The sequence below is a fragment of the Zingiber officinale genome, chromosome 8B (genome assembly GCF_018446385.1).
Source record: "Zingiber officinale cultivar Zhangliang chromosome 8B, Zo_v1.1, whole genome shotgun sequence".
In the NCBI taxonomy this organism is placed as follows: domain Eukaryota; kingdom Viridiplantae; phylum Streptophyta; class Magnoliopsida; order Zingiberales; family Zingiberaceae; genus Zingiber; species Zingiber officinale.
Window position 1 is genome coordinate 96,729,199 of NC_056001.1, and position 144,179 is coordinate 96,873,377.

Here is a 144,179-nt window from a genome sequence, read left to right on the forward strand (position 1 = left end):
AAAAGTCCAATCAGTCCAAATCCGACGCCGAGATACTCGTCTCGCGTCTAGGTCCTGTGATAAATCCTACAATTTAGCTAAGTATAAACAAATAGCTAAATAAATTCCTAATCTCAAGACCATCATCCTGTATACAAGAATTAATCTACACATGATCATCTATCTAAAAATAATCGAATCAAAACAATGATCTATAGCATGTATCAAATGCTCCACACCTTACCTTACTTCTCAGCCGTTCTTGCTGCCAGTAAACCTGACCGAAGCGAGGTAAATGGTGTTGCCCTCTAAATCAAATACCCTACATCAATAATCCACACTTAACTAACTTAAAATTTATCACCGCACGGATGCTCACCTTAAAGTATAGCAGTCAATCTGCAACTCACCATCGCAACTCGGAGATCAAGATCTCACTTCTCACCCTCCTCAACCGATACACATCCATACTGCGACTGCTGAACCAAGAAACAACCCACAAGAACCACTTCTCTTCAGGATTCCAGTATACTGTTCTGATCAAAGTAAATGGCAAAAGTGGAGACCCCGGATCAGATTTGGGATTCAACCATATTATTCCAATAACAACTTAAATTCAAGAAAATAAATTTACTCATCTTACCTCAATTCGCAACAAGGACGTTGCTGTCGGAGGAAAGTAGCCGCTGGAAGGTGGCTGTCGGACCCAAGAACAACCCATAGCCAACCCTAATTCCTAAACCCACTGAACAGCACAACGTGGAAGCAACCTCCACTCGGAAAAGGAAAAGAAGAGTCGGCGCTAATGCTGAGGAGTCTAGAGCACGGCCAAGTGGAGGAGGTCGGCGCTGGGGTCGAAGACGGCGGTGTCGGCAGGCACAATGGTGGTGGCAGTCGGCGCTAGAGCAAAAAGGAAGGCCGGCGACAACTCGTCGGACCAGAGGAAGGGAGGAGAAGTCGCTGGTCGGCCGGGCTGGCTAGGGCACAGAGGAAAGGTGGCGCCGTGAGGAGATCGGAGAGGCTAGGGCTCGGATAGCGGCTCTCGTCTGCCGGCGTCGGCTGTAGCGATCGGGAGACGCGAGAGGAAGGAGGCGTCGGCAGAGGAGAAGAAGAACTGCCGCAGGCAGTTAGAGCTTCGGCGTGAGAGGAGAAGAAAGGCGCGGGTGAGGTCACGGGGAGAAGAAAGAAATAAGAAATAAGAAAAAGAAAATATAAAAAGAAAAGGAAATATAAATATTTCCTCACTTAAATGGAGTAACCCAAACAGGCTTTCCTGGGACCCAGTTTTATCCCCATAAACTCGTACATACAAGTTCCGAAAAATTTCCAAAAATTCCGGAAAATTCCCTTATTAATATTCGCCTATTTTCCGGTATTTTACAAAATGTCCACTAATTAAGTAAGTTACTGACAACTCACTTAATTAATATCTAGCTCCAAGAGTAGTACCACTCAGCTTCATCGTCATGTCAGACTAAGTCCACCTGCAGGGTTTAACATGACAATCCTTATGAGCTCCTCTTGGGGACATTCTCAACCTAGATCACTAGGACACAGTTTCCTTCTATAATCAACAACACACACTATAAGTGATATCATTTCCCAACTTATTGGGCTTATTGATTCATCGAACTAAATCTCACCCATTGATAAATTAAAGAAATAAATATCAATTATATGTGCTTGTTATTATATTAGGATTAAGAGCACACACTTCCATAATAACTGAGGTCTTTGTTCCTTTATAAAGTCAGTATAAAAGAAACGACCTCTAATGGTCCTACTCAATACACTCTTAGTGTACCAGTGTAATTATATAGTTACGATAAACTAACACCTAATTACACTACGACCTTCCAATGGTTTGTTCCTTTCCATCATGGTTGTGAGCTACTGTTTATAATTTATAAGGTATTGATAACATGATCCTCTGTGTGTGACACCACACACCATGTTATCTACAATATAAATTAATTGAACAGCTTCATTTATCATAAATGTAGATATTTGACCAATGTGATTCTTATTTCTAGATAAATGTTTATACCAAAAGTTAGGCTTTTAGTATACACTCTAACAGAAACTCCATGATAGCTGTTCTCCAATCGCTCGGGAATGTGAGGCCCTCCATCCGATCCACGTGCGCCACCAAGGATACTTGCTCGATTGGTTGCTGGATGACGATCGGCGATATCGAGCTTGCTAGCTTGGCTAATTTATCTGTCGCCTGGTTCTCCGTTCGGGGTATCTTCTAGACCACCACCTCAGTGAAGCTAGTCTTGAGTTTTTCAAAGGCCTCCGCGTACAGCTTGAGTCTTGCATTGTTTATCTCGAAGGCACTCACGAGTTGTTGAGCGGCTAGTTGGGAATCTGAGTGGATCACCACCCGGCTGGCTCCAACATACCGTGCAGCCTGCAGTCCGGCTATGAGGGTTTCGTACTCCGCCTCATTATTTGTTGCCCGATAGTCCAACCGGACAGACAAATGCATCCGCTCTCCCTGAGGCGAAAGTAGCAGGATCCCAATTACGCTTCCGAGCCGAGTGGACGATCCGTCCACATATATTTTCCATGTAGCTTCGGGCTCGGGCTTTTGTACCTCGGTCATGAAATCTGCCAAAGACTGTGCTTTGATTGCCGAGCGGGGTTGGTATTGGATGTCAAATTCGCTCAGCTCCATCGTCCACTTGATGAGTCGTCCGGATGCTTCAGGGTTCAGGAGTACCCTTCCCAACGGGCTATTCGTCATCACAATAATGGTGTGCGCCAAAAAGTAAGGGTGCAACCTCCGAGCGACAAGGACCAAGTCGAAGGCCAACTTCTCGAGACCGGTGTAGCGAGACTCAACATCCTTTAAGATATGACTTAAAAAGTACACAGGATGTTCGTCTCCGCCCGGCCTTACTAATGCTGAGCCCACAGCATGCTCAGTTGAAGATAAATAAATGCGGAGTGGCTCACCTACGGCCGGTTTTGCCAACACGGGTAAGGAATTCAGGTAAGTCTTCAGTTCCTCGAATGCCCAATCGCACTCCTCGTTCCACTGAAACTTGGTAGCTTTACGCAGAATCTTGAAGAACGGCAGGCTCCGGTCGGCGGTCTTAGAGATAAACCTTGACAGCGCCGTTATCCGACCGGTGAGACGCTGTACCTCTCGAAGATTTCTTGGAGGCGGCATGTCTTGCAATGCCTTTATCTTGCTGGGGTTCGCCTCTATGCCCCGCTCGGTCACGATGTAACCCAGGAAGCGCCCGCCTTTTGCTCCAAACAGGCACTTCTGAAGGTTAAGCTTGACGCCATATCTTCTTAATGTTTGGAAGGTCTCCTCCATATCCGCATAGAGATCGGCCGCCCGGAAGGACTTGATAAGTATGTCGTCCACGTACACTTCCAGGTTGCGTCCAATCTGCTCCCTAAAGACCTTGTTCATCAGACGCTGGTAGGTGGCTCCTGCGTTCTTCAGCCCGAACGACATTACATTGTAGTAGTAGGTGTCGTCTGCCGTGACGAAGCTGACCTTCTCCTGGTCTTCTCGGGCGAGCGGCACTTGATGGTAGCCTTGGTATGCATCCAGCATGCATATCAGCTCGCACCCGGCCGTGGAGTCCACCAGTTGATCAATCCAGGGTAGGGGGTAGAAGTCCTTCGGGCATGCCTGGTTCAAGTCCCGGATATTGATGCAGCCTCTCCACTTGTTACCCGGCTTGGAAACCAAAACCACATTTGCAAGCCAACTCGGGAATTGCACTTCCCTTATGTGGCCGGCCTCCAGAAGCTTTTCTACCTCCGCCCGGATGATTGCATTCTGCTCCGCGCTGAAGTCCCTCTTCCTTTGCTTTATTGGCCGAGCGTCCAGCCGGACGTGAAGCTCGTGCTGCGCTACGCCGCGAGACCTCTGGCAGCTCATGGGTCGACCAAGCGAAGACGTCACAATTTCGCCGTAGGCATTTGATCAGCTTTTCCTTCTGCCTCTCCTCCAGGTCGGATGCTATGAAGGTGGTGGCCTCCGGTCGGGAAGAGTCAATCTGCACCTCCTCTTTTTCTTCATAAACCAAAGAAGGTGGTTTCTCGGTTATAGTATTTACCTTGACTCGCGGCACTTTCCGAGCGGACTTGGCTTCGGCTCGGACCATCTCCACATAGCATCTTCGAGCTGCCAGTTGATCTCCCCGCACCTCCCCTACTTGATCTTCCACCGGGAACTTGATCTTCTGGCAGAAGGTAGAGACGACCGCCCGGAATTCGTTGAGCGCCGATCGTCCCAAGATAACGTTATACGCAGAAGGAGCATCAACCACGATGAAGGTGGTGGTCCTTGTCCTTCTGAGCGGCTCCTCGCCCAACGAGATAGCTAGTCGGACCTGGCCGACCGGCAAGATTTCGTTCCCAGTGAACCCGTAGAGGGGGGTTGTCATCGGCAGTAGTTCAGCTCGGTCGATTTGTAGTTGGTCGAAGGCCTTCTTGAATATTATATTGACCGAGCTGCCTGTGTCAATAAAAATGCGGTGAATAGTATAGTTGGATATTACCGCTCGAATGATCAGGGCGTCATCGTACGGGACTTCGACTCCCTCGAGGTCCCTAGTCCCGAAGCTGATCTCGGGCCCGCTCGCCCTCTCCTGGCTACAGCCGACCACGTGGATCCTTAGCTGCCTTGCGTGTGCCTTTCTGGCTCTATTGGAGTCTCCGCCGGTCGGGCCTCCGGCGATGATGTTGATCTCGCCCCGAGATGCGTTGCCCCTATTTTCCTCCTCCCGAGCGGAAGGTCGAGGTCATTCATGCGACGCCCGATGGTGGGCTCCGGGCTGCTGGCGATGCTACCGCTCGGGGGATCTCCTTTCTGTCCTTTGAACGGGGCTCCGTTGTCGATGTTGTCGGTCTGGTGAAGGTGATCGGCGGCGGTAGCTCCTTGGCGTGGGATGAGCGATGGAGGGGAGGCTCCGACAGTCGCGGGTGTTGTGAGTAGCTGACTGATGGAGTGAACAAAACATCGGGGTTCATACCTTCCCTCTAGGCTTGGGCCGATCAGCCGCGACTTGCTGGACGGCATGCGGTCGAGTGTGCTGATGAGGACGGGCGGCTTCGGCTCTCGGTCCTTTGGGCGGCTGGTGACTGACGGGCTGCTTCCGCTCGATGGAAGTTGGTTCGTCACTCAGGACTTCCTTTCTTCTTGCCGCCTGGGCTTCCTCCACATTGATGTATTCGTTGGCTTTATGCAGCATGTGGTCGTAGTCCCGAGGTGGCTTCTGGATGAGCGAGCGGAAGAAATCACCGTCCATGAGCCCTTGCGTGAACGCGTTCATCATTGTTTCCGAGGTGACCGTTGGAATGCCCATGGCCACCTGGTTGAAGCGCTGGATGTACGCTCAGAGCGGCTCCCTTGTGCCTTGTTTGATGGCGAACAGATTGATGCTGGTTTTCTGGTGGCGCCTGCTGCTCGCAAAATGATGGAGGAACACCATTCGGAATTCTTTGAAACTTGTGATAGATCCGTCTGGTAGCCTCCGGAACCACCGATGCGCCGATCCCAAGAGAGTGGTGAGGAACACTCGGCACTTGACACCATTTGTGTACTGATGCAGAGTGGCAGTGTTGTCGAACTTACCCAGATGGTCGTCTGGGTCGATTGTTCCATTGTATTCCCCGATCGCAGGGGGCGCATAATGCTTCGGTAGTGGATCACGCAGGATGGCATCTGAAAACTGCCGGTTGATCCGCTCGGGTGACGCGCCCGTTCGGGGCGCTTTTCCTTTTCTGACGTCCCGGACGGGTGCTTCGTCCGATAAAGATCCCTTGTCTTGATTAGCTTGCGCTACCTCCGAGGGCGTCTGGAACAGAGCCCGATGAAAAGGTATCGGGGCGGGCGACACCCCCATCTGGGTGTCGGCCGGTCCCTTATTTTGCCCCCATATTGAGAGCTGCTCCTGCTTGTCTTCGGGTGGCGCTCGACCCCCCAAGGCTGATGTCGCCTGCTGTGCTGCCCGCTCGGCCTGAGCTTTCTGCTGCTGCTCCACGATTTTTGCTGCTCGCGCTTGGACGAGTGCTTCAAGCTCCTCGGGAGAGAGCGTTACCAGAAGTTGACGTCTAGCTTCTTCCATCTTCTAGGCTCGGATTCAGGTGCGTTCCCACAGACGGCGTCAATTTGATCCTGTCCGAGCGCTGAGTCGACGGACGCTGGGGACGTGGCACGCCCCGCTGTCTCTGACGGTTGGTGTAGATCTCCGGCGAACCTACAAAGAAGTCGAGCCGGGAGGGGTTTCCCAGGGACGACCCTCCGACACTCAAGTCAGGCAACGAGAGAGGCAGCGTAACTGTGGCTACAGTAAAGATTTGCCCATACCTTCGTCGACGTCTGGGGGTCCTTATATAGGACCCCGAGGAGAAGCAGGCACGCTTCTCTATGCGTGCACGTTTCCCCAAACATACCTTAACGAGCCCCAGTCAGAAAAGTACCTCTGGCGTCATTCCGCAATCGTCCGAGCATATCCCGGATGTGACGGTGGAAGCTTCCACCGTATGATCCTGTGTACGGCTCGGCCGCCAACCTTGCTGCCTGTCGGCGGCAGGCGTCTCGAGGATGATGTTATCCCCCGTCTCCTTTGTCCTCTTGCGCTTCCTGTCTGTTCCAGGGCCGAGCGGTTAGGCCGCTCGGCGGGCCTATCGCCCCGGCCGAACAGACAGCCCGATCAGCCCTGAAACCATTTTACCTGAGCATCGGAAACCCGACCCCTAGTCGGGTTGTCTTTTATTTCACGGGGGATTCCCGGTCGGTCGGCCATCTCGTTCTAGTCGGGCGGGCGGCCGGTCGACCCTCTTATTCCGGTCGGTCGGGTCTCAGGGTTGAATCTCTTAACCTTTGACCTCCGCGTGTCATTGACCTTCCGCCGACGAGGGTCCCCCATCCTTATCACCGGATCACCCATTAATTTTATTATCTTGTCATCCTAACTTTATGATAAATAAAATTAATAGTTGGTTTTACTTTGGTCACGCAAAAACAATAGCAGTGACTCCATTGGGGAGGATACTATTGAATGCGTCTAAGTGTATACTATTACTTGATACTTAGTCCATTAAATAGGATTGTGCCCCTTCAGTTGGAGAAGATTACACGCTCCTAGATAATTTCCTATAACCATCCATAAAGGAAATTTGATCTAGTGATCCGCAACAAACTCATCCGTTGTGGAGGGAGGCACTCAGAGCCAACACGCAAGCTTGTTGCATCACTTACAAACCAGTAATGGAGACCGTGGAATTTATTTAAAAAATCCCTCTCCCATTTAGTTATTTAAAGTGAGGAATTTTAACCTATGCTAGCATATATCACATGCACACTCACACATCACAGTAAATAAAAGTAATAAATATGGAAATTAATTTTACAACTATTATGGCCTTTTCCATCACTGTCCTCTGTGTGTTCTAACCCTAGCTGCTGCCATCTTTAGCCACCGTCATCGGGTCCAGTCGTCGCATCTATCTTGCTTCTTATTCCGCTGCGCCTCTAGTCCTCCAATAGCACCACGCCTCGCAAGGATACGATCCGCGACAAATATAGAATTTTACATGTATCGATCCTATATTCCACAAAGGAATGTACATGTAATCTAGATCGAAAAATAAAATTCTAAAAACCTAGGGCTAATATAGCTCCTGCTATATTAATTAAATAAAATCATGCACACACAAAATAATGCCCTTGACATGTCCAAGGGTCCAATCACACACAATATCTATATGTCATAATAGTTGGAGCCTGCAACCACAAAGTTAGCACATCCTACTATTATCCTGCCTAAATTATGTATGACATGTGCATAATTAATTTGAAAACCAAAACACACAGAGACAAACCCTAGCTCTAATACCAATTGTTGGTTGGTCCTAGGAAGATCGTACCGGTTCCACTGTACAAAAATTTTGTATAAATGTCGAACTTTTCCTAAACAACCTATTGTATTATTTAGAAGTTAAATTAGGAATCACAAACGAAACTTAACATTAATGATTCCAAATTTAACTTATCTGTTCTTAATGGTTTAGACTTGGATCGCAAGCGGAACTTAACACTATTGATCCAAACCCACCTACGTTATAAATTTAATTAAATATTAATTCCCAAAATTGGCTTCCAGGTTAAACATGGCGAGACACTAGGCTTTCTTGGATATTAGAGCAACCACCACTTCCTAGACAAAGCCTTTTAAGGAAAACTAATATTTAATTTCCTTATATAACTCTAGGTTTAACCAAAAAGAACAATCGAATCACAAATTCGAAAAACAAAAAGAAAACACAAACTCGAATTACAATTCGAAAAACTAGAATCTAATGTCTCTTGTATTTGGAATTCTTACAAAGAAAAATAACTAGCATGATGCGGAAGAAAATTACTAGTTATACCTTTTCTTTTTTTGCTAACAACCTCGAGATCTTCTGCCGTATTCCACGCCTCCTCTTGGACGTCGTGTGGGCGACGATCCTCTAAGATAAGCACCACCCAAAGCCTTCTTCTCCTTCTCTAATATTCATCCACCACCAACACAAAGAACAAAAGAGAGCAAGGGGAAAGGCAAGAGGAGAGGGGTCGGCCACAAGAGGAGTCTCCACCAAGAGAATAAGAATTGTTATCTCATGAGGCCTCCCCTCCCCTTTTTTTATATTACTTTCCCAAGACAAATAAGGAAAGACTTTTTACAAAAAATAAAATCTTCCTCTTGTTTTTCCTTTTCCCTTTTAATTTTTCCTTTCCTTTCCTCTTGATTGATTCAATCATCAATCATGATTGGATGATGATTTAATTTTGGCCGGCCGCTTACTTGGGCACCAAGCAAGGGTGGTCGACCACATCATCAAGGAGAGAAAATATTTTTATAAAAATTTTACAAAAGAAAAAATCCTCTTATAAAATTTTACAAGCTCTCTTTCCTATTGTAAATGTTAAACAAGAAAAGTTTTAAAAATTAAAACCAAGTTTTAAAATTTAAAACTTCTCTACTAAAATTTCCTTTTTTAACCATGGTTACAAAATTAAAAGATTTAAAATTTAAAACGTCTCTTCCTTTTTTTCTAAAACCATGAGGATGGTTAAAAAAGGAATGTTTTAAAACTTTTAAACCATGTGGCCTAATTCAAATAAGGAAAGTTTTATATTTTAAAACATCTCTTTTAAAACTTGTAGTTTTCTACAAATAGAAGATTTTAAAAATTCAAAAACACCCCTTAACTTTGAATTATGTGGTCGGCCCCCTTGCACAAAGCAAAGGCCGGCCACCTTGAAGGAATTTATGGCCGACCCTTGGCTTGGTCTGTTGGTTGCTACTCGGAAAGCCTAGAGGTTCCACTGTACAAAAATTTTGTATAAAGGTCTGAACCTTTTCCTAGCTACCATGTGTTCTTTTAAATTAAATATTTGAATCGCCTGCGGAACTTAACACATTTGATCCAAAACTTAATCTATTCGTTCTTTTAGGTTTTGACTTGGGTCTCCTGCGGAACTTAACACGTTCGACCCAAATCACCTTAAGTTATTAATTCCATTAAATATTATTTTCCATAATTGGTTCCCAGTACTGACGTGGCGAGGCACACGGCCTTCTTGGATATGGGAGCAACCACCACCGACTAGACAAAACCATTTATGGAAAGCTAATATTTAATTCCCTAAAATAACTTTAGGTTAACCGAAAAGAACAATCAAATCACAAGGAAAAATAAAACAAAAGAACACAACATCGAAAAACATATTCGAAACACTAAAATCATATGCCTCTTGTATTTGGTATTATTTCCAAAAATAACTAGTATGATGCGGAAAGGAAAAATACTAGTTATACCTTTTAGAAAGACCTCTTGATCTTTTACCGTATTCCTCTTCTAACCTCGGACGTTGTGTGGGCAACGATCTTCCGAGATGAAAACCACCTTTCCACCTTCCTTCTTTCTTCTAGATTTCAGCCACAATAAACTCCTCCAAGGATGAAGAATTTCGGCCACCACCAATGCTCCAAGGGATGCTAGAGACGAGGCTTGCTTTCTCTCCTTCTTCTCCTTCCTTGATCCGGCCACAAACAAAAGCTCCACCAAGAGATAAGTTTCGGCCAACAAGAGGAGAGGAGAGAAATAGGGCCGGCCACCAAAACCAAAGAGGAGAGGAAAGAAAAAAAATAGAAGTTCATCTATTGAAGGCTCCTCTACCTCCTCTTTTATAATCCTTGGTTTTGGCAAATAAGGAAACTTTAATAAAAACTTCCTTAATTCCTTTGCCATGAAAAAGAAAATTTAATTAATTAAAATCAAATTCCTCTTCTTAATCAACATGGCCGGCCACACAACAAACCTCCAATCAAAGGAAATTTAATTCAATCAAGAATTAAAACCTTCCTAATTTGTTTCTGAAAATTTATAAAAATTTCTCCAACAATTTAATCCCTTCATGATTGGTTTATAAAAATAAAATTTAATAAATTAAAATCTTTCTTTTAAACATGTGGATAAAAATAAAATTATCTCTAAAAATTAAAATCTCTTTTAATCTACAAATAAGGAAAGATATCAAATCTTTTCTTAATCTTTTGTAGAAACTAATAAAAGAGAATTATTAATTTTTTAAACTTTCTTTTAAATCATGAACATGGTTAAAAAGGAAAGTTTTTACTAAAATTAAAATCAACCTTTTAATCTACAAATAAACAAAGAGATTTAGCTCTTCTCTTAATCTTTTGTAGAATCTTATAAAAGGAAAGATTTAAATTTTTAAACTCTCTTTTAAAACATGTTATCCACATAAGAAAAATTTTAAAAAATAAAAATCCTTTTTATTTAAATTTGGGCCGGCCACACCAAGCTTGAACCCAAGCTAGGGTCGGCCACCTTAAAGCACCCATGAGCCAAACTTTGGCCGGCCCTAGCTTGGTCTCCAAGCTAGCTTGGCCGGCCCCTTATGGGATGGGTAAGAAGGTGGGTATAGGTGGGTATAGTACTCTATAATTAAGAGGCTACGATAGGGACCGAGAGGAGGAATTGGTTTTGGTCTCCCGATAAAATTAAGCATCCCGTGTTCGCCCCGAACACACAACTTAATTTTATTAATAATAATTCATTCCACTAAAGAACTATTATTGAACTACCGCACCAATCCCAAATTACATTTTGGGCTCCTTTTTATTATGAGTGTGTTAGTCTCCCTGTGTTTAAGATAACAAATTTTTACTAATTTAGTAAGTTACTGATAACTCACTTAATTAATATCTAGCTCCAAGAGTAGTACCACTCAACTTCATCGTCATGTCGGACTAAGTCCACCTGCAGGGTTTAACATGACAATCCTTATGAGCTCCTCTTGGGGGACATTCTCAACCTAGATTACTAGGACACAGTTTCCTTCTATAATCAACAACACACACTATAAGTGATATCATTTCCCAACTTATCGGGCTTATTGATTCATCGAACTAAATCTCACCCATTGATAAATTAAAGAAATAAATATCAAATATATGTGCTTGTTATTATATTAGGATTAAGAGCACACACTTCCATAATAACTGAGGTCTTTGTTCCTTTATAAAGTCAGTATAAAAGAAACGACCTCTAATGGTCCTACTCAATACACTCTTAGTGTACCAGTGTAATTATATAGTTACGATAAACTAACACCTAATTACACTACGACCTTCCAATGGTTTGTTCCTTTCCATCATGGTCGTGAGCTACTGTTTATAATTTATAAGGTATTGATAACATGATCCTCTGTGTGTGACACCACACACCATATTATCTACAATATAAATTAATTGAACAACTACATTTATTATAAATGTAGTCATTTGACCAATGTGATTCTTATTTCTAGATAAATGTTTATACCAAAAGCTAGGCTTTTAGTATACATCCTAACACGGTCACCAAGCCTTGGGCCGGTCCTACTTGGACACCAAGATGGGCTTTCATTAGATGGACTTGAGGCTTTAATGAGGCTACGACAGAGACCTAGAGGAGAAATTGGTTTTGGCCTTCCGATGAGCTTGAGTATCCCGTGTTCTCCCCGAACGCACAACTCAAGTTCATCAATAATAACTCATTCCACTAGAGAGTTATTATTGCACTACCGCATCAATCCCAAATTACATTATGAGCTCCTTCTTATCATGAGTGTGTTAATCTCCCTGTGCTTAAGATAACGAATGTCCACTAATTAAGTAAGTTACTGACAACTCACTTAATTAATATCTAGCTCCAAGAGTAGTACCACTCAACCTTATTGTCATGTCGGACTAAGTCTACCTACAGGGTTTAACATGACAATCCTTACGAGTTCCTCTTAGGAACATTCTCAACCTAAATTACTATGACACAGTTTCCTTCTATAATCAACAACACACACTATAAGTAATATCATTTACCAACTTATCGGGCCTATTGATTTATCAAGCTAAATCTCATCCTTTGATAAGTTAAAGAAATAAATACTAAATATATGTGATTATTATTATATTAGGATTAAGAGCACACACTTCCATAATGATTAAGGTCTAGTTCTTTTATTAAGGCAGTATAAAAAGAACTTACCTACAATGGTCCTACTTAATACACTTAGAGTGTACTAGTGTAATTTATTAGTCAAGATAAGCTAATACCGAATTATACTACGACTATTCCAATGGTTTGTTCCTTTCCATCTTAGTCGTGAGTAACTGTTTATAATTTATAAAGAACTGATAACATGATCTTTTGTGTGTGATACCACACACCATGTTATCTACAATATAAATTAATTGAACAACTATACTTAACAAATAAAATGTAGACATTTGACCAATGTGATTCTTTTATTTCATAAATAAAAGTTTACAAAAGCTAGACTTTTAGTGTACACTCCAACATAAAAAGCCTGTCTAATCTAACAAGTATAAGACATTAAAGGCAACGTGGGACGAAATGTCGTTCGAATCAGAAATTGAAGCTGTTGCCGGACTTGTGTTAATGGCAAGTCATCAAGATGACGAAAATGAAGCAAGCTCGTCTGAAATGAGCATCGAAAGCATCGATGAAGGGGGAGTGACAACGGAATAAAGTAGCACTTCAAGGGGAGCTACAGATGATGGGATCGACAAGGTAAGTCAGGTAAAATCTCTACCTCCCGATAAATTATTCAAGTTTGTTAAATTATTATCAAAGGATTGTTGTAAGCTAGAAAAAGAAAATCAAGAGTTAAAATTAATTCTAGCCAAATCTTGACCATTAGAAGAATTTGACAAAATAAAATTAGAAAATGATAATTTGAAAACATAAATAGCATACTTGAAAAATCGTGCATGTTCGTTTAATCAAAATAATAAGAGATATAATAATTTAAACTGGTATTTTAAATACCATAAGGGATAAATTAAGAAAATTTCAAAGAAATACTGATCCTGTCCGAATCGCCGAACCAAAGGACGCTGGGCACGTGGCGCGCTCCTAGTCGATGGAGTAGGCCTCCTAAGCTCCGGCGGACCTGCACAGAAGTCGGGCCGGGAAGGAGTTCCCGGCGGCGACCCTCCGACGCTCAAGTCAGGCAAGCAAACAGTGGAAAAGAGTGGCTCCAGAGATGTTTTTACGCGTACCTCCGGCGAAGTAAGAGGCTCTTTATATAGAGCGGCGAAAGAACCAATGCACGTCCACCGAGGCGCATACGTGTCCGCAGCCCACACCTCGGTATGCACCTGTCAGAAAGCTTACCTGACACCATACTACTACAGTCCAAGCATGTCTTCGATGGGACAAGAGAACACCTGGCCGTCAGACTAGGAGTATGGCCTAGCTCTAGGACTTGACGGCTGTCAGCAGATGTTCCTGTCCCTATTGACACCTAGCCGGCCAGGACGTCCGTCCGGCCGGCTGGACGAAGAGCGCCGTCCGGACGGCCCTTATTCCCTGCGCCGGCCGGGCGGCGCACCCTTCCGCTCGGTCATTATTTACTGTTCCATTGAGCGTCGGAACCCCAATCTCTGTCAGGGTGTCTCAGATGTTTACTGGCAAACCGATCGGTCTGCCCTTTTCTCATGAGTCCGGTCGGCTCACCCTTCTTCGACGGACCACTTGGCCTTTTGACCTCCACGTGGCATTGACCCCTCATTATGGGGCCCCGGGCTATTACCACCGGATCACTTGCCTTCCCCTCGAGTCTAGTCGAAGGAGGCGAAGTCCGACTGACTGGACTGCCGCTCTGACTAAGCAATGATCACTGCGTTGGGCCGCTCGGCCGGGCATAGGGGTACATATCCGTTCGGCGGTACCTTGTCCGTGCCTTGTGTTCTCTTGGAATCCATGTTCGATGCTATCCCCTACTACCCATCACGTGCGCAACGCACGGTAAGGGGAGCCTCTTAAATGCGACCAGTATCCTGCTAACACGTGGCGATCGTGCGTTTGTCAGCGTATGACGGTGGCGTCACTTCTGATGGGACAGCCGCCGTTTGAAATAGACCGATGGATGATGACCTCGTTATCGGCGACCTGGATCGGACGGTGGAGATTGCTCCCGAGCGGCGATATAAAGCCCGCGACTCCGCTTCCGCCGCATTGTTGCTTCATCCTCCTCCGGCGCCCCTCTGCTCGTTTTCTTCTCCGGCGACCTTGCCCCTCAACTCTTCGGCAACCCCCAGGCCCCCGGCGATCCTCTCTCTTGCTCGTAAGATCCTCTTTCCCACTCCCAACGTTTTCTTCTTTCTGTTAATCGCTTCCTTCAATCGGTCTTCCTCCATTCTTTGCTTGAACCTTCCCTTTTGGTCCCGTATTCTTGTCTTTCGACCATGACTAGCACCTCGCAGTCGACCGGCGGCGCTCCGGGTCTGTGGTACATGACCATGGAGAGCCGTTTTGACGAGGAGGACGCGTTGCGTCTCGCTCGGGCTTACGACATTCCTTCCGACCACCAACTAGTATTAGCCACACCGGCCGATCGGCCTCATGAACCGCCGCCCGGCACCGTTCTTTTCTTCCGAGACCAATTTTTGGCCGGGCTGCGTTTCCCCCCTCACAAGTTCTTCTTACAAATATGCAATTACTTTCGCATTCCGCTCGGCCAGGTAGTCCCCAACTCCATTAGGCTGCTGAGCGGAGTAATAGTCCTTTTCAAACTGAACAACATCCCCCTCGACCCTAAGATTTTTCATTACTTTTTTTATCCCAAGCAAGCCGAGTGGGGCACTTTTATTTTCCAGTCTAGGATAGGCTTCGTCCTCTTTGACAATATGCCGAGTTCCAACAAACATTGGAAGGAGCACTTTTTCTATGTGCGTTTTCCCGAGCGGCCAACTTTTCGTACCAAGTGGCAGACGGCGATGCCGACGCAACCGGAACTCGGCAAATTTAGAGGTGATGCGGCCTACCTTCATGCGGCCGAGCGGTTGGTGGGTCAGCGCTATCACATTGACAAGCTACTCCTCCCAGGAGTAATGTATATATTCGGCCTGTCTTCCACCGCAGCCGATCTGCCCTGCAGCATGAGTAAGCGATTCTCGTCCCTCCTTTTTCTTTTGTTCTAATTGATTTAATCTTTGTTTCTGCAGCTGAAGTTATGTGGCGTGCTAAGGCGACCAAGAAGCTCAAATTGAAAGCCGCTCAGATTGAGGCGGTGAAAAACAAGGAGGTCGCCGAGCGGGGCCTTGATCCAGCCGATCCGACCGGCGAATCAGGTGAGGGGACCCAGGATGCCCCTGAAGCCTTAGCCGCTGCTACCTCTCACGATGAGGCAGCGGGCGGCACTGAACCTTCCAACCAAGCTGAGGTAGAGGGTTGTTCGGCCGATGATGTTCCGCTAGTCACTCGGAAGCGCCGACGACCGGAATTTGCCTCTGCCTCAACTCCACTTGATGAGCCACAGCCCGAGCGGGGCGCGGATGCTCCGGTGCTGTCCGGGACGGTCTCCCTAGAGAGTACCCCGACCCCACATGGCTCTCCGAGGGCAAGCTCTGAGGTGCCGCCGTCCAGCCCTTCAAGAACTCTGCGCCGTATTAGGCGTTTGGGCGAGCTTCCTTCCTCGTCCACCGGTGGGCCATCCGGTAAGGCCGCTGCTTCTCAGAGCGAGCCGAGCGGCCAGAATTTAAGTAAAACCGTTCTGCGCCTTCCTTCGGAGGCGTACATGGCTGCTGCCGATCGGCCAATGGTCCCTGAGCAGCAGATCACCTTGACGGGCCCTCTTGCCCAAGCTTGGGTGGATGCCCGGCGTCGAATAGCCATGCTGACTCCCGGGCAGCTCGGCGACAGCAACCTACAACAGGCCACCGGGGTATGCTCTTTTTCTTTGTTTGCGTATTTGAATTATGTTTTTAACCTGTTCACACTTGCTAGCAGAACTGGGTGGAGCAGATCGCCATTAGCGATCGGTTGGCCGAGCTGGAGGATGAATTGAAAAAAGTCAAGGTCGCGGGGGACAGCCAACAGTCGACTGCCGCTCTGGAGAAGGCCAACGGGCTTCCGATCTGGCGAGCAAGGTTGTTCGTCTTGAAGCGATGATCAAGCAACGAGATAAGGAGATCAAGACGGCGACCACCCGGAAGCGCCAGGCCATCGATGATATGGACAGAATGAAGGTGGAGATCAGGGGGCTGGAGCAACGCATCAAGGACCTGGATGCTCTGCTGGCCACCGAGAAGGAGAGCCGCTCGGCCGATCTCCAAAGGTTTAATGGAGACTTGAAGGATCTCCAAGCCGCCAGCGACGCTGCCCACGCCGCTCTCAAAGAATATCAAGAGGGGGAGTCGGCTCGTTCTAACGAAGTGAGGAAGGCGTATCTCCGCTCGGAAGATTTCGGAGAGAAGTTTACCGACAAGATATCCCTCACTTTCGAAGAAGCGATCAAGGTGGCGATGGATTACCTGAAGACCAAGGGCCATCTGCCCGCCGAGATGGCCATCCCCCCTGAGGACCTCGCGACCGTGATGGGCGCCAGCCCTGACAATCTTTTTGACTTTGACGTGTGATAAGCGTTTCTTTTTTTCTTTTTATGAACTTTTTTGTATTCCGACCGTTCGGCCCAACCTATTTTGTAGTAACCTTTCCGGTTCACCCAGTGCATAATAGATAGTCTTTTCTGTGCCTTCAACTTTTGTTTTGGCCAGAAATTTTTCCCTTGTCAAATCTAGTGTTCTTTATATCCACTCCGCTCGGCACCATGCTTCTGTCAGACTCAATTTGATCGTCTTTAATGTCTTTTATAATGCGACTGAGCAGCCGACTTTAATGTCTTTTCTCTAACTTCTACTGACCAATTTTTGTTCTGTGCCTTACCCCAAAGGGGTTTTAACGTCGGAGCTCGATGATCTTCCGCTCGGACGTTTATAGACGCCGGCTCGTCTCTCGATATTTAACGTCGGAGATCGACGGTCTTCCGCTCGGACGTTTATAGACGCCGGCTCGTCTCTCGATATTTAACGTCGGAGCTCGACGGTCTTCCGCTCGGACGCTGGCTCGCCTCTCGATATTTAACGTGAGCTCGACGGCCTTCCGCTCGGACGCTTATAGACGCCGGCTCGTCTCGATATTTAACGCCGGAGCTCGGCGGCCTTCCGCTCGGACGTAGACGCCGGCTCGTTCTCGATATTTAACGCCGGAGCTCGACGGCCTTCCGCCGGGACGTTTATAGACGCCTCGCTCTCGATATTTAACGCCGAGCTCGGCGGTCTTCCGCTCGGACTTTTATAGACGCGTCGGCTCGCTCTCGATATTTAACGCCGAGCTCGGCGGTCTTCCGCCGGGACGTTTATAGGCGTCGGCTCGTCTCGATATTTAACGTCGGAGCTCAACGGTCTTCCGCTCGGACATTTATAGACGCGGCTGCCTCGATATTTAACGCCTGAGCTCAGGCTAATTTTGACGCTGCCGCTCGGCGGACCCATTGGCCATTCTTTGAATTAATTTTGCTTCCTGCATTACAAGGACATGGGCGACTAACATATACAAAAATTATTTACATTCGTGCACCTTTCACCCCACTCGATAAGGCTGGAGATGATTCGCACTCCACGGTCGATCCAGCTACCGTCCATCTTCATCCTCCAAATAATAGGCTCCCGAGCGGAGCTTTTCAATAACCTTAAAGGGGCCCGCCCACGGTGCCTCCAATTTGCCGACGTCGCCGACCGGCTTGCCTTTCTTCCAGACAAGATCGTCGACCTGGAATGATCTGGGGATTACACGGCGGTTGTAATTTTGCTTCATCCGTTGCCGATACGCCATCAGCCGGACGGACGCCTTGGCTCTTTCTTCTTCGATCAGATCCAGCGCCATGTTCCTCCGCTCGGCGTTGCCCTCATCATAGCTTTGGATCCGAGCGGATTCGACTCCAATTTCAACAGGAATGACCGCTTCGCCGCCATACACCAGGTGGAAAGGCGTGACGCTCGTCCCTTCCTTTGGAGTCGTTCGGATGGCCCATAAGACGCCCGGCACTTCATCTGGCCAACTTCCTCCCAAATGGTCGAGCCGAGCGCGCAGAATACGAAGACTGCTTGACCGTTGCTTTGGGGATAAGCCACGGACGTGAAGTGTTGCTCGATGCCGTAGCTTTTGCACCAATCCTCTAGCATCTTCCCTGTGAATTGCCGCCCGTTGTCGGAAACCAATCGGCGAGGGATGCCGAACCGACAGATGATGTGTTGCCAGATAAATTTTTTGACCATCTGTTCGGCGATCTTGGCTAGCGGCTCGGCCTCCGCCCACTTGGAGAAATAATCGACCGCCACTAGCAAAAATTTCTGCTGCCCGGTCGCCATCGGAAATGGACCAACAATATTCATTCCCCATTGATCGAACGGACATGAAACTGTTGATGCCTTCATTTCCTCTGCCGGTCGGTGGTTGATGTTATGGTACTTCTGGCATGAAAGGCATGTCGACACGGTCCGAGCGACGTCTGCTTGTAAGGTCGGCCAAAAGTATCCAACTAGCAGGATCTTCTTAGCTAGTGCTCGTCCGCCCGGATGTCCTCCGCACGATCCTTGATGTACTTCTTGGAGGATGTAAGCCGAGTCCTCCGAGCTCACGCATTTCAATAACGGACGTGAGAAAGCCTTTTTGTAAAGCTGATCGCCGATGAGTGTGAATCGACCGGCTCTCCTCCTTAGCAGTTGGGCTTCATCATTGGATGGCGTGGCACCCGAGCAGAGGAATTCCATGATGGGTGTCCGCCAGTCGCTTGGAAATGTGAGGCCTTCCATCCGGTCGACGTGCGCCACCAACAGTACTTTTTCAATTGGCTGCTGAATGGTGACCGGCGTTATTGAGCTCGCAAGTTTGGCTAACTCATCAGCTACTTGATTTTCTGCTCTGGGTATCTTCTGGACAATAACTTCTCTAAAATCGGCCTTGAGCTTCTCGAAGGCCTCAGCGTAGAGCTTGAGCCGAGCACTATTGATTTCGAAGGTACCAGAGAGCTGCTGAGCGGCCAACTGCGAATCCGAGTGAAGCGTTACCCGACCGGCTCCCACATGTCGGGCAGCCTGCAAGCCAGCTATGAGGGCTTCATACTCTGCTTCATTGTTGGTAGCCTTGTAATCCAGCCGGACGGATAAGTGCATCTTTTCTTCTTGAGGGGAGAGTAACAATATTCCAATCCCGCTTCCGAGCCGAGTGGACGACCCATCCACATATATTCTCCACATTGCTTCTGGCTCCGGCCTCTGCACCTCAGTCACAAAATCGGCCAAGGATTGCGCTTTGATCGCCGAGCGGGGCTGGTATTGGATATCGAATTCACTTAACTCCGTCGTCCACTTGATGAGCCGCCCGGACGCTTCGGGATTCAGCAATACACGCCCGAGCGGGCTATTGGTTTTGACAATGATGGTATGCGTAAGGAAATATGGACGAAGGCGTCGAGCGGCGAGGACCAGAGCGAAGGCTAGCTTTTCGAGCCCAGTGTAGCGAGATTCAGCATCTTTTAAAATGTGACTAAGGAAATACACAGGCTCCTCTCCGCTCGCCCTCACCAATGCTGAGCCGATTGCCTGCTCGGTCGAGGATAGATAAATACAAAGTGGCTCACCAATAGTCGGCTTGGCTAATACCGGGAGCGAATTCAGATATGCCTTTAAATCTTCGAACGCCCGGTCGCATTCTTCGTCCCAGTGAAATTTTGTAGCCTTACGTAAGATCTTGAAAAAAGGAAGGCTCCGGTCGGCGGTTTTGGAGATGAATCTGGACAGAGCGGTTATCCGACCGGTCAAACGCTGCACTTCTCTTTTATTTCTTGGAGGCGGCATATCTTGCAGAGCTTTCACCTTGCTGGGATTTGCTTCGATGCCCCGCTCGGTCACTATGTACCCCAAGAAACGCCCTCCTTTTGCTCCGAACAGGCATTTCTGGGGATTTAGCTTGACTCCATATTTGCGTAGCGTTCGGAAGGTTTCTTCCATGTCCTTGTAGAGATCGGGCGCTCGGACGGACTTAATGAGATTGTCGTCCACATAAACTTCTATATTCCGCCCGATCTGCTCTCTGAATACTTTATTCATCAAGCGTTGATATGTGGCCCCCGCATTCTTCAATCCGAATGGCATTACATTATAGCAATAAGTGCCGTCGGCTGTCACAAAGCTGACTTTTTCTTGATCTTCATGGGCGAGCGGCACTTGGTGATAGCCCTGGTAGGCGTCGAGCATACAGATTAATTCGCAGCCGGCCGTAGAGTCCACCAGCTGATCTATCCAGGGCAGAGGATAAAAATCTTTCGGGCAAGCTTTGTTGAGATCCCTGAAATCTATGCATACTCTCCACTTGTTGCCCGGCTTGGAGACTAATACCACGTTCGCCAGCCAGCTCGGGAATTGCACTTCGCGTATATGGCCGGCTTCCAGAAGCTTCTCCACCTCCGCCCGGATGATGGCATTCTGCTCGGCGCTGAAATCTCTTTTTCTCTGCTTCACCGGCCGAGCGTCCGGTCGGACATGCAACTCGTTCTGCGCTATGCTCGGCGAAATTCCGGGCAGCTCATGTGTCGACCAGACAAAGACATCATGATTTCTCTGGAGGCATTGGATCAGCTCCTCTTTCTGCTTCTCCTCCAGATCGGATGCAATAAAAGTCGTGGCCTCCGGTAGGGTTGGGTGAATCTGCACTTCCTCTTTTTCTTCATAAATTAAAGAGGGTGGCTTTTCAGTGATGGCGTTTACCTCGATGCGGGGTGCCTTCCGAGCGGAATTGGCTTCCGCTCGGACCATCTCGATGTAGCATCGCCGAGCTGCTAGCTTATCTCCCCGTACTTCTCCCACTTCGTCCTCCACGGGGAACTTGATCTTCTGATGGAAGGTTGAGACGACCGCTCGGAATTCGCTGAGCGCCGGTCGTCCCAAGATGACGTTGTAGGACGAGGGAGAGTCGACCACCACAAAGTTTGTTGTCCTTGTCCTCCTGAGCGGCTCTTCTCCCAGCGAGGTAGCCAGCCGGATTTGTCCGACCGGCTAGACTTCGTTACCCGTAAACCCGTAGAGCGGAGTTGTCATGGGTAGGGCTGCAAACGAATCGAGCCGGCTCGCGAGCTTTTCGAGCCGGCTCGAAAAATATTCGATTCATATTCGAATTTATCGAATTCGAGCCGAACTCGAACATGTTCGAACTTTTTTTCGAGCCGAACTCGAACCCAAATTATATTGTTCGAGCCGCTCACGAGCCTTAATATTTATTAATATAAGTTAAATATATATTAAATAAATAAATTTCAAGCCTTTCGAACTTATTTTCGAGTAATAATTCGAATAGTTTGCGAACATGTTCGAATATTTCGAGCCGAATTCGAACCCGAACCCTAATTCGAACCGAACTCGAACCAAACATTTTAAAATTTTCGAGCTTCGAATCGAGCTCGAACTCGAATATACCTATTTCGAGCCGAATTCGAGCCTTAAATTTTTCAGCATATTCGGCTCGATTCGATTCGTTTACACCCCTAGTCATGGGTAACAGCTCGGCTCGATCAATTTACAGCTGATCGAACGCCTTGTTGAATAAGATGTTGACTGAGCTCCCCGTGTCAACAAATACGCGGTGAACAGTGTAATTGGCTATTACCGCTTTGATGAGCAGAGCATCGTCGTGGGGTACTTCAACTCCTTCCAAGTCCCCGGGTCCGAAACTAATTTCGGGTCCTTCTGCTCGTTCTCGGCTACAACCGACTGCATGAATTTGGAGTTGCCGAACGCTTGCCTTTCTAGCTCGATTGGAGTCTCCTCCGGTCGGCCCGCCAGCAATAACGTTGATCTCACCTTGGGAAGTATTGCTTCTATTTTCCTCTTCCCGAGCGGAAGGTCGGGACCGTTCTCTGGACGCTCGGCGATTCTCCTGCCTTGGAGAACGATGCCGATCGGGAGTCTGTTGCTGCGGCCTATCAGCTCGCGTCCGATCGGCTTCATGAGTTCTCTGTCTCCTGCTGACTGAGGGAGACCGTCATCCAGCATTCCGGGGCACAGGATGTGCCACGAAGGGAAGACTTCGACAATCCCTTGTGTTGTGTGTATCTGTCCGGTGGATGGAGCAGAACATCGGGGTCCATTTCTTCTTTGGCTTGGGCCGAGCGGCAGCTACCTCTTGCACGTGGGATCGGACATGGGGGGATCGGATTGCTTCGGCCCTTAGTCCTCTAGGCAGCTGATGAGTGGCGTGCTGTTTCCGCTCGGCTGGAGGAGCCCGCTCGGTTGGAGTTTCTTTTTTCCTGGCCGCTTGCGCTTCCTCCACGTTGATGTATTCGTTCGCCGGGTGTAGCATGTGATCATAGTCTCGAGGCGGCTTTCGGATGAGTGATCGGAAGAAATCTCCATCCACTAGGCCTTGTGTGAAGGCATTCATCATGGTTTCCGAGGTGGCCGTTAGAATGTCCATCACCACTTTGTTGAACCGCTGGATGTAAGCTCTGAGCGATTCACGGGCTTCTTGCTTGATGGCGAACAGGCTCACGCTTGTTTTCTGGTAGCGTCGACTGCTCGCAAAATGGTGGAGGAAGGCCGTTCGGAACTCCTTGAAGCTAGTGATGGATCCGTCCGGCAACCTCCGAAACCACCGTTGAGCCGATCCCGAGATAGTGGTAAGAAAAACTCAGCACTTTACTCCATCTGTGTACTGATGGAGAGTAGCTGTGTTATCGAACTTACCCAGATGATCATCCGGGTCGGTTGTTCCATTATACTCGTCGATCGTCGGAGGCACGTAGTGCTTTGGCAGAGGGTCTCGTAGAATAGCCTCTGAAAATTGGCGATTGATCCGCTCGGGCGATGCGTCCGCTCGGGGGGCTTTCCCTTTTCTGTCTTCTTGTCTAGGCATTTCATCCGAAGAAGATCCCCGGTCTCTTTGAGCTGCTGCGGCTTCAGGGGTGCGGAATAAGGCTCGATGAAATGCAATGGTGGCCGGTGGTGCTTCCGCTCGACCACCAGACGCTGATGTTGCTTGCTGCTCCGGCTGCTCGGCTGCGGCTTTCTGTTTTTGCTCCACGAGCTTGGCGGCCCTTATCTCGATCAGCGCGTCGAGTTCCTCGTTCGAAAGCGTCACCATGTGTTGTCTTCCAGCCTCGTCCATTGTTTCCGATCGGATGCAGGAGCGTTCCCACAGACGGCGCCAAATTGATCCTGTCCGAATCGCCGAACCAAAGGACGTTGGGCACGTGGCGCGCTCCTAGTCGATGGAGTAGGCCTCCTAAGCTCCGGCGGACCTGCACAGAAGTCGGGCCAGGAAGGGGTTCCCGGCGGCGACCCTCCGACGCTCAAGTCAGGCAAGCAAACAGTGGAAAAGAGTGGCTCCAGAGATGTTTTTACGCGTACCTCCGGCGAAGTAAGAGGCTCTTTATATAGAGCGGCAAAAGAACCAATGCACGTCCACCGAGGCGCATACGTGTCCGCAGCCCACACCTCGATATGCACCTGTCAGAAAGCTTACCTGACACCATACTGCTACAGTCCAAGTATGTCTTCGATGGGACAAGAGAACACCTGGCCGTCAGACTAGGAGTATGGCCTAGCTCTAGGACTTGACGGCTGTCAACAGATGTTCCTGTCCCTATTTACCCCTAGCCGGCCAGGACGTCCGTCCGGCCGGCTGGACGAAGAGCGCCGTCCGGACGGCCCTTATTCCCTGCGCCGGCCGGGCGGCGCACCCTTCCGCTCGGTCATTATTTACTGTTCCATTGAGCGTCGGAACCCCGATCTCTGTCAGGGTGTCTCAGATGTTTACTGGCAAACCGATCGGTCTGCCCTTTTCTCATGAGTCCGGTCGGCTCACCCTTCTTCGACGGACCACCTGGCCCTTTGACCTCCACGTGGCGTTGACCCCTCATTATGGGGCCCCGGGCTATTACCACCGGATCAAATGCATACCCAAAAGATTTTTAATTAATCTAGTAGGTTGGAACCTGTATTGGGTTCCAAAATCTTGTCTAAATTAAAATTTAATTGGACTTAGGGCTTTCAGAGAGTAGATTAAATGTTTAATTTCCTTAAGAGACTTTGTCTAAAATGTAGTTGTTGCTCCAATAACCAAGAAGGCATAGTGCCTCGCCACAGCCTGGAAGTCAATTAATGAAATAAAATATTTAATTGACTAACTGATAAAACATTTAACTGTAATTAATGCTTTAAATAGTTACTCAAACATTTTTTTTTACTTAGAAATTTTTTGCAAAACTTAAAGTTTCTAAAATTATTGCAAATTTTTTGTTAAGTGATATCAAAATTATTTTCAAAGTTTTCAAAATCTTGATAAGTTCTTCAAAATATTGGAAAATCAAAGTTTATTTTTTAAAAAAAAAACTAAACACTTTCTTATTTTTGAAAAAGTTACCCTTAGATTTTTTTGGTATCCCATTTTTTATGTGATCAAAGGAGGAGAAGAGAAGATTAAGTCTAGGGGGAGGTAGCGTAATTTTTTCACTTTTTGCACTTTATTGCAAGATTTATTGCTTTTACTTTATGTTGGTTTACCCTAACTTAACTTAGGTTGCTCACATAAAAGGGGAGAGATTGTTAGTACCCCAAGATAGTTTTGATGTGATCAAACAAGTTAAGTTAGGTTTTGTTGTGTTTAACCTTGTGTCTAAATGTATAGGAACTTAGGAGTACAAGGCGTCGAGCAAAAGACGTAGCTAGCGAGAAGGATGGCACGAAAGAGACCCGACGGGCTCGGTGCGTCTGAGGGATGAGGTGTTGCGGAAGAGTACACCGGCAGACGAGAAGCAAGCACGCGGCGATTCCGAGGGACGAGAAGCCGGAGCGGAAGATTGCTCGAGGAGCAAAAGACGCAGCTATCCGAGGAACAAAAAGTTGTGGAAGAGTACGTTGGCGGAAGAGAAGGAAGCACGCGGCAATTCCGAGGGACAAGAAACCGAAGTAGAAGCTTGCTCGAGGAGAAGGCTGGAAGTTGGGTTCGGGTGAGCCCTATTTCGGATGACCGAAATCACCCAAGCGAGCGGAACCGGAGCAGGAGTCCGGGACCAAAAATGAGCAAAAGCTGATTTCTGGTGCTCGGGGCGCTCGGACCAGGTCGGGGTGCTCGAAGCAGTCTGGGGTGCACGGAGCAGGTCGGGGTGCCCGGACCAGTCGGGGGCGCTCAGAACCCAAGTTTTAGCCAAATTCGACGTGGCACGTACCGTTACGTCGGGGATAAAATATTATCCCATTCTGGATGCCTGGAACCCTTCTAGGCGCCCCGAGCAGGACTATATAAACAACCCTGCTCCCAGAAGCTAAACACTAACAAGAAAGAACTAAGCAACACTTGTACACACTTCCTTTTCTATTTAGCTTTGTCATTTTGAACTTTCATTACTGTAAAGAGGTTTCTCCGTCTGAAGGAGAAATTAGTACGACTTCATTTGCCTTAGATTAACAATCTCCCCGGTTGTAACAAAGTAAACCTGTTGTGCCTCTGTCTTTTAGTTTCTTATTCATTTTATGTTTATGCAAGTGTTATTTTAATTAAGTTATAAGTTCGAGAAAGGTTGTTTTTGCTTGATTTGTGCAAGGGCTATTCACCCCCCTCTAGCCAGCCGCCAATGGTCCTAACATTAATAACTTCAAACTGATATCTCTAAGCACATATAGAGACACTTCAAATATTTGTAGCACTTCAAATAAGTCTGATCAAAACTCTCTAAATTTATCAATAAATTTTGACTGAAATATGCTATAGATAAATGATAGTTAACAGCTATATATTAGATAATAAAAGATGACAGTGGCATGCCTATTAGGAGGTAAAAGAGTCATCTGACTTAAATCTATTTTCTTAGAGGCCCATAATTAAAAAAAAAAACCCTATTATTTAATAGTGTAAATTGACCCAATATAATCTTTCACACTCTATTCCTTCTTGTAAAGTGATCCAACAACTCTGTTTCTTTTCTTTCCCCTTTTTAGTTCTTAAAAAGTGACAAAAGATCTACTAGTATAATTGATTTTCAATAGCTAAAATGTTTGATTTCTTCTCCCTCTTATTTTTTCCGATTATAATGTAAAGTATTTTTCTTTCAAAAGTAGAAATAGATTCCTTGACTGCTTAATAGATAAAACAAAATTTGTATATGTTCTTTGAAAATTTTGAATTGAAGGGAAAAAAATATTTATGACTCCATTAATTTTGTAGACCATAATCCAATCCAAAAAGATAGAGTAAGCTTTTAGTTTGAGTCTTTGTTATTTTCACATAATACTAGGAATTACATTAATATATTGTACGAAATTTTCATTAAGGTGAGGTGTGAATTCATATACTTACTGAATATTTGAATAAATGTTCATAAAATTACAACATAAGCAAAAGTGTATAAAATGTATATGATATTCCTTTAAATTGTTTGTTGAAGTATCAGGTTAACCATGCCTCGTAAGTATATGTCTGAGTCTAAAAAAACTAGTAATTAAAGAAATAATTCAAAGTCAAGCTGGCTATATTAATAAGTACTCTGTTTTAAGTACAAAAATAGTTGTAGAGGTGTGATTGATAATTTAATTAGTGAAGATGAGTATTGAAGTTATATTTTGAGAGAAACATTTTATTTGAAGAAAAAAATGATTTGGTGAAAGTAATAATGAAAAAATGACACAGTCAGCTGACAATTTTTTGAATCAAATATTTATTCTTTATAATCAATTAAATTTGTTTTTCTATAAAAATTCGATTTGAACCGCTTCAAAAATATGAAGTAATATTTGGATTTTTTTTGTTATATATGAAGAGGTTTACAACGTGCAGAATCTTGAAAATTCTGATTCATAGGGGTTTCGAATCACATAAAATTTATTTATCATGCTTACGTTATTTTATTTATATTTCTGCTCTGTTTGAACTCTACGTAGACGAACATGACGAACGAAATCCAACAAACAAAGTGAATTATTATTCATCCCCCTTGGTAATCACTAGTCCCAATATATTTATCTATTTCTTTGGGATGAAAAAAACGGAAGAGAGAACGAAAAGTGATACTAAAATACCACCATGTAAAGGCAAGAAGCAGTCTTTCTTTTATGACATAAAATACATGTTGAAAAGGCTATGCTACCTTTAATTTGCATTTAACTTTGCAATGCGATGTTGAGAGTCATTGATGCCTTTATCTAGACCCATTCCGTTACCAAAGAGCGTTTAGGTTTTCTGATGGCAAATTTTTTTCAATGGTAAAAAATGAAATCGTCATCTTCAACTTTTTTTTAAGATGATCCCACATATTCTCAAAGATAGTAAATCATGAAGACTTATTCAGTCTTAGCCAAATTACTTTCTTAATAGACGACACGAGATAATTCTATTAGAAAATTAGTTTTGATTACCAATAAATCAATAGGAATAAAATGACTATTTTGTGAATGGACTATCGTAAATCAATTTCTCGAGTGAATGAGAAATTAATTTCTAATGAAAGGTTGGTCCGATATGATCGGACGAAAGTTTGACTCACACACAAGTTGAATTCATGGATAAATAATAACTCGAGTATGTGGAGCCATTGAATGGTATGAAATTAATTGATTAAATCATTATGATATTAATTAATATTTGTCATAAATTAATTAAATAGTTAATCAGATTAATCAATTAAATTACTTAATCATAATGATAAGGTTTAAATGAAAAAGTTTAAGGGAAAAGACACATTCCATATCCTTTCACCTCGAAGAAACCTTTCACCTTTTAGGATTAACCCTTTATTTCTATAAAATAAATCTCATTCCTTTCATTCAAATCACTCAATTCTCAAGTTGTGAATTCTTCTATTGAGTTATTTTCTCTCTCTCCTCTCTTAAGAGTTTCAAGGCTTCAAAAGTTTGATAATGCTCGAAATTTAGAGACCTATTTTGAAACGCAAGTTGTTGTATCTTGGGAGACAATAGCCGATAAACGATAAACACCTGGACGGGGCAATATCATTTTAAGGAAAGAAGACCTAACCTTCACCTCAACTTTAGTACTCTTATCTTTAGGGATAAGTTTACTCAAAGAGTTGTGCCAATATTCAAAAGGATAATTCGACGACTGACAAGATTAGGTCGGTAACGATGATACCAAGAAGAGTATATCTATTACCCGAAGGGGTACTTCAATAATCGAAAGAGGATGTTGAGAGTATAAATAAGACAAGGTCCACATCGTCATACGGAGCTCTACCGGTTAGAGTCATCGACTTATCGTCGAGATGACTAACCGGACCTAACTAATGGATCAAAACCAAGTAAATCCTTCAATTACATGTAAAATTTATAACAAATCTGAAATAGAATTTGCATTTGTCGAAAATCAAATCATGCATCTCTAATGGTAAACCCTGCCCGAGTACCAACTCGACTAAACTTGGAGAGGCCAAGTTGGTTAGAATGTCGACATAGGGCTATAAGTGAACTGAACGTTCGTAAACAAACTTTAACACTACTCCATTCATATGTTGGGTTTTAAACTCATCCCTCTAGACAAGCATTTTACTTATCTTTGAGTAAGCCTTCTAAGAGAATTCTCAAGATTTTCCTTTGACTTAACATAGTCAATGGAGATCACACCATTAGAGATCAACTACCTAATTACATATGTCTCCAACGAATGTGTCAAGATCGATCATTATACATGTTACTCTATGCCTTCCCTATAGCTTCTTGGCTATCACAGTATATTATAATTGTTGACACAAGTTTTGTCCAATTTGGAATGGACACCAAGAAGTTGCAGAGCCATTTCACTTCTTCTCCAGGTTTCTCTAAAGCTATGAACTTGAACTTTATAGAGATTGAGCTATGCATGTTTGTCTTGAGAACTTTCAAGACACTACTACTCCAATGGCAAACACATAATCATCGAAAGCCTTTTGTTGGCCTTCTTTGTTGTTGGAAACTGTCGATCTTAATAAGTCGACAGCTAAAACCTATGGGCGTTGATATGACGACGTAGATTGACTTCCCTTTAAAATTATCGAAACACCTTTTCGGTTATCGAGACACCCATTCGGACGATAGATGTATCCTTCTTGGTATTGTCGCCATTCACTTAATTTTGTTGGTCATCGATTCAATATCATCAATCGTCAAATCACCTCTTTGGATGACAACACACCCCTATGGGTAAACTTATCATTTCAGAGTTTTTAAGGTCGAGGCAAAGGCAAGTCTTCTCTCTTTAAGGTGATATTGCTAGTTTTGGTGCTTATTATTGTGCACTATCGCCCTTCATGATAACCTATGACTCGAAATAAGAATACTTTAAATTTTAAGTTTTGTTGAACTTTCGAAACATTTGATGCAAAAAAGGTGATTACGCTCTTTACGTCGTATCCAGCAGCAATTTGTCAGAGTCACCATGTGGCTTGAAAATCAAGGATTCAATAGAGGAATGTGTCCTATCCTTGAAAGCATGTGATTGTGACAAAATTGCATGTGACAAATTGCTGCTGGATACGACGTAGAGACTGAGGCTAGCATTTTTGGCATTGATTTGGTGTACATGCCCTCTGTTTGTGTTTTTTCCTTAAAACCAAACACTATTGATCTTTAATTAATTAATTAATTAAGATTATTCAGGAATGTATTATAATTTCTCAGCTGATTCATCTCCTTAATGGTCCCATGAGAATTTACATTTACTCATACTGGGGTTAGTCTTCATGGATTTGCGTCTTATGGCTCACGCTGATGTTCGAGCCAATGTCTTCGTCTGATTTAATCATACCAATAGAATAGTCTTGGATACTAATTTCTCATTCATCTACGAAATTGGTTTATGACAATCTACTCGTGAAATAACCATCCATATTCCTATTCGATTAATTTGGCTACGAAACTGATTTCCAACAAGAACTAGATATCTTTCTTTCCCATCTCTGTTATTTTTTTCCCTTTAATCAGTATATCCGAATATATCAACTTTCCTTCCTCTGAGTTAGTTAGAAGTTTCATTTTCTGTTTGTTAAACTGACTACTGGGTGCTCCATCTCAGTTGGGAATTTATTTTCTGAAAGATCTTTGTTATCCTCTACTTGAATGCCAATTGATAGCCAATAAACACTAATCATTAGCGTTTTCATTTAGTTTTTTTATGTCCATCTTGGTTGAATTAGTTTATTCTTTCTTCAGCAGCAAGCTAGCACTTTAGGTACAAAAACTTCACATTTAAGTTTTGTACAATGATGAAGGGAACCACTGGCAAAGAATAAGGAGATGGTAAAAAGAACTACGTTAAAGATGGTTTTATATTAGGTCTGCACTTTGCAATAGTGGTATCGGAGGGAATTCAAACACTAAAGTAGTTTCCTTCAAAATGATCCTTTTGTCTCACATTCTCATCCACAGATGCGTGGTTTATATTTGCTTGTTTAGTTTCTTTCATAGGTTGACACTATGGTGGACATGAAATCTTGCTTCTATTGTGAGAAGCTCTTGACATCTGTGTTTATTTGAAACTTTCCAAGTTTGCTCTATCATACGGAGTAGCAGTTATTCTGAAAACTTCCCAATTTTTGTTTATTAGGATAGTGAAAATGTGCCTCGTGGTCAAGATATGTTAGTTTGCCAGCTATCTCACAAAAGGAACATATGTATCAGACTCCTCCAAAGGAGAGCATGACTTAGGAAAGTATTCACTGTTTAGAATAATAATTCTATCTCACCCTAGATACCTAAATTATCTTTATGGTTATTTCATCTCTCTTCTTTCCAAATATGCTAAGCTTGTACTATCAAGCTGTGCAGATTCGGTTACAGGGAATACTGCTTCTGGGAAAGAATCTTTGCATCAGAGTAACAGAGTAAGCATGCTATTGTTTTACTGCCTAAGGAACTCACAGAAAAGGAATCGCGTGATTATGAATGCATTGAAAGAGATTCCAGAAGGTTAAGTAAAATTTAGGAAATCAAAGTTGCAGAGCTCTCTAGTTGTTGGTTATATAATTAATCATATCCTATTTCTTGTCTATTGGATTTTGTTTCTGGCTAATATTTATCACCAAAGTTTCATTGCTTTGTTTGTATCCTTCTTTTTCTAGTAGGCTACTGGGGGAGCAGGAAAGAATAATCATCCTGTTGGTTCAAATTCTTATCAGACTGATAGGTCTTGTGAACTTGAATTTGGAAGCCATTGCCTCTGGTCTAGGGAACGTAGAGAAGTAACAAGATTCTATTGTGAAGAAACTCAAGGATCAGCTGTTTGAGGCAAGAGCTTACTATCCAAGCATCGCAAAACTAAAGGAACAGGAAAGCCTTACACTGGAAGTGAAGCTGCACATTCAAGATCATGAACGCATGCTTTGTGATGCAGTCTCTGATTATGATCTTCAACCATTGTAAGTAACATGTTCTCTGAAGCTTCATCTTCACTATTATCGTCTCTGGTATTGAAGTTGTTCAACTTATTTATGGAACCAACCCATGCTAATTAAAACTTCTGGAAACTTTGAATATTTTGGTATAAATGTACTCACTCACTTAACAACCTGAATTAGTTGAGATCATTACTTACCCATGGTAGCCCCCTCTATGTCCATTTATTATCCATCACAAAAATTACAATTTGAACCTTGAAATATATGGCATTAATATTTTAAATTAGGTCCCTACTATTATCCCTCAAGCTAGCTCAATGATATTGTGAAAGCTTGTTGTATATATACTCAATCCTAGAATCTCTTAACAATAAGGCTTGATTAGCAAATCTGCTAATTAATCATCTGGGCTGACATGCAATGTGATAGTTTCATTGCATTGCACATTCTATCTAGCAAATTGAGAACCAATCTATGTGTATTTTTCTCGTGGGGCATTGGATTAGAGGCTATGCACGGCAGTTTGATTGTCACAGAGCTTTATCAACCCTTTAGGAGAGCATGTCCGTAGGTATCAGTTGTTTAACCAAGATAAACATACAGTTATAGTTAGGGTATATACTGATTGAATGTTGTTGGTCTCAGATGTGTGTATATGTATACATAGTTACTGCAAACACACAAACCATGTTTCTATTATGGTCCATAGACTCCATGCTGACTTGAATGATCTGCAAATAATAAAGAAGCAATCCTGACCAGGAAGTAGGAACTACTGCTATGCCTAGGGAACAGCAGAACCATTGAATTTTTTATCAGAGTTGTTGCATGGTTTTTCATTCTTTGTAAATATTAAGATTTTAACTTCTTCCTTTAATTTTTTTTTCAGCATGCAGGTGAAGATACTCGAAATGGATGAGGCTATTGCCAAAGCCAAGGCACATAGTGTAGATTGCTATAATGTCGATAGAAAACTAAGACAAATACTTGATTTAACAGAAGATGAAGCTCATTTTCATATGAAGCAAAGTGCATTCCTGTATCAGATTGGTGTCCAGACCATGTCCAAAACATTTCATTGCCTTTCAATGAGATTGACAGTGGAGTATTTTAAATCACCCTCAGCAGATACAGAACACTCAATTTCCAACAAAATTGATGATCCACGTTTTCAACACTGTGTGATATTTTCAAGAAGCATATTGGCCCTGTCAGTAACTATCAACTCAACTGTAGTGAACTCGGAGGTACAGCCTTCTGATCTTGGCCTTCTATATTTTGATATGAAAGATTCTGTTCCCCATATTAACCAACTTTATTGTATCACAGGATTCTGGCAACATGGTTTTCCTTGTGCTAACCAATAAACAAAACTTCTACTCTATGAAGCAGTGGTTTGCTAGAAACTCATATGGAAAGGCAACCACCATTCACGTTTTAAAGACTTTAGTAACCTAGATTTGGAAGAGATGTCAATGTCTGAGGAGTTCCGAGTCTCCACTCATGCGTATGCTCAACCCTCCCCATTGCAGACGAAAATAAACTACATATCAGTATTTGGTCGTTGCCATTTTATTCTTTCTGATTTATTCACAAATCTAAGGAAGATAATAATTCTTGATGATGATGTTGTTGTCCAGAAAGACACATCATTCTTGTGGAATCTTGGCTAGGAGGGAAAGTGAATGGTGCTGTAGAATATTGTGGGATCAAACTCAGTGAGTTAGAATCTTATCTAGACACTGATAGATATGATGGTAACTCTTGTGCCTGGATGTCTGGAATAAATGTACTTAATTTGGAGAAATGGAGAGAACATGATATCACAGGAAAGTACCAAAGGTTTCTCCGTCAGGTAATTGCTGCGTTTACTATAGTTTACTCGATATTGCAGCTAAATTCGTCAGTTACTATAGTTTGTAATGTATTTATGTTCATCTGCGAATAACAGCTGCAGCTGCATCATGAAAATGAAGCATCATGGAGAGCTGAAGCAATACAAGCCAGCTTACTTGTTTTCCATGATCAGATATATGCGCTTGATGATATTTTGTTTGAGCAAGGACTCGGTCATGATTTTCAAGTCTGTAAGAGCAATGTAAAGAATGCAGCAGTGCTGCACTTTGATGGCAACATGAAGCCTTGGCTTGATCTGGGCATTCCCAAGTATAAGAAGAGGGGTTTATGGAAGAATGCAATGTTAATATATAAATCGAAGTGTAGGATTAAATTGAAGCAAAGCCCATCGACTTTGCTGGTTTCAAATTTCAAGAAACTTCCGATACTAAATTTCAAGGCTCTTAGAACAGCATTTGAAGAGTCACCAGCAGACTTGGAGTGGGAGGTTTCTGATGGTAGTTGGCTCATGAGATTGATCATATAATTGATTTAGGCTTATGATTAGGTATATAGATTATAGATACTACATTGCATCATTTATTTGGATTGATACAGTTGGTATCTATATGAGTGTTTACTCCAATAGAAATTTTTTACGGATGTAAAATGTCTTGTTGGGTGTCCGATTTCTCCTATATAAAGGAGATTAGATCTCTTAGTCGAAAAAAAGTGGACCAGGAGATGAACCACTCGTAATTGTTGGATACAAATAATCTGTTGCCGAAAATATACAGGGTATTAGCTGAATTTAAACTGCTCTGAATTAAATTCAACTTACAATCGAGATGATCTGAGTGGATAATCTCAGGCTGCCAGTAGAGGATGGTTTCTGCTACGAGCCGAAAAATTGTCGAGCAAGAAGATTGCCTCTGCCGCTAGTCTGTGCGACCGAGCGGCCGAATCGGCCAAGAGGGCAGGTCGGCCAAGCACAGGGCGGATCGGTCAAGAGGGCAAGTCAGCCAAGCAGAGGGCAGATCGGCCGAGCAAAGGGCGGATCGACCGAGCAGAGGGCGGATCGGTTGAGCGGAGGGCAGATTAGTCGAGCGGAGGGCGGATCGGCCGAGCGGACCAAGGCCTGGGAGAGTTGCAGTTTCCTTGAAACAGATTCTCCCCCACCTCCGGTTGTGCTTCAAGACTTACTCGGGTCGTCTGTTTCCTATGATACAACGGTTTGACTGTGAACCCCACCAAACACTGGTGGTCACGACGAACTGAGTGACACCCGATCGCTATCACGGACGCTCTGCCGAGCAGGAGTTGCACGACATACGAGAGGAATGAAGTGGAGAGCTTCTGCTTGCTTCGCTGCGTGTGTGTTCTCTGCATGTGATTGCAGCCTCCTTATATAAGAGCTCAGATTAACGGTAGCGTTAATGGTCGATTAATGACCATTACTAGCCGAGCAGTGAAACGTCTACTGTTTCACTCATTATTACTCAAACGTTTAGATTCTGCATTAATCTCAAACTTAATGCATCCATTACGCAACAACAAAAGGTTTATGTGGTAAAATGTTAGTTGTTCCACTTGAGCGAATTTTGCCCCGACCGGTCCGGCATTCGGCACGCAGGTTGTGTCCGCACACGAGTCAACATGGCTCAGTGTAATCCTGGCCCTAGATTTACACCCCCTACGCACCCACACGTGAGAGAGAGCCTCACTCATCCATGCATTTGTTCACATCCTCAATACATGTGAATCAATATAAACCAACCAACAAGTTTTGAAGCTCCCAATATGGGACTAAAGTCTCATTCACAATGGAGCTTCTCTTTTCTTCCACCTCTTCTCCATTCACATATTTAACAATCCCCCACATGAATGGAGATAGGGTATGTGATAGCACTCAACAGTTGAGTCAAGTATAGGATAGGTAGGTTTTACATTTTGAACCTTGCCTTGTGAAAATTTGGTTGCTTCCTAACTGATAGTAGACACAATGTCCTTGAACTATACTGTCGTCTATGTAAGCAGTGACAAATCTCACCCAAGACTCTCCCTGATACAACTCAGTTCTTATGAGTGTGTTTGTTCTTGGCCATGAACACGCTTGGTTCTGTGAGAAACTCTAAGAATTGTGCCTCCAATTCTTTTCGAAGCGGCCCCACTTCTTTCTCACATAGGTGATCCCTCAAGAGTTGTCATCTACTCTTCTTGATCATTAAAAGTCCATCGGCTTACCCTGGTCTATTCATTGTTTCATTGGGTTATTCCCCACAGTGTGTCTAGTTAGTACAGATTAGTTGTCCCTTTGAACCTAGTTCTTGGGATTTCCAATCAGCATAGGTTGGGTGTCCTCTGCACTGATCGCTGACAATGGCATCAAACTCATTCCTTGTGAGGAGCTTACAACTAACTCTCGATTTAACCCTTTGGTTAGCGAATTCACTATGTTATCCTTTGACTTCATATAGTCAACAGTGATAACTCCCGTTGAGAGTAGTTGTCTAATGGTATTATGTCTATGACGTATACGTCTAGACTTACCATTATACAGATGGCTCTGTGCCTGACCGATTGTTGATTGACTATCGCAATGTATGCAAATCGCCGGCACAAGTTTCGATCATCGTAGAATATCTTCTAAGAATTACCGTAACCATTCAACCTCTTCACCACATTTGTCAAGAGTTACAAACTCAGATTCCATCGTGGATCTGGTTATTACGATTTGCTTAGAAGATTTCCAGAAAATAACTGTACCTGCTAGAGTGAAAACATATCCACTCGTAGACTTAGAGTCGTTTATATCATATATGCAACTTGCATTACTATATCCTTCGATCACAGCAGGATATCTTGTATAGTGCAGTCCATATTCACGAGTATACCTCAAGTACCTCAGTACTCTTGTTATCCCTTTCCAGTGCTCAACACCATGATTACTCATGTATCTACTCAGTTTGCTTACTGCGTAGGCCAAGTCTGGTCGTGTACAACTCATCAAGTACATTAGACTTCCAATCATTCAAGAGTAATCTATCTGAGAGATACTTTCACCTCTATTTTTTGATAGATGTTGACTCGTATCTATCGGCGTTCGTGCCAACGCAGTATCACCCTTGGTGAATTTCTCAAGAATTTTGTCCACGTAATGAGACTGACTAAGAACAAGTCATTCTGTTGTTCTAAGAATTTTGATTTCTAGAATTACATCAGCTAGGCTTATGTCTTTCATATTAAATCTTGAGCTCAACATACTTTTTGTGGATTTTATTATCTTATCATTACTTCCAATGATAAGTATATCGTCTACATAGAGATACAAGATGACATAATCACTTTCTGTGGCTTTCATGTAGATACATTTATCACATTCATTGATCTTGAATCCACATTCCTTCGTGGCATTATCAAATTTTTCATGTCACTACTTGGGTGATTGTTTCAAACCATATAATGATTTCACCAATCTACAAACCTTGTTTTTCTGTCTTGGCACAGAAAACCCTTCAGGTTGCTTCATGTAGATCTCCTCTTCTAAATCCCCGTTTAGAAAAGTAATCTTTACATCCATTTGATGTATTTCGAGATTCCATAGAGCGGCGATAGCTAACAGTACTCTAATGGAAGTTATTCTCGACTCCGGAGAATACGTATCAAAGTAATCGAGACCTTCTCGTTGTCGGTATCCTTTGATTACCAGTCTAACCTTATACTTATCAATCGTGTCATCTGACTTCATTTTCTTCTTGAAAATCCGCTTGCAACCTAGTGGTTTACTTCCCGGAGGAAGATTCACAAGTTCTCAAGTGTGATTTTACAAGATATATTATATCTCAGATGAAATTGCCTCTCTCTAGTGAGGTTAATCAGAAGAGTCTATAGCTTCTGAGTAACTTCGGGGCTCACTTGTCGGTTGCTACTCGGAAAACCTAACGGTTCCACTGTACAAAAATTTTGTACAAAGGTCTGAACCTTTTCCTAACTACCATGTGTTCTTTTAAATTAAACTTGGATCACCTGCGGAACTTAACATTTTTGATCCAAAGTTTAATCTATTTGTTCTTTTAGGTTTAGACTCGGATCTCCTGCGGAACTTAACACGTTCGATCCAAATCACCTAAGTTATTAATTTCATTAAATATTAGTTTCCAAAATTGGCTTCCAGTACTGACGTGGCGAGGCACATGACCTTCTTGGATATGGGAATAACCACCAACGACTAGACAAAGCCTTTTAAGAAAAGTTAATATTTAATTTCCTTAAATAACTTTAGGTCAACCGAAAAGAACAATCAAATCACAAGGAAAAGAAAAAATAAAAGAACACAACATTGAAAACAAATTCGAAATACTAGAATCGCATGTCTCTTGTATTTGGTATTATTTCCAAAAATAACTAGTATGATGCGGAAACGAAAAATACTAGTTATACCTTTTAGAAAGACCTCTTGATCTTCTACCGTATTCCTCTTCTAACCTCGGACGTTGTGTGGGCAACGATCTTCCGAGATGAGAACCACCAAGCACCTTCTTCTTCCTTACAAGTTTCGGCCATCAAAACTTCTCCTAGGATGAAGAGGTTCGGCCACCACCACCATGCTCCAAGGGATGCTTGAAACAAAACTTTCTTTCTCTCCTTCTTCTTCTTCTTCTCTAAACTTGATCAGGCCACCATATGAGTCTCCACAAGAAGGATGAGGTTCGGCCATCAAATAGAAGAGAGGAGGAGAGGATGGCCGGCCACACCAAGGAAGAAAAAGAGGGAGAAAATAGAATAGAGTTATATGCCATGAAGCCTTCTCTACCCCCTCTTTTATAATCCTTGGTCTTGGCAAATAAGAAAAATTTAATAAAAACTTCCTTAATTCTTTTGCCATTGAAAAGGAAAATTTATTTAATTAAAAATAATTTTTCTTTTCAATTTACAATAGCCGGTCACACCATAAAATTTTAAACACAAATTAAAACTTCCTTATTTGCTTCCGGAAATTTATAAAAATTTCTCCAATAATTTTTATCCCTTCATGATTGGTTAAAAGGAAATTTTATAAATTAAATCTTTCTTTAAACATGTGGATAATTTCCGGAAAGTTGTCTCTAAAAATTAAAATCTCCTTTTAATCTACAAATAAGGAAAGATATCAAATCTTTTCTTAATCTTTTGTAGAAACTAATAAAAGAGAATTATTAATTTTTTTTTAAACTTTCTTTTAAATCATGAACATGGTTAAAAGGAAAGTTTTTACCAAAATTAAAATCAACCTTTTAATCTACAAATAAGGAAAGAGATTTAGCTCTTCTCTTAATCTTTTGTAGAATCTTATAAAAGGAAAGATTTAAATTTTTAAACTCTCTTTTAAATCATGTTATCCACATAAGAAAAATTTTAAAAAATAAAAATCCTTTTATTTTAATTTGGGCCGGCCACACCAAGCTTGAACCCAAGCTAGGGCTGGCCACCTTGAAGCACCCATGAACCAAACTTTGGTCGGCCCTAGCTTGGTCTCCAAGCTAGCTTGGTCGGCCCCTATGGGATGGGTAAGAAGGTGGGTATAGGTGGGTATAGTACTCTATAATTAAGAGGCTACGATAGGGACCAAGAGGAGGAATTGGTTTTGGTCTCCCGATAAAATTAAGCATCCCGTGTTCGTCCCGAACACACAATTTAATTTTATCAATAATAATTCATTCCACTAGAGAACTATTATTGAACTACCCCACCAATCCCAAATTATATTTTGGGCTCCTTCTTATTATGAGTGTGTTAGTCTCCCTGTGTTTAAGATAACAAATGTCCACTAATTAAGTAAGTTACTGACAACTCACTTAATTAATATCTAGCTTCAAGAGTAGTACCACTCAACTTCATAGTCATGTCGGACTAAGTCCACCTGTAGGGTTTAACATGACAATCCTTATGAGCTCCTCTTGGGGACATTCTCAACCTAGATCACTAGGACACAGTTTCCTTCTATAATCAACAACACACACTATAAGTGATATCATTTCCCAACTTATCGGGCTTATTGATTCATCGAACTAAATCTCACCCATTGATAAATTAAAGAAATAAATATCAAATATATGTGCTTGTTATTATATTAGGATTAAGAGCACACATTTCCATAATAACTGAGGTCTTTGTTCCTTCATAAAGTCAGTATAAAAAGAACGACCTCAAATGGTCCTACTCAATACACTCTAAGTGTACTAGTGTAATTATATAATTAAGATAAACTAACACCTAATTACACTACGACCTTCCAATGGTTTGTTCCTTTCCATCTTGGTCGCGAGCTACTGTTTATAATTTATAAGGAACCGATAACATGATCTTCTGTGTGTGACACCACACATCATGTTATCTACAATATAAATTAATTGAGCAACTACATTTATCGTATATGTAGACATTTGACCAATGTGATTCTTATTTCTAGATAAATGTTTATACCAAAAGCTAGACTTTTAGTATACATCCTAACACCACTCTCCAACACGAAAGTGATAAAATTCGATCCATAGGATTTTTTTACCCGAACTCTTTTGCTCCGTCTAGGCTCAACCTCCATAGGTTCCTCGTCATCATCATCTTCTTCTTCACCTTGTGTTTCATTTGCCTGTTTTGAGGAGCTAACATCCTCTTGGGTCTTATACGGAAACACATGCTCGAAGAACGAGACATTTCTCGATTCGATTATCGAATTCTTGTGTATCTCTGGTATGTGTAACTCATGCACACAAAATCTATACGCAGTGCTATTTTGTGCATATTCAATAAATATGCAATCAACAGTCTTTGGTCCTATCTTAAACCTTTTCAGATCAGGCATCAATACTTTGGCAAGACACCCCTGTTAGTATTAGCCCTAGTACCAATTATGAGATGGTTGTAAAGGGCTCATTTTGTATTACATATCATTATTAATAAAAGGTAAAGTTGGTTATTATATTTATTTCAGTTCAGTGTCGATTGAATAAGTATAATAATGTCCTTAGATAGTAGGTTCTTATTTACAACATATCAATTAGTTGAATTGATAGTGAGATATGTAGATATATATAGAACACTACTCTAAATTATTCCTAGTCAAGTATTAATATACAAGGACAATATTAATGCATTGAGACTAGCATGTAGGTCAATGGATGATTTAATCTCACAAGTCATGGATATTAGATATCAGGTTGACACATAAGTATATATTAGAGAATATATACTGAATGACTCGCTATGAGAATGTTTCATGGATCGTTATATGAGTGTCATAAACATTCTCATGCGACTATTAGTATGAATAGTCCTTAGACCTGAAGTCACTACGGTTCCCTACATAAGGAGTTGTGTACTTTGGTATCGGCAAACGTCACCTGTAACAAGGTGGACAATAAAATCAATTACTGGTATGCAATGAATTATGCGGAGGGATGTGAGTGATGTAGATGAGATTTATCTCTTCCATATGACGGAAGCGATATCTATGGGCCCCTTGATTAGTAAAACACAAAGAAAGCATGACCATGCTTAAATGAGTCAATATGAGATATTGAGCTTATTTGATTGAGTGTGTCTACTTAGAGATCAAGAAACACAAAGGTTGATAAGAGGATGACACGATCTATATCTCATTGATCAATCTAGACATCAAGGATAGAGAGACCAAGTCATACAAGATAATAGTCACGGACAAGTTAGGTCGAATCTTGACCTTCTCGTTACTTGGGCAGCAATGATGCCTTGCTAGATGTCACTCATTGCTTATGTATCTAAATATTGATTTGGGCACATTGCCAACATTACGAGAACATATTGGGTCACACACAACGAACAAGTAGATTGGGAGATGTATTCATATGATGAATAATTGGATTAAGTCTAATTCGAATTAGACTTATTGAGTTAGACTCAATTTGATCTAATTATTGGATTAAGTTCAATTCAAACTAGACTAGAGAAAGTCAATTTAAATTAATGAAATAGTAATTCATTGAATTTGAATTGTATGAGAATTAATTGAGTAAGACTCGATTGACTTAGACTTGAGTTAGACTTGAGTAAGTTAGACTTGAGTTAGACTCAAGTGAGGCTTAATGATGATATTCATTGAATTTTGAATTCAATGATAAATGGTGACATTCATTAAATTTTGAATTCAATGAATCATTGGATTCAATTTTTCGAAATTGAATATGAAAATGAGGAGTTTCAATATGATCCTTAATGAGGAGTGAATACTCATTAAGGCTCATTAATAGAGTTAATAAGCATTGAATATTTTCATTAGATGAAAATACTTAAGCCAATTTTACTCTCATTTTTCTCACTTCTTCATTATCTCCTCCCTCCCTTCTCCTCTTGGCCGAATCCTCCTTCATAGGTTGCTAGCACAACCTTAGGTGGTAGGCATCTTCACTTAGTGAGTTTGTGAGACAAACGAACCCTTGTTCGTGTGGATATCATAGAGGCACGAGCGCGTGTTCGTGCTGAGATCCGAGCTGTCGGGAGTTCGTGAGCATGCAACAAAGGTATACTCTATCATGTTCTTAGATATAAACTTAGTATATAATTTTGTTTCCCTTCGCATGGATCTGTTGGAGGAAATATGTTTTTCCGCTGCGCGTTTGCGTGTTTAGCAACATATTTCTTTACAACCCCCACATTCGTAAATATTTGTAGGACGATTGTCTTTCATTTCATAACTCATAAGGGCTCTATATTTTCTTCCGGAGCACCTTATTTAAAAGGTAATTAGCTGCTAACACAGCTTCCCCCCATATGGACTCTGGCAATGCAGAGCTCAATAGAAGAGCATTCATCATTTCCTTTAGAGTTCGATTCTTTCGCTCAATAACTTCATTTTGCTGAGTAGTATAAGGAGTTGTTGTTTCGTGTTTGATCCCATGTTCAGCACATAACTTAGCAAATGGTGATATATATTCACCGCCTTGGTCACTTCGAACAACCTTACTTTTCCTATTAAGTTGGTTTTCAACCTCATTCTTATAGAGAGCAAATTTCTCGATAGCTTCATCCTTACTTTTGAGAAGATACATATAACAATATTTTGTGTTATCATTTACAAAAGTGATGAAGTATTTATTACCACCACGTGTTGGCATACCTTTTAGGTCTCACACATCAGTACATCAGTGTGGATTAGATTAAGTGGTTCGTTACTTCCTTCAATATGTTGAAAGGATGACCTAGTCATTTTCGCTTCAACATAAATCTCACACTTATGTTTTGGGTCAAGGTGGAATGTAGGTATGCTTTGTATATTAATTAATCTACGCAATACATCATAGTTAACATGTCCTAGTCTACCATGTCACAAACACGAAGACTTAAGCATATAAGTGGAAGAGCTTTCAATTTTATTTATCTTAGGCCTAATCGTCATTACATTGAGCTTAAACAACCCATCAAATACATAGCTCCTTCCTACAAACACTCCATTCTTGGACAATACAACTTTGTCCGACTCAAAGACAATGCGAAAGCCATGCTTGCCTAATAGTGATTCGGATACTAGATTCTTCCGAATCTCCGGAACATACAACACATTGTTCAGAGTAAGGTCCTTGCCCCGAGGTCATCTTCAACACCACTTTTCCTTGGCCGATGATGTCCGAGGTTGCTGAGTTCCCCATGAACAGTTTGTCTCCAGTGACTTCTTCAAAGTTGTGGAGCAGATCCTTATTACAGCAGACATGTTTAGTGACTCCAGTATCGATCCACCATTGCCTCAGGTTTGAACCGATCAGATTCAACTCAGAGACCACAGTGCAGAGGTCATCCATTTTTGGTCCCTCGTTCAGGTTGGCCTCTTGCTTCTTCTTCGGCTTTCTGCACTCGGAAGATTTGTGGCCCACTTTGTCACAGTTGAAGCACTTCCCAGAGAACTTCTTCTTGCTGATGCCTCCTTTGGGTCACATCTTGGAAGACTTAGGGTTCTTCCATTTCGAGCTTTGACCGTGCTCGACCACGTTGGCCTTCAAAGTAGCCTGAGAGAGCAGTTTTCTCTCTGAACTCTTGTTGTCTTCTTCGATGCGAAGTCGAACAATGAGTTCCTCCACATTCATCTCCTTCCGCTTGTGCTTCAGGTAGTTCTTGAAATCCTTCCAGCCGGGAGGCAACTTCTCAATGATAGCAGCCACCTGGAAGGTTTCACTGAGAATCATCCCTTCTGAGTGGATCTCATGCAAGATCACCTGAAGCTTCTGGATTTGGCCGATCATCGTCTTGGAGTCAACTATCTTGTAGTCCAGGAATTGACCCACGATGAACTTCTTGACCCCTGCAACCTCCGTCTTGTATTTCTTGTTCAGGGACTCCCACAGCTTCTTAGTCGTTCTCTTCATGCTATACACAGCGTACAACGAGTTGGCAAGGCAGTTGAGAATGTAGTTTCGGTAAAGGGACTCAGAATGAGTCCATGCCTCCACTGCACTGATGGTCTGCACATCAGCATCCTCAGCACGCTTGGGAGGGTTCTCGGTCAAGAATCGAGCTAGATTGAGCGTGGTCAGGTAGAAGAGCATCTTCTGCTGCCACCTCTTGAAATTCAGTCCACTGAACTTTTTTGGCTTTTCCCCGTGTTTGATTGGCACAGTTCCAATCAGGGCGGAGGGGGCCTGTACGTGTTGAGTCTGTTGCACCTCAACATTCCGTTCTATGACCATCTCAACAGAATCGAATCTGTTTCAAAATTATTGGATACAAACAATCTGTTGCCAGAGATATACAGGGTATTAGCTAAATTTAAACTACTCTAAATTAAATTCAACTTACAGTCGAGATGACTTGAGCGGATAATCTCAGGCTGCCAGTAGGGGCTGGTTTCTGCTACGAGCCGAAGAATTGCCGAGCAAGAAGATCGGCTGAGCTGCTAGTCTGTGCGGCCGAGCGGGCGGATCGACCAAGAGGGCAGGTCGGGCAAGCACAGGGCGGATTGATCGAGAGGGTAGGTTGGCCAAGCAGAGGGTAGATCATCCAAGAGGAGGACGGATCGACCGAACATAGGGCGGATCGGCCGAGCGGAGGGCGGATCGGACGAGCGGAGGGCAGAACAGACGAGCGGAGGGCGGATCGGCCGAGAGGGCGGATCGGTTGAGCAGACCGAGGCCTGTGAGAGTCGCAGTTTCCTTGAAATAGATTCACCCCCACCTCCGACTATGCTTCAAGGCTTACTCGGGTCGTCTATTTCCCAGGATACAACGGTTTGACCGTAAACCCCACCAAGCACTGATGGTTACGGTGAATTGAGTGACACCCGATCGCTATCATGGCACTCTGCCGAGCAGGAGTTGCACAACAGAGGAGGGGAATGAGGTTGAGAGCTTCTGCTTACTTCGCTGCGTGTGTGTTCTCTGCATGTGATCGCAGCCTCCTTATATAGGAGCTCAGATCAACGACAACGTTAATGACCGATTAATGACCATTACTAGCCGAGCAGTGAAACGTCTACTGTTTCACTCATTATTACTCGAACGTTTAGATTTTGCATTAATCTCAAACTTAATGCATCCGTTATACAGCAGCAAAAGATTTACGTGGCAAAATGTTGGTTGTTCCACTTGGGCAAATTTTGCCCTGACCGGTCCAGCATTCGGTGCGCACAGGTCGTGCCCGCACATGAGTCAACATGGTTCAATGTAATCCGAGTCCTGGATTTGCAGCCCCCTACGCACCCATGCGTGAGAGAGAGCCTCTCCCCATGTATTTGTTCACATCCTCAATACATGTGAATCAATATAAACCAACCAACAAACTTTGAAGCTCCCAATGTGGGACTAAAGTATCGTTCACAATGGAGTTTCTCTTTTCTTCCACCTCTTCTCCATTCACATATTTAACAGTAATTGCGGTCGGATTATGATTGTGATCCGGTCGCAATTAGTTGCGATTCCTCCTTGGGTTTACTGCCCCCACCAGATTATAATTTGGGTCGGAGCGAGCGACCGGAGGTTGCTGGAAGTGGGTAAGTGTCCAAGTTACTCGGCGTTGAGCGAGGGACGACTTTCGACCGCCGACTCCGTCCTAAATTATAATATTGTGGGGATGGTAAACCTAGGGAGGGATCATAACCTATTACGGCTAGATCATGGTCATGATCTGGTAGTAATTGTGAATGATTCATCCCTGATTCATTTTTTAATGGACGAAGAAATCTGCTCTCCATTCATCCCTGATTCATTTTTTTATGGACCATGATTACGGCTAGATCATGGTCACGCTTTCTGAACTTTTTTATAGATGTAAAATGTCATGTTGGGTGTCCGATCTCCCCTATATAAAGGAGATTAGATCTCCTAGTCCAAAAAAAATGGATTAGGGGATGAACCACTCTCAATTGCGGTCGAATCGTGACTGTGATCCGACCGCAATTAGTTGCAATTCCTCTTTGGGTTCACCGCCCCCATCAGGTTATAATTTGGGTCGGAGCGGGCGACCGGAGGGTGCTGGAAGTAGGCAAGTGTCCAAGTTATTGGGCGTTGAGCAGGGGGCAACTTTCGGCTGTCCACTTCAATCTAAACTATAATATGGTGGGGACGGTAAACCTAGGGAGACATCACAACCCATTACGGTTAGATCGTGGTCATGATTTGACCGTAATTATGAATGGTTCATCTCTGATTTATTTTTTTATGGACAAAAAAATCTGTTCTCCGTATAAAGGACTAGACAAAATACCTTTTATGATTAACCTATTTATATTTGATCACGGAACCTACGATATTAGATCGCATATCATTTACATTGCATCATTCATTTGGTATATAGTCTGAGCCTGAGGCATACTGCATTCGAATCTCCAAATTGGAAAGTGTCCAGTGTAAATTGTTTTTGCCCCTTGTACTTTTTAATTTCAACCTCAACCTCATTGTTCCTCTTTTTGTTTTTTCTAAGCTATGTTGTCAGCTCGTATTAAAATGTTTCCAGTTTAACAAACAAAGAGGAATCGAATCTTAATTTTAATTTTAATGAATTAATGGATAATTTTTTTTTACAGTTAATGAGTGAACGCTTTCTGAGTTATTTTAATAGCTAATAATTTTCTTTTATAGGACTGAATTTATCCTCCTCAAAATTAATCGGTGCTAAAAAAGAATAATCACATTTTTCATCTGTTTTGCTTAATCACTAACGTCTCTAAATTCAAAAGAGACACGATGAGGCCCCACCCACTCACGCGTGCAGATCACGTGCTACTCACTCCTTTTCCTTTTACATAAATTCTTGACTTACCTCCCCGTCTGCTGGTCTAAATGCCTCGAACCCCCGTCAACCTCCAACCCAGCATTCACCCTGATTTACCTCCTCCTGCACACCTGTGGGGCCGGGCGCAGGGGGCCGCTGGGGTGGGCGGTTCCCACCTTTTTCTCCAATAAATTATTTATTGACTTACCTGTCTGACCTACCGTGAAAGCATCAAGCTGGCCCTACCATGGGGCCCGCTTCGTCATCCCACGAGCACCGCTTGGTAAAGTTCCTGGTCATATCGAGAAGGGCCGGGTAAGCAAGAATAGAACGTCTTTAGACGAGGAGACGCTCCGCCCCAGTTTAGTTCGAATCGAGCGCGGCGTGGCCCATCACGCACGTGCGAGGTCCAGTGGCACGGGTCGAGTCGTATACTCGTATGTGCGAGGGCTCGCTCTTGATCCAATTCCGAACCAAAACCTACCGGCTCCCACGTGCCGACGCCCAAACAAATCTCCGGTCTCGCCTCTCTCCCTCTCGTCTTCAACCCATTTCTCTCGCTTATTCTTTTGTTTTCTTGCCTTGTCTTCGCTATCGCTCGTCGGCGAAGAGATCAAAGAGGGGGAGGAGAGGCAAAACCCTCGTCTGCGCGTTCCGATCCGACGCTTTTCTTACTGGCCTCGCCAGCATTTGCTGGAAGGTGAGGTAGGGTAGAAAGAAGAAGGGGGGAGGGGGTAGATAGCGGCGGCGGTGGCGGAGAGATGTCGACGGAGGAAGAGAAGTTGCTAAAGGAGGCGAAAAAACTTCCATGGGAGGATCGGCTCCTTCATAAGAACTGGAAGGTGCGAAACGAAGCCAACATCGATCTGGCCGCCGTTTGTGACTCCATTACCGATCCGAAGGACCCGCGCCTCAGAGAGTTCGGTAAACCCTGATCCTTCCTCGATCCGAGTCGTTCCCTTTTCCTTTTTCCCGTGTGCGCTTCCACCTGATCCATGGTTTTTTTTTTCCTGGTTCGAGTGGTGACTTTGTTAGTTGAATATTTTTTTAATCGTCAGTACTTAATCTGAGCGAAGCTATTAGGTTTTAATTTGTTTTGAAATTCTGGTGTTTAGGTCCTTTCTTCAGAAAGACAGTGGCCGACTCCAATGCGCCAGTGCAGGAGAAGGCGCTTGATGCCCTGGTTGCATTTTTACGTGCAGCCGACGCCGATGTGGGAAGGTGAATGCTTTTTTCTCTCGGTGTTGACACTTAACCTACTACTAATTGGTTAACGAATTTGTTGTTTTAATTTAGGTATGCGAAGGAAGTTTGTGATTCCATTGTTTCAAAATGTCTCACTGGTAGGCCAAAGACAGTAGAGAAAGCCCAGGCAGCCTTTCTCTTGTGGGTCGAGTTGGAGGCAGCCGAAGTGTTCTTGGTATGAAGATAATAACTTTCCTAGATTCTCTTCCAATGTTCTAAATATATTAAATTGGTTGTCAGGCATGAATTGAAACCATGTCTCTTATCATTGTGTTTAATTTCCTGCATATGTAATACTTTTCCTCTTTTCTTGCATGGTTTCTGTTAGCGTACATCTTCAAGTTCATCACATTCTTCTAATTTGTCATACATCTCTAAGCCTAATAATAAGAATCTTGTATTACAGAATGAGAGAATTCCCCAAATTTCATGATTAGGGGTTGTCAATCTGATTATGGGTTCAGGATTCACAAATATAATACCAAATATCATGATACCTGAATTATTATATTAGATTTTTGTTGGCAATGCGACGTCCACTACATTGTTTGTATAGCATATAGAATTAGAGAAAGGGATTCCAAGTAGTCATTTCTACAATTTATTCATTATGCACTTGCTAAATCCATATTAAGAAAACTACTTTTGGAAATGTCATATCCACCGGCATTTGTTCTAACTGGATCTCAGTTGGTTAGCCCATAAAATGGGAGAGTTCATTTCCAGACATTTGGAGCAGAATATTTGGATTGGATTCCTTCTGTTCTGCATGGAAAGAGTATAACACTGGGGATGAGCATGGTAGACTAATACTCTGATGCAAACAAAAAAAAAAAAATCAGATTTTGAGTTGGGAGTAGATCAGTTCTGAATTGTGTGAAGTCAGCATACCTTCCTACCCTAATTTGATTCAACATATTTGTATCGTGGCAAGCTTGAACATTGACGATAGATCATGAGAACATGAATCATTGTGGCTTTTCAAGGAATGTGGTGCATCTGAACTTGTTGAGTGTGATCCTTTTTTTCTCTAATCATTTTTTTTTAGGCAAACAAGGGACATGACATTTTACTTCAAGAAAGTGGTAGGAACATCTGTCAAGAGGATATCATTTTTGAAAGATTTGTGCAACTTCTGTGGGTTTGCTTGTGTAGGTTAAGGCATGAAGCCTCCCTTAGGATCTTGATTACATTGATCATATTTAGCTTGCTAAGTTCTGTTCTCAAGTAGATTTTAATGCTAACCGACAAAGAATATTTGTTAAACTGCCTTTAAGTTGTTTATATCTACAACACTATTGGAGTCCAACAAAAATTATGAATGAATCCACCATGCAATAGCAGCCCTAGTGTCGCATAAATGCTTTCACTTGTTTGAGTTCCATCACATGTAGGGCTTTGGAGTTTGGATTAAAGCACTTCTCTTTGATAATGCTCAAATGATTCCTTTCCATTTTGGTACGATATCAAAATAGTATCGGAATGTTGGTACGATATCAAAATAATATCGTTCTAAACAAAGATCAAAGCATTGGAATGGTTGAGATTTTGAACCTTGTGTAACAATGCTTGGAATTTTGTTCAAAGTAACACAAGAGTGAAAGGGAAACACACTAGTTCCATTTCTCTTTCTCTACATTTTTGAGGTTGTTTTGGCATGTAATAAATGTCAAAAACTTTGGCTTATGGATTGCCAACGTGAAAAATTGGTTTAAGTTATTAGGTCTAAAAAAATACCAATTAACTCAGCTTGATTTGAGTTTCAAATTTTAAACTATATTTAATGTAAGCATAAAAACTTAATGAACAACCTAATTAAGCATAGTAAATTATCTCCAATAGGCCATCTCCTCAAAATCTATAGCATATATTAAAATTTGTGTGCACAACTTGACTTCCTATTTCGTAGTGATGTATTTAAGCTTTAAAATTAATGGACAATCAAAACCTCTATTGATTTTAATTCAATAAATTAATCATGTTTCTTTACCATCCAATTAATGTAGTACCATATCTCAACACAATTGCCAACTACTGGATGTATAAAGCTTTTGAGTACTCATAGCGAAGTAAGAATACAATTCTCATTTACTAATGTTACTCTAATGATTGAATTTTTCTTCATGCCCATATTTTTGAAATTGCTTCAAATTAGTTAATTATTTTATATTATTAATTTTTTTTTACTATTTATCAATAAAATATAATTTTCTTACTTAATAATATATTCTCATTGGCAGTGTTGTAAAAGGCCATAGGCGGTGGTGGTGTGGTTAGTGATCGCCTATCGTCTCGGTCGACTAGGCGGTTTAATTTTTTTTTTACTATTTTTATACACAATTAGATAATATATTAACTAAAGGGTAAAAAGTTAAATAAAGGATAAAATTTTTAAAAAATACTATAATATATATTAACTAAAAATAAAAAAGTTATAATCTAAATATTTCTTTCAAAAATAAATAATAATAATTTTTTAAATATATATATTGAATTAATAGGATAATTTCATTGGTCTTTAATTAAGATTATTTAAATTATTCCAACAATGATTAAAATTATTAATCTAAAGTTTCAATTATATCCTAAGTTAAAAAAAACCTATTCTATTATGTGATCAACTTCGGTGTTTCGACGTCTTGACTCGTCGCCTAAGCTCGGTGATGAGTTCAAACCTGTCGTTTAGCCCGATGACGCTTCCACCCAAGCCCAGTGATGCCTCTTGATCGGAAACACTTTACCATCACCTAAACACAAGGCGGTGTGGTTCAAGGCGATGCGGTTAGGATCCGCCTCCCGCCTAAGCAACGCCTAGGCGGCCGTCTCAACTACTATTTAGAACACTACCTATTGGCATAATATACACAAAATCCTTATTTTAAATCTCGTATTGTGTTGAGCGAAACGATTGAAACATATTGTTTCGATAAATTATCATAACTCAATACTCCACTTGGCGCAGATAATGTCTCATTCCTATGCTTTATCTCCTTCCTCCTTCAATCTCTAATTTATCTCCGACATTATGCATCAAAAGAATCATTCTAGGTAAAGATGGAAACAATGACAACTCAAGATTTTGAACCTTGCTCAAAATACTCTCCATGTTTATATTCTGCTCATTCTATGACTAAAATTTTAATATTATACAAGTATCCTATAAGATTGTTGGTAAATCCTACTAATTTACCTTATAATAGCTTTAAGAATTTTAGAATGGAGAGAATAGTTTTTGATATTAAACTTTTGCGGCTAACTTACACAACAACAACCAATCTTTATCCCACTAGATGGGGTCGATTATATGGATTCTTTTACGTTATTGAACTCTATCTTCTACTATATCATCATCTATACTTAAATAAATTTTTATCTTGTTTTATTATTGCTAAGTCTTTTTTGGTCTTCCTCGTTTGATATATATGTTTGTCATAGTTTCATATCGTCTAAATGGAGCATTGATTGATCGTCTAAGTACATGCTCGTACTATCTTAAATGCGTCTCTCGGAGTTTTTTCTTAATCAATGCAACTCCGACTTTCTCTTGAATGCCCGCATATCCACCTTAACATCCTCATCTCTGCAACTCTCATCTTCTGCTCATGTGCTCTAGTTATAGCCCAACATTCAGTTTCATATAATATAGTAGGTCTAAAAATGATTTTATATAATTTTTATTTAACTTTTAGAGGCACTTTATGGTCACATAAAACATCCAACGCTCTTCTGCATTTCAATCATCTTACTTGTATTCTCTATGTAAGACATCTCTCTTAATCCCTCCATAGTTTTGCAAAAATGAACCTAAATATTTAAATTCTTGGTTTCGGGCAACTCGTCATCTTTTCTCTTAACAATTGTCTCATTATATCTAATATTGCTAAACTTAAATTCTATATACTTTGTCTTTATTCTACTAAGCCTAAAACCTTTTTCTTCTAGTGCTTCCGTCAAGATTCTAGTTTATCATTTACTTTTTCACGTATTTTATCTACCAAAATAATATCATCGGTAAATAATATGCACCTGCAAACAATATGCACCACGGTACTTGTCTTGAATATGTATAGTGAATTCGTCCATAATTAGTGTAAAAAGATAGAGATTTAGAGTTGATCATTGATGTAACTCTATCTTTATTAGAAATGCTTAAGTTACTTCGCCTGAAGTCTTTACTCCAGTTGTTACATTCTCGTATATATCCTTAATTTGTTCAATATATGTTACACTAACACCTAACTTTTCTAGAATTTTCCATATAATTTCTCTGAGACTTTATACTAAGCTTTTTCTAAGTCAATGAATTGTAGATCTTGTTTTTGCTTCCGATATTTTTCAATTAATTATTCAAGAAGATGTATAGCTTCTATTGTTGACTTTACAAACATGAACCCAAATTAATATTCGGTCACCGTGGTCTCCTTCTTTAATCTATTTTCTATTACTCCTTTTCAAAGTTTCATGGTATGACTTATTAGTTTAATACTCCTATAGTTTACACAATTTTGTACGTCTCTCACTTATCCTTATATACGGGAACTAGAGTACTTACACTCCATTGATCAACCATTTTTTTCGTTTTCAATATCATGTTAAGTAATTTTGTAAGCCATTCAATTCCCTAAGCACTTTTATACCTCTATCGGAATATCATTTGGTCCAATGACTTTTCCATTGTGCATCCCATTTAAAGCTTGTTTTACTTCTTAAGTTTGAATTCTATGATAAAAATTTAAATTTCTATATTTATTTTACCTACTTAAATTATCTAAATTAAGTTAGTTACCTAAATCTTCATTAAAAAGTTGATGAAAAATATCTTTTCCACCGCTCTTTTATTTTACTAGTACCTTATTACATTTATCTTTAATATATTTTATTTGAATAAAATCTCTTTTCTTCCTTTCTTTCACTTTAGCTAATTTATAAATATCTCTTTCCTCTTCTTTTGTATCTAATTTTTGATATAATCGTTCAAAAGTTTTATTCTTTGCTTCATTCATTGCTTTCTTAGCCTTTTTTTTGGGTTATTGTATATTTTTTAAAATTTTTCTAGTTCTTACAAATATATAATTCCTTATAAGTTGTTCGTTTTTTCTTCACTTTCTCTTGTGCTTTCTTATTCTACCACTAAGATTCCTTATTTAATGGCGCATTTCCCTTTGACTCACCAAGTACATTCTTAGCTATTATTTTCAACTTTGATATCATCTTATCTCATGTTGTATTAAAATCACCATATATTGCACCTAATAGAAGTCGTATATATTTTCTTTCATTGATACTATGCTTACGGCGTATATCCAACACTACTAACCTATGTTGGGTAGTTAAATTTTTTCTAAGGATGACCTTGCAATCTTTATAAATCTTTCTGTCCTTATTCCTAATTATAAGAAAGTCAATTTGTGATTTATTATTCTCACTTTTGAACGTGACAAGTGTTCTTCTCTTTTCTTAAAAAATATTTTAGCTAATATAAGAGTTTTCCTTTTATTTCTCGTTCCAAATCCATAACCCCCATGTACCTTCTCATATTTTTCATTGTTCACTCTGATATGCCCATTTAGATCACCTTATATTAAAATCATTTTATTTTATCGAATGTTTTGTAATACTTTATCTAAGCTTTCCCAAAACCTTGATTTAGTAGCTTCATCTAATCCTATTTCCGGTGCATATACGTTAATTACGTTCATAGTCTATTATCTTAAGGCTATAATTCTATCCTCGTTTCTAACTACTCCAACTTTCATCCTTTAACGAACTATCTCTGACAATACCTATTTCATTTCTTGTTTTACTCTTTTATAACTTAAAATTCGAGTGCTCTATCATCATTGCCTTCTCGTCTACCCATTTTGTCTCTTATACCCACGAAATACTAATTCTTCTCCTAATCATTGTATCTACTATCTTCATTGATTGAGGGTTCCTATGTTCCATATTCTAAATCTTAGACTATTAGTTTTTCTATCATATTTGTTCTTATCTAACTTATGGTGTGAGAACTCTTGCCTATTTAACATTACACCTAAGTTCTTATGGAAATGTTGCGGTCCTTGTCGATACGTTGCAATCGGATCCTACAACGTTATCTCTTGCATATTTAACACTACACCCGAATTTTGGAGATGTAGCGGTCCTTGTCAAGAAGTTACAGTCGGATCCTATAACGTGTTCCTTTCAGGGAACAACCTAACATTAACACAATATTTTAATGGATCCATTAATGATAAATAATATTATTATGTAACATATTTTAAATTAAGTAAGCAAATAATGCTAAGATAATTCTCTCATTTATATTTTATGTATAACATGCAATGTAAGGGTCATCAATTCATTTAGATAATGATCATAAATTATTTACAATGACATTCCAAGTTGCAGCACTTTCATTTTCCCTTCCCAAATCCTTATTTTCTCGCAAACTCAGATAACTAATTCAGATACTTATTGTTTTTGACATGGACTAAAAACTTGTAATCGATCCAAGCCAAATCAAGTGGGCAAGCCCATACTTCAATTCTCTTTTGTTCATTGTTGTCAAAGTTGTATTAGGATTGGGATTGGATAGTCAAAAAAAAAAAACAAAGATTAGTTATATCGGATTAAGGATATGTGAAATCATACAACAACAACAACCAAGTCTTATCTCACTAGATGAGATTGGTTGATATGTGTGAAATCATAACGGACAAAAAAAAAAAGAGAAAGATATAATAAAATCAGTTTGTATTTATGATTACAACAAATATAAAATCTTGAGAAGCATGGCTATTATATTTCATTACATATCCGATCATTAGTAATACAATCATATTTGTAAATATAAAATTAATATAAAAATAGATTGTAAACAATAATAAAATCAATTTTTAGTTTAGGTTACTTGATAACACTAGTTTGTTAGTGGATTTTTTAAATAAAAGTTTTATTATTTAATATTCATTTAATATAGGATTTAGTTGGGTCTTTAACTACATTTAGATCTTTTTAAGTTAAAGGAAGAATAGTTTTAGAATTATTGTTGATTGAGAGATATTATTTCATTCTATCTTGATCCATAATAACTCTATCGATGCATGATAACCTCACTTGTCAATAGTGAGCTCGAGAAATATGATGAGGTATCATCTTCAATGAGCAAAATTCTCTTCCCTTCCTATGTGATTTCTTTAAGAATCAACCTGGATTAAAGGAAGGCTTTGCCCAAGGTTTTAAAATCATCTCAATTTGACTAAATTTTCACTTGATTTCATTCATTTCTTTCTTAACCTGATCAAATTTTCATGGTTTCTGTCAATTTATAATTGAATCTAATTAGTTTGTGTTATTTTTCAAAACTTCTCTAACTTTCTGAGATGCTGATCTTTCTGAAAAAATTGGATCTGTCATTGCGGATACTGATCCAACATGAGCGATCCATATTAGCATTTGCCAATTTTGCCAACTGCGGATGACTTGTTTTTGTCGACCTGAAGAACATGATCTTGTCAAAAGTTGGTAAAATAAATTGACCTGAAACTGAGTTGAACTTGGTTGTCATTTGTTTTTTAGTTGGTGACGGGCTTTATGGAGTAAAGTGAGTTATAAGGATGACTTTGCCAACACATTGTTTGAATTCTGAATAAACCGTTCTCAATAATGGCCGGAATGCAAAATTGTGAGACAACTCCTTGATTATAAATTAAGTGTAAATACATTTGTGTTACAATATTCCTAACATGTAAAAACTAATGAGCTTCTGAGGCGGCACTATGTTCAGTCTTGCTTTTTGCTCACTGTCTGGATATAGTCCATGATCAGAGCTTGGCCTAGAGGTTGAATTGTTGAATTCCAGGCAAGCTCGAGTCAATTTATTTAGGAGATATATTATGAATATAGGTTTTTTGAAGTGTATGTAGAGGAGAAAATAGAGAACATGCCTTTGAAATTTACAGCTAAATCACCTTCATTGTTTTAATTTCAAACATATGTTATTTAATAATAGATCCTTAACTGATATCTGATGAAATTTTGTTTCTCAGTTCATACTGCTGTATATCATTATAATTAAGGTTAATCACATGTAGCGATTGAAATGTTATTCTGTGCTGGGTGGCATGGACGATTTTTACCATTCTGTTGATTGGCACCCTACGCGCGGCCGTTTCGAGCACGCGTCACAAGTAGCAGGGTGTCTTGAATGTATCCTTCTGGTTCTGCTGGAGGCGTGCGGGGCGTCGGAGGCATGCCCTGTGCAAAATTAATATTGTAATTTAAATAATTCAAATGCGATATTTTAAAGAGATTTTTTATAAATCCTAATTAAATTATTTCAATAAAATATAAAAATATATTTAAAAATAATAAATAATAAATTTTATTAAATGATATTCTGAAATTATTTTCACTGTTTTAAATTTTATTTAAAAATTCTAAAATATTTTATAAAAATTCTAATAAATTAAATTTATATTCTGATATATTTTTAATTATTTTGTATTTTTTTACTGTTTTAATATTTAATTGATATTTTAATATTTTTTTATTATTTTAAATATATATTAATTAAATGAATAATTAATTAAATGAATAAATAGTTAATTTATATAATTATTATATATAAAATAGTATCTTTGTATTAATTTACATAATTATAATTATTTAATCTAGACATTGGAGAATTATAGAGGTTACCTAAGCAAAATATTACAAGAATCAATATTTCCAGCTGATTCATGTCATTCCTTTTAGTTTTAGTAAGGTAACATATTATGATATATTAATTTTAATTCAAATTATTGATAGATCAATTTTCTTTATATAAAATTATATTTAATTATTTTTTATAATAATATTAAGTTGTTTAATAATGAAAAACTTATATAAAATCAATATACAACTTATTTTAAAATTATACACAATAAATATATTTATCTAATAATTATTTTATATAAATAAAAAAATATAGAAATCGTATCAGCACGATACAGAAACCGCATCGTTCCGGTTTGAGACAGAAATCTTGTTACGGGTCAAAATTTTAAACCTTGATCACATGTACCTCTTCATTAAGGGTAATCTAGGTGTCCATTTTTTAAATCTAAAATCTTCTTGTACCCTCATCAGTTCCATGTGACAAATTTAACATGTAAATGGAATCAAGTCATAAGAAAAGTTTAGAAAAATATTTTCTGAATTTTTAAAATGTTTTGAATATCTTCTTTTGTTAATTATTATTCAATTTGTAGTGACTTTTAAATTAGGGACTAGAGCATAAATATTAGACACGAATACTCTGAAACTCCTAGGGGCATATATAATTTTCCTATATTTAATTTAGCTGAAGTTGGATTTATTAACAATTACTTGATTGTCTTTGGGCAATCATATTCCAGATTAATCTGGATCAGCACATTGGCCAATCCTGTTAATTGTGATTTTGTCACTGCTCTTTTCTTGGTTTGGTGGAGTTGCACTATTAATATGATAATTGATGTTACTGTTAAGAGTAACATATGGTTATGGTTGGAGTCTTTCTTTGGATGTGGGAAGACTTTGGATGTGGGGATGGACCTGTCTATATGTTGATATATCTTCTCGATTAAACTCAAATCTTAGTATTGTTCCTAGTCTTATTATTACAAAGTTGCTTGGGATTTATGTAGGATAGCTATTTTTTTCTTTAAGGTTTTAGTTGGAGTCTTTCTTTGGATGAGGGATGGAGCTGTCTATATGTCGATATATCTTCTTGATTAAACTCAAATCTTAGCATTGTTCCTAGACTTGTTATTGCAAAGTTGATATGGATTTTATAGAGGATATCTTTTTTTTTTCTTAATTATGATTATTCATATATTTAACTGGATCATTACACTTAACTATGCAACTAAATAAGAAAGTAGTTGATTGACACATCATATACTTGCAAATCTTGAGACTGTGACAATGCTTTTTCTATGTAGTTTTTTTTTTAAAAGAAAAATTCTTTTTGGCATTAGTTAGGCATATTTTGCTCTTCTTTTTCCTAATGATTTTTTTTCGTTGCTCAAATATTTCTATGAATGGTAGATAACCTTCTTACCTTCTACTTGGAATGTCAGGAAGCAATGGAGAAAGCAATAAAAAATAAAGTTGCAAAAGCAGTTGTACCTGCTATTGATGTGATGTTTCAGGCTCTTAGGTGTATATCTTACCCATTCTTAAATTCTGCTTCATTTACTGTAGTTTTATGCAACATCTAAGAATTAATATTCTTTCACTTTCTTACTTCAGTGAATTTGGGGCAAAGGTGGTTCCTCCCAAGAAGATCCTAAAAATGCTTCCTGAACTTTTTGATCACCAAGATCAGAATGTTCGTGCTTCTTCGAAAGGACTTACCCTTGAACTATGTCGGTGGATTGGAAAGGAACCTGTAAAGTCTATTCTCTTTGAAAAAATGCGGGATACTATGGTAAGATTTTGGTCATTTTTAGTTCATGTCATATGCTTTTGCTCATTTCTAATGTTCTTCTGATTATATAAAGAAAAAAGAGCTAGAGGCAGAGCTTGCTAATGTATCAGGAGTTGCTAGGCCTACTCGGAAAATAAGGTAATTTATCTATTAGTTAATGATGTTTCTAATCTTTTCTTGCTTTTATTCTTATTATACACAGTATGTTTGCTGTAGTGTTGAATTTCTGTAATAAAATTTGAAATTTCTATATGGAAAGATGGCAAGTTGCCCCTTGTGAAATGTAATAATTATTTGGTCATTTTTATTTTATTTGTTTGTGATTTGGTTTACTTGAAATCGTGGGTGCCTATGATATCTGACTTATTTATGGATACCTGTGGGTCTGAGTACTCATTTCTCATCCATAGTGGTAGCAGGTAGTTAATTGAGTTTGGGTTTAGATAAACACAGATATGTGATCTGCTGCCATTTTAATATAAAACATTCAATATGTGTGTATGTGTGGCACTGAACCCCACAACACATAACTAATAACTCTAATAACCCAATAACTAATGCTTACTCCAATACCAACACTCCCCCACAAATTAGGACTCAAATAATATCAGTGTCTACTTTGTTACATAGATTAGAAAAAGCCTAAAAAAGCAACAAAATTGATAAAGACGCGATTCTTGTGTAGTGGCATGAAGACACAAGAATTTGTATTCATCTTTCAAAGAGTTCCATCACTAGATTGTTATGAAGCCTGGAGAGAGATATTTGAAGTTAGTTATGATCTTCAAAAGTTCTCAATATAACTCTCTCCAAAGGTTATGCTATAACTTTCTTAACTCCTCCCTTAAATTGAAGACTCTACATTGTAAATATGGATGACAATATGTATGAGGTTTCAGTTTAAAATAGATATATTAAGGTTCCAACATCTACCCTAATAATGGGGAGCTAATAATGGTTGAGTTGACTGTGTGAAGGTTGATGATTACTCTGAGAGACGAGGATGCCAGAGATATATTGATTGAAATTCTGATACTACTTGAGAGAAAGAGGATACTCAAAAAGGGAAAGATTACTACTCTATCTTGTCATTTTTTTCATCACCTACAAAATCAATGTTGCTGAATTATGAAATAGTGGTTCCAATCATCCAAACATAACAGGGAGAAATTTTAGTAGTAGACTGGGTTATCAGTCATTTTACTGCAAGAGAAGAAGTAGATGTTAGAAACTATAAACTCAAACAAATGTTATCTTAATTCATGCGTATATGAAATGTATGATAAAATTGAAACTAAAGATCTTAAGGCAAAAAGGAGTAGAAAAAGGAAAATTGAAGGTTGTGCAAAACTAAGTGCTTTCAGAGTCTCATCATTTTTCCTAATGCTTCTCTATTTTGATTCACCATGACTATCGGAGGATGGATGGGAAGAAAAGTAGTGCTTATGACAAGACAGATAGGGAGAAAATTATGGTTTATAACAATCGAGAAAGTAGATTAAGTAAATTATAATTTATGATGATTAACATGCAAGGAGGAGAGAGAGAGAGAATGAGGAAATTGTTAGGACCAAAAGAATTTAGATATCTCCATAATGGTATGATATTGTCCACTTTGGGTCTAAGCCCTCATGATTTTATTTTTGGGCTCTATCCAAAAAGCTTCATACCAATGGAAATATCTTTCCCTTATAAATTCATGATCCTTTTCATGTGTCTTCAATGTGGGACTTTATTTGCAACCATTGCAACCCAACATAAATTAGGAATCTCAGGAGAGGGCGAAGAAAATTAGGATTCATGATGGTTTTAGAGATTTTGATAGTGGAGGAAGTGTGGAAGAAAATTAAGGTTTATGATGGAGGTGAATGAGGAAAAGAAAACTAGGTTCACGACAATTAAGGTTTATGATGGTGGAGGCGAGTTCATGTCATCAAAAATGATTTGCAGACGCCACCTTATGGTATAAAGAAAATCCTAACCCTAAAAGAGGGACCTGCTCTACTACTAAGTTGAGAGGATGAAATATTGTATTAGGATTGATAGTTAGATGCAACTCTTGCATGATATAATTTTTTATGATTCAACATAATACCTTATAGGCCACATAACTAATAATTCAGTCATATTAATGACTTATTAATTGTCATGCAATATATTTAATACTATGAGCTTTAACAAAAAAATGTTTATCATGACTAAAGTATTATGCATAGGGCATTTATTTGCTTGCCAGTTAGAAACTTCTCAATTTTTTTACCAGGAAAGTATATTTACTCTAGTTACAACTGGTTTATGAACAAATAGTCCTTGCAGATTGTAAGGCATGGCTTAAACCAAGAATCTGGGATATTCAATTCATAATAAATTTTTAGGCCATCACTCGTCTAACCAAATATGGCTTAGCAATATGCTCATCAATTATGGCGGTACTACCCTTTAAATCTAGTACTAACAAAGTTAGTTTATCTTGATTCTTTAATAAAAAGTTTATATTCATGAAATTTCTTTTAAGGTAATCTTTAGCTGTTCCAAGCCTGAATATTTAAATTTGTAGTTCAAGATTTACATAAGGGAAACTTCTATTCCCCTAATGTTTTCCCTGATGCACAGTTCCCCCCCTAAACTCAAAACTTACATCTTGATATTAAAAATTGAATCCATTTTGACTTTGGTCCTTGATTGCAAGTTGGAAATGCCACTAGCTGTGCGTATGCATTTGCTTATTGGTTGAAATATCGTTCTCATTTAAAAATCTAATGGGCAATGTGAGAATCATACAAAAGGAGGGGGGCGGGGGGCTTCAGTTCTGAGACTACTTACAGTTTCAGATGCACTTCATGTATGTGTGTGTGTATAAAATGATCATTTTGTAATATGTACATACTATAATGTTAGCTTGTGTATTTTATTAGAATAATACTTTTCAAAGTGTTTTTTAGATCTGAACAAGACAAGGAACCTGAACAAGAAGTTGCTTCTGAAACAGTGACTGCTGGTGCTCCTGAAGAATCTATAGCAGATGGTTAGGAAGAGTTTGATTATTAATAACTACCTAACAAATTCTGCTAGTAATTTAAATAAAATTTTCCTTATGATATGTTTTTGTTTGAATTTGACTGTTACATTCTGCTGTTACATTGTGCTAATGTGACTTATGTTCCAGTTCCTCAGGAAATCGATGAATATGAGCTCGTTGATCCTGTTGATATTTTGACCCCTTTGGATAAGTCTGGATTTTGGGATGGAGTGGTTAGTGTTTTTGCTTGCATTGCTTCTGCCTTTAGAAAATCCTACTGTTGGTTTTTTCTTGCATTAGTGATAATGGATATGCCACTATCTGTTTCTAGAAAGCTGCTAAATGGTCTGAAAGAAGGGATGCCGTTGGTGAACTTACTAAGCTTGCTTCAACTAAAAGAATTGCTCCTGGTGACTTTTCTGAAGTCTGTCGAACACTTAAAAAGGTATATTTTATATCATCTTAAACTTCATGTTATATTCAGGTAGATTGATGTAATTTACAAACACATTTGAAATATATTTTTCTTGATTTTTTTATTGTCATTCTGGGTTAGTATTTATTTGCTTGTCATTGGTGTTGTAGCCTAGAACACAAGCATCAGCATACTTTCTTCGGTCATTTTTATGCTGCTCAAGTAATATTGAATGTGCTAGTCTCTAGTTGGTGTCATCCTTGTGCTTTTTTATTACCCTTCTAGACTTGTGGCTTTAATTATGGCTTAGTTTGCTAAGGTAACAGTTGTTCTTCATTAATCTAATTGTACCCTTTTCTGTGGGTTCAGCTGGTTACAGACGTGAATCTCACTGTTTCAGTAGAGGCAATTCAAGCTATAGGAAATTTGGCCAAAGGTCTGAGAAATCATTTTGCTGCAAGCTCAAGATATCTGTTGCCTATTCTACTTGTAAGTTTTTGTAGTTCTTTTGTCTTGTCTGTTTTTTTTAAACTGGTTCCACTATGCTTTTATTGTTGGATGCAAGGTTATCAAATAAGGCTTGTATTTTGTGAATCAATTTGGTGAATTACGAATCGTGACTCTTTATCAAACAGTGAATCAGAAAGTTTGGATAAAAAAGATGAAATATGTTGAAAATAATTTTACTTTAGCCAAGAAAGTTGATATCTAAAAGTATGTAAAATAATATAATGTTTTAATAGCATTATAGAATAGAAAGAGTAAGTTAATCTTGATCCATAACAAATGTATACCAGTTATTTCCTCCATTAATAACAATACACAAATTCTTATTATTTTCTTTTATTAAGAATTAAAATAAAATATGAGCAATAGAAAGCTTCCTCTTCAAATAGGAAATCATTGTCATCAGACAATTTAGAATTTAGATATGATATAGCCTTCTTAAGTCAATATTGACTTTGCTTTAATTATTATTCTATGTGTTAATGTGAAAATTTATTTTTCTCAACCATTGTTAGGGGTTGAGTTCACATCACCTATGGTGGAACTCTATCTCTCTTTGATTTTTTTTTTTATCTATTCCATGTTAACTTTGACATTTTACTCTTTGGCCATTTTACTAATACCGCACCATATAAAATTCATCAATTTTCTTATACTATAATAAGTTTGGTTTAATTTCTAGCAAATTGTGTATTTTTAATTTAATTTTTTAATGGGTTAATTTTACTTTTATTCAGTCAAATTGCTTTTAGATTATTTTCTTTCTTAGATATAGAGTTTGACAAAATAAAATTTGCAGTGAATCATATTAAATTGAACTAAATTTTCACAGTTGTTTTTACTTCTCATTCATATGTAAGAATAGTATTGATTTATATGTGAACTGAATCGCAAATTGTGAATTGTATGGATATAATACCTTATGGTTGGATGTGTTGTGTTATTGTAGCGCAAGTTATTTGTTGTTAAATTCTTGGAAAGTTGATGTTGTATAAACGTATAGTGAGTAATTGATGAGTTGTAATAAGTTACATATGACTATTAGTTTGATGAAATATTTTTTAATAGATTGAAAGATTTATAAAAGGGAGGATTTATTATGCATAATATAACTAAAATCGAGGCAAAGATAAAAAAAGGGGTGCACGAAGTTCTCGCTATACGGGGTCCCGGGGAAGGATCCATTGTACGCAGCCTTACCTTGTTTTTTTTTGCAAGAGGCTGTTTCCAGGATTCGAACACGTGACAGCAACAATTTTACCGTTGCGCCAAGGCTCCCCTTCTAAAATCGAGGCAAAGATGCAAAGTTTAAATCATACAAAAATTTAGAAACTTCAAAAAGCCAATGATATTTATGGAATTACTAAAGCTAGGATATAGAATGTAGAGGTTTGAGTAAAATTAGAATATAAAAGATTAAAATTAAAAGGTTCATGTTGACAATAAAGTAATCCAGGAGAAATTAATTTTCTAGTTATATAGATAAATTTCCCTAGTCAAATTAGTAGATGAAATTTTGCTAATTAGTACTTGTATAGGTAGAACATACCCAATGGTTTAATTGAGGAGAGAAACTTTAGAAACAAAGGATTTGAAGTAGAAGAGTAATGTGTTAATTGTTGTTTGAACAATAGAAAAGAAGCAGAGGAACAATTATGTAATGTTTCTAAGAAACTTGGATTTTAATTTGACAAATGAAAATGCTCCTTTTGGCTAATACTGAAGGAGACAAGGGAATTGGTTGCTTTCTTTCCTCCCTTCTATCATCTGGGCTCCCTTCCTCTCAAGTAGACTCAAAATAAATGTTGGCTTGTATATTTGGAATGCAAATTTATGTTAGTTATCATCTTTATTGGTTTAAGATTTTTTTTTACACAGGCTTTCTAATTCCTACTTAATTATGTTTCAAATTGCCATTCTAATCATCATACAAATTTACATTTTTTTCAGGAAAAGTTGAAGGAGAAAAAACCAACTCTGACTGATGCTTTGACTCAAACTCTTCAGGCGATGCACAAGTCTGGATGCTTAATGTTGGCTGATGTTATTGAAGGTAATTCTTGTCTTACAACCAACATATTGCACAATTCTGTGTGTCACATCTGATGCACGAATTGTTTATATTTTTAAATTTGTGTATTTTTTTTTTCAATAAGTAAATACCAACTATGGCTATATTTATAGTGATTCCAAACACTCGATTATGCTAAGTCTATGCACTTGTTTTGAATAACCAATGTTTCCATGTTTATATTGTGATGATGGATGTTCAGTAACTTTTCTGTTTTTAACCTTTATGTTTTGATCAGATATGGAATCTGTACTTGAATCCTTTGTCTTTCTCTTGAAAATGAATAAGTTTTCTTTGTATAGGTTTAACTATTGCATCTAAGAGAGACCATACAACTGCTTTTTTTTTTTAATTATGCAGCAGAAGGATGGCATTCTATATGCTAACCCCTATTACCTTTAGGTTTTTTGTGATGAAACTAATAATTCATATGGTTTGTGATGAAATTAGTAACTCATTGTCATCATCAACAGCTTTCTAAATAACCAACTGCTTGATTTTAGTCACATGCAGAATAGAAATTAACCCATATTACCTAAATCTTTCGTGTTGAAATTAACTTGTTTCATCACCATCATTATGTGTTTTTTCCAGCAACTTGGGGTTGGCTGCATTAGTCATTTCCCTCCATCATGATCATCAACTTTCTGAATGACCAACTTTTATTATGAAGCAGATGGTGGATTTGAATTCTAAATTTAACCTTTATTATCTATATGTTTTCATTATGAAATTAGTAACTCAAAATTGTTTGTTCTCTTGATATCTGTTATGAATGTCCGTATGGAGCTTCAACTTGTTACCCGACAAGTTATATTAGTTGTTTTGCATTCTAAATTTAACCTTTATTATCTATATGTTTTCATTATGAAATTAGTAACTCAAAATTGTTTGTTCTCTTGATATCTGTTATGAATGTCCGTATGGAGCTTCAACTTGTTACCCGACAAGTTATATTAGTTGTTTTAATGTGGAACTATCTTTTGTTTGAATGTAGCTTGTTTTCATTACAGATGTAAAAGTGGCTGTGAAGAATAAGGTTCCACTTGTACGCTCGTTGACACTGAATTGGGTCACTTTTTGCATTGAGACAAATAATAAAGCTACTATTCTTAAATTGCACAAGGATTTTGTTCCCATATTTTTGGAGGTTAGCAAGAGAATGTTTTGTTTATTCTTAAAACAAAACATGACTTATTTAACTAATTGTGGAATTTGTGGATATTTATTCGTGATTCTTTTGTAAAATTTGAAGAGCCTAAATGACGGGACCCCTGAAGTGAGAGATGCAGCTTTTGCTTCATTAGCGGCTATTGCTAAGGTGCAAGAGAAAAGCTTCTTTTCCCCCTGCTAGTGGATACTATTATTAGATTAGATTCTAAAATTTTCTAACCTTGTATTTTAATTCTTTAAGATGGTTGGCATGAGACCCTTAGAAAGGTCATTAGAGAAACTTGATGAGGTTAGGAAAAAGAAGTTATCTGATATGATTGGAAGCCCTGGTGGTGGTGAGGCCCTAACCTCAGGATCAGGTTTGAACATTTTCTTATTTTCTTGGCAAATCCAATAGTTTTTTATGAGTTTTTTTTTTTTTTTCTGATTTTAACATTCTTAATTTCTACTGTGTTTATCCAGCTCCACCCTCTAATTCAAGTACCAGCTTATCTGGTTCCAGGGTGAGTTTTTATTTTATTTTTATGACAGTGATCAACATTCACCTAAATTTCCACTTTGTCACCAATTTGTCACTTGCAGTAATTACTTATAACTTTGTTTTCTTGATAGTCATTATCTTGGTTTATCAATAAACTAAATAATTAAATGAGAATTTCTTATTTTGATGCTAGTATGATATTTCAACACAGTAAAGAAATAAAGAGCAATTTTGAGTAACTACATTGAAGATAGAAGAGGAAAAAGTCAATTTTACATCCACCAAGTATCATATAGAAGCTTTGTATTGTATATTACCTTAGTATCTCAAAAGATTATATAATTTTAGGAGCTTTGAACTGATTGGCTTTAAACTACGATTTTTATTTCTTGTACACTATCATCATCAGAATTATTCCTCTCTCGACCTTATGGATCAATAAACAATCTAGAAGCCTTGAAGTCATTTCTTTGACGCTTTCTGTTTTCATTACATATACAGTCACCTGGAAGATTTCTTAAATTCTCTGGTTTATGAAGTAGTTCCTAGATGTGTTTTCCCTTTCAAATTGATCAACTTTTGTGACATGACAGAATTATAAATTTCCTTTTCAATGCATATAGTGATATGACTTGATTTTTGTTTGCTAATTGACTAAATTAGATGAAGCTCCAAGGCTGTATCATACATATTTTCTATTCATCTGTTTGATACTTCAATCATGTATACACGAATACATATCCTTTGCACAGCTCAAAATTTCGTTCTGTGCCGGGCGGAATGGGCAAAACTTACCGTTCTACCTGCGCATCGAAACCGGCACCAGGCCAGCGACGATTTTGTAGCATCATTGCATGCGCCAAGAAGAATCGCGCATGCGCGCGCGACAACATGGGTAACGTCGCCAGACGCTTCCGGCACCTAAAGCGGCGCAGGTGCTGGAGGCGTCGCAACACAATGTTTTTGTGAGCGTTGAAAATGTCGCCGGACGCCTCCAGTGCTGGACTCCTTCGGCGAAGTCGGAAGAAGCTGTGGGTCGCGGGTGCGTCGCGATTGCAGCGCATGTCGTTACCATGCAAAATTAACCTTAATTAAATCAAACAATTCTCACTTAACTATGATATTTTAAAGAGGCTTTCATAAACCCTAATTAAATTATTCTAATAAAATATAAAAAATATATTTAAAATTTTTTAAAAATTAAAAAATTTTATTAAATAATATTCTGAAATTATTTTTACTGTTTTAAATTTTATTTAAAAATTCTAAAAAAAATATATAAAAATTCTAATAAATCAAATTTATATTCTTATATATATTTTTAATTATTTTGTATTTTTTTACTATTTTAATGTTTAATTGATATTCTAATTTTTTTACTATTTTAAATATATATTATTTAAATTATTAAATAAATAAATAAATAGTTAATTTATATGATTATTATATATAAAATAGTATTTTGTATTAATTTATATAATAATTATTTAATCTGGACATTGGAGAACTATAAAGGTTATTTAAGCAAAATATGACAAGAACCCTTCAATGTGATTCACGTCACTCCTTTTAGTATTAGTAATGTAGCATATTATGATAATATGATGTATCAATTTTAATTTGAGTTATTGATAAATCCATTTTTTTTTTAAAGAAAACTATATTTAATTATTTTTTCTAATAATATTAAGTTGTTTAATAATGGAGAACTTATATAAAATCAACATATAACTTATTTTTAAACTATACACAATAAATATATTTATCTAATAATCACTATATATAAATAAAAAATACCGAAATCGTATTGGTACGACATGATATGATACTGAAACTATATTGTTTCGGTCCGAGACTGAAACCTTGGCACGGGTCGAGATTTTAAACCTTGTATCTTTGATATACTATAGACATTAAGCTATTTCAACCATGTTGCCATAATTCTGTCATTTTGGCTTTTGTATATATGTGTGTGAACATGTGCAGCCATAATTACCATTTCCCTGCTGCTTTTTTTCTGGAAGAACTACCACATAAATGAGTACAATATATAGTTAATTATATATCATGTGGTGGGAGTACCTAATTTTTGTTCCTTAACATCACCTTTTATAGGGCACTGATAACTCATTCGTAAGGCGGTCTGCTGCTAGCATGCTTAATGGGAAGAAATCTGCCCAAGTATTGGTGAGTTGTGATATAATATATAACAAGTGATTTTCATATCCAACTAGTAAAGTGCAATTTGACTGAATATCTTTTTTAGCCCGCTACTAAGAAAAGTGCTGTTGCAAAGACCAGTGTGAAAAAGGTGGATGGGGTGGGACAATCAAAGACTTTTGTCGAGATTGAAGATGTTGAGGTAATTTGTCTCAGCAAAACTCCATATCCTTTTTCTTTGGGATTAAAGATATCTTGTTTTCTTCTTCTACATAGAATCTGATCAAAGAAAGAGAAAAAACTATGTAGAATATTTTTTTAATAGATCTTTTGGGTAGATTTGTTGCTAATACACTGTTCTATGTTATCTCGGTTCAAATTTACATGATCCATAATAGCCTGGTGAAATGAGTTTAGAGGAAATTGAAGGAAGATTGGGATCGCTTATAAAGATGGAAATTATCTCTGAACTAAAGAGTAGTGTTTGGAAGGAAAGGCTAGAAGGTAATGAATCCCTCTGAACTAAAGAGTAATAACTCTGAACTCCGGTTATTATTAATTTTAGTTGTCTCTATATGGTTTCCATTCATATAGAAATATCAATATAAATTGTGTTGCTAATTTGAATAGCATGTTTTATTGTAACTATCAAATTCCAAAGTAGTGTAACCTAGAAGTTTTTCATTGCTTTGTCATAATTCAGATCATGTGGTCAAATTAATCATTGCTAAATTGATGCTGGTAAACACAGTGACACTGACCAAGATACATCTTTTGCAGCTATTGGCTTTTTTAAGCAGGAAATTGAGAATCTTCAGGATCTTAATCAATATGCTGAAGTTTTGATTCGGTTTTTATGTGTTGTACCTGGATGGAGTGAGAAAAACGTACAGGTAACATTCCAATGTAGAAATTATGAAAGATAGTTATTGACTTATATACTTTCCTGCTAAAAGATTCTAACATGTTTATGGGACAGGTCCAACAACAAGTCATTGAGGTCATTACGCACATAGCTTCCACTGCCAAAAAATTTCCAAAACGATGTGTGGTGTTGTGCCTTTTGGGTATGGAACTACTGTTATATTTCCTTTTCCTTCTAAATTGCCACTTCATCACATGGGTTAGATTTGATCTTTATGGATATGTGATCTAGTAGGTCTGAGGGATGTTTCTTGTTGCCAGGCATAACTGAACGGGCTGCTGATATTAAAACACGTAATCAAGCAATGAAATGCCTTACTACTTTTTCTGAGGCAGTTGGTCCAGGATTTATTTTTGATAGGGTAAGGAATTTGATTTTTTTTATTACAATTAGTTTATTTATTTGTATAAGCTCTTACAAGATGCTCCACTAATGTTCAAGCTCTACAAAATCATGAAAGAGCACAAGAATCCCAAGGTTTCCACCGAAGGCATTTCATGGATGGTATCTCCAGCTGAAGACTTTGGAATTGTCCTGGATCTCTAAATCAAGAGTTTTCTTCAATGAGTTGCTCCACTGAAGGCTCTCTTTCCTTCTAAATTGCCACTGCATCACATGGGTTAGATTTGATCTTTATGGATATGTGATCTAGTAGGTCTGAGGGATGCTTCTTGTTGCCAGGCATAACTGAACGGGCTGCTGATATTAAAACACGTAATCAAGCAATGAAATGCCTTACTACTTTTTCTGAGGCAGTTGGTCCAGGATTTATTTTTGATAGGGTAAGGAATTTGATTTTTTTATTACAATTAGTTTATTTATTTGTATAAGCTCTTACAAGATGCTCCACTAATGTTCAAGCTCTACAAAATCATGAAAGAGCACAAGAATCCCAAGGTTTCCACCGAAGGCATTTCATGGATGGTATCTGCAGTTGAAGACTTTGGAATTGTCCATATAAAGTTAAAGGTGCTATTGGTGTCTTTTTGTGATCAGTGATTCTCATGAAATTTTCTCTTCACGGTAAGTGTCTTGTTGCAGGATTTAATTGATTTTTGCAAAGAATTCGGGCTGCAATCTAGCACTGCACAAATCAGGAATGCAACTGTCAAACTTATTGGGATCTTACATAAATTTGTTGGCCCCGGTAAAATTCTTACTTTTCAAATCATAGTTGTTATGACAATGGTGTCTAAGCTTTGCTTCCTCACAGACATTAAAGGTTTTCTGACTGATGTCAAGCCTGCTCTTTTAAGTGCTTTGGATGCTGAGTGTGAAAAGAATCCATATGAGGTAAAATATGAATCATGTAACGTGATCTTGTCATTGAACTTATTTAATTCATCACTAAAATTTCTTATTTGACAATTGATAGGGTGTTGCAGCAGCTCCCAAGAAATTGGTAAAAGTATTGGATTCAGGACTGCCTAGTTCTGCATCTGGGTCTGATGGGCTTCCTCGTGAGGATATTAGTGCAAAGATAACACCTAATCTGTTGAAGGACCTTGGAAGCCCTGACTGGAAAGTATGAGATTCAGAGTGATTATCCAATCTTTTTGTAATTATTAGCATTTCTGTGTTAATGCAGATTGTATTTGCTTCTCTCGATATATAGGTTCGTTTGGAATCCATTGAATCTGTTAATAAAATTATGGAAGAAGCACATAGGCGTATCCAACCTGCTGGAACTGGTATAGGTCGCACCATATTCCCATTGTTTCTCAGTCACAATATTTGTGAACTCACTGGCCTATTTTATTTCTCCAATGCTAGTTGAGTTGTTTGGTGCTCTTAGAAGCCGTCTATATGATAGTAACAAAAACTTGATAATGTCAACTTTGGCTACTATTAGTGGTCTTGCATCAGCAATGGGCCTTCCTATTGAGAAATCTAGTAAGGTAGGCAGTCCGATTTAACAAATTCTTTTAACTTTTTTCTTTCATCATACCTACTTTAATCCTTTATGTTGTTATCACTGCTGCTGTTTCTTATATAGGGGATTCTATCAGATGTGTTAAAGTGTTTGGGTGATAATAAGAAGCACATGAGAGAATGCACATTGAGTACTTTAGATTCGTGGATCCTTGCAGTTCACCTTGATAAAATGGTACCTTTCGATCTATGGTGATCTCCTTGGCTGTCTCCCTTTATTGGCTGGTTACTTATCTGATGCATCTTTTCTAGATTCCATATATTACAGTTGCTTTGGCTGATGCAAAACTTGGCGCTGAGGGCCGGAAAGATCTTTTTGATTGGTTAACACGGCATTTGTCAGAGGAAAATGATTTAGCTGATGCTTCACAACTTTTTAAGCCAATTTCTACTGCTATGACTGTAAGTCTAAGTTACAATTGTATCAGATCCACTTTCTTTGGGTAGAAATACTCTTATCAAATACATTTCTTTGTTCAGGATAAATCAGCAGATGTTCGCAAGGCTGCTGAGTCCTGTATTGTTGAAGTCCTTAGAGTCTGTGGACAAGAAGCAGTATGTGAAGCTTTTTTTTAAACCTTTGGTCTCTTCTTCAGACAATGATGATATGGATTATCAACACCTTTTTCCATTTGTCTTCTAATTTTGCAGACTAACAAATGTATGAAGGATGTGAAGGGACCTGCTTTGACCATTGTACTTGAGCGTTTAAAGCCTTCTGGTGCTATTGAAGGTATCTTACTTGAAGTCTCATGTCTTGAACTCAACCTGAGTGTTTAAAGCCACCTGGTTTGAATTTTATCCTACTTTGTTGCCTTCAGAATTTTCAGAATCCACAAGAGTGATTTCTGGTGCTCTGACTTCCAAGTCCACCATGAAGAATGGAAAGCTAGTATCAAATGTTGGCAATGACCGTAGACCTGGCAGCAAGATGATGCCAATGGTGTGGTTGTCTCCCTAGTTGTAAAATAACTTCAAAAGTGGATGGGACTTACTTTTAATATTATTGTTTTGCCAGAGAAATGTTCCAACAAGGACTTCCAAACTTGACCCTTTTGCGACTGTTCAAGATCTTGCTGTCCAGTCACAGCCTTTATTTAACATTAAAGACTCCAATAAGGTTTATTATGGGAAAAATACTTATATTTGTGCTGACATTTTGAACATGTATTTATTTATTACTCAAAATTTTCTGCATGAATACTATGCAGGAAGATAGGGAGAAGCATGTTCCTCGGAGATATAAGTTTGAGGAGCCACGTCCAGAACAAATTCAGGAGTTAGAGGTTTCTTTCTCAAAATATCTGAAATATTTATTTATTTATGTTTTTGCAGTTTGGAGCTTGCTTAAGACTGCTATAATAATGGACGAGAAATGTTTGATAAAAAGTTCCTATCCACATGTTATGGTGCTTGTTTCTTTATTCCTGTTCTATATCTCTCGTATCTTTTCTTTCAAGCTGTTGTGGGGGCTTATCTCATAATATGATACGTTCTATAATTCTGAGAAAAAAGAATTCATCTACTCTTCGGAGCAGATGGCCGATAGTAATGCATCATCAAGCCATGTTGTGGTTTCCCTCCTTTAAATACTACGCAAGGCTACCTCACTAGTAAAATTCGAATTAATTAAATCTTTTTTTACATCAACTACAGTTTCTTGACTCCCTCTATCCTCGGGACCATTAACTCTAATTGATTCAACTCATCTAACTATTAATTGGTTAGTCATCTTTGAATATTAAAATGTTTGAAGCTACACTTAATTACTTCTAAATAAATAGTAGTATATTGATATATGATTGTATATGTGTGTCACCTCACACCTATGTGGATATTGGATGTCTAGCATCTCAAATGTGGCCACCTTCAAATGTAATCAATTCAATTTATCTACGTTGCTCGAACTCAGGTATGATATTTCATACAAGCATGGATCTAAATGTTTGGCAACTATTTGTAAAAGGTTACACGTGATCAATAGGGTTGTCCGGATTATAATATAGGTACAAAGGGGGTAGATGAAGGGTCTAATCGCAAAGCATCTAACTTGTTTTATTCGTCACCTTTAAACATGTTTTTACCTTAATCTATTATTCGGCATCTTGTTATTTATTGGATATTCACTTAATTGCATTGTAATTGTAGTATTTTTTTATAGTAACTACATATCCATCTTAGTGTTCTTATTCCTTCGATGCTTATTTTTCGAGGTGTTTCTTAATTGTCTTTCACTTCAATAAAGAAAAAAGTGGGCCATGCTACCAACCAATGTTATTATACAATTTTTCATTTAATCTAATGGGCATATGACAATATCACACAAGCTCTTTTTTTCTATTAATGATATTGATTGATATATCCTTCTTGAGTAGCATGCCCAAAATATTCATTTTTGAAGTTTCTTCTCATAATTCAAGCTTTGATTTTAGCATATTTACATTCTTGTCAATTAACACAACATAGTGCACAAATGACATTCACCCAGGATATTCATGTTGAATATGTTGGTGAGTTATCTATATTAATGCAAAAGATTTGGAGGTGACATTGATGTGAACTTACAAGCTACAACTTTTTACCAAACCACGTAGTTAAGTTTTCGAAATTACCAAATTACGTAGGCTAGTTTCAAAATTATCGAATCACATACCCACTTTCCGTTCTTAATCAGTTGATTGATAAAAAAAATCAGTTGAATCGATTTCTATTTGAAAATCAGTCGATTGATTTTTAGCAATCAATTTTCTCTCTATGCTGAAGTTTCAAGCAAATCAGTCGAATGATAATGAAAATCAGTCGAATCGATTTGCTAGTGTATCAAAGTCGATTTTGAACAAAATCGATTGACGAACCAAATGATCTTGGATTGACATGAAGTTGTTCTTGTGTTCGGCTAGTTCTTTTGATTATATCCATGCCCTCAAACATCAATTTGACCCAATATATTGAGAATTGAATTTTTTGAACATACTAACCGAACACATAGAAACTAGTTTCATGTCAATCCGATGACATTTGGTCCATCAACCGATTTTGCCTAAATCAGTTGTTGATGGACCAAACGTTCTCAGATTTACATGAAATTAATTCCTATGTGTTCGACTATTTCTCCTAATTATATCCTTCCTCTCAAACATCAATTTGACCTAATATATTGAGAACGGTGATTTTTTTAACACGAATGTGTTCGAAAAATCTAATTTGTATTTAAAAATTACTGCTTTCAATATATTGAGACAAATTGATGTTTGAGGACATAGATATAATAAGAAGTAAACGAACACTTAGGAACTAGTTTTATGTCAATCCAAGGATGTTTGGTCCATCAGTCGGTTTGGGGCAACATTGGCTGATGGACCACGAATTGAATTTTTCGAACACATTCGTATTAAAAAAATCACTGTTCTCAATATATTGGATCAAATTGATGTTTGAGGACATGAATATAATTGGAAGAAGTCAACGAACACATAGGAGCTAGTTTCATGTCAATTCGAAGTCGTTTGGTCCATCAGCTGGTTTTGTTTGTGTTTAAAAAATCAATGCTCTTAATATATTGAGTCAAATTGACATTTGAGGACATGGACAGAATAGGGAGAACTTGCCTAACATAGGAAATAATTTGATGTAAATTCGAGGATGTGTGGTCCATCGACTGATGGACCACGAATTAAATTTTTCGAACACATTCGTGTTCAAAAAATCACTGCTCTCAATGTATTTGGTTAAATTGAAGTTTGAGGGCATTAATATAATCAGGAGAACTAGCCGAACACATAAGAATTAGTTTCATATCAATCCGAGGTCGTTTAGTCCATCAACTGATTCTGTCAAAAACTGACTTTGATACAGAAGTAAATCGATTCGATTGATTTTCATTATTAGTCGACTGATTTGCTCGAAATTGCAGCATAGAGAGAAATTGATTCGACTGGTGTTAAAAATCATTCGATTGATTTTCAAACAGAAATCAATTCAATTGAATTTTTTTATTAGTCGACTGCCGAGGGCTAAAACAGAAAGTGGATACGTGATTTGGTAATTTCGAAAATTTAGCTACATGATTCGATAAAAAGCTATACAAGCTAATAGGTCTGACACTTGTGAATATATTATTATTTGCATCCTTATTCCACTGAGATGACTACTAAATATCCATTCTAAAAAATTCACCACATTTTTAATAAAATTGTTGTCTCGGGGCTATGGTGCCGCAGTAAGACATTTAGGTTGTCACCCAGACATCCGTAGTTGGATCCCTAGCTATGGCGTATTTGTAAGAATGTTTCTTCCAAATGGGGAGGGCAACCAAAGGATGTTGGATTTTTGGACTGGTCATCGCGCGCGCTTCCCGAATTATCCTCGTGGCCGGTGGAAAAATTTCATAGGGCCGGGCCGGTCACCCTCAAAGCTAGTCAATGAGGCTAATTGAGTTTATCATTTTTTTTAAAAAAATCACCACATTGCCTTAAGGCTATCCTAACTTTTTTTTTTAAAAAAATTCAATAAACATTCCAAATTCCTTTTCTCTACATTTGATATGTTCTATTAGTGGTCCAAATAAATAGCATATATGTTGGTCGTTCGGGTATAAACCAATTATCTTTCAAAAATATTCGTTTCATCTCTTATTATTAAGCAAATTTCTATGTCTGATCCTTCTTCTATAAGTACACAGCAGGGTGTTTCACTTTCTTCTTATTAAGTATTGCTAAAATTTTTTCCTTCATTCCATCTTAATTCTCAAAATTTTGTTGAATAACTTGACTAACCAAATTAACTTTATCTCCTAAATTCTTCTAAATTTTAATAAAATTATTGTCCAAGTATATATGTTTACATATCTTTATTATTTGATTGTTCATTAATAGTGTAGTAAAATTTTAATCTTGATTGCATTATGAATTTATCATCAGCAAGAACAGTCATTTTTTATCTTTTATGCATCTCTAAATCTCTATATTTTGTTTTTCAAGCTTTACCAATTTTATAATCATGTTCCTCCATTTTTATTTTCTACATTGTCTAGAAAATTAAAGTTTCAAAATCTTTAGTAGCAAAAAAGGTACCATGAGATAAATTTACTCATGTAAAGAAATAACATAAATATGACATAACGTGCTAGTTAGGTTTGTTTGCATTATGAAGAAAACATTAAAACACTTAAGCTAAACGTTAGGAACTCACTGTACTATCGTATTAGGCATTTTTATTTGGCTACTGCTCATGGCCTTACAGTGAGCCAGACCTGTGTGCACGGGTGGCAATACCCTCATGTGATGGTGTGGTCCGTGTGGGCATGCAGAACTTTTTGTTCCTATAAATTTAGAAGAGTATTTGTTTTTATGTGATAAGATATTAAGCATTCTTTGTTATGATATTAAAATTTCTACTGCAGTTTGATTTCATAAAGCATTTCAGAGAAGATCTCCATAGGAGACTTTTAAGCCCAGACTTCAAGAAGCAAGTAGATGGACTTGAGTTGTTGCAAAAGGTGGATCGACTTTTTTCCTCCCAAGTTTGCTATAAAGGATTGTGCATGTATATTTCATTGATGTTTTGTTTTGAGTAATTTTCTTGTCTTTATTTAGGCTTTGCCATCTCATAGGACTGATATATATGAACTACTCGACATATTTTTGAGATGGTTCGTTCTACGATTTTGCGAGTCAAATACGACATGCTTGTTGAAGGTAAAACATATTTTGTTTTCTTATTGACTAGCTTGTTTTGCTGCTTAGAGTGTTGAGTAAGAAATTATCTTTTCTCTTTTTAACTACTGCTTGTAGGTGCTTGAATTCCTCCCAGAACTTTTTGATGTTCTAAAGGATGAAAATTACAGTCTGACTGAGGCTGAAGCTGCAATATTTCTTCCATGCCTTGTTGAGAAGGTTGTTTTAAATATATAGTTTGGTCGTATATGTTCTTTGATGCTATGAAGATTCTCTTTATAAATCATTTTTGAAACCTGTAGAGTAAATGCATGCATGGTGGAATACATTTATATTTTCTTTTTTAATTTGGTGCTCACTGCTTGGTTGCTGCATTCAACTATTCTTGCTGCAGTTTGGTCATAACATCGAAAAAGTCCGGGAGAAGATGCGTGAATTGATGAAGAAAATTGTTACTAATTATTCAGCATCAAAGTTCTTTCCTTATATTTTCGAAGGCCTGCGATCAAAGAATAATCGGACTCGGATAGAATGTGTTGATTTTATTGAATACTTACTTGACCATTATGGAGCTGAGGTTAATTTATAGTCATCATACTATCAGTGTATTTGTTTATCAACTACATGTTTTTCTTATATGTTGGTTTTTAGATTAGTGGACAGTTGAAATCTTTGCAACTTGTTGCTGGTTTAACATCTGAGCGTGATGGTGAAATCAGGAAAGCTGCTCTTAACACATTGGCTACTGCTTACAAACATCTGGGTATGCCCTTTGTGCTCTAAATTTTGAAATATTATCTTGCTGATGCTCAGGTTACATGGATTGCAATGATCAATATGATTTCTGATATTTTTTTTAGATAGCCGTTTTGGTACCTTATGATGTCTGCATTTTGGTACTTTTGTGCAAACTGTTGTCTGTTCTGTAACAGGTGAAGATGTCTGGAGATATGTTGGGAAGCTTTCTGATGCTCAAAGGAGTATGCTAGATGATAGATTTAAATGGAAGGTTAGTACATGCTTCTTTCCATCTTATGATGACTGAGATATCATAGGATTGTCATAAGCTGTAAAGCTATAATAATTTCTATCGCGATGACTACTTTCTGTTTTTTGTTGTTTGTTTTCAATGCTCTTTTTTTTAGTATGTGTTTTTTATCCTTTCATTCTCAGGCTCGAGAAATGGAGAAGAGAAAGGAAGGCAAGCCTGGTGAGGCTAGAGCTGCTCTAAGGCGTTCAGTCCGAGAGAATGGGTCTCTCTTCCTCTCTCTCTTTCTCTTTCTCTATATTTGTTTGTGTTTATTTATCTAATATCAAATTCTGCAATCCTTGTTTCGCACGATGCAAATGCTGGATACAAGTTATTTAATTCTATTTTTCTGGAAAATCTCTTTGGTAGTGTATGTGTAGTTTTCCATTATACTAAAATTTTCATATATTTTTATAAATTAATTTTCATTTTGCTAGAGATTTATGTTTCAGAAACAGTTAATCTGATTAATAAATTGATATATGACATGATTTTTTGTAAAAATTTTGTAAGATCACAGCATGAGTAGGCATTTATTTTTTCCTTTTGCTTTTTGAACTGCTAGGATATAGGACTCAGATGTGATTATCGTTTTGCCTATTTCATATATTGCTCTCACAGTTGTAACTTGGGCTTGGAATTGGCGAATGTTACGTTGCATTTCTAGGGTTTTTTCGTTTACATGGGAGGCTGCAGATTGATGAAGAATCAGTGCAGCTTCTGCCTCCCTTCCGCACTTTCCCTCCTGATCTCTCCACATCTCATTTATCCTCTGCCCTCCACAACCCACAATTAATTGACTGCAGCCCCTGTGCCTTCTTCAAGAAAATATTTTGCTCTTCTCATTTTTTGTTATCTTCTCTTCTCATGTGGTGTATTGTTCTTTTACCCATTTAGTCATTTGCTCTGGATGCTTTTTCCTCTCCTTTTAAGAGTAGACATAGGAGCAGTAATCTCTTCTTTCTCATTTGAAATGCAGCATATATTTTCCCTATGTTTTCAAACATAAAATCCTTATGGTACATTCAGTTTGAAGGAGGTTATAGAAGTTATCATGATTATACTCCTTTGAAGCAAAAGATTAAACCAACTTTATCATCATAAGGCCAGAGCTTTTATCTATTGCTCGTCTTTGTTTTCCTTAGGTTGAAATGAACTCAGGCAATCCTTTTCAAAGAAAATAAAAATGAGACATTGTGGCCCTATCTCTAGCTAGAAGCATGCCAAGTCACACATAACATCCTTGTGTTTCAGCATTTGTGCAACAGAAATCTTCATCACAGCCTGTAGGCTTGACGTCTGAATGATGGTCTCCTTACGAAATCTGGCGAGTGACGAGGATTGGTTACATGGAAAATACTATTCATTATAAAGCTACCAAATTTAGTGCTATTCCCACTTTGACAGCCTAGGTTATTTTCTATCTTTTGTCTGGAGGATGAAGTTGAAAGAAGCAGTGAATCACATGTATTAGCTTGTATATTTGTGGCCCTTGCATTTTAGTTGTTGTGTCTTTATTGTATGATACCTTTCGAGTTTTGTTATTCTATTATCACTAATACAATGCTGATTACATGGTAGCTTATATTTAGGTAAGCAACCACTTCTTGTCTCACTCTGTTTGCCTTTGTTATTTTTTTTGGGCAACTTTTGATACAGACAAGTTCCTACTATATATGAAGGGTTAGTGCTCATATTCACTAAGGCTCTTTGAAAGGAATAAGCAGTTCGGGGCTTCTATATCTGTTGGGTATCAGTTTGCCACTTATCTGTGTCTTAGAGGTGGATGAGCTGAATGTGCAATCATTTTTCTGTTGTTGTCAGGATCTTATTGTCTTATAGTGGTGATGTATCATGTTAGATGTATTGGATAGTTGTTGGCAATGTAAATATGAGAGGACTATTTCTCACCTTTTCATGGTTCTATGTATCATTGTTTTCTGATGAGGAAGGTTCCTGGATTATACTATATGGTTTCTTGCTTTCTTTGCTTGACTAGATGCTTATCTTGTTTTTATTTATATTTCAAATGGTTAGTCTTACTTAATCTATGGAAGTATTTACTTAAAGCATCAGAAACTTTCTGCTAGAAAGAAATTAATTTTTCCTATGTTTTTTTAATAATTTTTCTAATTTGATTCGCAAGTTGTTGTTTCTAATCTCTCTTTTTTTTTTTTTTTCAGTATTTCACTGATCTTTCACACTTTTGTTGTCATGATGTCTAAACTTATGTTGAATTCACAGGCTGGATGTAGCAGAACAATGTGGAGAAGTTTACTCACGTGTTGTTTCTGTTCCAATAGAAGCAAGGTATGGTAATTCATGAAAAAAATAAAATTTGCTTCTTGTGCTAAACATGCAATCACATATTCCATGTACAACCATCCTTCTTGTTTTGGCCCATCTTTTATTGATAATGCTTAACAGCAGGGAAACTTTTGGGTATGCTGAATCTGCTGAAAGACACATTTTAGCTCGACAGTTTGCTACCACAAATGGTCCTACAGACTGGCACGAAGCTCTTGACATCATTGCATTGGGTCTACCTGAACAGGTTTTTTATTTGCAAAATTTTCAGCCATTATTAATTTCAGTAAGTCATTTTTCAGCCAATGTGTTGAAATAATAGGTAGTGCTTTTTCTTTAACTGATTGTTTCCTTTCAGACCCACAAGTTGGGCTTTTCATAATTTTTAGAACTGTAACAATTTAAATGTAAAACAATATGGATCATTTTATATGAATCAAAACTTAAAAGAATGATGTTGATTCGTCTCAATAACATTGGACATGAATCATCTTTTATTATTTTTGGAAAGAAAAAAAATCCATCAGAATCAAATTGGTCAATATGCAATGATGACTAAGAAGAAGAATAAGTTTTGCTGCAATTTTGGAGTTGATGGTGACCAAGAAGAAATCTTAATTCATCAAATCAGCTTTTCCTCTTCCTCTCTTCATGTTTCAACAGTTTTTCCTTCCTCACATCAACCATGCCAATGTACATGGAAACTCAGAAACGGTGATGAGGGTGGAGTCCGCAATCACTGCCTATAGTTGAAGCACCTGGGTGGCTGTCATGTTATCTATTTGATTGCATCGTTTCATTTCACTTCCAAATGAAAAAAGACATAATTGCATAAATTTTAATCAATGTAAATATGAACTCTATTGTCGGTAATAAATCATAATCCTATATTCAGCATGTTGTATTATTAAATAGGACATTTCCTTATTTAATATATATTGGTATGTGAAAATCTTCCTTTTCTATCATTTTTTAAATCCAACTAGTTATGATTCGTACATTCACAGTATGAAATCACCAAAATGATTCACTATATGAACATGAATTTGAAAACATTGGAACTAAATGCAACTTTGGATTGTATTTGCCCAAGAAGTGATTCTCCTTTTTCTTTATAGAGAGTCAGATACTATTTACTAGTTCCATGATATCCATAAAGAAATAATATCATCTTAGATAGAGGTAAAAACTATTTTTTTCCTTGATTATGTTGTGTAAGATTTTGAAGTAATTGACCTTTGTAGTGGTTTCATCCATCTGCTGAAATTCCTGGGTCTAAAATTTTTTAGCCTCATTCAATTGTTTCACGTCTCTTTCTTCCTTTCTGTAGCCTAGAGCTTTCTGAACGTTTGAAATAATTACTCATACAAAACGTGAAGTGTCCTTCAATTCAATTTTTTATTTTTTTTTTCATAATTTTCTATTGGTTGTATTTGCCTGTATTATATCTCTGATACTAGTACATATTAATCAGGATAAAATGTTTTTGTTGCAATCCTTGGTTATAAATGTTAAATTCACTTTTATTAGCGGTTTGCTCAACCTATACTATTTTGTTTCTATGCCTCAGAATTTTAGAATTTTAACAACTAGGTTCTTGTTGGTTTATCACTGCACCACTATATTTTTTTTGTTTATTAATTTTTTTTATAGGAAACATAAATGATGTAGAAATGAATATCTCAGGTAAGTGTCATTTCAGTAGATTATCAAGATTGGTTTTAGACTGGAATTTGAAATAGATAATATATAAACATTAAGATTTCATGTTAGGAAATTATGAAATTATTAGGCTTGAGAAAACTGCTAAAACATTCTAGAAAGGTTTCAAGAATGTGGGTTTACAACTCCTGTCATATTGTAAAGTCAAATAAAATTTAAACAATATCTTCTGAATGTGGACTTGAGTTTTTGGCTATTGATGTTGAATTTGATGAGATTTCTGTTCTCCAGGAAATCCTTTCTGTTATATCTTATTTTAGATATCTACGTTTTCTAGTGCTACAAGAAGGAAACTTATTTTGATGCTTGTACTGTATAGCAATTATAAATTATGATTATAATAATGCCACATGCTATTTTTTGGCTAACCATAGTCACATTTTTGTTTATATTCTTTGCTTTCCTTTTTCCCCTTCCTCTCCCTTTTGACTTTTTTTTTTTTTTGATTACCGGACTCTTCTTTAGATTTTCTCGTTTGCCTTGGTGCAGTCAGTTGAAGGCATGAAAGTTATATGCCATGAGCTGACACAGGTCACAGCTGACCCTGACAACAGTGCAATTGAAGAGCTAGTTAAAGATGCTGATAGATTGGTTTCATGCTTAGCGACAATGGTAGTTTGATCTATCTTCTGTGATTTTAAAGAATTATGTTATTGTTTATTTGCTTAATACATGTCAAATTATTCAGGTTCCTAGCACCTTTAATTTCAGTCTTTCTGGAGCTTCTTCAAGATCTTGTAAATATGTGCTTAACACGATGATGCAGGTATTCTCATCTTTTAGTTGATTTCTTTTTCCCATCTATTTCTTGGATGGAATGTATGAAAAATCTCTTCTGTAGACCTTCCAGATCAAAAAACTTGCTCATGCCGTGAAGGAGAATACATTAGACAACCTCATCACTGAACTTCTTCTTTGGCTTTTGGATGAAAGAGTTCCTTTGATGGATGATGGTAGTCAATTATTGAAAGCACTTAATGTATTGATGCTCAAAATTCTGGTTAGTTTTTTTTGTTATTATTTTTACAAGAAGTGTGTCATGAAATAGAAAATGTATCCTTAACTATCTTTGTTTGAGCAGGATAATGCAGAAAGAACATCTTCTTTTGTGGTGTTAATTAACTTGTTGAGACCTTTGGACCCATCAAGGTGGCCATCACCTGCATCATCTGAGGCTCTGATCATCAGAAACCAGAAGTTCTCTGATCTAGTTGTTAAATGTCTAATCAAGCTGACAAAGGTACCATCCAGTAGTATAAAACTGCGTTGTATTGACTGTTTCTTTGCTTCAACCAATGTTGTTCATACAGGTACTGCAGAGCACAATTTATGAAGTCGATCTTGACCATGTTCTTCAAAGTATTCATGTGTACTTGCAAGGACTAGGGATGGAAGAGATTCGGAGGAGGTATAACTTCTAGTATCTTGTAATTTAGTCAACATATTAATTATGATGGTTCAATAATTAACATATTAATAATCCTCTTGATTGTGCTCAATGTTACTTGCAGGGCTGGAGCAGATGATAAACCACTTAGGATGGTTAAAACTGTTTTGCATGAATTAGTGAAACTCCGAGGTACAGCTATAAAGGGTCACCTCTCTATGGTACCCATAGACACCGAACCTCAGCCGATCATTCTTGCTTATATTGACCTAAATCTTCAGGTAAATTGTGGTCATACCAAAATAGTATATTTGTTTCTTGTTTAGTTGATTATATCTGAATTGACTGACTCTTTCCTCAAATATTTTAGACTCTTGCCGCTGCTAGAATGTTAACTCCATCTGGTCCCATGGGACAAACACATTGGGGTGACACTGCTTCTAATAGTCCAGCTCCTGCAACACATTCAGCAGACTCTCAATTGAAGGTGTGTTTAACTGCAGCTTGCCTGCTGGTGACATCAATTTTTGATCGTTCCTTATATTTTATGTTAATCTTTTAATCTTTGTTAAAGCTGGTGATCAATTTTTGCAGAATTTAATTCTGTAACTGATTTTAGCGTTTTTCTATTTTATCTGTTGGATCTGATTTTGGTCGTATTTTACTTGCAACAGCAAGAACTTGCTGCCGTGTTTAAGAAAATTGGTGATAAGCAAACCTGTACGATTGGATTATATGAACTCTACCGAATTACTCAACTCTATCCCAAGGTGAATTCCTTGTTCCAAATACTACTAATATTGTTTCATTCATTTGTATATTTTGTTGTACTATGCATGCTGAAACTTCTGGTTTTATTTATAGGTAGATATATTTGCCCAGCTCCAAAATGCGAGTGAAGCATTTAGAACTTATATTAGAGATGGGCTCGCTCAGGTTTGTAGGATTTCCCCAAAAAGCTTCCTTTATAGCACCGTGAATATTGTGTTCATTGTAACTGGATTTTGCTTTTTCTTCATCCAGATGGAGAAGAATGCAGCAGCTGGAAGGACACCTTCCAGTCTTCCCATAGCTACTCCACCACCACTGGCAACTATTTCATCTCCAAAGTTTGGACCACTTTCTCCTGTACACACAAAGTCAGTTAATGCAAAAGCTGAAAGCATGAATCCCAGTGCATACACAGATGATGGTATTGCCGGAACAACTCCTGCATTGAGAAGTCAAACTGACCTTTCAGAGTTTAGGTCTCATTTAGGAGATGAACGAATGGACCGATATCCAGCTGGTAACTCACTCTCGTCTCTTTCTTTATGTCCAGGTTTGTGTGTGAATGTACTTATCAAGTTGTGAGTGTAGGTCTGCCTTGAGTTACATCTTATTGCTAGAATGATGTGTTCATGCTCTTACTTTCAAGCTTTTCCAGCCCCTGCAGTAACAATGGGGACCCTCGATGCCATCAGAGAACGGATGAAAAGCATACAGGCTGCTGCTGCCGCTGGCAATTTGGATGGTTCAGCTCGACCATTTGGACATGTCAACTGTAATGCCCTTCACGGAATAGAACGTGGTGGTGATGGGGAAGCCCCAACACAGGGCAATATCCTTCCAATGGATGAGAAGGCATTGTCCGGGTTGCAAGCAAGGATGGAGAGACTGAAAAGTGGATCCCTTGAGCCACTTTAGCGATGATTGTTTCATATGATATTGCAGGTCACTTAGATTCATGTAAATGAGCGATGAGAGTTATCTGCTAAGTGTTTGGGGGGTATTGGGATCATGAGATGAGATGCTGGGCTTGTGTATTGAAGCACCTTGGTTCCTATCTTTTTATGGCGATGCAGATCAGAAGATCTTTGGCAATCACCAGTCGAGGTAATTTGTAGTGTTTTTCATTGGTCTAATGTAAAAGGATAATTCGTTTACATGTCCATATGTTTGATTCATTTTGCCGTGAAAATGGAAAACCCTGCTTCATATCTAGGCAACTCTTCTCTTGAATTCCATCTTTGTTATTTAGGACTGGAATGCTATCCCTTCCCTCACCGGATCAGATGGTTTAGATTGATCATATATATGTATGTAGAACTTTGCATGCCTATGCGGCTATGCCTATGCAATTAATGTCTTCTGGTTAAAGAAGATCAAAAAAAGGTGATGGATTATCAACTTAAGTCCTAAGATTGGTAAAGTTACTTAACCCATTTAAATCTTCCAGTGTTAGGATACGAGCTGCTCCTACAATGCTCATGCATTGGAGGTCGATGCGACATGAGCTATTCTGACTCTTCGTCCACAAAATGATGTTCCATTTTGATTCCAACTATCACGTGCCACGTAAGCGTACGACATGTTTGAGTCGCGCAGACTCTTTATCTCTATTTGGTTCATTGGGTTCCTCTTAAGCCCTATTTTGTGAATGCATCCCATCCAAATCCATTTCTTCCTGTCCGTTGCACTCATTCAATTTCCTTAATTCTATTGATCATCCAATTTGATTTGTTTGTTCAGGCCATTGGACGTGTCCATTTCCCGTCTGATGGCCTTGTTTATCTCATAATTCATTTGCTGACTCATCCAGACTGATTTGTTAGATTTGCATGGCACATCTACCTACCTCTGTTGACTCAGTTGTCCAGTTTTTAACTATTTAACTGTGCCCTTTTGTTGCTGAGTTAACCCATCCAACTCGATCAAACAATTCGTAGATCTAGCCAAATGCTCATCATATTTAGCTTCGTTTTAGGTGTGGAATTGATAAATGATATTAGAGCTGGAATATTTCTTTCCACTTCTTTCATTATAAAATGGATGAATAGAATAACCGTTCCTTGAAATTGTCATTCCACTCTAGATGAAGTCGCTCTCTAGTCCCCATTGGTTAGTCTGATATGGATTTAACCATACAAGATCACGACCGAAATAAGTAAGAGTTTAAATTTCACTAGGGCGAATGTTCTGGATGTGAGCTTTTGAGTGTGCGCAAGTTGTGTGAGCTTTTGAGTGTGCGTAAGTTGTGTTTTAAATTTACCTGGTAAGCAAATTAGACGGAAGTTGTGTTTTAAATTTACCTGGTAAGCAAATTAGACGGGAAGGTTATTAGTCAAGAAAGTCTGATTTAATTGCATACCAAAATAAATTTAATTGTGCGATTAGGATTAAAAAAATAAAAAAAAACGCATTCGCAAGGTATAAGTTTAAATTTAAATCCATAATAAAGTAATTTTATAATTTAAATTTAAACGGAATTCATCCATTACTCCATTAGCCATTAAACAAAAGTAATGCATGAAAAACTCGGACTCGGAACATTTTTAAATAAAAAACAAAAATCGAGAAAAACTGCTTTTATGATTTTGAAAACTAATTATAAGTTTTTTTTCCCTAAAGAAAATAGTTTGTTCACAAAGTAAATTTGTTTCCCGCTATATCACCGTCACGAACCATTCGGAACAGGGACGAATTTAGAAATTGAAATATTCTTCAGGAAAGTTATCCTCTATTTTTATTGTAAAGTATCGTCTTTACACGCATCAATGCTGAAGAGGTAGTGGTAATAGAAACAAGCAATGGTAAAATAAAATGAATCAATTTAGCCAACATAACGTAAATCTTTGACAGTATATTCTCAATCAATTGTTGACACAATTCAACAAGTGTAGAAATATTTAAATTTTAAATTATATCAAGTTTATAATGTACTAATTCATATTCTAAAGTAACTATGTTTTAATTTGTAAAATCTTCAAGATAAAATTTCGTTGTAAGTTTACAAATATCATCACTGTTCATTGAGTCAAATGAATTTTTAGAATATAAAATTATACTAAGAGAAAGAAGTTTCACTAATAACTCATTGAATAGAGTATTTAACTCTAACATGAAATCAATACATATGTTTATTTAATTTATTCATTTTCAATTATCAAATCCTTCCTTAACTGGTATTGAAATATCAACAAATTAACATCATTCAGAAAAAGAGAAAACAATAAAAATAAAATGTCTTATTAGTTCATGTTTTTTTTAAATCAACAATTTTGGTTTTCAAATTTTATATTCGGATATTCCAACATATCTAATTGATAAGGCCCATTTTAAATATGAATGACCTATCTCATTTTGTATAATAATTGATATTCATATATTTATTTCTTTTTTTTGAATCTCGTTAATATAAATAGAGGATGATTAATAGACATCATGAAGAAAAGAAATTGAAAAATTTGGAGACTAAAAATTAGAAAATGTTCATTAGATTACCCTTGTATTTAGAGACCATAGAAATTAAAGTGCTTTAATTAATTTGACAATCTTTTTGCACAAAATTACAAAATATGATTTTGTAATTTAAAAAAAAACTGTAATTTTCGAAAGAAAAAGTTAAACGGAAATTGCAAATTTTCGGTTAAATATTTATATGAAATGAACTTACAAAATGAAGGAAACTAAGCATCTGAAAACTATTTGAACATGAAAAAACAACACTCAACTAGCATTAACCAATAATCTTTTTTTATGGAAGAAAATGCAAGAGCCAGTAGAAAGAATGAGAGACTAAAGAGCCTCCAAAATTTTTGTATGTCTGATCAAACACTCAATTTTCTGCATTATGATTACAATAAGAAGGTTAAATCAACTGGGTCCAGAAAAAATCCCGGTCAACAAAATATTCAAAGTTCGTAACCCCATTTGTGTGACATGATCTATAATACTTTACAGTTTGGTAACTACAGCAAATTGAAGCTTTCGCTTCAGTAACTTGATTATACCTTTAGGATTTCTCTTGTTCTCAATGTATCCTTCCTTAGGAGAAGCAAGTTGTATAAATCATGCTGTGCACGGAAGCAACATGTAACACAGATCCACAAGAATGAATAGCTCTTGACATCTAAAGTGAAACCACTATAGTTTCACATTAATGTAAATTACATGCTTTTGGCATACTTGCATGTGTTAGCAATTGGCTCTCTGATGCAAGATCTCTTCTGCACCAACTCTCATGTTAGGAGTGGATAGATTCTTTGACCTATCATCACTCACCCCAACCTCCACAGTAAACACTGCACAAACCGGTCGATGGTCTGAAAATTTAGACTCCCCTCTGATGTAAGACAACTGCACAATTCCATGACCATGCCACAGAATGCGATCACACCTGAAATTGTTAGGATTCATTTTATTCAACCAACAGAAGGAAAATTCTGAAAAACAAGGTGTTTGGTGCATTCTACAATGAATCAAACAGTTGCAGAAGTTTATATTATTTTCTAGTCATGGCTCTATGATTGATTATCTACGAACAATCAAAAGAATGTGACCTTTAGCACTAGGTGCACTTCTTTAATCTATGATCGCCTAGTGCTAATGATATTTCAAAAACTTCTTGCATTTGTAGAACTTAAAGCAACAATAGTTTAGTATTTGTTTCAGTAAACTATAAAGCTAAAAGATCTTTTCAGCAAATTAGTTTGAATTTAGAAGCAATTTTACCATGCAGGTGTTCTCCGTTTCTTCTTTGATGTTGCAATCTCGCCAGCATACATATCTGAGTTGTTTGAGTATTTGTAAGTTGGAGCAAAGTAGATCTTCCCTTCATTCCATCCCTTGAACACTCTCCCAGCTTCTCTTTCAATTTTAAGCTATCAAAACAATTTGGATGAAACATCACCAAGCCGAAAGTTTCACCACAGATGTGAGTAATACATGTCATACGGATCATTTAGCAAAAGGAAGAAGAAACTCCTCAGCATATTTGCTAGTCATTGGGACTAGGTATAAGAAAAGAATGTTACGTGGAATGGTATGATGAACCAGAATAATAATGATAAAAAACACTTCAAGTATTACAAATGTCTGCAAAGGAAATTTAGATAGACATTTGTTTTTGTTATGCATGTTTTTCACTTGTGGATTTTATTAGTAGAGAAGGTTAATATTAATTACCTGATCCTTCTCGAAAAGTGCACCCCAGTTATTATCCTCAAGAAGATTTTTAGTTTCACTATAGCTCAAAGAAATCCGGTAATTTAAATCCCCCAACCATATGACACAGCTGAGCAATCAAAAAAGTGAATCAAGATTAGTGGACTTTGTTTCATTTAGTGTAGACAATTATTTATAAGAAAATCTTACTCATGCTCAAGAATTTTTACAGGTATTCTTCGACCAGTTCTGCAAATTTTCCTGAATTGTGTATGTTTCAGTATTACTGAAACGTCAGAATTTCTTTTCAACTCATCACCTCCTTTCTCCCCTGAAGCCAAATGACTGCAAACGAAGCAAAAGCTTGTTTGGTGCAATGACATGCTCACTGAAATGCATCCCTAAAAGGTGAAAGAATGAACAGCTTTCAAAACAAAATAATACACTAGAATGCAAGTGAAAGCTGATGAAAAATTTGACAAGCCTCCCTCTCACCTTATTACCAAGATAACCCATAATGCCCCTTCCGATACAAGAGACTCGTAGGTGTCCTATGTACTGGACAAGTTCTCTCCTCAGCCAGACAGTAACAAAAATCCCCACCATCTGTTTGCTGGCTATAAGGCTATACTTCTGCTTACTTCTTGTAGGTGTAACAGGAAAACCTGAAAGAGAATAACTTCCTGCTTCCTCTTCCTCTTCTTCTTCTTCTTCTTCCTCCTCCTCTGAGTCTTTGTCACTGAAGTGAGCATGCTGGCAACTAAAACATGACTCCCTGTAGTACTTCCTTGTTGCTTCAGCAGGGCAGTTGCAGGCCCTTAAACGGCGTCCCTCCTCTGTTCTGAAAGTTTTGCTAACAGCTTTGAGTGATGGTTTCTGAAAGAACAATGACCCGCCTGCCAATTTTGACTCTCTAGATATTGGAGTCTTAATGTTGGAAGCCTGGGATGATGTAGAGTCGATATAAGGAGATGATGTGTGTGATTCAATATCAGTCTCTGAATCAATTGGACCATTCAATGCTTGGTTAATTAGAGATAGCCACTTTGTTGCAGGTTCATTGTCCTCAATTACAAGTACATTTCCAGCATTCAGAGGAACTATCTCCTGAAAGCTGGAAAACCATAAAGAAATAGAAACATAAGGTTCTAAGAGGATCCAAACAGAGCTAGGATATGAATCCATTGCTTTCCTTTGAAAAGATATAAAATCCAAATTACCCTAAAACATATAAATCTGAGTGATCATCAGAGGGGAGGAAGTCACTTAGGTTAAGCCCCTTATGAGGAGTATTTCCTCCAACATTCCATGTTGCCACAAAAATCCTAAATCACCATGACAATGGAAATAGGCCAATATATAAATTGACAAGTAAGCAACATTAAGGTGAGATTTAAGATAAAAAGTGCAAGGGATATCATCATACCTGATTGCCTTGCTAGTTATGGTGCTGGAAGCTCTAGACAGATAGTCACCGAGAATCACGCTCTCAACCTGTGAATCTGTTTCTGGAATGATATTTTAGAAATAAAGAGATTACTGACAAATTACAAAGAAAAACGCTTGGAAATCAGAATGTACATGTTTGGTATAGGCAATGCAATCATCATGGTGATTGTGGATTAAGGGTGAAAAAAATGGAGGCGGTTTATCATTTTGTTATTCGCTATTCTACACAATAGTAGTGGTATTTTCAAATTTGTAAGTGGCTTCTAGGCATCGCCTTGACAAGATTTCTCTGATGTGTCCTCTTTTATTCTATAAAACCCCTCAATTTTAATAAGTGGTGATTTGCAAATTGCAACCATCATACTTTAGAACTTGAAGATTTAGAGGATAATTCAATCAGCATGATGATTTAGAACAATCAACATTGACATGAAAATAACAATGACATCACTATCATCTAAGTCAAGGGTGATATTCAACAAAATAAATACCCATACCAAATTGTTCAAGTGGACAGAAAGAGAAAAATATATATATATGGTTGTACCAGAAATGCTTTTCCCAATGGCAACTGAAGAGGTTGAGAAATGTGGACTTCCTCGAAATTCAACTGATTTACATATTAAGAATATTAAGGGAAGCACAGATGGATTAAAATAACAAACAAACATTCATAATATCAGAACAAGTATTTGAAGATATCCGGTGCTTCAGATACAATATGTTATCTTTTGTGGCTGACATAGAAAGGATCTCTATAATAAGTAAAATTACAAACAAAAAGCAAAAAGTTGAATTATCTTTCTGCAATATGCCTTTTGCTGTCATTGCCTTTTTCTTAGCTGAAATGAGCTTTGGTTTCTCCTTTTGCTCTTTGATGGTGGTAGAATATATTTAATCTTAAAAGTGAGGAATTGTGCTAAGGTTAGGGGTAGGGACAGTTCTGTTTGGTTAGGAAAACCAAAATATTTGGGAAAATCCAAACCAAAACCAAACCAAAAATCATTTCAGTTTGGTTTGGAACCTCAAGTACTCAGTTTGGTTCAGTTTATATATATATATATATATATATATATATATATAACCACTTATAGTTTCACAACAATAATTCAACCTAAACTAATAACAAACATTATCATAATTTAATGTCAATATTGACTAAGGAACATAAAAAGTAAAAAGCGATAAGAAATCATAAACATTCTATTTCTTTTTCAATATAACATATATATACATATTATGAAAACCTTAACAGCTCATTTAATGGTTTGTATTTGTTCAAACTAAAACCAAATCAACATCAATAATCTTACCTAGTATCCCAACTGAAAGCATACCGATAAACCAACTTTTTTAGTTTGAATTGGTTTAGTTTATGGGGTTTAGGTTATAGATGTCCACCCCTAGCAAAGGCAATATTTTTAATTTATCTTTTGAGTTGTACAAATCTATATATGCACATGTTCAATCCATTATTTATTCCCAAAAATTCCAAGAAAGTCATCCAAATGATCCTTGTGAGTACACATCAGCTATCTAAGAGAGGCCAGCAAAAATTATTTATTTACAAGATCAACAAAGGCACTTAAAGATGAAAATATTATGACTAAACTAAACAGTAAAGTTACGAAATCCACAAATTAATAATTCAAAACCAGAACCTACCTGGCGTGGTACCTTTGCTTGTGTTTCTAACATTATTATCATTGCTCCGTATAATATTCCAAACCGAAAACTGCAAATATGATCAAGATTAAAAGCTGGAATAAGATTGCCACGACTTTCTCTTAAACTAAGAACGAAATCTTCTGCAAGCTTATCGCAGGAAAGATCGTGATATCCAATACTAAATCTCTTAAACAAAAAACGGTTACCTTTTTCCATCTGCTATTATCCTTCAAGTTCATTTTTGACGCAATCCCCAGATTCCTTCTCCGACCCTCCCAAAAAAAAATTGCAACTTTTTGATCGAATCAACTCCAAACTGCACCAGACAGCTTTAAGATAAGCAAAGAATCTTCAATCCAATGTACAAATAAAGAAGCAACCATAAAATAAAATGTGGACTGATTCTACCGACTTCAAGACGACCACATCTAGAACGAAAGCTTAAAGGTCTCCCCAGCTCCGTTCCAAGTGGAACAACGCAAGCAGATCCCGCAATGGAACAGTCCACTCGCGACACGGACTTATGGGCAAAGAATGGAAGCCGGCGGGTGCGCCTTCTTTGATTGTCTCCCCCGAGATGGACGCCCTTCTCTCTATCTCTCTCTCGATCTTTTTCCTTTTTTCCCTCTGCGAATCAGATTTCGGCTTCTCCCGCTTCGCTTCACGTGGTGAGGTAGGGTTGGTTTGAGGCCAACGAGAAACAAATTAAATTTAAATAAAAATAAAAATAAAATAAAATAAAAATAAAAATATGGTTAATTCGCGTAGGAAAGTCCGATGCGGACTCTTCGACTTTATCGCAGAAGCTGCTCCATCTCGACGGAGGCGGCATCAAGTATCAAGGAATAATTTATTAATGTTAAATATTTTAAGGGCAATTTAACAAAAATCTAAAATTTTAGGGGGGTTAATGAAAAATGTAAACTCTCTATGAAGGGCAAATATGACTGACTCTATACAGTTGGAATTATTATTTTCTTTTATGAATAAAAAAAGAATAACGTATATAAATATAATATTGCTTATGTGATATGAATAATCCAATTTGTATTTTTTTTTTATTAAAGTCGCCTTTAACGTGAAAGCCATTACTCCTTAGTATAATCTGTATAACATCTCCTATCATTTCTTTATTTATGGTATATAATTGCCTGCATTGGATTCAAATCCAAACTTAGGAACGCCATTTGAATATTCAGAAAATTTAGAATACGTGGTTCAGTGTTAATTATTTATGCAACCCTGAAAAGATAGGAAGCATACAATTCTATTGGAAAAAAAAAACAGAGAGAGTAGATTTTGACAATTTACTCCGTTTCTGAATTGATAAACAAAAAGTATATCATATTTTAATAATTCTCAAAGGCTACATTAACTGATCTGATATTTCCATTCCATCCCTCCTATCCATCATTTGCAATCTCGCGCTCTCTCTCCCTTCTCTTCCCTCCCTCCCGCCTCTCTATCAATTCGTAGAGAGTAAATTTCTCTCACCTAGTAATTTATTTGACTCAAATTAGAAGATTAAAAATAATAATAGATGACATATTTAAATTCCTTATAACTTTAAAAATTTACAGGACATGAAATGAGTATAATCAGAGCTTTCTAAGTAATCAAAACTCACTAATTGACCTAGAGAGCTAGTCTTATAGATTTCTAAGATCGTAAGGAAGTCAAATATGCTATTCATTGTTTATTTCGACTTCTTCTGAGATGTTAAAATGTTATTCAAAGAATCGATTGAAATCTCATATTGGGATATGTTCAAGCGAATGTGAAATTTTAGCTAATTCTTTCAATAACATTTTAACATCTTCAGAGAAGTCGAGATAAATAATGGAGGACATATTTAGATTCCTTGCAATCTCAGAAATCCACAGGACTTAAAATGAGTGTAATCGGAGTTTTCTAGGTCAATCAGTGAGTTTTGATCGTGGACTTGATATAAGTTTATATCAGACCCAATATAAGATTTCAGTCGATCATTTCAATAATATTTTAACATTTTCGGAGAAACTGAAATAAACAATACAATGGATAGCATAACATTTTAATCTATTCAGAGAAGTCAAAATAAATAATGGATAACATATTTGAATACCTTGCAATCTCAAAAATCAACAGGACTTGAAATAGACGCAATTAGAGTTCTCTAGGTCAATAAGTGGATTTGCATCATAATCCATTGATTGACCTAGAGATCTCCATTTCATCTTCTGTAAATTTTTTAGATTGCAAAGAATTCAAATATGTCATCCATTATTATTTTCGATCTTCCCTAGTGGTAGTGTTTTGTAAAAATAAATTTGAGTCAAATAAAAATCAATAGGTGAGAGAGAGATTTGCTTTCCATGAGTGGTGGCAAAAGACGATTCACTCGCCCTAGCACCTTCGCTATGTTAGGATCCTTCGTACGGCTAGAGAGGGGGGTGTGAATAGCCGACCCCAAATCTTTGCTCGTTTCTTTCTACAAATTAGGTTAGCAGCGGAAATAACAAAAGGAAACGAAAACAAAACAAACCAAACCTCAACTCGTCGATGTAACGAGGTTCGGAGATGAAACTCCTACTCCTCGGCGTGTCCGTAAGGTGGACGAAGCCTATCAATCCGTCGGTGGATGAGTCCCCGGAAAACCGGCTAATACAATATACTCCTTGTGGGTGGAGAAACCTCGCCACAATATTCTTGCAACAGCAAGAAAGGAATACAACAAGAAATACAAGAAGACAAGAACAATAAATGTAAAAACACAGGTTTTCTTGCCTCCTCGCCGACTGGATTCGTTGAAGCAGCAACTCCTCAGAACACCTCCAACAGCAGGATATCCCAGTCGAGAAGCTCACGCGAAGCTTGTGAAGAAGAGCTCAACAAAGCTCAAGCACCAGAACAGCAGCTCTGTAGCAGAAGAGAAGAGGAAGAAGCAGAAGTGCAGCAGCAGCCCTCGACCCCTTGAAGTTGGCATAGCAACCGTGGACCGACAAGCTCTTTTCATCGGTAAATAACAATGTCCCTGATCCGCGGTCAGAATCGTTCGGACCTCAAGGTCAATCGAGCTCAATCGTCCTCCACTCTGTTCTAGGAATGTGTCGAGTGAGCACCGAATTAGGTGTTGTACCCCATGAGACCGAACAGGCATCCTCCCGATCGGTCCACGACCGATCGAACTATCGCGAGACCCATACATGTCTTTCGTACTCTATCGAAAGTTGATGTCACTATCAACAAAGCATGTCCAGCACTGATCGGTCACCAGACCGATCAGATAACTAGTGACTTGGTTTTTGCCCAAACCAAGTCCCAAGCCTTCCAAACCAACATTCGGTCAACCTCGACATGTTGGTACTTCATTCCTAGCATCTGGTCACTCCCTTGACCTGCTAGAATTTCCCGCCAAGTGTCCGGTCAATCCCTTTGACCTACTTGGACTTTCCTCAACACCAGATGTCCGATCATCCCTGATCCATCTGGATTTTCCCTTGCCTGGCTTCACTCACCCGGACTTTCACCTGGCTTCACTCACCAGGATTTCCACACTGCCTAACATCCCAGTTAGGACTTTCTCACTGCCTGGCTTCACTCACCAGGATTTCCACACTGCCTAACATCCCAGTTAGGACTTTCTCACTGCCTGGCTTCACTCACCAGGACTTTCCAACTGCCTAACATTCCAGTTAGGACTTTCCCACTGCCTGGCTTCACTCACCAGGACTTTCCACACTGCCTAACATCCCCGTTAGGACTTTCCCACTGCCTGGCTTCACTCACCAGGACTTTCCACACTGCCTAACATCCCAGTTAGGACTTTCCCACTGCCTGGTTTCACTCACCAGGACTTTCCACCTGCCTAACATTCCAGTTAGGACTTTCCCTCGTGCCAAGCTCCCTGCTTGGACTTCTCCGTGCCAAGTCTCCATACTTGGACTTTCTCCGTGCCAAGTCTCCATACTTGGACTTTCCGCGTGCCAAGCTACCTGCTTGGACTTTTCCCCGTGCCAAGTCTCCGTACTTGGACTTTTCCAGTGCCAAGTCTCCATACTTGGACTTTTCGCGTGCCAAGCTCCCTGCTTGGACTTTTCCCGAATCAGGTCAACCAGGTCAACCTTGACCTACGATTGCACCAATAATCTCCCAAACATCTATTCTTGTCCCACATCAAGAATAGAACTCTCTCACGAGTGTCAAACATCAACATGCAACACAACTAGGTCAACCTTGACCTAAGGTTGCACCGACAATCTTCCCAGGTCAAACATCAAAATACAACTCGAGTCACGTCAACTCGAGTCGGGTCAACCAGGTCAACCTTGACCTAAGGTTGCACCAACAATCTCCCCCTTTTTGATGTTTGACAAAACCATAATCAAGTTAGGTTAAACCGATAACCTTAACTCAGGTTTTCCAATGTTCTTCCTTGAACATTCTTTCCAAACTCCAATATTCTCCCTTGAACGTTTCTCCCCCAAACTTAGGTTAACCCGATAACCTAACTGTTGATACAGTCTGACCTGGATGTTGTTTTGATGTTGACACTGATTTAAGTTTCAATCAGATATTGAATTGACTCAGACAAATCAGGGTTGACTTGGTTGACCTGATTAATCTGATTGGGAAAAGTCCGAGCAAGGAGCTTGGCACGGGAGAAGTCCTGGTGAGTGAAGCCAGGCAATTGGAAAAGTCCTGGTGAGTGAAGCCAGGCAATTGGAAAGTCCTGGTGAGTGAAGCCAGGCAATTGGAAAAGTCCTGGTGAGTGAAGCCAGGCAATTGGAAAAGTCCTGGTGAGTGAAGCCAGACAATTGGAAAGTCCTGGTGAGTGAAGCCAGGCAATTGGAAAGTCCTGGTGAGTGAAGCCAGGCAAGGGAAAATCCAGATGGATCAAGGGTGATCGGACATCTGGTGTTGGGAAGTCCAAGTATGGAAACTTGGCATGTATAGTCGGAGAAGAGCTCGGTAGCTCGGTCTCCGGACAGGATTAAGGGTAGCAAGCTTGGAAGCTTGCCTCTTAAATCACAGTGGATCGGTCGGTGACCGATCCAGTCGGTCGGCAGACCGATCCATGACACTAAGTGTGTCTGATCGGTCTACGGACCGATCGAGAACTTCCCTGATCGGTGTCAGTCGATCGGTCCGCCGACCGATCGGTGAGAACTCGAGCATCTGCGAATACTCGGTATGCTATCAGATCGATCTTGACCGGTCTCGGGACCGGTCGATTGATGCCTGATCGGTCCGGAGACCGATCAGGCTTATCATGTGACACCGATCGGTCGAGGACCGATCAGTTAGTTCTGATCGATGCGGACCGATCGATCGAAAAAGAGATTTGAACGTATGGATCGGTCTGCGGACCGATCCATATTAATCTGCTTCATGCACTTTCTCCGATTCTTTCGATTCAAAGTTGCTTTTGCCTAAATATTTCTAACCATCTACGCAAGATTTTGAGGTGCAGGTTACTGGTAATTTGCAATTGGTTGATTTCAAATTGAGCTTCATTAATAGAGGATACCAGAGAGACTTTTGCTATGTTCCACTGTAAACCTGTTAAAGCAGCAAAGTCGTGGCTGCGATCTGGCGGTGATCTGGCATCGATCAGCTCAACTCATGGTGATTGGGTGGAGCTCAGAGACACCAGTGAAGACCAGAATTCCATTGGTGTGAGCTCAGATGATCAGATGAGAAAGAAGCGTGATTGGCGATGCTATGGCTGGATGCAGAGATTTGCTGCAGTTTGGCAGGGATCCGTTGCGAGCGAAAGGCAGAGATGGCAGAGACATAAAAGGCTGGTTGAAGAGAGGGTTAAGAAGAAGTTTTTCTTTGGGAAGAAAGAAAAAACGAAACTCTCTGTCGATCGGTGCAAAAGCTTTGACGCTCGGGGCTGAGAAGCGGCTGTCTCGACTTGCTCTCTGTTTCACTGACCTTCGCGTGACTGTAAGCTTAATTTTCATTCTCCTAAGTCACCAAGCTCAGTAAGTCTTGTGCTATATTCTACATACCTGTTGAGATTTTGTTGAGAGGTCACTCCACCGAGAAGGAGAAAGTTCATAGCCGGGTGTTCACCGGGGTTGATCTACCGAAGATCGGCTTGTCCACCTTACGGACACCGAGGAGTAGGGGCAAGTTATCCCCGAACCTCGTAAACACTTGAGTCACTGTGGTTTGCTTTGTTTCTTCTCTTATTCTTATTCTGTTCTTAACTTGTTTTCCGCTGCGCTAACCACTCGTGTGAGTTTTATCTTTAAGTTTTAGCTTTTGAAGAGGCTATTCACCCCCCTCTAGCCATCCAAGATCCCAACAAGTGGTATCAGAGCTTGGAGCTCTTCATCCGGCTTAACAACCTAAGAGCAAAGAGATGGCCATGAGGGAAGGTTTTAGCACAAATCGACCACCTTACTTTGAAGGGGCAGATTTCCAGTACTGGAAGGGACGCATGGAGTATTACCTAAAGACGGACATTGCCATGTGGTTCTCAGTCAAGGAAGGCTACACACCACCAAGAGATGAGGAAGGTAAGGAGCTCGAATCGTCAAGGTGGTCTACCGAACAACTCCGCAAAGCACAAGCCGATGCCAAGGCCATGGTCACCTTGCAATGTGGAATCGCCAAGGACCAACTAGTCAAGGTAGGTCCTTTTACTAGTGCAAGAGATCTATGGAACAAGCTCATTGAGCTTCAAGAAGGGACTCGGGACTCTCGAATTGCCAAGAGAGACTTGTTCCTCAACCAACTCCAGAACCTCACCATGAAGGAAAATGAGAATGTAAGTGAACTTCATGGTAGGTTTAAAGAGATCATTAACGGTCTCCATTCCATAGATGAACCTGTAGAAAACCGCGATCTTGTAAGGTATGCACTTAAAGCTTTTCCTAGGAATGCCTTGTGGTCATCTATGGTAGATGCCTACAAGGTATCCAAGGATCTTTCAATTGTCAAGTTAGATGAATTTTTCTGTGAAATGGAATTACATGAACTTGCTAACAAAGGCCAAAAGGAGAAAGGTATTGCTCTTGTTGCAGGAGAAAGGAGCAAGGATGGGAGAAGGAAGAAGGAAAAGAAGAAAGAAAAGGAGATCTCCTCATCCACCTCTTCCTCCGAGTCCGATGACGAAGGCGAATCATCGTCATCAAGCGAAATGGCGAATTTCGTGAGGAGGATCATGAGAAGAAGCCGAAGATACAAAGGTAAACCTAATGATCCGAACATTGATAAATCTAACGTTACGTGCTATGAATGTAGTAAGAAAGGGCACTACCGAAGTGAGTGTCCTAAGCTCAAGAAGGAAGAACGAGCCAAGAAGAAGGAAGAACGAGCCAAGAAGAAAGAAGAAAGAAGCAAAAAGAAGAAGGCCCTTAAGGCCACTTGGGATGAGTCATCTTCAAGCTCATCCGAGGAAGAAGAGAAGAAGGAGAAGAGCACTCGCCATTTAGCACTCATGGCAAGGGAGGACTCCGGAAGCGATGGCAACTCAAGTGATGCTTCAAACGCGGCCTCATCATCCTCGGATGGTGAAGAGGTAACCTCTTCTCATGTAGAAAAATGTTATAAGACTATTACTCATTTATCTACATTGCTTAAAAAGTCGAAAACAGAAAATAAATTGTTAAAAGAAGAAGTAGAAATGCTAAAGGCTCTTAGGGAAGATGAGGTTGATGACCTTCATCTAGAGCTTCTTGAAGATGAGAACAAGGCTTTGAAGAGTGAGGTTGAGAAGCTCAAGAAAATGCTTGAGAAATTCTCAACTAGCTCTAAGACATTAGACATGATCTTAAATGCCCAAAGGGCAGTCTACAACAAAGCCGGGATAGGTTATCAACCCAAAGAATCGAGTTTTATCTCATTAGTGTCTAGGACCCAATACCATAGATCAAATGATTCTAGGGTTCATGGAACTAGGAAGGGTATGACCAAAGCATGGGTTCCTAGGTCACTTCTTGTAGATGCATTAGGTCCCAAGATTTGGGTACCTAAAACATCTATCTTTCGTATCTTGTAGGCATTGATCGAGGGGGAGCACCTATCAACTTGGTTTGTTGATAGTGGATGCTCCAAGCACATGACCGGGGACAAATCTCTATTTGCTTCTCTTCAAAACAAAAGTAGAGGTAATGTGTCCTTTGGTAACAATGGTAGTCTTAAGGTAATAGGAGTTGGAGACATTCATATATCCGAATGTCTTCATATCAAGAATGTCCTTCTAGTCAAGGGAATGACTTTTAATCTCCTAAGTGTCAGTCAATTGTGTGATACGGGTTACACAATTGAATTTCATTCAAGTCAATGTTTGGTTAAAAACATTGACACACTTGACACAGTACTAGTAGGCACAAGGGTAGACAATATTTATCAAGTATCATTTAAAAGTGCTACTAATGCTTTGATTAAGTGTTTCATGTCGAAAGAAGAAGAGTCTTGGCTATGGCATAGAAGGTTGGCACATGTAAACATGAAGAACATCCGGAAGCTAGCAAACAAAGGATTAGTGCGAGGCTTACCAAGCATCAAATATCAAAAGAACAAACTATGTGATGCATGTCAAAAGGGTAAGCAAACAAAAGCGGTTCATAAAGGTAAAAGCATTGTAAGTACTTCTACTCCGTTAGACTTATTGCACATGGACCTATTTGATTGCAGTAGTGTAATATCTTTGAATGGAAGTAGATATTGTCTTGTGATTATTGATGATTTCACTAGATATACTTGGACCTTCTTTTTGAAACATAAGGACCAAACCATAGATATTTTCATTTCTTTTTGTAGAAGAACGGAAAATGAAAAATCAACCACAATTAAAACCATTAGGAGTGATCATGGTGGTGAATTCCAAAACCATAGGTTTTTAGAGTTTTGTCAAGAGAAGGGTTATAGACATGAGTTCTCTACTCCAAGGACCCCACAGCAAAATGGGGTTGTGGAGAGAAAGAACCGAGTCCTACAGGAAGCTGCACGAAGCATGCTCAATGAGTACTCTTTGCCGAGCTACTTATGGGCCGAAGCTGTGAGTACAGCTTGCTATGTGCAAAATCGAGTCCTAATACACAGATTTTTAGGAAAGACCCCTCATGAACTTTGGTTTGGGAAACCACCTACAATTAAACATCTTAGGGTGTTTGGTTGTAAGGTGTTTATCTTGAACACAAAGGATCATCTTGGGAAGTTCACGGCTAAGGCTGATGAAGGGATACTGGTCGGGTATTCACTCACCAGCAAAGCCTATCGAGTCTACAACAGTAGGACTAAATTGATTGAAGAGTCCTCTGATGTAGCTTTTGAAGAAATCCCTAATTTAAATGATCAATCAAGGGATGTAGAACAAATTCAATTCGAACTTAGAAGGCTAAGTTTGAATGACCAAAACATCGAAAGAGTCGAAATTAACTCTGATAATGATGAGCAAGGACAACAAAGAACTCAGGTGGATCCATTGCCTGATATTGAGTCCTTGTCTGTGCCAAGTGAGACCACTCATGAGGCACCATCAGCACCAAGGCAGTCTAGGTTAGACACTAGTCACCCCCGAGACCAGATTGTGGGAGACATCCATCAAGGGGTTAGGACTAGGTCATTCTTTAGAAATGAGTCCAATGAGGTCGCTTTGATCTCAGAAATTGAACCTAGATTAATTGATGAGGCATTGCATGATCCTGAGTGGATCATAGCTATGCAAGACGAATTAGGTCAATTTGAAAGGAGCCAAGTATGGGACTTGGTTCCCAGACCTAAGAAGACCACCATTATTGGAACCAAATGGGTCTTCAAGAACAAATTGAACCAAAAGGGAGAGGTAGTTAGAAACAAGGCAAGACTTGTAGCCAAGGGCTATAGTCAAGTTGAAGGCCTTGATTATGATGAGACATATGCTCCAGTGGCCCGATTAGAGTCCATTCGCTTAATGCTAGCTTTTGCTGCACATAGAGGTTTCAAGCTCTATCAAATGGATGTAAAATCGGCCTTCTTAAATGGTCTCATTAAGGAAGAAGTTTATGTTGAACAACCACCGGGATTTGTGAATACCGAATCTCCAAATCACGTGTACAAGCTCAAGAAAGCACTTTATGGGCTTAAACAAGCACCACGAGCTTGGTACGAAAGGTTGTCAACATACCTACTAGAGAAGGGCTTTGTTAGAGGACAAATAGACCCAACACTATTTCTACGTAGAGATGGTGAAAATATTTTTGTAGCCCAAGTATATGTCGATGACATAATTTGTGGCTCAAACAACAAGGGCTATTTAAATGAGTTCATCACTCACATGGAGAGTGAGTTTGAGATGAGTCTAGTGGGAGAATTGACTTTCTTCCTTGGACTCGAAATCAAACAAACTAGAGATGGTATTTATGTCCATCAAGCAAAATACACTCAAGAGATGCTCAGAAAATTCAATATGAGTGACTCTAAGGAAGTGTCCACTCCAATGGCGACAAACACTCGCCTTGACAATGATGAGAGTGGAAAACCAGTTGATCTAACGCAATATAGAAGCATGATCGGTAGTCTTCTATATCTCACAGCCAGTAGACCCGATATACTTTTTGCTGTGGGCATGTGCGCTAGGTATCAAGTCTGTGCAAAGGAATCTCATTTAATTGCAGTTAAAAGAATTTTGAGATATCTTAAGGGCACAATAAGAGTAGGTCTTTGGTATCCTCGTACCGAGTCTTTTGACTTGATAGGTTATACCGATTCCGATTATGCTGGGTGCAAATTGGATCGGAAAAGTACGAGTGGGGGTTGCCAATTTTTAGGGTCATCTTTAGTTAGTTGGTCAAGTCGGAAGCAACATTGTGTTGCTCTCTCCACGACCGAGGCTGAATATATTGCCATGGGAGAGAGTGTATCGCAATTGTTGTGGATGATACACACCTTAGAGGATTATGGATTTTCTTACAAGGGTGTACAAGTGCTATGTGATAACATTAGCACGATTAACCTAACTAAAAATCCAGTCCATCATTCAAGGACAAAACACATTGAAGTGCGTCATCACTTCATTAGAGATCATGTAGCTAGGGGAGACATTGCACTCACATATGTTGAGTCAAAGTCAAACCTAGCTGATATTTTCACCAAACCCTTCCGGAAAATGAATTTAGTCATTTAAGGAGGGAGTTGGGAATGTGTTTGGCTCCTTAGGTCATTAGAGTTTCACCATGATCAATAAGGACTATTAAAATGACAAGAGTAATTGGGACAAAAATTTGGGCAACTTGGGAACATCTCACATACACTATAAGGTTTAACAAAATGTTTTTGTTTGCTAGAAATGGGGTGAGATGCTAGGATCAACCAAATTATTCAAAATGTATCATGCATCCCTTGAATAATTAGGTTGAAGAGACATTAATTGAGTTTGGGGAACACCATTACACAATTCATGTGTATTTGGTTCCTAGATCTTACTCATACATTCCAACCAAGGAATCTTGGTTGGACTTTTGTCTAGAAATTGTCTAACATAGTTAATGTGTTTGGTTGATACTTTTTGCTTGATACATTTCATGACTTTGATTGATGTTAGGACAAGTTGATAAAGAAGTATTAGGAACTAAGACTTATTTTGACAAACTTGAAACTAATCATAGAGAGGACGAATTTTGGAATAGGTTATAGGTAGCCTATGTCAGTTTTGGGACTTTGCTTCACTACAGATTGTAGTTTCAGCAATTTCCTAAGTTTGTGGAGATTCACTGATTTTGAAGCTAAGAATCGAGAAGGTTTAAATTTTGAATTTCTAAGCCTTGAATGAGTTCAATTCTTGAGAGCAAATCATTAGGAATTATCCATCTGATATCACTAACTATAATCTATGGGCTTCTAGGATCCTAGGAAGTTGTTGGAACAAAATTTAGGACTTTTGATACGAGTTTCAGATATCAGAAGTCTGAAGTATCAGACACTGATCGGTCGCTGGACCGGTCAGGAGACTCCCTGATCGGTCCACAGTCCGGTCAGGGGCTCTCTTGCGACAATCATATCTGAACGGTCTGCAGACCGTTCAGATATCGAACAGAGAGTTTGCCGACCGATCAGGAAATTTCGATAAGTTCTGTTCGCGTTTTGAACGGTCCCGGGACCGATCTGAAGGATGCCTGATCGGTCCAGGGACCGATCCGCTATCTCCGATCCAAGGATCTGATCGTTCAATTCTTCTCCTGATCGGACGGCCGTCCGATTGGGTTGGTCACCTACCCTCTTAAAACCTCCCATTCTTTGGCGTCTCACGCGAACCCTACCTCTCCGCTTCTCTCGTTTCTTCTTCCCAGCGCCGGCCGACCCTCGTTTCTTTCTCCGACGAACGAAGTAATGCCTCCAAGGTAACTTCCTCTTCCCATTCCATTCATCCTTAGCATTTTTTTTTAATTTGGTTCTCACTGCATTTGCGTTTCTGGGTCGGTACTCATATGTTGTGGTCTTGTGCTCCCATGTGTACCCCGGTCATGTCCCATTTCCCATTCTTAGGAAGAAATCTGCAGGGGAGGGTACCTCTAAGTCGGATAAGTCCAAATCTAAGGTTCCTACCTCTTCCCGACCTCAACCATCCAGTTCGGGGAGATTCCCGAACCAACAGTTTGAGAAAAACTTTAAGGACAGGACTTTCAAGTTGCTCCCGTGTAGGTCGGTTGATAAGAAGTACATGAACGAATTTTGTCCGTCCATAACCGAAACTATCGCCTACTACAAACTTGACACCTTGGTATATTTGGAGAGAGACATCAACCTTGACTTAGTCTCGGAATTCTATAATAACCTTCATCAGACTCCTGATGGTAGTTATAGAACAAGAGTGGCTAAGCAAAACATTGATCTCGACATAATTGCCTTCTTTGGGTATTTAGGTTGTCGTTTGTGTTCGGGGACGGTGTTCTCCATCTATCCTGTTTTGCCTGAACCCGTACCTCATCCTCTTAATGTCTCTTCTGACTCAATCTATGAGTACTTCTTTGGTCATCCGAGACTGGATGGTTTAGATGAGTTAGATGACGACTTTCCTACATTTGCAGCCCTTAGACTTTCTGCTCCTGACTACATTCTTTTCAAAATTGTCACACAATGTCTTCTACCTATCACCTCTAAACCGTTGGCAGAAATTCGACCATATCACCGTCTGATGCTTTATGGGTTACGTCGACGTCTAGATTTTGATATTATGTCGAGTGTCTATATGTCTATCATTTCCCATAGCGAACCGAGCGGCGACAACATCTATATGCCTTTTGGGCATATAATTACTGATTGGCTCGAGTCCATGGGTATTGACGTCTCTAGGGGGAGGATAGTGAAGATGGTCAGGCAGGATTGTCGACTTGGGAAACGTGCGTTTTCCAAGTCCGGAATCCTAAGTCAGGATGGGACGGTTAGGTGGAAGGATGGGAGGGCACTAGGTGAGTTACCACTCCCACGACAGGGTGCTCGTGCTCCTGCTCCAGCTGCACTTGTCGAGGCGGATCCAGATCTGCGCTGGCAGATCGCGGAGTTGGAGGACCGATTTGATCGCCACGAGGAGATGGTGGCTGCTGAGTTCGTTGGTCTACGTCTCCACATTGACCGACGCTTTGAGACCCTACAGAGACATCAGCTGGCTACTCATCAGGCGTTTATGGGATGGATGGCCAGCCACCCACCACCTCAGCCTTCTACAGACGATCCATCTTCAGGCAGCGGCGTGCCCCCTCAGGGATTCTCTTATCCTGTTGCTGATGACACTGCTCCTCATGATGAGGATGCGAGTTGATTTTGATTATGTGATTGATTGTTGATTGTGCTACTTTGTTCTAGATACGATGTTGATTGCCTGTCCTGGATGGTTGCTACTTTAGACATTATGTTTATTTTCATGCGTTTTGTACTCCTATGATATCTTTTTCATGCTATGTATATGACATTGCTTGAGTTCTATCATATCTTACTTCTTTTTGTGGATTATGATATGGGTTTAAGGGGGAGGTGTTTGTCAGTCCTCATATTTTTTTTTTTTTATATATATACCTTTTCGGTGTTTGACAAAGGGGGAGAGAGTATTTGAAGTTTAGAGACGAATTGTAAACTCAATATGAAAAAGGGGGAGAAGATATTTGAGATATATCCGTCTTAGGGGAAGGATCCCGATTTCCCTAAAATTATGGATATGAAAGCATTTCTGATCTAAACTTAAATCGTGTTGTCAAACAACAAAAAGGGGGAGATTGTTGATGACCTGGATGTTGTTTTGATGTTGACACTGATTTAAGTTTCAATCAGATATTGAATTGACTCAGACAAATCAGGGTTGACTTGGTTGACCTGATTAATCTGATTGGGAAAAGTCCGAGCAAGGAGCTTGGCACGGGAGAAGTCCTGGTGAGTGAAGCCAGGCAATTGGAAAGTCCTGGTGAGTGAAGCCAGGCAATTGGAAAGTCCTGGTGAGTGAAGCCAGGCAATTGGAAAAGTCCTGGTGAGTGAAGCCAGGCAATTGGAAAAGTCCTGGTGAGTGAAGCCAGGCAATTGGAAAGTCCTGGTGAGTGAAGCCAGGCAATTGGAAAGCCTGGTGAGTGAAGCCGTGCAGGAAAATCCAGATGGATCAAGGGTGATCGGACATCTGGTGTTGGGAAGTCCAAGTATGGAAACTTGGCATGTATAGTCGGAGAAGAGCTCGGTAGCTCGGTCTCTGGACTGTCAGGATTAAGGGTAGCAAGCTTGGAAGCTTGCCTCTTAAATCACAGCCTTGGATCGGTCTGGTGACCGATCCAGTGGCACAAGTGGCACTGGTGATCGGTCGGCAGACCGATCCATGACACTAAGTGTGTCCTGATCGGTCTACGGACCGATCAGTAAACACTCAGTAGCATACTGTGTTGTTACTGATCGGTCCGCCGACCGATCAGTGAGAACTCAGTAGCATACTGCGAATACTCAGTATGCTACTGTATCGATACTGACCGGTCTCGGGACCGGTCAGATTGATGCCTGATCGGTCCGGAGACCGATCAGGCTTGTGCGCGCGACACCTGATCGGTCTGAGGACCGATCAGGTTAGTTCCTGATCGGTCTGCAGACCGATCAGTAACGATCGAAAAAGAGATTTGAACGTATGGATCGGTCTGCAGACCGATCCATATTATAGTCTGTTTTGCATGCACTTTCTCTGATTCTTTCTGATTCAAAGTTGCTTTTGCCTAAATATTTCTAACCATCTGCTGCAAGATTTTGAGGTGCAGGTTACTGGTAATTTGCAATTGGTTGATTTCAAATTGAGCTTCATTAATAGAGGATACCAGAGAGACTTTTGCTATGTTCCACTGTAAACCTGTTAAAGCAGCAAAGTCGTGGCTGCGATCTGGCGGTGATCTGGCATCGATCAGCTCAACTCATGGTGATTGGGTGGAGCTCAGAGACACCAGTGAAGACCAGAATTCCATTGGTGTGAGCTCAGATGATCAGATGAGAAAGAAGCGTGATTGGCGATGCTATGGCTGGATGCAGAGATTTGCTGCAGTTTGGCAGGGATCCGTTGCGGGCGAAAGGCAGAGATGGCAGAGACATAAAAGGCTGGTTGAAGAGAGGGTTAAGAAGAAGTTTTTCTTTGGGAAGAAAGAAAAAACGAAACTCTCTGTCGATCGGTGCAAAAGCTTTGACGCTCGGGGCTGAGAAGCGGCTGTCTCGACTTGCTCTCTGTTTCACTGACCTTCGCGTGACTGTAAGCTTAATTTTCATTCTCCTAAGTCACCAAGCTCAGTAAGTCTTGTGCTATATTCTACATACCTGTTGAGATTTTGTTGAGAGGTCACTCCACCGAGAAGGAGAAAGTTCATAGCCGGGTGTTCACCGGGGTTGATCTACCGAAGATCGGCTTGTCCACCTTACGGACACCGAGGAGTAGGGGCAAGTTATCCCCGAACCTCGTAAACACTTGAGTCACTGTGGTTTGCTTTGTTTCTTCTCTTATTCTTATTCTGTTCTTAACTTGTTTTCCGCTGCGCTAACCACTCGTGTGAGTTTTATCTTTAAGTTTTAGCTTTTGAAGAGGCTATTCACCCCCCTCTAGCCATCCAAGATCCCAACACTAACTTGGGTTCCCCAATAATTCTCCCCCTTTTTGACACACATCAAAAAGAATTCCAATGTTCTTCCTTGAACATTCCTTGACATTCTTCCCCTAGCTTAGGTTAACCCGATAACCTAACTTGGGTTCCCCAATAATTCTCCAATGACTACTCTCCCCTTTTTGACACACATCAAAAAGAAAAAAGGAGGGTATCAAGGTCAAGAGTTTCTTCCTAATGAAAGTCCCATACCTTTCATTTGAAACTCTTAATTTCCCCCTTGATACTAAACTCAACAATCAACTTAGTGATAATCCCATATCACTAATCCTTAAAAGTCTTTTGGAGTAAAAACTCCCCCTAAAAGTCAACTCCCCCTTGACTAATAGGTAAAAACTCCCCCTAAAGGTCAACTCCCCCTTGACCATTGCACCAACAATGTCTTGGAGAGTTTCAAACCTTTAGAAACCCGAAACTCAACTCCCAAAAACTGAAATTTCAGACACCTGCTGAAAATTAGAAACTGGCATGCACTGATCGGTCCTAAGACCGATCAAAACCCCCTCGATCAATCCCCAGACCGATCCATGCTTCATTGATCGCACTGGATCGTCACTGATCGGTCACCAGACCGATCAGAACTTCCCTGGATCGGTCCGGTGACCGATCCACACTCTGAAATAAGAGATTTCTGATTTCCCTTCCCGGAAATTCAGAAACTCCTAATAAATTCCAGAAAATTCCAAAAATCGTAAAATTTTGAGGATACACTCCTCATACCATATACTATCACGGAAAAATAATTTTCTATGAAAATAGTTTCCATTTTTCAATCTTGATACAAAGTTCAAAAACTTTGAAATAGTTCAAGTTTAACTCAACTTTGTATCATAATGTTCAATGATGAATGCTATCAATAGGAAAGCTTCATCAAGGTTTTTCAAATCAATTTTAAAATGCTTTTAAAATCATTTGAATTTAGGACCATAATCTTAGGGCTAGATGTACATGACTTGTACACAAGCTTTCCCTATGATCCTCCATTTCTTGAATTAGGCTCATCTAGGTACAAGAACTATGCACCTTGATCCTAACTCATGATCCTAATATCTCACACACATCTAAGGTGTATCAAACCACATTCAAGTCAATTTGATGTGAGATATGGGTTAAGGTCAACTTAGGCTAAGTTCTCATGCATTTTCTAAACATCAATTTGATCTTAATATCAAATTATATGTTTGTCCTTAAATCAATTTTATTGATTATAATGCAAGAGATGATGACATGACATATAATGATATCATAAGTAAAAACATGTGCCAATGTCACGATGTCATGGCATAAAGTTTGAAACTAAACTAACACATGACATATAATAACCTAAGCATTATCATGGCATTTTAAATGATCATAAATTAAATATGATGTCATGACATGGCATATGGCAAACAACCATGGTAAGTTAACACAAATAAAATACCTAGATTACCTATCTAAGTATCCTTAATCACTTAGCTAACTTAAATTCTAATCCTAGATTGCCCATATATCCCTAAGAGAAAACCAAAATCCCAATTATGGTATTTCTCTAGGTTTTCTTAAATTTTGCCAAATAAGATTAAAATCGATATTTTTCAAATATGGCACAATTTACTCTTCAAGGAGTAAACGATAATTCCTTTTCATTTTCAAAGGTTCACAAAACCTTGAAAATGCTCCTTGAGTGTCAATTTCCTCAAAGTTGGGTTAACTACCCTTCTTATTGGAGTTGACACTCTCTAACCCATCTATGGGATAGAGAAGATACTCCTAGGAACCCAATATCTATGTGAGCTCATTGGGTTCACTAAATATTCACTAGGGATGACTTCCCTAGCAACCCTCCTAATGACCCTTCTAGGCTTTGAAGCCTTGGTCATTTGGGACTCATCAAGATCAACTCTAGGGGTGACTCCCCTTGTGACCTTGGTGGTGGTCTTCCTAGCCCTAGGTTTTGTTCCATAATCGAATGGAACACTATGATAAGTGTGCTTGACCACTTGGGACTTAGGTTTGTGACCCAAACCTTTCTTGTCCTTGGACTTGGGTTTTTGACTCTTAAACCCTAGAGATGACTTCTCCATGTTCTTAAGAGTCTTTTCCAAAGTATCAAGTCTTGACTTCAAGACTTGATTCTCCTTCTCTAATACCTCAATTTTTTATTTATCACTCTTCCTTGAGGTATTCCTAGGCATATGTCTAGTTGATTTAGGATTCCTACCTAGGTTATCCTTAGCCTTAGATGGGTTGATCCTAGGGTTAGCCTTTCTAGAATTATCCTTATCTAGATTCACATGTTTAGCTCCTAAGCACATGTATTGATTCCTAAGGTTATCATGCTTGTTATTATCGACAAGTGCAATAAAATTCCTAGCATGCATTTTATTAGAATTGCAAAAATGAACCTTAGAGGTTACCTTAGGGTTTGCCTTAGCTCCCCCTTTACATGTGTTTGGCCTCTTGTCCTTGTGAGGTTGCCTCCCCCTTGGACATTGACTCCTATAGTGTCCCCTTTGCTTGCATTGGAAGCACACGATGTGCTCCTTGCCCTTGCGTTTCGAGACTCCGGCTTTCTTGACCTTTGGCGCCGGTGGAGTCTTTCTTACCCTCTTTGGACACTTACTCTTGTAATGTCCATGTTCCCTACACTCAAAGCATATAATGTGCAATTTACTTGAACTTAAAGTGTTTGAGTTACCTAGGGTCGAGGATGGATGGATGCTCTCTTCTTCATCCCTCCCGGAGGTAGAAGCTTCTTCTTCGTACTCCGATCTTAAAGAAGAACTCACCTCCTCTTCTTCTTTAGATGTTGAGTAGCCCTCAACTTCTAATTCCTCACCTCCATGATGTGAGCTACTTGATGACTCACTTGTCTCCTCTCCATGATTTGAAGTGGAGCTCTCCTCATGGAGTTTGGCCAAGTTGTTCCACAACTCCTTAGCATTATTGTATTCACCTATCCTACACAACACATCATTAGGTAAAGAGAATTCAATAATTTTCGTTACCTCATCATTGATGGTTGATTGGTGGATTTGCTCCTTCGTCCACTCCTTCTTCTTGATAGGTTTTCCTTCCTCATCCATCGGAGGGGAAAACCCTTCTTGTACACAAAACCAATTTAACATATTAGTCCTAAGAAAATACATCATCCTTACCTTCCAATATGTGAAGTTGTCGTGAGACTCGTAGAAGGGTTGAATCGTGACATCTTCTCCATAGAGATCCATCTCTAGCCCGTGCTCCCCCGGTGTTGTTCCGTCGAAGAGCGACCTCGCTCTGATACCACTTGTTAGGATCCTTCGTACGGCTAGAGAGGGGGGTGTGAATAGCCGACCCCAAATCTTTGCTCGTTTCTTTCTACAAATTAGGTTAGCAGCGGAAATAACAAAAGGAAACGAAAACAAAACAAACCAAACCTCAACTCGTCGATGTAACGAGGTTCGGAGATGAAACTCCTACTCCTCGGCGTGTCCGTAAGGTGGACGAAGCCTATCAATCCGTCGGTGGATGAGTCCCCGGAAAATCGGCTAATACAATATACTCCTTGTGGGTGGAGAAACCTCGCCACAATATTCTTGCAACAGCAAGAAAGGAATACAACAAGAAATACAAGAAGACAAGAACAATAAATGTAAAAACACAGGTTTTCTTGCCTCCTCGCCGACTGGATTCGTTGAAGCAGCAGCTCCTCAGAACACCTCCAACAGCAGGATATCCCAGTCGAGAAGCTCACGCGAAGCTTGTGAAGAAGAGCTCAACAAAGCTCAAGCACCAGAACAGCAGCTCTGTAGCAGAAGAGAAGAGGAAGAAGCGGTGCACAGCAGCCCTCGACCCTTTATACCTGAGAAGAAGAAACAGCGAAGAAATTAGAACTCGATCGGTCCGCACCGATCAGCCCAGGCGCGTGAAGCTTCTGTTAACCGATCGGTCCCCGCACCGATCAGGTGTCGCGATCAAGCCCGATCGGTCCCCTGCATCGATCAACCGATCGGGCCCCTGCGATCGACCGCCGCACAGAGACATTCTGTGCGTACTCTGATCGGTCTGTGGACCGATCAGGCCACAGCTGGATCGGTCCAACTCGCTTCCTTCCGCGACATCGTCTCCTGATCGGTCGCCACGACCGATCAGGGAAACTCCTGATCGGTCCACAGACCGATCAGATACCGATCAGTAGCACACTGATCGGTCACCAGACCGATCAGATAACTAGTGACTTGGTTTTTGCCCAAACCAAGTCCCAAGCCTTCCAAACCAACATTCGGTCAACCTCGACATGTTGGTACTTCATTCCTAGCATCTGGTCACTCCCTTGACCTGCTAGAATTTCCTGCCAAGTGTCCGGTCAATCCCTTTGACCTACTTGGACTTTCCTCAACACCAGATGTCCGATCATCCCTGATCCATCTGGATTTTCCCTTGCCTGGCTTCACTCACCCGGACTTTCACCTGGCTTCACTCACCAGGATTTCCACACTGCCTAACATCCCAGTTAGGACTTTCTCACTGCCTGGCTTCACTCACCAGGACTTTCCAACTGCCTAACATTCCAGTTAGGACTTTCCCACTGCCTGGCTTCACTCACCAGGACTTTCCACACTGCCTAACATCCCCGTTAGGACTTTCCCACTGCCTGGCTTCACTCACCAGGACTTTCCACACTGCCTAACATCCCAGTTAGGACTTTCCCACTGCCTGGTTTCACTCACCAGGACTTTCCACCTGCCTAACATTCCAGTTAGGACTTTCCCTCGTGCCAAGCTCCCTGCTTGGACTTCTCCGTGCCAAGTCTCCATACTTGGACTTTCCCCGTGCCAAGTCTCCATACTTGGACTTTCCGCGTGCCAAGCTACCTGCTTGGACTTTTCCCCGTGCCAAGTCTCCGTACTTGGACTTTTCCAGTGCCAAGTCTCCATACTTGGACTTTTCGCGTGCCAAGCTCCCTGCTTGGACTTTTCCCGAATCAGGTCAACCAGGTCAACCAGGTCAACCTTGACCTACGGTTGCACCAATAATCTCCCAAACATCTATTCTTGTCCCACATCAAGAATAGAACTCTCTCACGAGTGTCAAACATCAACATGCAACACAACTAGGTCAACCTTGACCTAAGGTTGCACCGACAATCTTCCCAGGTCAAACATCAAAATACAACTCGAGTCACGTCAACTCGAGTCGGGTCAACTAGGTCAACCTTGACCTAAGGTTGCACCAACACGCTAGTCCGTTCCTAAGCTAACACGGAAGAGGTAAATCATGGGTGACTACTAGTCTTAGATAGTTGAATAACGCATGAGGGAGGGCATGCACCCAGCTACTAGTCGGGATTGACCCCCAGACCTCATGGTGGCAATACCATTATACGCTAGTCAACTGTCTGTTTCTAGGGGACGATTTACTTTCCACGAGTGGAAAGGGAGGGAGTGAGAGAGATGTTAAAGTTACAGGAAGGATACAGTGAAAAGATCAAATATATTAGCATGCCCTTTAATAATTATTAAAATATAGCAATTTATTAAAAGGCGCATCTACATTTCCAAATTAACCAAAAGGCACATATTACTTTAATATTTACTAAAAGACACATTTAATTTTATACTTTTCCCGTTTTACCCTTCCTACCAAATCTGATTTTTTTCTCTCTTCTCTTTCCTCTCCTCTCTCTTTCCTCCCTCTTTTTGCATTCCTCTTTCCTCTCTTCTCTCTCTTTTTACATTCATGCATAAATATCAAACCCACATTAACCCTAAAATATATCCATATTAGACTCAATGTGGACTTGATATAGATACATATCAGGCCCAATGTAGGCCTGATATGATTCATATCAGGTCTAACATGGATCGATATGATTCATATCAAGTCTAACATGAACTCACGTTGGGGTTTAGAATTGATTCTTACATTTTATATTTTAACACCTCTGGAGAAACAGAAATAAGTAATGGATGACACCATTGGACTCCTTGCAGTCTTAAAAATCCATAGGATTTGAAATTGATACAATTGGACATGTGTAGGTCCATCAGTGAGTTTTGGTAAAATATAATTGCTTATTTCAGCTTCTCTGAGGGTCTTAAAATTGTTAGGATCGGTTGAGCTAGGAGGGACGGGAGGGGGAGGGGGTGAAGGGGTCACTTTGATTTCTTGGTTGACTTGATTTTGCGCAGCGGAAACTTGAAAGCAATGCTAACTCCTTGTATTTACTTGGTATCCACTTCCTTGAGGAGGTGACTAGTCCAAGGATCCACACCACAGTCACCCTTCCATTATGGAACCTCTCATTCTTGGAACTACGCTGAAAGTGGAGAAACCTTACAAGATTTATAGCTCTCTCTCTTAAAAGAAATAGCTCACGACAACAACAAGGAAGAAGAAGAAAAGAAGATTACAAACTTTGAAATAGCTTATTCTTCTTTAAGTAGCTTGAAAATCTAGTAAGGAGGAGAGCTTGAACTGATCTTGAGCACTTGAGAGCAATGAAATAGTGTTCCTGAGCCTATAGCATTTTTCGTTAAGAAGCTCTTTTAAACGTCTGTGAAAATATAGTCATTTCTCACGGAGATACCACCATGAATCTATTGGAGGAAATCTCCAATTGATTCTGAATTATCAGTTGAGCGCCACCAACTCTAGATCAGTGGTGTAGATTATTTCATTTGAATCCTAATCGATTGGGCTAAAACCTTAATCGATTGAACTCACCAATTAATCCACTAATCAATTAAAACTTCTATTTCTTTTCACGAAAAGGCTCACAATCGATCGAATGATCGATCCAGGAGCACACTATGCTTTCACTTAAAAGCCTGGTCAATCGATCGACCCAATCGATCAACTACTCGATCCAGGAGCACATTGTGCTTTCACATAAAAGTCTGGTCAATGATCGGTTGTTCGATTGGTTACCCCCAATTGATCATCTGATCGATCCAGGAGCACACTGTGCTTTCGCATAAGTGCCTGGTCAATCGATCGACTGATCGATTAGTTACCTCCAATCGATCGGCTGATTAATCTAGGGGCACACTGTTCTCGTAAAGGTTCTTCCCAATCAATTAACCAATTGATTGCTGGCTTCCTAATCGATCAGTCAATTGATTGATACACATTTCATCTCATAATTCAATTTATAACTAAATCTAAATCATTTCAAGTACCTCATGCCAGATAAACCTCCTGCTCCTTAGACTTTGTGCTTGGAGCTTCCTCATCTCAGGGTCTTCATGCCAAGAATCTGATCCTCAACCTCCTTAGACTTTTCTTGCCTTGCATCCAACCTTCCGACCTACAAGAGCTTCTCTTGCCAAGAATCTGGTCCTCGACCTCCTTGGACTTCTTTTGCCTTGCATCCGGTCTTTCGACCTGTAAGAGCTTCTCCTGCAAACTCGCAACTCATGTTAGATCCAACGTATTAACCTAAACTTAAATAATTGTCAATACATTAAACTTTTAGGGCATGATTGCACCAACAATCTTCCCCTTTTTGATGTTTGACAATCTATTTATGTTTAAACTAATTTTCAACATATCATAATAATAACAAAATGATAAATAGTAATATTAAAATTAGTAAATCATCATGTTATTATCAAATTATCAAGTGAGCATGAACTTCATCTCAAATAAGCATAAACTTAAACTTATATCTCCCCCTTTGCCATATATCAAAAAAATATTACAAGAGCTCTTCCTCAATATGTGTATTAATCTATCATGATATACACCAAGGGCACTCCCCCTAAGCACAAGCAATCAAAATATATAATTAGTTACATAACCAGATAGGAGCACTCCCCCTAAACCAAAGAACGATAGGGTAGACCCCCACGTATCATGCAAACAAATACTATGATAGTAAGACAAAATACACTGCATCACAAACATAAATCCATAAAAGTGACATATCATATATATCACACAAAATAGTATCCAAAGTGAACATCATAAACTACAAGTCAAACAAACATACCCATACAAGAATGGAGAACTACATGTCATAATGAGACATAAAATCAATTGTATCACCCTCAACAGGATCAGCAGTAGCAATACTCATGGGAACACCTATAATAGGCAGGACATCACTCGCTAGAACGGGAGGCTGGGAAGAGTAGCTCGACATCCAAGATCTCACTAGATCTGCCAGAGAGTCAAAGCTCATCTGCATAGCAATCTATCGGTGCCGAATGGTGGCAACCTTTGCACATATCTTAGTAATATTCATGTGTAGCTTCTTAAAGCGAGTGCCCACGGTCTCCTTGAGTGTCTAAAACTGAGCAACTCCGACATGACTAGGAGGAGTAGGTGCCTCAACATCCTTCTCTAGATCAGTTGCAATAGGAGTCGGTGCCTACGTTGTCCCTCGAGGTCAATCCCTCAGCCCCTCACCAAGTGCACGCCGGTCGATCCATCGTAAACCATCTAGACCAACCTCTATCCTGATTTTTGTGAAGAACCACATAGATATTCTGAAATACGCGGTGGTCATAGGCTCCAGCTTCCCCCGGGAGACATCAATGCGCATGGACTCCAGCCAATTTGTAATGATGTGGCCAAAAGACATATGGACTATCTAATGCACTGGCTGAATGAAATGAATGATGCAATAAAAGATGTTCAAGATGATGTTGACATCAAGGGAATGTCGCATGACGTATAATAAGAACATGTGAGAGGGTCTGATGATAGCTAGAACACGGGAAATAATAGGTAAAAGATAGTTAATGACTACTTTAAACAATGCATTGTCCCTAATTGATAATTCAAGTTTGGAGTGTAGGATCGTAAAGTCTCTAGAGGGGGGGGGGGGTGAATAGCGATCGTCAAAAATTGCGAATTAAATGAGTTACACAGCGGAATAAAGAATATGGAGAAAGAAAAATCAAGCACTAGCATAAATAATTTTTTACTTGGTTCGGAGTCTTCTATAACTCCTACTTTAAGGCTCGCACTCGTCAAGTGCTTTCGTTGGGTAATCCACTAATAGCATGAATGATTATAAAATTTAAGTACAAGAACTATAAGAAAATGTTACCAACAACATAGAAAATAAATAGATCTTTATCACCAATTGTCAGAGGAGCTTTACAGTGTCATAGGAGCTTTTCTGGAGCATCGCGCAGGAATAAAAGTTGTAGCAGATGATGATGTGAAGTTGCTAGTTGAAGGCCCTTATATAGGTCTATTCTAGGAGCCTAGAACCCCTCCGGGTGCTTGGACGATTGCTGACATGGCGATCACTCGTTGAAACTTCATCCGTAAAATTTATCCACTTCCGGGCGCTTAGACATTTGACGTGGGCTCGACCAGTCACATGCTCCAACTCAGCCTCGGGACGCCTGGACTAGCTCCAGGCACTTGGACCGCCCGGGTTCATGGCGCCCGCCCGGGCGAGGCTGGCCCGGGTGCCTGGATCCCTTTTGGGCGCCTAGACTCCCGCTTTTCATCCTTTAATTCCTATAAAAATGAGTTAGTCTAGGAAAATAACAATATGTTTATCCTACAAAATAAAGTTAGCACAATATTAATAAGATAAGAGTAGTAATTAGATTATGTCTCATCGAGACCAGGATCTAATCAAAGTCTCAGCTTAGGTTTCCCAAATGGACATAAGTTGGATCGAGACCTACAATTCCCTTAACTGGGAATGTATCCTCTCTGGATCTCTCCTCCAGTTGCTTACCTCTTACTTACCAACTATAGTTGCTTAACTTATCTTTGAACCACCAGGTCTTCCTACCAATTGTCAGGTCCGTAGACCCAATTGAACTTCTACCGGTTGTGAGGACCCGCATACCCAACCGGACTTCTCGCTAGATATCGGGTCCCACGGACCTATCTGAACTTTCCACTAGCTATCGGGTCCCACAGACCTAGCTGTATTTCAATTTGGTGTTAGGTCATTTAGACTCGTCAACTCTTGTACACTTGGTAAACAATTAGCTCACAAAACACTCTAACTTTAATCCACTTGTCATTCATCAAAATCCAAGTTAGATCATTAGTGCAAATTACACCAACAAGGAGAAGGTATTAAGATGTGCATTTGGACCGTCCAGATGGACAACCAAAGAGACTCTGTTGCATAGAATTGATGGTGATATGCTCAAGCGGTGGAGATAAAAGATTAGGTAATGTGAAATAAAATACAAACTCACTTGTCGCTGGATGACACTCCAAAAAGGATTGAAGGATCTCACAAAAAAAGTCCAAACTTCGCTTGGCAATACTAGTTTGGTAAACAACCCCATTGGATGTATGCAAGTTATTATAAAAATTAAATACAAGCCCTTCATTAACACTCCTCTCACAATAGACAATGGATTCAAGCTTATAATGTTCGATGATAGAACAGACTTCAAATCAGGAATCATGATAAAATTGCCTATCAATGGGCTGAGGAGGGATAAGCTTGAAGGTATTTCTATTAAACGCTTGCTGAAGAGCAGCATTAGGAAAATGTTGGTTAGTGGGAGTAGGGGTTGGGGTAGAAGTTGAGAAGATCTCTCACCGGACTCACTAACCTTTTGTTTTTTTCCTAAACATGATTAATGAAAGGAAATGCAAATAACATCAATGCAATGAATGCAATGCATAAATGATGCATGAAGAATATGCCATGACAGAACACAACAGGATTAGAACTCTAAAACACTACTAAGAACACAGAATTTGAAAGAAAAGTAGAGTTAAGGTTTAGGTTAACTTAGAGTTCGGATTCCTCATCCAAAATGTGGGAATGGATGGTCGTCGAGCGAAGCTTGTGTTGTTTGACTACAAGATGAGGGGAGCAGTAAACCTTGAGCTCCTTCTTCTCTGTGAGGAGAGAACAGAAGTGGGAAAAGTAAAATGAGGGCTCTCATCGTCGGAGAAGAAAGTCGGAAGGAGGAGAGAATTGCCGGGAAAATCACTCGAATCTTTCAAAATCTAGGGCACGGGACATGCTCGGAGACATTTGAAAAGTGGAATTGATTTTATGTCACAAGATTTAAATAAGTGAATAACTCTGGGTCGTACTGTTTGCGAAGAGATTTCCCCAATCAATCGTCCGACCGATTGCGATTAATAGAATTGATTGCTTGATCTATTCAAGAAGGTACTGTGCGCTCGAACATACGCATCAATCAATTGGATGATTGATTGAATTTCACTGAATCGATCTAGTGATAGATTCCATGATGCTCTGTGTGAAAATGTGGGTTTCCCAATCGATTGACCAATCAGTTAGGATTACTGATACGTTAGCATTTCTGATTTGCATTAGGATTGAATTTCAGAAATACATAAATAATTATACACAATTCCAAAAATCATAAAATTTTGGGTATTTACTTATGTATTATACTATCAGAGAAAAATAATTTTTGATGAAAATAACTCCTAAAAATATCAATATTTTTCCCAAGTTTGTATCTAATGAATCAATGGTGACTCCGATCAAAACTCAAAAGGTAGACTTTACCAAGATTTTCAAAAATAATTTTGAGATATTTTTCAAAACATAATTTCTAATCATAATCTTTGGGTTAAATGCACATGATTTGTATCCTATGATTGGACAAATAAATGATCTATGAAAAACCCAATCTTCTTGATCAAAGTAATGCCTCATAACAAGCATTATGACCAAAAGAATTGTCCCTAACCTCTCACTCCCATTTAAACATATCAAGAGAACAAACAAGGAAAATATTATGTTTTTGTGAGAAGCAAAACAAAGGTTAAGGAAAACTTCAATAATTTTATCTTTAAAATTATCATAGAGGATTGTGGTATAGTTAATACAAGACATTCCCAATTCCCTTCGAAGAAAGCTAAATTCAACTTTGAGAAGAGGTTTAGTGAAAACGTCGACTAAGTTTAATTTTGACTCAATATAATTGAAGATGATATCACTTCAAGTCACATGATTACGAATAAAATGATGCTTGACCTCTATGTGCTTTGTTCTTGAATGATGGATGAGATTTTTTTGTCAAATTTATTGTACTCACATTATCACAAAGAACTTGGACATTTTTATAAGTGAGTTTATAATCTTGTAGAGTATGGGTCATCCACAATAATTGTAATACACACTCTCCCATAGCAATATATTCTGCTTCAGTTGTGGAGAGAGAGACACAATGTTATTTCCTACTTGACCAACTTACTAGCGAGGATCTTAGAAATTGACATCCACCACTAGTACTTTTGAGATCCAATTTACATCCGTCATAATCGGAATCGGTATATCCTATTAGATCAAACGTTTCAGTTCAAGGATATCAAAGGCCTACATTTTGAGTTCTCTTGAGACATCGAAGAATTCACTTAACGACACTCAAATGTGACTCCTTGGCACACGATTGATACCTTGCACACATACCCATGGCAAATAGTATGTCGGGTCCACTAGCCATGAAATAAAGGAGACTCCCTATAGCACTACGATACACGTTAGAGTCAACTTCTTTTCCTTCAAGATCACTATCTAACTTAGTGCTAGTGGCTATGGGAGTTGATATATGTTTGGCATTTTTCATTCTAAATTTCTTAAATAACTCTTTTGCATATTTAGATTGATGAATGCCGATTCTCTCTTTTTTTTATTAGATTTGTAAACCTAGAAAAAAAAATATCAACTCACTAACCAAACTCATTTCAAACTCACTCTCCATGTGATTGATGAACTCATTTAAAAAATCTTTATTTGCGAAACCACAAATAATGTCATCTACATATACTTGGGCCACAACTAAGGTGGGATCAATTTGCTCTCTATGAAACCCTTTTGATACTAGAAATATTGATAATCGTTCATACCAAGCTCGGGGAGCATGTGTTAGGCCATATAAGGCCTTTTAAAGTTTATATATGTAGTTTGGACACTCCAAATTTTCAAACCCCGATGGTTGCTCAACATATACCTCTTCCTTTATAACATCATTTAAAAATACTGATTTTACATCCATTTGGTACAATTTAAATCCCTTATTTGTAGCAAAAGACAACATCATCCTATTAGACTCCAATTTAGCTATGGGTGCATAGTTTAATCATAATCCAACCCTTCTACTTGATTGAAGCTTATAGTAACTAATCTAGCTTTGTTTCTTACAACCACTCCCTTATCATCGAGTCTGTTCCTGAAAACTTATTTGTATTAATAATTGATTTTTCTTTAAGCCTAGAAACTAAATCCCAAATATGACTTCAATCAAATTGAGATAATTCATCTTGCATTGCTAAAATCTAATTTGGATCAAGGCATTATCAATGTTTTTTTGTTCAATTTGAGAGATTAGGGTTACTTGACTTCCTTTATTTCTGAAATAAGTTCTAATTCTCACTCCTTGTGTGATATCTCTTACTACTTGATCTAAGGGATGATTTACATGAATCCTAGTAAGTCTTGATTCTTGATTTGTTGTAATTTGAGGTTCAAGTAGTAAAGTTTCAAACTTCTCACCATCACTCTCTTGGTTTTCTCCCCCTTTCCTTCGTTTAATATTAATTTCTTTAACTCAAATTGTAATTCTTCATTATTTGTTCTAGTATAATTCGATGGAGGATTTTCTTCAAATACAACATTTAATGATTCTTCAACTAATTTAGATCTTTTATTGTAAATTCAATACGCTTTGCTATGACTTGAGTAACCTACAAGAATACCCTCATCTGCCTTAGCGGAGAATTTTCCTAATTAATCTTTGGTGTTTAGAATGTAAACCTTATATCCAAACACTTTAAGATATTTAATTATAGGCGATTTACTAAATCACAACTCATGAGGTATTTTTTCTAGAAAGCTTTGTGTTCCTCTCTAAAAGTGTGAAGCTGGAAATCTGGGAGGTAGTGACTTCGCTGACCGAACATGGACTTCACTCCGCTTTGTAAAACAAACGACGTCAGTGTCGGGCCAAGGAAGGGGTCCCCGACATTGGCCCTCCGACGCTCAAGTTATTCACCAGAATGTGGAGAAAAATGGAGCAACAGTAGCAACAGTAGAACTCAAGAATAACGCGTACCTCCGTCGGTGAAGAACCCTCCTTTATATAGAGCCCTGGTGGGTAGCGTGTGCGCTTCTTGAGGCATGGGTATGCTCTCCCATGTGCTCCATGAAAGGGTCTTGTCAAGAGAGTACCTCTGACACCATACCTGATAATCATGATTTTGGCTATATTATCTTGATTCATAATGCATGATTTTGATGGTTTATTCATAGCTTAATCTCACATATACATTATATTTCATAATTGCATGTGATCTTGGACTTAATTATAATTTAGCCAATTATCATCGTATTTGATGCTAATATTTGTTTATTATTTTGTAGGCATCAAAAGAGTCATGGACCCGATCAAATCAGATCGCATTTGGGCTCAAATCAAGGGCTTAACGAGGCGATCAAACCTTGGAACATTATGGACCGTCCATTGAAGATTGGAGAGATTTGAGCCATCCGTCAAGCATCTAGTTCATCCGACTTAATGAGGAGCAGATCTCGTCCGTTGATGAAGATCCAGAGGTTTTGATCTAGATCTGAAGACATCACAGCCGTTGATCAAGCCCGAGCAATCTGGACCGTCCGATTTAATCTGAGGAGATTTAAATTTGTTGAGAAGCTACAGTGTTGCTCGGGCTCGGTGAGATCGCGATTTTGCTACAGTGTTCTTCTTCCTTCTTCCGCAACGCCGAGACTCCATTCTCGATTCCATATCCAGCTTCTTCTTCTTCTTCAACGACGACGATCTCCGGCTGCCGGCGTTCATCTTCCGAGGGCAGAGAGCGACAGAGGGAGGTTTCTCAGACACGATTCAGATTCTGTTCCACCGCCGTAATCTTGATCGGGGAGGTTTCCGATCAGCGATCTCCGTTTCCAACTGAGCTCAGAGGGAGGTTTCTTTGAGTTTAAGATCTTCTTCCGACTTCCATTCCACAGCTAAACTGGTTCGATCTAATCAATCGCATTAGTTTTGGCAAAACACAAAATCGAGCTCTGTTTTTTGGCTGGTGAGATTATCAGACGATTGTGAGCTTGAGGGGAGGTTTCCAAGGGCTGTGAGCATCCTCCGGTGATAGTTGGAAGCTTGGTCGATTGTAGTTTGATGCTTGAGGGGAGGTTTCTGATGGCATCACTGTTTCACAGCAGGTTGAGAGGAAGTTGAGTTCGGGATTTGGTTGTGGAATGTTAGGGTTTAGTTTTCTTTGTTTTGTATTTGAATTGTTCATGTTCATGCTCAGATCTGATACTTTCTTTTGCAATTTCAATTTCTGTTTGAGATTTTGTGTTTCCGATTTCAATTCCTTGCTTACAACCCCGACTCTAGATCTAGTTTCTGTTAAGTTTTTGTAATACTGATACTATTAGTTTGTAGGTTTTTGTGATCTAGTTAGTAATCCTTTGCTCTTATTTAGATCTTTGTACTTGTGATCTTTCTTTAATGAAGACTGATAAACTCTAGCTATGATTGTTACCTCTGTTCATTGTAATTGAGATTGGGCTTTTGAGTTTAATTGTTTAATTAGATTGTAATTGTAAATTGGATGATATGTAGGCACCTACAAGTTTGATTGAACCTTTGAGTTTACTTGTTACTATGGTTATGAATAGAAAATATGGAATTGAATTGTTTGATTTAATGGTGCATTAGAATCTAAATTTAATTGATGCTAATTTGATGAAATGGAGGTGATATTTGAAATCCGCTTATGAGTTTCCCCATGATTACTAAATCGTTCTTCCTTCTGCTTCCGATCGGCCGCATGAACCACCACGGGGTTCTCTATATTTCTTTAGGGACTAGTTCACCGTCGATTTGCGGTTCCTGGTCCACCCCTTTTTTTCACTGTTTATAAATATTTCCGTATTTCTCTCCATCAATTAGTGTCGAACTCCTTTCGGCTACTATGCAGGGTCATCATCCTGTCCTGCCTGCACGACATTCCTTTGAACCCTTGGTTCTTTCATTATTTCTATTATCCAAAACTGTCTGAGCCGGGAACTTTTCTCTTCCAAGCCCGAGTGGGCTTAGTTTTCTTTGATAAGATGTCATCCTCCAACAAGTATTGGAGAGACTACTTCTTCTTTATTCACCTTCATGAACGGCCAAATTTCCTGACCATCTGGTAGCTAGAAGTGTCGAACCCTCTGGAGCTCAAGAAATACAAAAGCTGATCGGACTACCTCCATGTAGCTTCAAGCTTAGCCGGTCAGAAGTAGCACATCTACAAGTTGCTACTGGAGGGTGTCCTCGGCTTGAGCCCGATCCGTACGAACCTTCCATCCAACCTAGGTATGCTCTTTCTTCTCCTAACCTTTGAATCTAACTGATTTTCCCTCCTTTTGTGTAACTTGAATCATGTTGCGAGTGCGTCTGACTGGAAAGTGCAAGCTCATGGATGCAGAGATCAACGTTGCGGCCATAGGCGAGCTCGAGAGCCATGGTTTGCAACTGGTCGGCTCCACCGAGGATCCCACTTGGCGACGAGGAGGGAACACAGGTGCTGGGGAGTGGAGTTGGGAGAAGTCAGACAGTCACGAGTGACGCAGCGGTTGCAACAACGAACCTTCCACCCGCTTGGCCGTCGATGGTCCCTATCGCGGTCGCCTCAGAGTCGGCCACCTCCGGTGAGCCCCTTCGACAACGCAAGAGACGCCGAGCGGAGGGCTCCTCCCGATATGCAACTTCGGCCTTGTAGACCCCAAAAATGGTCATCTCCTAACCTTCCTCCGAGCGGGGTGAGACCTCCCTTCCGCCTCTTGAGTAGAGAGTCGTAGAACTCCCTGTGTCCATATCATCCGACCGGACACCATCATTGTCCGGGTTGCCTCAAGGGATGATTTGCGCGCCACCGGTCGCCTTCATGGCACCTCCTTTACCGGTGGCCTAAGTGTCTTGCATCCGACTGGTTCCCTCATCCCGGTGTTCGGGCCGGGCAACCTCAGACCCCTCTGGCCCGAGCAGCCAGAGGCAAATAACGATAATCATCCATTTATCGACAGACAAGTATCATAGCTTGGATGACCTAGCGTCCCTCACCCCAAGCATAAAATAAGGATCCAAGGACAGCTCGCATAGATCTGGGCCAATGCCCGAGCCCGTGCAATGATTATCGCTCCATGGGAACTCGCCAATAGGACGCCCAAATATCCACTGGGGTATGTGTACTGCACCTTTCTTTTCTTCTTAATCGTCAGTTCGGCTTGTATAATTCTTTTGTCGTTGCAGTACTGGATAGAGAGCCTGGCCATGTGCCATAGGCTTGCCTATTTAGAGCATGAAGTTCAGCAGCTATGCTCCTCGAGCGGCTAAGAAGTGGCTTCACAAGCGCGCATGGAGCAGATGAGCGCCGAAATGGCCCAATTAAAGGCCGATCTGAATAAGAGCTCTGAGTTGCTCGAGGCGGAGAAGGGCAAAAACGCTAAACATGCTACTCAATTAGCTTGGCTTAATAAACATGCCAGCTCCTTCAAGTCCAAGATCCATCAGCCAACACCAGGAAGCTCCGGGCTATCAAAGACTTGGAGATAAAAAATAAAGAATTTCGGGTATTGACTCAGAACCTGAAGGAGGCGGAGGCCAGGCTGAATGTTGAGCGAGAGGGCAGGTTGGCTGATTGGTCTGTAGCGAAGGCCCAACTCGACGCCAAAGATGTAAAGCTGGCCACTTTGAAGGCAGATTTAGAGGCATCCCGATCGACACTGTAAGTTTACCAAAACGGGGAGTCCAGCCGGTTCGAGGTGCAGAAAAAGGCATACCTCCGCTCAGACACTTTTAATGACAACTTCACCGATCGGGCGCTCCGTCTTTTCAACCTTGGGATCGACGGGACGCTCGACCTACTGAAGGATGATGACTACATCCCAATCGCTCTTACAAGCAAGGTCATCAGCCAGGACAAGATGATCGAGTCTCTGCCCGACGATGTTTTGGATTATCTTGAGTGAGCCTGCTCGTGCGAGTTTTGCCTCATTTTGTATTGCCCTTCCGGAACTTGTAAAAAATACTAGTGTTAATGAATGATCTCCCACTCGACGAACCTTTTCATTTAATGTCACTTCTTCGTGCTGATCGACACTTCTTTGTTTTATTTTACGAGTTGCTACACTATCACTCAGGATCGAGTAGGACTGTGAATCGCTTACCATTTCATGAAAAACTTCCAAAGTGTGGCTTCGTGGCCCGCCTGTAGGCGTCGTACTACTCGCTTGGATAAGTCATTTTTTGTTGGTCTCGGGTTTATAACCAACGCTTGATTGTTGAAGGCGCAGACTTGGATTTAAGGTCATTGCTCGACCATTGACATGCGTAGACAAAGATTTAAGGTTACCGCTCGAACGTTGACGAAGACCAAGGTTTAACATCGCCACTCGACGGTTGATGACGATAAGGGTTTAAGGTGACCACTCGACCGCTGATGATGACCAGGGTTTAACATCGCGGCTCGATAGTTGGTGAAGACTGGGGTTTAACGTCGCCACTCGATGGTTGCCAAAGACCAAGGTTTAACGTCATCGCTTGACGGTTGACGAGGACCAGGGTTTAACGTCACCACTCGACGGTTGCCGAAGACCAGGTTTAATGTCGCCCCTCGACGGTTGTCGAAGATTAGGGTTTAACATCGCCACTCGACGGTTAAAGAAGACCAGGGTTTAACGTCGCCGTTCGACAGTTGTCGAAGACCAGGGTTTAACATCGCTGCTCGACGGTTGTAATGCGTAGATAGGAGTTTATAGTCTCCGCTTAACTTTTAACTTGGCCGAGCGGCTCAAGAGTCTGGAAAACTTATGCTTTTCATTCATGTTTATCCTGCATTCAGAAGGCACACATACACTTATACAGATACATCAGATATTCACTCGCACACCTCTCATCTAGCTCTGTAGGATTGGAGATGGCTTGCGCTCCACGACCGCTCGAGTTATCTTCTGTCTTTATCCTCCAGGTAGTAGGCTCCCGAGTAAATTTTCTGTACGACTTTGTAAGGTCCCACCCATGGTGCCTTGAGCTTGGTGATGTCACCAACCGACTTTATTCTCTTCCACACCAGATCAACGACTTGGAAGGAGCTCGATAAAGGCCTGCTGGATGCCATAGCCTTCGTACCACTCCTTGAGCCTTCGACTAGCGAATTACCTCTCGTGTCCGAGATGAGCCGACGGGGGATGCCGAACTGACACAGGATGTTCTTCTAGATGAATTTGATAACCATATGCTCACTTATTTTAGCCAGCGGTTTGACCTCCACCCACTTGGAGAAGTAATCTATTGCGACGAGCATGAATCTTCGCTGAGCGGTCGCCATGGGAACGACCCAACAATGTTTATGCCTCATTGGTCGAACAGGCAAGACACTGTGGGCACATTCATCTCCTCGGTCGGTCGATGTGGGATATTGTGATACTTCTGGTAGGACAGACAGGTGGCTACCATCCGAGCGGCATCCTCTTGGAGAGTGAGCCAAAAATATCCGGCCAGGAGAATCTTCTGAGCCAGCAAACAACCGCTCAGATGACTTCCGTAGGAACCTTGGTGCACTTCTTGGAGGATGTACTCTACGTCTTTCGGCCCAACGGACTTAAGTAATGGCCTCAAGAAAGCTCTCTTGTAAAGCTAATCCCCGATCAACGTAAATCCTTCGACTCTCTTCTTCAATAGGTGAGCTGCTTCCTGATTGGACGGTGTGTTTCTGAAGCGGAGGAATTCGACCAATGACGTTCTCCAATCGTTTGGTAAAGAAATTCCCTCCATATATTTGGTCAATATTCGCCACTAGTGAGACATGTTTAATCAGCTAGCTTATCACGACCGGGGCTAATGAACTAGCTAATTTAGCCAGTTTGTCTGCTACTTGGTTGTCTGATCGGGGGATCTTCTGTATAATGACTTCTTGGAAATTTGCTCTCAGCTTCTCGAAGGCTTCTGCGTACAGCTTGAGCTAGGCGCTGCATATCTCGAATGCCCTTGAGAGTTGATGAGTGGCCAACTAAGAGTCTAAATGAATGAGGACTTTTGTGGCTCCGACATATCGCGCTGCCTGTAAACCGGCTATCAATGCTTCATATTCAGCTTCGTTATTGGTGGCCCGATAATTCAGCCTAATGAAAATTTGCATCCGATCTTCCCTCGGTGAAATTAATAATATGCCGATCTCGCTACCTTGTCGAGTGGACGAGCCGTCGACATATATTTTCCATGTTGCATTTGGCTCGGTATTCTGGACCTCTATGATAAAATCAGCCAAAGCTTGGGCTTTAATCGTCATTCAAGGTTGGTACTGGATATCAAACTCACTCAGCTCGGTCGTCTACTTGATTAATTACTCGAACGCCTCTAGATTTAGGAGGACTCTTTCCAGAGTACTATTGGTCATCACGATAATCAAGTGAGCCAGGAAGTACGGGCGGAGTCTCCGAGCGGCTAGCACCAATACATAAGCTAACTTTTCAAGGCAGGTGTAGCGGGATTCTGCATCCATCAATATATGGCTCAAAAAATACACAGACTACTGCTCGTGGCTGTTCTGCCTAACTAATGCCTAGCCAACCACATACTCGGTGGACGACAGATAGATCCAGAGCGGCTCACCAGCGCTCGGCTTAGCTAACACAGGCAAGGAGTTAAGGTACTCCTTGAGCTCTTCCAACGCCCGGTCGCACTCCGCGTCCCATTGAAACTTTGTAGCTCGGCATAACACCTTGATGAATGGGTAACTTCGATCGGATGACTTGGAGATAAATATGGATAGCACGGTTATCCGTCCGGTCAGCCGTTGGGCCTCCTTCAAGCTGCGAGGTGGAGGCATGTCATATAGCACCTTCACCTTGCTTAGATTCTCCTCGAGGCCCCGTTCGATCATGATGTATCCGAGGAAGCGTCCACTCTTCACGCTGAATAGACATTTGGTTGGGTTCAGCTTTATCCCGTATGCCCTTAAGGTTCGACATGTTTCTTTGATATTTGCACATAGATCAGTAACTCGGAGTGACTTTATTAATATGTCGTCAACATATACCTACATGTTGCGGTCGATCTGACGCCGAAACACCTTGTTCATGAGCCTCTAGTAGGTGGTGCCGACGTTCTTTAGTCTGAACGACATGACGTTGTAGTAGAACATTCCGTCGGCCATGATGAAGCTGACCTTTTCTGGATCCTCTCGGATGAGCGACACTTGGTGGTAGCCCTGATACATGTTGAGCATGTAGATCAGCTCGCAGTTCACCGTAGAGTCCACCATCTGATCTATCCGGGGTAGCATATAGAAATCCTTTCAGCATGCCTTATTCAAGTTGCGAAAGTCGATGCAAACCACTATTGGTTGCCCGGCTTGGAGACCAGCACGACGTTAGCGAGCCAACTTGGGAATTGGACTTTCCATATGTGGATGACCTCCAGTAGTTTTTCTATCTCCGCCCGGATGATCAAGTTTTGCTCCACGTTGAAGTCCCTTTTCTTTTGCTTCACCGGCCGAGCGCCCGGTCGGACGTGGAGCTTGTGTTAAGCCACACTCGGCAAGATGCCGGGAAGCTCATGTGTCGACTAAGCGAACACATCATAATTTTGTCTAAGGCAGGCGACCAACTTTGTCTTCTTTGCGCTTTCCAGATCGGCGACTATGAAGGTAGCTGCCTCTGATCGGCTGGGGTGGATCTGAACCTCCTCCTTTCTTCATAAACCAGCATAGGACGCTTCTCCATGATAGCGTTCACCTCCAAGTGCGGATTTTTTCGAGCGACCCTTGCTTCTGATTTCACCATCTCGACGTAGCATCGTTGAGTGACCAACTGTTTGCCTTTGACCTCGCCCACCTTGTCGTCCATTGGGAATTTGATCTTCTGACAATAGATGGATACCACCACCCGAAACTCATTGAGGGTCGGTCAGCCTAATATAATATTTTAGGCCGACGATGCATCAACCACAATGAAGTTGGTGGTTCTTGTCCTCTTCAGCGACTCCTCCCCGAGCGAGATGGCCAGGCGAACTTGGCCGATCGGTAACACTTCATTGTCTGTGAGTCTATAGAGCGGAATTGTCATGGGCAACAGCTTGGTCTGGTCGATTTGCAACTGAGCGAATGCCTTCTTGGATATAATATTCACCGAACTCCCTATATCAACAAAAGTTTGATGAATAGTAAAACTTGGATGATCAGTGCATCATCGTGAGGGATCTCCACTCCCTTTAAATCTTTGGAACCGAAGTTGATCTCGGGTCCTTCGACCCTCTCTTTGCTGCAGCCCTCGGTGTGAATCTGAAGTCGTCGAGCGTGTGACTTCCTCACTCAGTTAAAATCACTGCCAGTCGGTCCATCGACGATCATTCCTATTTCTCCCTGAGCGGCGTTGCTCCTGTCCTCCTCTTCTCGAGCTGAATGCCTGTTCGTCTCGGCAGAGGCTTCGGCGGGGCTTGGATTGTTCCTTCGCTGGGGATGATGGTGGTGTGGTTTGACTGTTGTCGTTTCCTCCTCCCTTCGGACGGCTGATCGGCGCCTGTGTCACCGATCACGGGATGGGGATCGATGGCGATATTCCCATAGGGCCGGCCTGCTAGCTGTCAGGCCATAGCTATTCTGGGTGTTGTGCATCACCGACTGGTGGAAGGAGCAGAACATCGGTGTCCACATCTTATCTTTTGCAGCCTTTAGGTGAGCGATTGCCACATGCTGCACGACATGTATTCTGGGCTCGTGGTGTGGCAGAGCTCCTCCCGATTGAGGCCCCTTTGGGGGTTGATGACTGCTCGTCTACCGCTGTTCAGACGCTCCTGTGAGCTCGACGGGCGTCTCCTTCTTCCTTGTCGTCTTGGCTTCTTCCACATTGATGTATTTGTTGGCCTTCTTTTGTAGGTGGCTGAAGTCCCTCGGTGGCTTCCGAATGAGCGATCGGAAGAACTCTCTTTCGGTGAGCCCTTGGGTAAAAGTGTTCACCAACACTTCCGAGGAGACCACTGGGATGCCCATTGTCACCTGATTGAAGCGCTGAATGTAAGCCCTCAATGCCTCTCTAGGCCCTTGCTTGAGCAAGAACAAGTTCATGCTCGTCTTCTGGTGGCGGCGGCTGCTGGCGAAGTGGTGAAGGAATGCCGTCCGGAAGTCCTTGAAGCTGTGGATTGATCCCTCTGACAATCTCTTTAACCCATGTTGTACCGATTTGGAGAGAATGATAAGGAAGACCCGACATTTAACTCCATCGGTGTACTGATGAAGTGTGGCCGCATTGTCGAATTTAGCCAAGTGGTCGTCTGGGTTGGTGGTTTTGTTGTACTCTCTGATCGCTATAGGAGTGTAGTGTTTTGGCAGAGGGTCATTCAAAATCCCCTCCGAAAACTCTTGATTGCCCCAGTTAGGAAAACTGTTGATTGCCCCAGTTAGACGAATCATCCTCTCTGGGTTCCTTCCCTTTCCTCGCGTCCCGAACGAGTGCGTCGTTTGAGGAAGACCCCCAGTTCTTGTGCGCTTAGCCCCGCTCCCCTGAACATCGCTCGGTGGAAGGAGATAGGCACATTAGGCACACCCCCATACATGCCGATAGGCTTCTTGCTATTACCTTGAGCGGACTCAGTCCGCTCGGTCACATTGCTCAGCCGAACGACCTACAGCTGAGGTTGTAGGCTCTTGCACTTGGCATTCAACCATTGCCTATTGGCGCTCGGCTAGCGCCTGTTGTTGCTGTTGCTCCAATATCTTCACCACTCAGGCTTGTATCAGAATGTCAAGTTCCTCTTGCATCAACGTTACCGTTGTGAATCGTCCAGCGTCTTCCATCTCCCCATTTGGATGCAGGTTGCATTCTCACAGACGACACCAAAATGATCCTGTCAGATAGCGTGAAGCTGGAAAGCTGGGTGGTGGCGGCTTCGCTGACCGGAAGTGAACTTCGCTCTGCTTTGTAAAATGAATGACGTCAGTGTCGAGCTAGGGAAGGGGTCCTCGGTGTTCGCCTTCCGACGCTCAAGTCAGTCACCGGAATATGGAGAAAAGCGGAGCAACAGTAGCAATAGTAGAACTCAAGAATAATGCATACCTCTACTGGTGAAGGACCCCCCTTTATATAGAGCCCTGGTGGGCAACATGTGCACTTCTCGAGGCATGGACACGCTCTCCCATGTGTCCCATGAAAGGGCATTGTCAGGAAAATACCTCTAACATCATACCTTAACAGGGCATGCATATCCTTGACGCGGTAGTAGAAGCTTCTGCCATACGATCCGCCTGTCGACCATGCCTCGTGTCAACGACACTATCTCCCAAAAGGATGTCGAGAGATACTACAGTGGTTCCGTTGCTTGGCCGAGCGGGGTAACCGCTCGACCAGGACTCTGCTTCGTCCATGGTCAAGTCTCGCTGCTTGGCCGAGCGGGGCAGTCGCTCGGTCGGGACTCCTCCGCTTTGTCGGCCTCCATGGTTCTTCTATGTGGCGACCATGTAGTAACATATCTTCTCCTGTTCAGACTAGCTATGCAGTCTCCCTTGGCGTCCTGCTGCTCTGTATTGAGTGTCAGTTGTCTTACATATCATCCCGATCCGGAATGGGGGTCGGCTCAGACCCATCTCCTACCGGTCGAGGCCTAATCGCTTGATCGACCATTGCAATGATCCTCTGTTCGACCCTTTGACACCCGGGCGTTGACAACCTTGACTTTGACCTCCACCCTGGTAGTTGACCCCGTGCCAGGTAGGCCTCCCTCTATCGCCGCACCACTATGTATTAATGTTTGATTTTGTACATAACAAGTCGTATTAATTGCTTTGGCCCATAAGTAGCTATGAAGTGAATATTCATTTAATATGCTCTCTAGCGGTCTCTTGTAAAACCCTATTTTTCCTCTCAAGAACTCCATTTTGTTGAGGAGTCCTAGGGGTGGAAAATTCATGTTTATAACTTTTTTCCATACAAAAATTTGTGAACCTATCATTTTCAAATTCACCTCCACGATCACTTCTTATTTTTTTTATCTTGTGATTCTTTTCATTTTCTACCATTTTACACAAAGCAATCAAGGTATCTAAAGTTTAATCCTTATGTTTCAAGAAAAATACCCATATATATCTAGTGTAATCATCTACAATCACAAAGCAATACCTACTATTATTTAAGGAAACATATCTACTACTATCAAACAAATCCATGTGAATGAGTTCCAATGTATTTGAAGTACTTACAACATTTTTACCTTTATGGATATTTTTGATTTGCTTACCCATTTGACATGTATCACATATTTTGTCCTTTTGAAACTTCAACTTTGGCAATCTTGCACCAACTCTTTCTTTGAAAGCCTTTTGATATTCCTTATGTTGGTGTGAGCAAGTCTCTGGTGTCAAAGCCAAGTCTCCTCTTCTTTAGACATAAGATACTTAGCAAACACATTAGTAGCACTAAATAATTTAACTTGATAAATATTTTTTTTCTACGGCCTATGAGCATAATGGTGTTTAGTTCACTATTCTTGATTAGGCATTGAGATGAGTTAAACTCAATTGTATAACTCGAATCACATAGTTGACTAACACTTAGAAGATTAAAAGCCGTGCCTTTTATTAATAAAATATTTTTTATTACAATTTTTTCAGAAATTCTAATATCTCCAATTCCTATGACTTTTAATTCACTATTATTATCAAAAGAAATGGTACCTTTACTTTTGTGTCTAAATGCTGAGAATTTTTATGAATCTCCCATTATGTACCTAGAGCATCCACTATCTATAAATGATATTGTTGGATGCTCCCCCTCGGTGCATGCCTATTTAAACACGATAAATCAAATATTTTGGTACCCAAATTTTGGGTTTGGTAGCATCAACAACAAATTACTTAGGTACCCAAGCTTGCACAATCTTAATCCTTAAAGCATGGTTTATACTAACTAAAGACATGAATTTGATTTCTTTATATTTTGATTTAAACCCTAAATCCGCTTTGTTGTAAACACCCCTTTGAGCTCCTTGAATCATGCCCAAATATTTAGAGCTTGAAGTAAACTCATCTAAAACACCCCTAAGATCATCAACTTGTAATTTCAAACATGCATTCTCATTCTCAAGGTCATGAAATTCAATCATGTCATTTTCATGATGCATGCAAATTTTACATGGCACAATTCATTCTTAAATGATTTCAATTTATTTTGTAACTTTCTAGCCTTATCTTTTGATTTTGCTAGAGCATTAGTTAAACATGCAATGGTAGCATACATCCTATCAAGCTTGGGAGAAATTACCTCGTCATCACTAGATAATGACTCACTTAAAGATTCTGCATTCTCCCTGTTGTGCAAAGAGGGGGTAATACCTCTCAACCTTTCTGAACCGCGGAAGAAGAGGAAGAGAGAAAAGAGATCGCGCGGAACAACAAGACAAAGACGCACAAAAGAGAGCAAACACCAGGAAGGAGAAGAAGAGAAAGAAAAAGAGTTACCGTGGTTCGGCGACTTGCCTACTCCACAAAACGGCCGAAGCTTTATTAGAATTCTCTTCTACACAAGAGAATCACATCTAATGATTCTTGTGTTTTCTCTGATCTACAATGGGTTTACAATGGTCCCTATAAATACTGCTAAACCCCCCAGACCCGATAAAAACGTAACAGAATTTGTTATGAAAAACATAACAAAATTCTGTTATATAAAATCTTAACAGAATTTTATTACGAAAAATCTTAACAGATTTTTCTTCCATGACATCCCTTCATCCAAATATGAGCCACTCGTCAACAATCTCCACCTTGGCGAATATTCAACCCTTCGAAGAATACGAATATCTGGACAAAACTCCATCTGGATCTCTGGGTCTGGGCTTCCTTCCTCTAGCATCTAGAGATATGGATCAAGTTCAAGCAATTCTTAAACTTCTCTGTGGTCACTGGCTTTGTCAGCATATCTGCAGCATTATCAGAAGTGACCTTCTCAAGTTGAATTTTTTCCGGAAGCAATCAACTTCTTGATCTTGTGAAACCTCACATCAATATGTTTGATTCTCACATGATAAACTTGATTCTTTACCAAACAGATAGTGCTCTGGCTATCGAAATACAACTTGACTCCACCTTGCTGAACATCCAGTTTCCTCACCAACCATGTAAGCCATAAAGCTTCCTTCACTGCTTCAACCACTGCCATGTACTCTGATTCCGTAGTAGACAATGTGTTGTATCATAGACTTTCAACAAATAGGTCCTCCTGCCACACTGAATACGTATCCTGTAGTAGACCTCCTGTTATCTAAATCCCCTGCATAATATGCATCCACGTAACCAACTAAAGGATCTCCTTGTTGTCTCTTGAACATGATGCCATAATTAGTTGTATTTCTCAAGTATCTGAAAATCCACTTGATTGCATCCTAATGTTGTCGACCGTGATTTGAAATAAACTTGCTCATCATACTAACAGCTTGCATCAAATCAAGTTTTGTGCAAACCATAACATACGTCAAACAAACCAACTGCACTGGCATGGGAAATCTTTGACATGTATTAGATCTCCTCATCCATTCTTGGGCATTGTGCAAGAGATAATTTGAAATAATGCACCAGAGATGTACTGACAGATTTCAATTTCTCATGTTGAATTTGTCAGACACCTTCTCAACATAACTCTGTTGAGATAGTCATCATCCCCTAGAGACTCGGTCTCTATGTATTTCCATCTCAAAAATCTTCTTGGCCTCTCCCAAATCTTTCATGTCAAATTCCTTGCTCAGTAGCCTCTTCAATTTGTCAACCTCTCTCATCTTCTTCACAACAATGAGCATGTCATCTACGTATAGTAGTAAGTAAATCACTGATTCATCTTCAAGGCCCTTCACATATATGCAGCAGTCATACTCGCATCTCCTATATCCGTTTTGAATCATGTATGAATCAAAACGTTTGTACCATTGCCTAGGAAATTGTTTCAGTCCATAGAGCGATTTCTTCAACTTACAAACCAACTGCTCTTGTCCGAACTGACTAAATCCCTCAGGTTGTGACATAAAAATCTGCTCCTCCAAATTTCCATGAAGAAATGCCGTCTTCACATCCATTTGCTCCAAATACAAATCGTGATGTGCCACCAAAGCCAATACCGCTCTAATTGACGTATGTCTTACCACTGGAGAGAAAATTTCTTCATAGTCAATCCCCTTTCTTTGTGAATACCCCTTTGCTACCAACCGAGCCTTAAACTTCACTTCTTCTCCCTCTGACATTGCTTCTTTCTTCTTGAATATCCACTTGCACCCTATAGCTTTCTCTCCTTCAGGAAGTTCCACTAGATCCCACGTTTGGTTCTTATGCAACGACTCCATCTCCTCTGCCATAGCACCCGTCCACCTGTCCTTCTCAGAGCTATGTATTGCCTCCTGAAAAGATGTAGGGTCTCCGCTACTAGTGGTAAGTGCATAAGATACCAAGTCTTCGAATCCGTATCTAGTGGGTGGTTTTACGACTCGTCTCGTTCTACCACTAGTTATAGTGCGATGCTCCATGTGCTCTGAGCTAGAATCATCGAAGTCATGAGTCTCTAGCTCCACTTGCACAATATCTTTCTCTTTGTTGCTTTGTGGTGTTTCCTTTCCTTCTTCCTGAGTACGTTGTAACATAGCTTTCTCATCAAACACCACATCTCTGCTGATCACCACCTTGTTTGCCTTAGGATCCCAAAGCTTGAAGCCTTTAACTCCTTTCTGATAGCCCAGAAAAATGCATTGCTTTGACTTTGCATCCAGCTTTGATCTTTCCTCACTAGATATGTGCATATAGGCTGGACATCCAAAAACTCGAAGATGAGAGTATTCTACTTGATTCCCTGTCCATACTTCCTCGATACTTTGCCTTCTAGTGCTTCCCTTGGTGATCTATTAATGAGATAACATGCCATGTTAATCGCTCCAATCCTGAAATTCTTTGCAAGCCCTACATTCAACTTGAGACATCTTGCCTTCTCAATGATTGTCCTGTTCAACCTTTCCGCCACCCCATTCTACTGAGGTGTCCTGCGAACCGAGAAGTGCCTCATTATCCCATGCCGCTCATAAATTCCTGAAACTTTGAATCTGTACTCGGTCCCATTATCTGACCTAAGGCATTTGATCTTCCTTCCGGTCTGGTTCTCTACTTCAGTTTTCCATAATTTAAACTTTGCAAAGTTTCGACTTGTGACGATAAAGTATACCCATACCTTTCGTGTGAAAATCATCATGAAACTCACAAAATACAAGTGCCCTCCACGTAATGCTACATTGGACGGTCCCTAGAGATCCGTATGAACATAGTCTAGAATTTTCTTAGTCTTATGTGTGGTTGTCTTGAACTGTACTCTGCTTTGTTTTCTAAGAACACAATACTTGTATAAGTCAAGTTTGACGCCCTTCAATAAACCTTTTTTATGAAGCTCAGCATCCCATGCTCACTTATATGATCCAGTCACATATGCCACAAGATTGTATTATCTGATTCAGATACTATAGCGGCAGCTCCACCTACAACTATAGTACCTAGCAAGTTATAGATGTTCCATGCTAGTTTCTATCCTTTTATTTACAACATCTTTACTAACTTTCATTACTCCGATAGTATATTTATAACAACAACCACTACCATCCAACATGTCCAATAAAATTAGGTTTTCCTCAGATTCAGTATATGTCTAACATCACTCATCGTTTTGATGACACCATCAAAAATATTGATTTTGACATTCCCTATTCTAATGACTATGCAAGATGCATCGTTACCCATCAACACCGAGCCGTAATCCACCGCCCTATAGGTGTCAAACCAATCCTTGTTTGGAGTCATGTGATATGAACATGCAGAGTCTAAAATCCATGCATCCGTCAGCTGCTCCGAACTTGACATAACTGATAGCATATCTCCATCACCGCTTTCTGAATTTTCTTCTTCAACTATGTTTGCAGACTTTGCCGAACTACTTTTGTTCTCTGCAACATATTTCTTTATCTCTGGACAATTTCTCTTGATATGACCTTTACCTCCACATTTGTAGCACGTGATCACCTTCTTCCTTCTCGACTTAGAACGAGTCTTGTTGTCATATCCATGTCGAGATTTGCTCCTACCACGCTCTTGGTTGCTATTTACCACAAGTCCTTCTCCTTGAGAAATTTCATCGCTTGTTTTCTTCCTTTGGTGAAAACCTAGCAACGCACTTGTGATCTCCTCCAATTTGAGAGTTTCCTTACCCCACATCAAAGTAGTAACCAAATTCTCGTACGTAGGAGATGAAGGTAGAGAATTCAACAACATCAGCGCCTTGTCTTCGTCTTCGATCTTCACATCAATCCGCTTCAGATCACTTACAATCTAGTTGAATACATTGATGTGCTGGCTCAGATCGGTTCCTTCTGTCATCTTCAGCCCGAATAATTTCTGCTTGAGATACAGCTTGTTTGTCAATGATTTTGACATGTACCAACTTTCTAGCTTTTGTCAAACTACCACGAGTGACTCCTCGTCCATGATATAGTACATTACATTACATCATCCGTAAGACAAAGTCTAATTGTTGCCACTGCCTTTGTCTGAAGTTCTTCCCAATCCGATCTTTCCATGCTTTCTGGTTTCCTTTCTCCTAGTGCTTTCATCATGCCTTGTTGCACCAATAAGTCCTTGACTCTTCACTACCATAATCCAAAGTTCTCGGTTCCATCAAACTTCTCCATATCAAACTTCGCAGAAGTCGCCCCTGACATATTGAAGAAATTCATCAAAACCTCACTCTGATACTAATTATTACTCAAAGAGGGGGGTAATACCTCTCAACCTCTAACGCGGAAGAAGAGGAAGAGAGAAAGAGATCGCGCGGAACAACAAGACAAAGACGCACAAAAGAGAGCAAACACCAGGAAGGAGAAGAAGAGAAAGAAAAAGAGTTACCGTGGTTCGGCGACTTGCCTACTCCACAAAACGGCCGAAGCTTTATTAGAATTCTCTTCTACACAAGAGAATCACATCTAATGATTCTTGTGTTTTCTCTGATCTACAATGGGTTTACAATGGTCCCTATAAATACTGCTAAACCCCCCAGACCCGATAAAAACGTAACAGAATTTGTTATGAAAAACATAACAAAATTCTGTTATATAAAATCTTAACAGAATTTTATTACGAAAAATCTTAACAGATTTTTCTTCCATGACATCCCTTCATCCAAATATGAGCCACTCGTCAACACTCCCCATGACTATCTTCACCTTCGCTATCTTCCACATGTCTTAAGGCCATGAGTGTCACATACCTTGAGCTCTTCCTTTCATCTTCTTCCGATGAGCTTGAAAATAATTTATCCCATGCGGCTTTCAAGGCCTTCTTCTTAATCTTTTCTTCTTGCTTCTTCAATTTTGGACACTGCATTTTGTAGTACCCTTTTTTCTTGCATTCATAGCAAATTACATTAGTTTTAGACATTGAATCCACAAGAGATTTACCTTTTATTTTATCATAATTGAAGATCTTCTTAACATTCTTTTTGTCAAACTTCCTTGAGCATCTCATCATTCTTTGAACAAAATTTACCATTTCACTTGATGATGGCTCTTCATCACTATCACTATTTTGCTCAGATTCTGAAGATGACTCATTCTCCTCCTCCTTTTCTTTGTGCTTCTTCTTGCTCTTTTCACTTGCAACCAATGATATACCTTTCTCTTTATGGCTTGTGTTATCCCACGAATCCTTGGCACTCTTGAAGGGTCCAACCTTGTTGAGTTGCTCCAAGCTCAACTCACATTGAAGAGTCATGATGGCCTTAGCATTTGCTTGAGTCTTCATCTTTTGTTCAATAGTCCACTTTGATGATTCGAGCACTTTTCCATCCTCGGTTGGTGTCATGAATCACTTCATGATTGAGAACCACATGTTAATTTCAGTCATGAGATAGTGCTCTATGCGACTCTTCCAGTAAGTAAAGTTGTTGCCTTCATATAATGGTGGTCGTGAAGTGTTATGCCCCTCTTTCAATGACATCTTGTAGCTCTAAACTTGTGCTTCCTTAGAGGTGAATCCTCAAAATCCACCAAGCTCTAATACCACTTGTTAGGACCGGTTGAGCTAGAGTGGGGGTGAATGAGTCACTTTGATTTCTTGGTTGACTTGATTTTGCGCAACGAAAACTTAAAGGTAATACTAACTCCTTGTATTTACTTGGTATCCTCCTTGAGGAAATGACTGGTCCAAGGATCTATACCATAGTCACCCTTCCACTATAGAGCCTCTCCTTCTCAGAACTACGTCGAAGGTGGAGAAACCTTACAAGATTTATAGCTCTCTCTCTTAAAAGAAATAGCTCATGACAACAACACAAACCTTGAAATAACTTCTTTGTATTTGAGTAGCTTAAAAATCTAGCAAGGAGGAGAGCTTGAGTTGATCTTGAGCACTTGAGAGCAATGAAACAGTGTTCACGAGCCTATAGCATTTTTTTGTTGAGAAGCTCTTTTAAACATCTTCAAAAATATAGCCGTTTCTCATGGAGATGTCGCCGTGAATCGATTGGGGTAAATCTCCAATAGATTCAGAATTATTCGTTGAGCGCCACCAACACTAGATCAATGTTGTAGATTATTTCATTTAAATCCCAATCGATTGGGCTAAAGTCTTAATCGATTGAATTCACTAATCGATCCACTAATCGATTAAAACTTCTATTTCTTTTCGTGAAAAAGGCTCACAATCGATTGGTTGATTGATCTACGAGCACATTATGCTTTTGCATAAAGCCTAGTCAATCGATCAGTTGATCGATCCAAGAGCATACTATGCTTTCGCGTAAAAGCCTGGTCAATTAATCCGTTGATCGATTGGTTGCCCTCAATCGATAAGCTAATCAATTTAGGAGCACACAGTACTTTTATGTAAATGTCTAGCCAATCGATTGACTGATCGATCCAGGAGCACACTGTTCTCATGAAGGTGCTTCTTAATTGAGTAACCAATCGATTGTCGGCTTCCCAATTGGTTAGTCAATTGATTAATACACATTTCAGCTCACAATTCAATTTATAACTAAACCCAAATTATTCCAAGTACCTCATGCCAGATGAACCTCCTATTCCCTGGACTTTGTGCTCGGAGCTTCCTCATCTCTGAGTCTTCATGCCAAGAATCTAATCCTCGACCTCCTTGGACTTCTCTTACCTTGCATCTGGCCTTTTGACCTACAAGAGTTTCTCTTGCCAAGAATCCAGTCCTTAACCTCCTTGGACTTCTCTTCCCTCGCATTCGGTCTTCCGACCTGCAAGGGCTTCTCTTGCAAACTCGTAACTCATATTAGATCCAATGTATTAACTTAAACTCAAATAATTATCAATACATTAAAACTTCCAGGGCATGATTGCACCAATAAAAATGTAATTGGTGTTGGAAGCAATCTTGAGGGTCCAGTGTGACCATGAGTTTTGATATTTGGGTAAAGATTTTAAGTTAGCTTTACCCTTTTATTTGATATGGTATTTGAGTTATGTAGGTTTGTAGGATACATATATGACTTAACTTGATAGCTTCAAGTCTAGTGAAGGATGGAGCATCTGAGGGACCGTAAACAAGAAAGCAAGGATAGACTGAGAGAAGCGCACTTCGAGGCATACACGAAGGATGACATTGGGACAAGTCATGGACTTGAATGTATCCGAGGGATGAGAGCCAAAGGAAGGAGGCATGAAGGTAAGAGGTCAAGGCTGAAAGGAAGAATCAAGTGAGTTGTGAGGGTCCAAGTGCTAGAGAAATGTACTCGGACAGGGAAACCCTAAGTTTAGGATTTTACCAGTCGACTAGCAACTGGACAAATCGATTAGGGCAGGGCATAAAATATTTTTGTGCTCGACGACTCAGATACTAGTCAACTGATGATGTTACCAGTCGACTGGTAAAGAGCATTTGGTAGAATCGAGAATTCTATGGAGTGTCATTGGCCAACACCAGTTAACTAGTGCAATGACTAGTCGACTGGTAACAATAAAATCAGCTTGTTGATTTCCCAAAGCTCTATATAATAGAGCTTGGGGTGGCTGACCTTGGTGACAAAATTAGATGTGGTCAGCCCCTAATTTGAGTCTCCAAGTTCTTAGTGCAATCCAAAGTCTTGATCCAGTTTGTGGCAAGGTTTCTCCATTGACAAGGAGGATTGTGCTAACCGGAGTTTATCAAGGACTAATCCACCAGCAGATAGGGATTTCCCACCTTACAGATAGTCATGGAGCATGAGCTATATCTTTGAATCACATTAAATAAATGTGTTAGAGTTTGCATTTCTTTCTTGTCTTTAGCTTTTGTATTCATATTAGTTTTGTATTTCTAATGCGCACTAACGAATACGTAGAAAGTGAACGATTGAGATGATCATCTATTCAACCCCTCGTTCTAGTTGGGCAATGATCTTCAATAAGTGATATCAGATCAAAGTTGCTCTTCGTTGGACTAACCGCCGAGGAAGTTAAAGATAGTCAATTTGATTGTCTCATCGAAGTATAAAGGAGGACATCTATGGGATATCACCTTTTGGATGGTGAAAATGAAGGCCTTCTTTGGGATGGATTGGGGCATCATAATGGTTGTTGAGGAGCCGTTTGAAGTTCCAAAAGACAAGAAAAGGAAGAGACTCCGACCACGATATTGGACCGAGGAGCAAAGTTCATGATCAAAGGCAAATGAAAAAGTAATATCAATTTTGATTGATATTTTAATTAATGACGTGATGAGTCGTGTAGGTGAGTACAAGAACACCCATGATTTGTGGAGCAAGGTAAAGATGGTTAGAGGTGAAGAACCTAAGCCTACACATGAAGAAGAAAAGTCCGAGGAAAGGAATGTAGCGGCTCAAGTGGAGAAGGAGCAACCGGAAGTTGACATGTGTTCAACTTCCTAGGAGAAGGAAACTGAGGAAGTGTCATCCACATCTTCAAGGGTTGAAGAAGAATCCAAGATAAGTGAAGAGGAAGTCTTGGAAGTCAACCTTGCAAGCATATCCATCGAAGTCAAGTGACCACATCATTTGCTTCGGTTGGAATGAGAAGGGACACTACAGGAGTAGGTGCCCAATGGGTAAGAAGAAGGTAAATCCTAAATTCACTCAAGTTATTTTAGATACTAATATGGCTTGTTGGGATGAAGAAATCGAAAGGAGGAGAATGTGCATTGTGTGCTTTACGTGTGGGGAGAAAGGTTACTACCATACCAAGTGCCCTAGAAGAGGGAAATCAAGAAGTTAGCGTATTTGAAGAAATGGGAGAAGATGAAAAGCTCAAGTCAAGATGGAACTTCAAGGGTATGAGAGGTATACCCTAATTTGAATTGTAATTTAAATTGTTATTTTCTCATACATGCTAGGATTGATAATGATTATCATCATATAGCATTGAAAATTTTTGACTTTAGATATCATGATAAAAGTAGGGTAAATTTTGGAATTAACTATAAGGTATCTATGCATGATAAACCTAGACAAGTTAGATTTTCATTATCTAAGGAGAAGAAGGCAATGAAGGATCTAGGCAAAAATTCCAAGAAGGGGAGGCACATGCCCAAAAAGATGTGTAGATCTAGGAATGCCCAAGGTGGACAACAAGAGTCTAGAATTTGGAGTCTAGAAAAGGAAAATCAAGCTTTGAAGGCAAAGTTTGATAGTTTGGAGAAAATCCTAGAAAGATTTAAGATTGGATCTGTAGGGTTAGATAAGATTTTAGGTAGTGAAAAATCCAATAATAATAGATCGGATTTGGGATACCGATCTAGTCCCTCCAAGGACAAAAGAGATCATATACTAGGGTAGCACATGATAATGGTAAGGGAGAAGCAACCAAGGGCA

At 39.8% G+C, this 144,179-nt stretch overlaps 2 protein-coding genes and 1 pseudogene across 5 annotated transcripts; 2 read left to right on the plus strand and 1 right to left on the minus strand.

The window, feature by feature from the left end:
• Nucleotides 1-16,835: 16,835 nt before the first annotated feature.
• LOC122014058 lies at nt 16,836-34,124 on the plus strand (annotated as a pseudogene).
• Nucleotides 34,125-47,277: 13,153 nt separating this feature from the next.
• Nucleotides 47,278-85,257, plus strand: LOC122015657 (protein MOR1-like). Its single transcript, XM_042572661.1, has 54 exons — nt 47,278-47,710; nt 47,902-48,007; nt 48,083-48,206; nt 58,123-58,202; nt 58,295-58,472; nt 58,546-58,610; nt 61,415-61,497; nt 61,639-61,724; nt 61,823-61,936; nt 62,276-62,395; nt 64,364-64,466; nt 65,498-65,634; nt 65,740-65,805; nt 65,899-66,016; nt 66,120-66,160; nt 68,254-68,325; nt 68,405-68,500; nt 68,697-68,802; nt 69,079-69,191; nt 69,278-69,365; nt 69,484-69,584; nt 70,085-70,192; nt 70,265-70,370; nt 70,437-70,516; nt 70,599-70,748; nt 70,839-70,914; nt 70,997-71,121; nt 71,220-71,330; nt 71,408-71,557; nt 71,636-71,710; nt 71,807-71,888; nt 71,977-72,098; nt 72,174-72,275; nt 72,367-72,441; nt 76,557-76,652; nt 76,750-76,851; nt 76,948-77,049; nt 77,225-77,407; nt 77,482-77,593; nt 77,763-77,839; nt 78,004-78,083; nt 80,105-80,170; nt 80,291-80,414; nt 82,379-82,501; nt 82,578-82,655; nt 82,731-82,889; nt 82,971-83,129; nt 83,200-83,297; nt 83,401-83,557; nt 83,647-83,763; nt 83,951-84,046; nt 84,141-84,212; nt 84,300-84,564; nt 84,703-85,257. Exons 1-54 carry the CDS (start codon nt 47,548-47,550, stop codon nt 84,960-84,962), a joined length of 6,048 nt encoding a protein of 2,015 aa, XP_042428595.1. The 5' UTR covers nt 47,278-47,547; the 3' UTR covers nt 84,963-85,257.
• A 2,615-nt stretch (nt 85,258-87,872) lies between these two features.
• Nucleotides 87,873-93,123, minus strand: LOC122015656 (type I inositol polyphosphate 5-phosphatase 10-like). 4 transcript variants are annotated; one of them, XM_042572658.1, is made up of 11 exons: nt 92,731-93,123; nt 92,525-92,634; nt 92,316-92,385; nt 91,198-91,260; nt 90,628-90,709; nt 90,422-90,526; nt 89,697-90,315; nt 89,412-89,602; nt 89,223-89,331; nt 88,770-88,918; nt 87,873-88,434 (listed from the first exon to the last, which is right to left on the minus strand). In XM_042572658.1, the coding sequence occupies exons 2-11, from the start codon at nt 92,555-92,557 to the stop codon at nt 88,233-88,235; spliced, it is 1,623 nt and encodes a 540-aa protein (XP_042428592.1). In that variant the 5' UTR covers nt 92,558-92,634; nt 92,731-93,123; the 3' UTR covers nt 87,873-88,232. The 4 variants fall into 4 exon arrangements, with proteins under 4 accessions (XP_042428592.1, XP_042428593.1, XP_042428591.1 ...); XM_042572659.1 differs by having other exon boundaries at nt 90,628-90,703; nt 92,727-93,123; XM_042572657.1 differs by having other exon boundaries at nt 92,727-93,123.
• Nucleotides 93,124-144,179: the final 51,056 nt, after the last annotated feature.

Coding starts and splice junctions, on each gene's coding strand:
- LOC122015657 (XM_042572661.1), top strand. CDS start 47,548: ATGTCGACGGAGGAAGAGAAGTTGCTAAAGGAGGCGAAAAAACTTCCA. Junction 69,585..70,084: donor CAGGATTTATTTTTGATAGG/GTAAGGAATTTG, acceptor CTAATGTTCAAG/CTCTACAAAATCATGAAAGA. Junction 83,130..83,199: donor GTCTAATCAAGCTGACAAAG/GTACCATCCAGT, acceptor TTGTTCATACAG/GTACTGCAGAGCACAATTTA.
- LOC122015656 (XM_042572658.1), bottom strand. CDS start 92,557: ATGAACTTGAAGGATAATAGCAGATGGAAAAAG. Junction 92,386..92,524: donor ATAATAGCAGATGGAAAAAG/GTAACCGTTTTT, acceptor TCATATTTGCAG/TTTTCGGTTTGGAATATTAT. Junction 91,261..92,315: donor AAGCAAAGGTACCACGCCAG/GTAGGTTCTGGT, acceptor TATGTAAATCAG/TTGAATTTCGAGGAAGTCCA.